Consider the following 105,730-nt stretch of genomic DNA (forward strand, 5'->3'; position numbering starts at 1 on the left):
TATGTACTGGTAAATGTTTAACAATTGTCTCTCAAAAAAATGGACCAACATACACAGAACTGCTGCTGGGCTCAGGTGGTCTGGGGGCACTCAACCTCTCACTCTTCTACTGATCAGTCCCTTTAAGCTCTGGACCCACACAGCCAGTTTTGGGAAGGCCTAGCCCTGAAAAGACAGGTGGGGCTTTTTTTCTCAAACTCTCTGGCTCTTTATACCCTTCTCTAAAGCCCTGGTCCAGAATCTATGTCCATCCTTATCTGTCTAAAAATATGTGACATATACAATATAATAGAGTATAGGGACTAAACCTATGGTTTCTTTTTTTTTTTAATTTAAGTTTCATTGGCATTTGCTTTTTATATTATAAACATTTCTAGAGTATCCCTACCTTGTAAGGAGTTCTCTTGTAAGCAAAATTAACAAGACAGTGACCTTATCTGAAAGTGTCTGCAACACCTCCCAACCTCTCAATTTTTTTAAAGTATTTTTTAACTAACAAAATTATTTTTTTTTCTATCCTATCCACATCACCCCTCAATGGGGGAATGGGAGGAGAGAGAAAAGATAAACAAATTCCTTGTAACAAATATGCATAGTCAGAAAATTGGGGTGGGGGAAAAGGGGAATCTTTGCAGTTAGTTTGTATGCTGAATCTCATTTCTTAGATATACATATATATAGAGAGAGAGAACGGAGTAAAATTTATAAGAATAAGAGCTATTTCCCAGTTGATAAATGGACATAAGATATGAATAGGCAGTTTTCAGAGGAAGAAACCCAAGCTATCAATAGTCATACTAAAAAAAAATGCTCTAAATCACTAATTAGAGAATAGTAAATTAAAATGATTCTGAGGTTCCACCTCACAGACCAGATTGACAAAGTTGCCAAAAAATAAAAAAAGGAAATAACAAAGCTGGTGCAGCTGTGGGGAAACAAATACATTAATGTATTCTTGATGGAGCTGTGTAGCCTTTCTAGAAAGCAATTTGGAACTATGCCCAAAAAGTTATTGAACTACGCATACCTTTCAACCCAGAAATATTCCTCTTAGATCTATATCACAAAGAGATAAAAGAAAGAAGAAAAGGACTTACATGTAAAAAAAAATATATTTTTTAATAGTTCTTTTGTGATGGCAAAGAAATAGAAACTGAGGAGGTTTCATTTCATTGGCACAGAGAGCTTCCAGGTGAGGAAACTTTTTCTACTAATGTGGATTGGTATGTGCTCTGTAACTTAGTTTGAGAGAATCCTCTGAGGCACTAAAAGGTTGTCATTTTCTCAGGATCCCATAGTAAATATGTGCATAGGAAGGACTTCAGCTCTCCTTTTTCCTTACTCCAGGTCCATCTCTGTATTCATGATGCCACACTGTCACAGTTATTACACGTATCTAGTTCTATTTGGGGGCAGCTAGGTGGCACAGTGCATAGAGCATTGAGTTCAAATCTGACCTCAGACACTTACTAGCTCTGTGACCCTGAGCAAGTCACTTAACCCTGTTTGCCTCAGTTTCCTCATCTGCAAAATGATCTGGAGAAGAAAATGGCAAACCACTCCAGTACCCTTGCCAAGAAACCCTCAAACTGGAGTCATGAGGAGTCAGACACAATTGAATTGACTGAACAACAAAAGTTCTATTTTACTTCATCTCATTCATAATCCTGGTCATAAGTGGCAGTGTTCCACCAGGTCTCAGTTACTGGATGTACATAATGGCAAAGTTCTGTCACTTAATCTAAGGCTTGTTTAAGTGCCAATTGCCTCATATAAAATAAAGGAATTGGACTAGGTGATCTTTAAGATCCCTTCCAGCTCTTAAAAGCACTAGCATTAGTTGATATTATGAGCAATAACTAAAATCCTAGTAAAATATACTCTTGTCCTGGAGTGGATTTCAGATAGATTTCCCACATTCACACCTCATTTCAGCTTCCCCAACTCTCCCTACTCAAGTCTTGGGTGAGAATCACATGCAGCTACCACCTTTTTTTGTGGCTGAGATAGTGTTTAATGGGCCATTGGCACGTAGTCCCAAGGGAAAGGCACTTTCATTGTCTTTTAAGGTTTATGGATTAATCTGAAAAGTGTATTTGTGGGAATACGGCAACAAGAGACTTGATCAGCACTAGCATAAGCTAGCAAAGCATCTGGTGTCAGGTGTCTATGTAAGCTGGAGTATGAATCTGCTTTATCCTAAAGCATGTATCTAGAACATGATGGAGATCTTCCTAAGACATTACAAACATGAATGCCACCGTCCACTTCTTATTTGTTTAAATTTTGTTTGTGTTATTTATTTTATTTCTTTAAATTAACAAGCATTTGTTTACTTTCTGTCCTGTAAGCCTTGCCCCCAGCCCACTGGAAATAAGACAACCAAAACCCTTGCAGCAAATATCCATAGTCAAAGAAGACAAATTTCCATGTTGTTCATGTCCAAAGATATATGTGTATGCTTACACACATTTATGTATACACACATAAAATTCTACATCTTGAATCCACACTTCCCTTTCAGATGGTGGCTTGCTTCACCATCAGTTCTCTAGAATTATAATTGGTCATTGCATCAATCAAGATTCTTAAGTCTTTCAAAGTTGCTTGCCTTTAAAATGTTATTGAATAAATTGTTTTCTTGGTTCTCCTCACTTCACCCTTTATCAATTTGCAAAACTCTTCCCAAGTTTCTCTGAAACTTGCCCTTTCATCATTTCTTATGGTTAAATGATATCCTGTTACATTTATATACAATTTGTTCAGTCATTCTCCAATTAATGGACACTCTTTTAGTTTTTAGTTCTTTGCCACCAGAAAAAGAGTTGCTAGAAATATAAATGTGCTTATTGGTCCTTTTTATCTTGCTTTGACCTCTTTAGGGATATAGTCTTAATAGGAGTGATATTCTTTAAATTTTTAAGAAAAGTTATCAAGTATTTTTTTCCCTTCTCTCTCCTCCTACCCATCAGGATGGAGGGAGGGAGAGAGATAGAGAGAGGGAGAGAGAGAAAGAGAGAGAGAGAGGGAGAGGAAGGAATTTCTTTCTTGCTTCTCTAATTTGTAATAGGACCTTTTATATCTAGATTACATATCCAATTACAGCTTATATTGGCATAAGGTATGAGATGTTGACTTAATTTCTTCTATATTGCTGTCTAGTTTCCCAAATAGTTTTTATCAAACAATGAGTCTTTATCCCAGTAGCTGGGGTCTTTGTATTTATCAAATACTGGGATTACTAGGTTCCTTTGCTTCTGTACCATTGTATACCTAATCTTTTCCACTAAGCAATCTGTTTTTAGCAAATACCTCATCATTTGGAAACTGTCTTGTTGTATTCCTCAGCCAATGAACAGCCTCTAACCCTGGCTTTTTGACTGCTTCCCAGGGAGGCTAGCTCATCAGCTGGGTTGTGTAGAAGCTGATAACTCCTTATTACTTCTTCAGTATTTGAGAAGTGGCAGAGTTGAGTTCAAAGGCATACCCTACCACAGAAATGAGCTTCTGCTAGAACCCCTCATTCTCATTCTCCCTTTAAATAAACCCATCTTCTACAAGGCTCTATGTCACTTTTCTTCCAGCCTCTTCAATTCTTTTAGCATATTCTCACTGTAAAGTTTGGCTTGCTGCTCCTTTTTCCTTCCTTATCAGCTCAACCCACCTGACTACAATTACATGTTGCCCCTAGTATGTTCCTGTGTGGTTCCTCAGGGAAAAGGAAAGAGCTGCTACAAATTGTACTGGATAGAGTTAGAAAGGCCCAAGTTCAAATCTGGCCTCAGACACTTAGCACTTAATTCAGTCACTTAGCATCTCTCTGCCTCAGTTTCCTCATCCATAAAATGGAGATAATAATAACACACGCCTCCTATGTTTTGGAAGACTTAAATCATATAGAGTTAAATGAATATGTTATTATTATTATTTTATCCTTTTTAAATTTTTCAAGTGTATAATATTAGAAGAGAGATTTACTATATACTTTTTGTGAATATGTAATTTTTTTCAACTATTGAGTACTTGTTAAAGTCATTTGTATTTTTAAAGTGGAGAGAAGTGGGGGAAGCTAGGTGGTGCAGTGGATAGAGCACTGGCCCTGAAGTTAGGAGTACCTGAGTTCAAATCTGGCCTCAGACCAAACACTTACTAGCTGTGTGACCCTGGGCAAGTCACTTAACCCCAACTGCCTAAAAAAAATAAATAAATTGGAGAAAAGCACTTAAAGTTCTTTTATATATAAATATTATATGTAAAACTGTCTGGCACATAACTTCAATGAAGAAAAAAATAAAACACAACACTAGGAGTTAGGAAAACTGTTTTAATTCTGTCTCTGCCATGAATTGACTATGTAACTTTGGGCAAGTCGTACTAATTGATGATTTCTAAAGTCTTCTAACATTCTATAATTCCATGATCAGTCCCTAGCCAGATTAACACCTGGTTCTCCCCCACTTTTTGCCTTTCTTTTAAAGGAAATGAAGTCCATATCCCAAAGCACTCTTCAGACCCAGTGCCCTGCATGAGAGCCAAGCCTGTTCCCACAATGAGCAAGCAGCAGAAATCATGGCTTTTCTTTCTACTTCTTCTGAAGAGTTAGGCAACTGACAGCTCTGAGCCTTAAACTCGGTTCCTACTTATTACCTCAAACCTTAGCCAAGGCCTAGGGAGAGCTCAGACACTACAGTTCAGAGAACAGTGCAGTAGTCTCATCTCTTACAGGAACGGATGTGACAGTTCATGAAAGAAATGAAACTGAAAGTCTTGTATTTACATATGAAGGCTGGCTTCTTCTTGCTGCTTCCTTAGATCCAAAACCTAACAGAGCTCTGCTCAAACGTTGCAGCTGATTAAAACAACAAGGACCGGAGAGGAAACAGTTACAGGTATCAGTTCTTTTTTATTGTGTTCTTGTTTACCACTTCCAACCCCAATTTTGCCCTATCATTTCCTCTTCTAGTTTAGCAATCTCTCTCTACCTGGCCAGTTCTCTGTTTAGGCTTGAGACTTTCTGCTCTTGTTAGGGTTTGTTCTGCCATTCCTCACCCCTCAACACATACAATATGTGTTTCCCATTTCCATCCAGGTTTCTTCCTCCCACTCAAGCCTCTTCCCACAAGGTGTCTTCCTGACCCCTAGTTTCAGACTTTCTCAGCTCCCACTACATTTTTACTTGTTGCCTGGGTGCCTCCTCCCCCTTGTAATAAAAAAGTTTCTCCTTCTAGCTCAGCCTCTGATATCACTTGACACCCTGGGTCTACAGCCATATCATTCAGCAAGCTATTGCATTGCTGACAGCAGAAGTAAGAAATAGAGGCATACACTCTGCTCACAGCCTGAATCTGCAAAGATGTCATCGAGGTAAGGGCAACTTTTTCCATCCATGATAGTCTCAAAGAAAGGGTGTATGGAAGTTTGGGAAGGCTTGGGATACAAAGAAAGGGTTTTTACCCAGAAAAGAGACATCTGAAGATGAACCAGATCCCCTAGAGTTCAAACGAAAGTGACTAGTCACTCAATGTAATAGGATGTATATAATTTTGTTATTCTTTCTTTTGGCTTTAACTTTTTTCCTATGGCAATTTCTCCTTCATCACTGAGCCTGAACTTGTACTATTTGAACTTTTTCTCTCTCCTGATCTTTCCTAAAAGCATTATCATCATTATGAAGATTATACATTATGACCAAGTGGAATTTATACCAGGTATGCAGGGATGGTTTAACATAAGGAAAACTATTAATATAATGTATTATGTTAATAATAAAAGTAACAAAAATCATACAATTTTATCAGTCAATACAGAAAAAGCTTTTGATAAAGTACAATAATGATTTCTATTAAAAGCATTTGAAATTATAGGTATAAATAGATTTTTCCACTAAATTGATAAAAAGCACTTACTTAAAACCATCAGCAGGCATTATTTTTAATGGAGATAAGTTAGAAGCCTTCACAGTCAGATCAGGTATAAAACAAAGATGCCCACTATCACCAATATTATTCAATATTGTATTGGAAATCCTAGCAATAGCAATAAAAGAAGAAAAAGAAATAGAGGGAATCAGAATAGGGAATGAGGCAATCAAACTATCTCTTTTTGCAGATGATATGAAGTATACTTGGAAAATCGAAAAACTCAACTGAAAAGTTAGTTGAAACAATTGATAATTTTAGCAAAGTAGCAGGGTATAAAGTAAATCCACATAAATCACCAGCATTCCTATATATCATAAACAAAGCCGTGTAAGAACAGATAGTAAGAAATATTTCATTTAAAATAACTCTAGACAGTATTAAAATACCTATCAAAATATACCCAGGAACTATAAGAACAAAATTATACAAAATTTATATAAATAAAATCAGATTTAAATAATTCAAGAAATATTAGCTGTTCGTGGGTGAGCTGGGCCAATACAATAAAATGACAATTTTACCTAAATTAACCTACATATTCCAATTAAATTACCAAAATATATTTTGTTGAGCTAGGAAAAAAATAAGAGTGAATTCATTGGAAGAACAAAAAGTGAAGAATAAGAAGGGAATTAAAGGAAAAAAATGTAAAGGAAGGACATTTAGCAGTACCAGATCTTAAACTACATTATGTCAGTAATTATTAAAGCTATCTGATACTGGCTAAGAAATAAAAAAGTAGATCAGCGGAATAGAATAGACATACAATTTACAGCAGCTAATGACTATAGTAACTTTGTGTTTGACAAGTGTAAAGACAGGTTTTGGGGATGAAAATTCATTTTGGGGTAAAAATTATTGAGAAAGCTGAAAATCAGTCTGGCAGAAATTGGGCGTAGACCAATATCTTACATCATTTACCAAGAAAAGATCAAAATAGATACACAACCTAGATATAAAGAGAGACACTACAAGAAAATTTGAAGAATGTGGAACATATTACCTATCAGACTTGTGGAGAGACAAATAATTTACAAATAAGTAAGAGATAGAGAGGATTGTGAGATGTAAAATGGATGATTTCAACTACATTAAATTAAAAAAGTTTTGTACATATGAAATAAAAGTGGTCAAGATTACAAGGAAATCAGAAAATTGGAGAGGGGGGTTTTATAGACAGTTTCTCAGATAAAAGTCTCATATCTCAAATATATAAGGAATTCTATCAAATTTGTAAGAATACAAGTCATTCCCCAATTGATAAATGGTCAAAAGATATGAACAGGCAGTCTTCAGATGAAGAAATAAAACAATTTATAGTCATATAAAAATGTTCTACATCATTATTGATTAGTGAAATACAAGCTGAAACAACCTTGAGGATAATTTTACATCAATTAGAATGGCTAAAATTATTGAAGGGGACAGTGACAAATGTTAGAGGGGATGTGGAAAAATTAAGACACTAATTCATTGTTGGTGGAATTGTGAACTGATCCAACCATTTTGATCCAGTCATCTAACCAATCTGGAATTATGACCAAAGAGTTATTAAACTGCCTATACCCTTTGATCCAGCAGCACCACTTCTGGGTTTATTTCCAAAGATGATTAGGGAAAAAAGAAAAATCACTTATTTGTTCTAAAATGTTTATAGTATCTGTCTTTGTGGTGACAAAGAACAGAAAAGTTCAGGTATGCCCATCAATTGGGGAACTGGATGAAAAAGTTAAGGTATGTGATTGTAATGGAATACTACTGTGCTATAAGAAATGATCAGCTCAATGATCTTAGAAAAACATGGAAAGACTTAAATGAAATAATGAAGGGCAAAATGAGCAGAACCAAGAGAACATTGTATACAGTAACAGCAATGTTGTTTTGAGAACAACTTTGAGAGACTAAGTAATTTTGACTATTATAAATACCCAAATGGACTACAAAGGACTATTTGTACTATTTGCACTAAAGACACTATTTGCATCCAGAGAAGGAACTGATGAATAGAAGTATGTGTAGAATGATTTTACACACATATACATATTTGTATTTAATGGTAGCCATTTCTAGGGCAGGGCATGGGGAGGGAAGGGATAAAAAAGAAACTTACATGATAATTTCATTATACATTTAAAAGAAATATCAAGTTGTACACAATGGGTTTGTACTTTCATGTACAATATCTTTGTTGTTGCTGCTGTACTGTGTTATGGAAATGCTTTTTTTATTCCATAAATTAAAAATAAAATAAAAATTTTTTAAAATCAATATCAACTTAGGTTTCCTGCTTGTCTTTACAATGTCATAGTTATTATATAAATTGTTCTCTTGGTTCACCTCATTTCATTGTGTTAGTTCATAAAAGTCTTCCCAGATTTCTTAGAACCCAACCTTTTCGCAATTTCTTGAAGGCAACAGTATTCCATTATACACTTATGCAATAATCTGTTCAACCATTCCCCATGATGGGTGACCTCATGGCTCCTGTTTCTTTGACACTACAAAGAGAGCTGTTACAAATATTTTTTGTACAAAATGGGTCCTTTTTCTCTTTCTTTGACCTCTTTGAGGCATTAGCCTAGTAAATGTATTGGTGGACCAAAGCGTATGTTCAGTGACTTTTTGGGCACAGTTCCAAATTCCTTTCCAGAATGACTTCACCAATTCATTACTCCACCAAAAAGTGCATTACATGTTCCAAGTTTCCCAGCATTTTCTCTAACGTTTGCCCTTTTTTTGTCATCTTTGCCAGTCTAATGAGCAAAAGCTTTCAAATTAATATCTCATATCAATGCAATGACAAACCATGATTTCAGAGAACTAATAATAAAGCATGCTACTCAGTTCATCACAGGGAGGAAATGGATTCAAGGCACAGAATTAATGTACACTTTTTGGACAAGGACAATGTAGGAATTTGCTTTGCCTGGTTATGCATAGTTGTTTGCTATAAGAGTTTTCTTTTCCTTTTAATGGGGAGAGAGAAAATAAATGCTTGTGAATTTAAAAATAAAGTAAAATGCATAAAAAAGAAGAAATTCCTGCTTGTCCCCTGCTCTACAGGCTCCAATTCCGTATTTCAGAAAGGGCCCTTTCCCCTTATGTTAACTGTGAAGCAAACAGATCTCCAGATTGGAGAGCATCTAGAGTTTCCTAATCTCCTGGGTTTCCATTTCTCTGGCTATAATATGAGGTGGGTTTGACTAGATGTCCTCTGAGGTGTCTTCCATTTCTAAATCTACCTCAGTTAGCCCTTATCTAAAAAGAAAAAAGAGACATAGGGTCAGCAAGTGAGGCTAGGGAGCTTAGTTTCCACACTCTACAAAAGCTTGAGTTTGTACCCTGACTGTGGGCTAGGAATTCCTCTTTTCTGCATTCCTGGTGAACTAAAATCTGCTGCCACCTTCTTCCACTTCATATCATCTGCCCTGCCCACCTGTCACAGTTTCTAGATGAAGGTGATAGATAGCAATAATTTTCATTTCTGTAGTTTATAACATGTTTTCATTACAACAGCCCTATAATGCTGACGGTGCAACTTTTGCAAATCCTATTTTACAGATAACAAAACTGATACTCAGAGAAGGTAAATTACTTGCCTAGGGTGACATTACTAGCTGATACCACAGACCACATCCTCTTGATTCTACATATCAGTAAAGGGTCATGGAGTGAAATTGAGCAATCACCTTTTCAGAGACACTTAAAGAATAACAAAGATCCTTATTGGTCTGGCCTAGCTCAGGCATTACAGCCTTACTTTGGGGTGAGGGATGAAGATGATAAGTTCTCAAAACCCTTTCCAGTGATGAGTCAATTTTATATTGCCAGGATCCAATTTTATATCACCTCTCTCCTCTCTACCAAGAAATAGCATTTCTTCAGAATGGTGGATCCTCATCTCAAAAGATCCTCTCCTTGAGGAAAAGTACTATTTCTTATACTTTTTGTGGTTTCCCCCTACCAGGGTGCATAGTAGGTACTCAGTAAATACGTGATTGGATAAATGATGTAAATTTGTCCTGGTTTAAAGAACTTGTGAGAAAGACATTTCCTACCTTTAACTACTGATTTCAATGTCAACAACTGTAACATATTTATTCAACAAACATTTATCAAGTACTGATTATGTATACTGCAGTATGCTGTTTTCGATTACTGTCCAAGGCACCACCATCCTCCTAGTCAATGAGGCATACAACTTATATGCCAATTTTACCTTCTCTCTCTCCCTCTCTCTCTCCTCTCTCTCTCCCTCTCTCTCTCCTCTTCTCTCTCCCTTTGTGTGTGTGTGTGTGTGTGTGTGTGTGTGTCTCCCCCCTCATTTCCAATCAGTTCAAGTCATGGCTATTCTACATGTCAGTCAATTAGCATTTATTAAGCACCTATTGTGTGCTATGCACTATGCTATCCATTGCACCTTCAGAAGATGTCTCATATTTATACCCCTTTCTTTCCTCTGATAGTTAGAAAGCTGGTCCAGTTCCTCATCACCTCCTACTCAGACTATTACAGTAATAGTTTGCTCACTAGTTTTTCTTACACGAGTCTTTCCCTCCTCCTGTCCATCCTCCATTCAACTATGAAGTTGATCTTCCTAAAGCAAAGATATGACCATGCCACCCCTGCACCCATTCAATAAAGTCCAGTGTCTCCCTATCACCTCTAAGATGAAATATAAAAGCCTCTGTTTGGAGTTTAAAGCCCTTTATAACCTGACCCCCTCTTACCTTTCCAGTCTTCTTATACTTAGTTCCTCCAACATATAGTCTGAGATTTATCAACCCTGGCTTCCTTGATGCTCCTTTCACACAACACGCCATCTCCTGACTCTGGGCATTTTCATTGGCTGTCTGCCATTCCTGAAACTCTTTCTTTATTCATCTTCCCATCTTGGCATCCCAGACTTTCTTGAGTCTCAACTAAAATTCCCCCTTCTATAAGAAGATATTCCTAATCTGCCTTAATGCCGTTACCTTTCCTCTGTTGATTATTTCAGATTTATCCTGCCTGTATCAAACAACATAGTTGTTTGCATGTTTTCTTCCCCATTAGACTCTGAGTTCTTTGAGGACCTTTCTTTATGTCTTCAGCACTTAACACAGTGCCTGGCATATAGTAGGTATTTAATAAATGATTATTGACTTAATGCCACCAAATGAAGGAGATACAAATTTGAATAATAACAATATCAAATATTCCTTTAGTGCTTTACAATTCACAAAGTATCTTCTTCACAACAATACTATGGAATGGGTATAACAAAAAGAGGCAGGATAGTATAAAGAAAGGAGTACTGGTTTGAGGATCAGAAGACCTGGGTTGAAGCCTGGTTCCATTACTTTTTAATTGTGATGTCCTTAGTTACTCAAAAGAGATCAGTAGGGGAAGAGGAACCAAGATGGTGGAATAAACTTGAACTCCCCCCCAAACCTCTCTAAATACCTTTAAAAAATGACTCCAAACAAATTCTAGAGCAGAAGAACCCACAAAAAGACAGAGTGTAACAAATTTCCAGCCCAAGACAACCTGAGAAGTGGACAAGAAAGGTCTGTTGTGCTGGGCTGCGAGAGGAGCGTAGCATAGCATGAGCCATGCAAGCAAAGATGGGGCCTCAGCAAACCTGATGCAGGCCTCAAGGGACTGAATCATGGAGCAGCTGTGGTGGTTTCCATACTTCTCAACCAACAAACACCAAAGACAACTTAAAACATCATAGGAAAGGTCTATTGGGCCTGGGTGAGAGAGGAACATGGGTCCAGTCCCAGTCCTGGTGCAGCCCGGGACAACAGTAGCAGTGGCTGTTTCTGGAGCTCTCAGCCCACAGACAGTGGGGGAATCAAATGGCTGATCAGAGGAGGATTGCGGGGATCTTTTTGCTGGTGCTAAGGCAGGATTCTCTTGCTTTGCCCATGCTTGGAGCTGGGTCACTGTCCTGTGTGGCAGTACTGGGGTGAGAAGGAGCACTGGCATGGTAGAGTTTGTGGCAACATTGGAGAGGGAATCCTCCTCACAGTTCCAAGGCAGAAAACAGTGCTCGTGGTCACTCATAGACCACAGCACAGGCCAGGAAAGGAGTAAACACCTTTCCATTCATCATACCACCTTGGAAGAATTGAAAATCTCTAGAAGTACCTCTGCCCTTCTCTAGAAGTAACATCTGCATAAAACCCCTGAAGCTTGGGACAGTACACCCTCCACACTGGAAGCAGACACCTAGTTTAACAAAGAGTTTAAAAGTCAGGTAATTGACTGGGAACATGAGCAAACAGAGGAAAAAATCTCACAATATAGAATCTTACTTTGGTGACAAAGATCAAAACATACAACCAGAAGAAGACAACAAAGTCAAAGTTCCTACACCCCAAGCCTCCAAGAAAAACATGAATTAGACTCAGGTCATGGAAGAGCTCAAGAAGGATTTTGAAAAGCAAGTAAGAGAAGTAGAGGAAAAACTGGGAAGAGAAATGAGAGTGATGCAAGAATATCATGAAAAATGAGTCAACAGCTTGCTTAAGTAGACCCAAAAATATACTGAAGAAAATGACACCTTAAAAATAGCCTAACCCTAATGGCAAAAGAGGTCCAAAAAGCCAATGAGAAGAAAAATGCCTTCAAAAGCAGAATTAGCCAAATGGAAAAGGAAGCCCAAAAGCTTACTGAAAAAAATATTTCCTTAAAAATCAGAATGAAGCAATTGGAAGCCAGTGTTTTATGAGAAATCAAGACATTGTAAAACAAAACCAAAAGAATGAAAAAATAGAAGATAATGTGAAATATGTCATTGAAAAAACAATTGACCTAGAAAATAGATCCAGGAGAAATAATTTTAAAATTATTGGACTATTTGAAAGCCATGATCAAAAATAGAGCCTAGACATCATCTTTCAAGAAATTATCAAGGAAAACTGCCCTGAAATTCTAGAACCAGTGGGTAAAATAGAAATTGAAAGAAGCCACTGATCACTTCCTAAGAGAGATTCCAAAAGGAAAACTCCTAGGAATATTGTATCCAAATTCCCGAGTTCCCAGGTCAAGGAGAAAATATTGCAAGCATCCAGAAAGAAACAATTCAAGTATTGTGGAAACACAATCAGTATACACAAGTTTTAGCAACTTCCACATTAAGAGATCAGAGGGCTTGGAATATGATTTTCCAGAGGACAAAGGAGCTAGAATTAAAACCAAGAATCACCCACCCAGCAAAACTGAGTATAATTCTTTAGGTGGGAAATGGATATTCAATGAAATAAAGGACTTTCAAGCATTCTTGATAAAAAGACCAGAGTTTGAAAAGAAAATTTGACTTTCAAGTACAGACTCAAGAGAAGCATGAAAAAGTAAACAAGAAAGAGAAATCATAAGGAACTCATTAAAGTTGAACTATTTACATTCCTGCATGGAAAACTAAAATTTGTAAGTCATAAGACTTTTGTCAGCATTAGGGTAGTTGGAGGGCATACATATATATAGACAGAGGGCATAGGGTAAGTTGAATATGAAGGGATGATATGTAAAAAAGTAAAATTAAGGGGTAAGAGAGAATTATACTGGGAGGAGGAAAAAGGGAAAGGTAGAATGGGGTAAATTATCTCACAGAAAAGAAACAAGAAAAAGCTTTTACAAGCTTTTTGTAGGAAGGGAAGAGGGGGCAGGTGAGAATAAATGAATCCTACTCTCAGATTTGGCTTAAGGAGGGAATAACATACACACTCAATTGGGTATGGAAATCCATCTTACCCTACAGGAAAATAGGGGGAAAGTGGATGGGGGTGGTGATAGAAGGGAGGTCAGATTGGGGGAGGAGGTAATCAGAAGCAAACACTTTTGAGGAGGGACAGGGTCAAAAGAGATAATAGAATAAACAGGAGAGCAGGATAGGATGGAGGGAATTATAGTTAATCTTTCACAACATGACTATTATGGAAGTGTTTTGCATGACTACACATGTATAATGTTTATCTAATTGGTTGCCTTCTCGATGAAGGTGGGTGGGGAGAGAGGAAAGCAGAGAATTTGGAACTCAAAGTTTTAGAAACAAATGTTAAAAATTGTTTTTACATGCAACTGGGAAATGAGATACACAGGCAAACAAGGTATAGAAATCTATCCTGTCTTTCAAGAAAATAGAAGGGTAAGGGGAAGAGGATAAGAGAAGGGGGAGTTAGTAGTAGAAGGGAGGGCAGATTAAGGGAAGGGGTATTCAGAATCCATGTCATCTTGGGGTGTGGGGATGGGAGAAATGGGAAGAAAATTTGGAACTCAAAATCTTGTGGAAGTGAATGTTGAAAACCAAAAATAAATAAATTTAATTTTTTTTAAAAAAGGAGATCGGTATAACCATATGTTTTTTGGGGGAAAAACATATATTACCCAGTTTATAACATGCAGTTGCATGCCCATTGCTTAGCACAGTGCCTGGCATAATAAATGTTTATTGATTGGTTGCAGTTAGATGGGTACTTCTGTGTGTGTGTGTGTGTGTGTGTGTGTGTGTGTGTGTGTTTGTTTTCCTAAGAAAGGAACTAAAGATAGACAATTAACTGGATGCATAAAGAAAAGAAAGGGAAGATCAGCACCAATAGCATTTGAAAAAGTATATATGGCTCTCAGTAATACCAGGCCCATTTATCTTTCAAAAGTCCATCTTTTAAAAACCATAGTCCCTTTGATACCATAAAGCTAAACACCGTGATTTCTGAATGATTAGATTTTGAGGTGACCTAAAGTGCAACCAAGATGTGCATAGGGGGAACAAACAGGTGGAATAAGTGTGTATGTCTATGTATGTATGCATAGACATACACACATATGCACATACATATATATATATATATATAATTTTTGTATAGTTGTATAAATGTATATTGATTTGTATAAATTATCTATATAGAATTAGTTCTGCTCTAACACATGTTTTGAAAAAGCGAATTTGTTCCAATGTAATTGATATATTAGGAAACATTTTGAACATAACAGAAATTTCACTGCACCACTTCACAATAACTTACAAGCTGCTTGCAGAAGTGAGTGTTAGAAAATCACTTCCACAAGCAAGTGTCAGGTCATGGTCAAGGTAATGTCCATATTGATTGTATCTCTTCTGGTGCAGCAGAAGTTGTGAGAAGAGGAGGACTGGTCCATACCATTCCTACTGCTACCACAACTTCCTTCTACCATGACCTCAGGCAGAGACCAAGAATTAAGACTGCCCACCTTATTTGTGTAGGCCTAACCACAGGCAAAGGAGCAGCTTAAGGCTGTAGATGACCTCTATTTATTTAAGTATTTATGCATTTCTTAACATTTACATTGTATAAAATTATGCCACCAGTTTTATTAGGCTTGTATCTTTTTTAAAAAATGTCACTGAAAAAAATTGTGAGTACTTTTGCCTGTAAGCATTTTTCACTACAAATGATATTACATAGTGTGATGCTTTGGGGGAATACATGTGTTCCATTATAGCAGAATGGCCTGAATCTTAAATATTAAATCTCTATCAGAGATTTTGAAGATTTTTCCCCCTAATTAATTGTTCCCTTCTGATTCTAACTACATTTTTTTTCTTGTTCAGAGGCTTTTCAATTTCACTCAATTTAAATTATTTTGCCTTTTAGGATAATCTCTATGCCTTATTTAGGGAAGAATTTTTCCCATAGCCATACTGGTAAAAGTTATATCCTTCCTTTGTCCTCTATTTTTTATATAACTTTTTATGTTTTGCATGTAACCCCTTGGAGATTTTTGTGCTGTATGGCATAAGGAGGTGATATGAACTTAATTTCTGTCTTATATTAGTCTTCCCAGCAGCTTTTGTCAAATAAGGACTCCTTAACCCAATAGTTAGTGGTTTTAGCTTACCAAACAATATATTACTTTATTTGTTCACTTCTAGGTTTACTTCTTTAAACTTGTTCCATTTTCTATTTTTCCATTGTTTATCCAGTATCAAATTATTTTGATTACTGCTTTAGAATATAGCCTGAGGTTTGGTACTATTAGGCCCTCTTCATTCCAATGCTTTTCATTATTTCTTTTTGAGATTAGTGATCTTTTGTTCCTCTAGATAGGCAGAAACTAGGGATAGATCAACATTTCACACTGTAAATCAAGATAAGGTCAAAACAGGTACATGATTTAGATATAAAGGGTGACATCATAAACAAATTAGGGGAGCATGGAGAATTTTGCCTTTCAGAGCTAAGGATAAGGTAAGAGCTTGTGACCAAATGAGATATAGAGAGGATCCTCGGATCATTTTGATTTCATGAAATTGAAAATTTTACACAAAGAAAACCAGCACCTTCAAAATTAGAAAGAGAGCTAGGAACAGTGAGGGAAGAGGGGATGGACAACAGCAAATTTCTCTGACAAAGTCCTCATTGCTCAGCAATTTTTCAAATAATGAGTTCTTGCCTCCAAAGCTCAGATCTTTGGGTTTATCAAACAATAGGTTACTATAATTGTTTACTACTGTATATTATGTATCTAAGTGATTCCACTGATCCATCACTCTATATCTTAGCCTGTACTTGGTTGTTTTGATGACTACCACCTTGTAATATATTTTGAAATCTGATACTGTTAGGCTGCTTTCCTTCACATTTCTTTTCATTGATTCCATTGACACTCTTTACCTTTTGTTCTTCCAGATAAGTTTAATTATTCTTTTTTCCAGCTCTATAAAATAAGTCTTTGTTAGTTTGATCGGCATGGCACTGAATAAGTAAATTAACTTGGTTAGAAATGGCATTTTTATCATATTGGCTCAGTTTACCCATGAGCAATTAATATTTCTACAGTTTTTTAGATCTGTATTTCTGTGTTCATATAATCTCCTTGGTTTTTCTTGGCAGTTAGTCTCCCAAGTATTTTATATTGTCTTCAGTTATTTTAAATGGAATTTCTCTATATCTTTCTGCTGTGTTTTGTTGGTAATATATAAAATGGCTGATGATTTATATGGGTTTGTTTTATATCTTGCAATGTTGCTGAAGTTGTTAATTGTTTCAAATAGTTTTTTTTAATTGATGTTCTAAGGTTATCTATGTATACTGTTGTATTATCTGCAAAAAGTAATAGTTTTGTTTCCTCATTACCTTTTTTTACTCCTTCAGTTTCTTTTTCTTGTGTCATTAATACAGTTAGTATTCCTAGCATGATGTTAAATAATAGTGGTGATAATGGATATCCTTGCTTCACCCCTGATCTTACTGGGAAAACTTCAAATTTATACCCATTACAGATAATGCTTGCTTTTGGTTTTAGATACAAACTACTTATTATGTTAAGAGAAGCTCCATTTATTCCTATGCTTTCTTGTGTTTTTAAGAGAAATGGACATTATAATTTGTCAGGGGCTTTTTTTCACATCTATTGAGAAAACCATATGATTTTGTTACTTTAATTATTGATACAGTCAATTATGCTGACAGTTCACTGAACCAAGCCTAAATTCCTAATGTAAATCCCACCTGGTCATAATTTATGATCTTCATCATATTTAGCCCAATCACCTTGCTAGTATAGAAGGCATTCTTAGGATAATTCCAGTAGCAGACAGAATGATATTTACTTTGATCTGTTCCCTCATGATTTGGATTGCCTCAGTTAGGTCTGCATATTTTGAAGCTTTTGATTTCATGTAGCCTGATGATTGAGTTTTTGGTAGAGAGACCTTAAAATGCTTTTCTATAATTATTGAGAATCAATGTTATATCTGGGCAATTATGGGTAATAGTTCAGTTTGGGGTGATGTTTCAGTACCAATGTAGACTATTGGGATATTTTGAAATCAGTATTTATAGTATGCCAATTTATCATGTCAGTATATGAAAGATATTAAGCTCTTAATATGTAATTCTAGACACTAGTTCATATGTTATCAGGTATTTGATAGTTGCTAGATGTTTGTAGTCTATATGTTACAGTTTCTACTGATCCTAGCATTCCTACTGATTCCTGATATTCTGCATTTATCACAAAGTCTAAACTCCTGAATCCTTCATAATTTCTGGAGGTAAATTGTCATCATAAATTCCTCCATTCCAACAAATAAATCTTCATACCCACAACTCCTACATCCATACTGCTTTTTGATTGACATACTGTTGACCTAGTCCATGTGGATATTGCCTATGAAGGGCATTTTGATTCCACTATTGAATCCTACGTAGCCTTTTCATAGGTTCCTTTGGGAGGAAAATCACTTTCATTTACATTCAACAAATCCAGTTTGTATAGTTACCATTAGCCTTTATTATTGCTCACTGAAGTGATATTTGCTTATTCCAAAATATTTCTGTAAGTTTATTACCTATTAATCATGTATTCATGTCTATCAATCCTCTTCCTCCTGTTTTTTTTGGAGTAGTGTCACCCTTTCTATAACAGCCTTAGAGTAATGAGCCAGCATCTCATGAATATTTACATAGGTTGTTGTCATGGTATTTTTCCAACTGCGTTATTGCTTATTTTTACAGTTCCAAAAGTATATGTAAAATTGGTATTGCCTAGATCAAGGATTCTTAATATTTTTTCTTTGTGCCACAGACCCCCTTTGATAGTCTAATGAAACCTACGGATTTCTCCTAAGAATAATATTTTAAATGTATAAAATGCATAAGACTATGAAAGAAATAAGTTTTATTGAGACAACGTTGTGAAATTATTTTTAAAAGTCCATGAACTCCAGGCTAAGAACTCTTGGCATAGGTATTAAACATCCTACTAAAGTTTTTATATCAAGATGCTAATAAGTCTCCTAACATATTCAGCTACATTCTTTTACTTGTTGGCTTTACACTTGATGGGCCTTGCTTAGAAGAGACCTAGATGTTTGTAAGTATCACCTTCCTCCATTACTTCAATGTGACCTCAAGATTAAATCTCAAAGCTTTCAGTCTCTGTCTTCCTTCACATAAATAAAGACTTTTATACTAATTGAGTTCAAGTAACATTTTGATATCTTTTGGAAAATATCACATGAGATGAAGGAGATAATTTTTTGGTGGAGCTATATAAGTGATGTTATGCATGGAAATCAAGTAATAAATATAATGTTTTGTTTGATCCCCTCTTTAACTTAGAAGTCATACTTAGTTCTATTTAAGAGATAAAATAATACATTTGAGCATACACAGGACCACAGCAGGATTTAAATTGTCTCCCTGAAATATACCACATTTTACATCTGTTACTCCTGACATTATTTTTGAGGTGTCATTTTTCAAAATAGAACAGGTTTCCATGTGAACATCAATTACTTTAGCAATCTCACTATGCTTGGGCACTGTGTATATTTATAGCACGTGAACAAGCCATGACAAGAAAGAGATCAAATAAAGAGGAAAAGGACCCATGTGTACAAAAATATTTATAGCAGCTTGTTTTGCAGTGGCAAAGAGCTGCATACTAAGGAAGTGTCCATCAATTGAGGAATGACTAAGCAAATGGTATATTAATGTAACAGTAATGTAAGACAGTTTGGATGAAGAGCAATAGAACCACATCTAAACAGTAATGAACAAAACTTTATTACTATTCACAAGGAGATTTGACACCTCCAAACAGGGACAGTCTTAGTGAATGTCCCTAATAGCCACCAGCCAACACCAGTTCACAGTAGAATTCTGGATGTAGAACTCTGCAATTAAATGCAATAAATATTAATTGCCTACTATGCACCAGACACTGTGCTAAGCACCAGGCATACAAATAAGAAAAAAAAAAGACAGTCCCTGCCCTCAAGGAACTTATAATCTAATGGGAGAAGACAACGTACAAAAAGAGGCTGAAAGTGGGAAGGTGGGGAAAAGGGATCTAGAATAGGAGCATGATGGTGGAGTCAGTCCAAAAACTGTGGCTGGTGGCAAATGAATGTAACAGCTTTCATACTCCCATCAGCTTCAAACTTTTTTAGATTTTTAGACAATGAACTAGTATGGCACTAATAGAAAACTATCCTGTCAAACATGCAGAGAGATAGTTTAGTTGGGACCAATGAAATGATGTTATTCTCTAAATTGTCTAATAAAGAGTAAGGAAGGAGGGGCAGGGAGAACTTAAACTATGCCATCCAACAAGAGGCTGAGAGGATAGGGTGATAATACATGGTCTTTGTATTTATTATCCTTAGCTTATGTGAATTCTGTGGGGCTTGGGCTATACCAATTAAAACCAGTTTTTCACCAGTTCAATATGAAATGTGAAATGTACCATATGAAATGACCAAAGAGATGGCTCCAGAGAAGCCTGGGAGGACTTGCATGAACTGACACACAATGAAGTAAAAAGAACCAGGAAAACGACTTATGCAATTAAAAACATTATAAAGCCAACTTTGAAAGACTTAGGAGCTCTGATCAGTGCAATGACCAACCATAATACTAGGGTACAGTTGCTGAAGCATGCCACCCATTTCCTAAAAGAGAGAGGAGTAATGGATTCAAGATACAGTATGAGGTATCAACAAGCATTTCTATAAGATAATAGAACAGGAGGGGGGAAAAAAAGATGATTGCATATGAAACTGCAAATCCATTATGTACAACTTTCTATTAATTTTAAATATATATTAAAGTTATCATGTAACTTTTTTCCTTTTTTTCTTCCCTCCCCCTGTTGCCATAGGGATGGCTACCATCAGACATAATAATCAAAATGACAGTCTCTCAAAGTTGCTCTTAAAACAGTATTGCTGCTACAGTATAATGTTCTCTTAGTTCTGCTGATTTTGCTCTTCATTATTTCATACAACTCTTTCCATATTTTTCTAAGATCATCAAGCTCACCATTTCTTATAGTACTCCATCACAACTATATACCACAATTTGTTCAGCTATTCTCTAATTGACAGGCACCCCACAATTTCCAGTTCTTTGTAAACACAAAGAGAGCTGCTAAAATGTTTTAGAACATACAGACTTGTTTGGTTTTTTTCTTTTGTCTCAAATCATCTTTGCAAATAGACCTAGTAGTAGTATTGCTGAATCAAAGAGTACAGACAGCTTAATACCAATTTGGGTATAATTCCAGATTGCTTTCCAAAATGGTTAAATCAGTTCACTGCTCCACCAACAGTGAATTAGTGTTCCAATTTTTCCACATCCTCTCCAACATTTGTCCCTTTCCCCTTCAATTATTTTAGTCAATCTGATAAGTAAAAAATGATACATCAGGGTTGTTTTAATTTGTATTTCACTAACAATAATGATATAGAGCATTTTTCATGTGACTAAAAATTGTTTTGATTTCTTCATCTGAAAACTGTCTGTTCATTTCCTTTGACCATTTACCAATTGAGGGATGATTCATATTCTTATAGATTTGACAGAATTCCTTATATAATATATAAATTCATATATTTGTATATTATATATTTATTTATATTTTATATGATTTATGTTTATAATTTATATATTATATAAAATTTCCCCCCAGCTTTCTGTTTTCTTTATGATCTTGGCTACATTTGTTTTATTTCTATGAACCTTTTAATTTAATGTAATTGAAATCTATTTTACACCTTGCACTGTGCTCTTTCTTGTTTATTCATAGATTGTTTGCCTCTCCATAAATCTGATAGGTGGTGTTCCATGTTCTTCAAGTTTCCTTGTAATATCTCTACATCTAGGTCATGTATCTATTTTGACCTTATCTTGGTAAACTGTGTAAGATATTGGTCTATGCCCAATTTCTGCCAGACTGCTTTATTCTTTTCCAATAACCTTTACCCAAAAATGAATTCTCATCCCAAAAACTTAAGTCTTTACACTTGTCAAACACAAGATTACTGCAGTTATTTGCTGCTGTAAATTGTATATCTATTCACTTCCACTGATCTACATTTCTATTTCTTACCCCATACCAGAGAGTTTTGATAATTACCGCCTTATAATGTAGTTTAAGATCTGGTATTGCTAAACCTCCATCCTTTACATTTTTTCATTAACTCCTTTGTTATTCTTCACCTAGTGTTCTTACAAATGAATTCATTATTATTTTTCCTAGCTTAATAAAAATATTTTTGGTAATTTAATGAGGATGGCATTGAATATATCGATCAATTTAGGTAAATTGTCATTTCATTATATTGACCCTGCCTATTCATGAACAATTTAACATTTATCCAATTATTTAAATCTGATTTTATTTGCATAATTTTTGAAATATGTATTTTTTCAAATAGTTCATGGGTTTGCTTTGGTGGGTATTTTAACACAATATAGAATTATTTTATTTTATTTTATTTTCATAAATTTATTGATTTTTAGTTCACTTCCATAAAATTTTGAGTTCCAAATTTTCTCCCCATCTGTCCCCTCCCCCAAACCCAAGACAGCATGTAAATTGATACAGGCTTAACATATACTTTCATATTGAACCTATTTTCAGATTAGTCATATTGTAAAAAAGAATTAGAACCAATGGGAGGAACCATGAGAAAGAAGAAACAAAAACAAAACAAAAAAGAGAGAGAGAGAGCAAATAATATGTATTCATACTCTTACATTCTTTCTCTGGATGTAGATAGCATTTTCCATCATGAGTCTTTTGGAGTTGTCTTAGATCCTTCCATTGCTAAGAAAAGATAAGTCTATCAATGTGGCTGTTACTATGTACAATGTTCTTCTGGCTCTGCTCACTTCACTCAGCATCAGTTCATATAAGCCTTTCCAGGTTCTTCTGAAGTCCGCCTGCTTATTATTTCTTATAGCACAATAGTATTCCATTACATTAATGCACCAAAACTTGCTCAACCATTACCCAATTGATGGGCATCCCCTCAATTTCCAGTTGTTGACCACCACAAAAAGAGCTGCTATAAATATTTTTGTACATGTGGATCCTTTTCCCATTTGTATGATCTCATTGGGATATAGACCTAGAAGTGATATTGCTGTGTCAAAGGGTATGCAGTTATATAGCCCTTTGGGCATAGTTCCAAATTGCTCTCCAGAATGGTTGGATCAGTTCACAGCTCCAAGAACGATGCATTAGTGTTCCAATTTTGCCATATCTTCTCCAGCAGTTATCATTTTCCTGTTTTATCATGTTAGCCAATCTGAGAATTGTAATGTGGTACCTCAGAGTTGTTTTGATTTGCATTTCTCTAATCAATACTGATTTAGACCATTTTTTCATATGACTATAGATAGCTTTAATTTCTTCATCAGAAAACTGCTTATTCAAATACTTTGACCATTTATCATTTGGGGAATGGCTTGTGTTCTTATAAATTTGACTCAGTTCTCTATGTATTTTGGAAATGAGGCCTTTATCAGAGACCCTGGGTATAAAAATTGTTTCCCAGCTTTTTGCTTCCCTTCTAATCTTGGTTGCATTGGTTTTGCTTGTGTGAATTTAATGTAATCAAAATCATCCATTTTGCATTTCATAATGTTCTCTATCTTTTGTTTGGTCATAAATTCTTTGCTTCTCCATAGATCTGACAGATAAGTTATTCTTTGCTGTCTTAGTTTACTTATAGTATCAGCCTTTATATCTTAATCATGTACTCATTTTGACTTTATTTTAATATATGGTATAAGATCTATGCCTAGTTTCTGCTATACTGCTTTCCAGTTTTCCCAGAAATTCATGTCAAATAGTGAGTTCTTATCCCAGAAGCTGGAGTCTTTGGGTTTATCAAACAGTAGATTGCTACAGTCATTGATTAGTGTGTCTTGTGTACCTAACCTATTCCACTGATCCAACACTCTATTTCTTAGCTAGTACCAAGTACAATTATTGCAAGTGGAGTATCTCTTACTATCTCTTCTTGTAGGGTTTTATTTGTGATATATAGGAATGCTGGTGATTTATGTGGATTTACTTTATGTCCTATTATTTTGCTAATATTATTGTTTCAATTAATTTTTAGTTGAGTCTTTAGGATTTTCCAAGTGTATCATCATATCATCTGTAAAAAGAGATAGTTTGATTACCTCACTCCCTATTCTGATTCCTTCTATTTCTTTTTCTTCTCTTATTGCTATTGCTGGGATCTCCAATACAATATTGAATAATATTGGTGACAGTGGATGTCTTTGTTTCACACCTGATCTTACTGTGAAGCTTTCTAGCTTATGTCCATTACAAATAATACTTGCTGATATTTTTAAGTAAATGCTTTTTATTAATTTAAGGAAAAATCCATTTATACCTATATGTATTTTCAAGTGTTTTTAATAGAAATGAGTATTGTACTTTATCAAAAGCTTTTTCTAGATCGATTGATAGAATCATATGATTTTTCTTACTTTTATTATTGATATAATCATTTATGTTAATAGTTTTCCTTATGTCAAACCATCCCTGCATTCCTGGTATAAATCCCTGGCATAAAGTCATAATGTATAATTATTATAATATATTGTTGTAATCTTTTAGCTAGTATTTTATTTAGGATTTTTGCATCCATATTCATTAATAAAATTGGTCTATAATTTTCTTCCTCTGTTTTTACTCTTCCTGGTTGAAATATCAGTATCATATATGTTTTACAAAAGGAGTTTCATAGAACCCCTTCTTTGCCTATTCCAAAAAATATATTTAATATTGGAATTAGTTGGTCTTTAAATGTTTGATAGAATTCACTTTTAAATCCATCTGGTCCTGGTGCTTTTTTCTTAAGAAGCTCTTTTATGCCCTGTTCAATTTCTGAAATAGGTCTATTTAGATATTCTTTTCCTCTTGTGCTAATCTAAGCAGTTTATTTTTTTTTGTAAATATTCTTCTAATTAACTTAAATTGTTAAATTTATTGTCATATAATTAGACAAAATAACTCCTTATAATTGCTTTGATTTTATCTTCATTAGTGACATATTCATCCTTTTCATTTTTAATACTAGTGGTTTGGTTTTTTTCTCTCTTTTTAAAATCATATTAACCAATGATTTATCCATCTTATTTTTTTCATAAAGCCAGCTCCTAGTTTTATTTATTAATTCAATGGTTTTCTTGTACTCGGTTTTATTAATCTCACCTTTAATTTTTAGGATTTTTAATTTGGTGTTTAATTGGAGAATTTTAGTTTGCCCTCTTTCTAGTTTTTTTTTTAATTGCATGCCCAATTCATTGATCTTCTCTTTCTCTATTTTGTTGATATAAGCATTTAGAGATATAAATTTTCCTCTAATTACTGCTTTTGCTCTATTCCTTTAACTTTCAATGTTATCTCATTATTGTTTTTCTCTTTAAAGAAATTATTGATTATTTCTATGATTTGTTTTTTAACCCACTCATTCTTTAAGATTAGATTGTTTAGTCTCTAGTTAGTTTTTCTATGTTTCCATGATCACATTAAATATAATTTTATTGCATTGTGGTCTGAAAAGAATGTTTTTGATATTTCTACTTTTCTGCTTTTAACTATAAAATTTTTTGTGCCCTAATATATGGTCAATCTTTGTAAAGGCACCATGAGCCACTGAGAACAAGGTGTTTTCCTTTCCATTCCCATTCAATTCTCTCCAGATATGTATCATGTCTAGCTTATCTAAAATTGTATTCACTTCCTTGACTTCTTTCTTATTTATTTTTGGTTAGATTTATCTAGTTCTGAGAGAAAAATAGCAAAGTCCCCTACAATTATGGTACTGCTATCTATTTCTACCTATAATTAATTTAATTTTTCTCTTAAAATTTTAGATGTTATAATGTTTGGCGCATATCTATTTAGCACTGATATTACTTCGTTGTCTGTGGTACTTTTTATCAAAATGTATTCACCCTATTTATCTCTTTTAATTAAATCTATTTTAGCTTGAACTTTGTCTGAGGGCATGATTGCTACCCCTCCTTTTTTTGCATCAGCTGAAGCACAATAAATTCTATTTCAGCCCTTTATTTTAACTCTGTGTAGCTCTTATATTTAAATGTGTTTCTTGCAAACAGCTTGTTAGATTCTACTTTTTAATCCATTCTATTATCCATTTCCAGTTTTATGGGTGAGTTCATCCCATTCACACACAAGTGATGTTTTATTTTCTCTTCTATTTTTTCATCCTTTTGATTTTATTTTATTATTTCTTGGTGTCTCATAATATCATTCACTTCCTCTTCCCCAAGTTCTAGTTTTCAAGGGGTTATTTTCTTCCTTAAGATTTTGAATCTCTTTTTCAAATTGACTGATTTTCTTTTCACAACTTTCTTAATTTTATTGGATTGCTTTTATTTTTTCTTAGATATCTCTTATTTGATTTTTGAAGTCCTTTTTAAGTTCTTCCAAGAACTCTTTTTGGGCTTGTTACCATTTGCCATAGTTTTTTAGGGTAGAAGTGGCTTTTTTTTAACTTCACTATCTCCCTCTGAATATGAGCCCAGATCTTTTACACCATGGTAGCTATCTATGGTTGGGTTCTTTCTCCTTTGCTTACTCATTTTTATTTTTATTTTATTTTTAGCAGCTTATTGTTGAAATCAGGTTTTAATCCCTAATTGTGAGTAATGGTGCCTCAGTCCTTAGATCCTTATTGTTATTTTCTGAATTCTGTCTGGGAGCCTTGGGCACTCCTTTCCTTTCATAAGCCACGTGTAGGGCCCCCAACCATACTGTCCCCAAAATGTTCTTTCTTCATGCAGTACCATATTCACCAGACATGTGCTTGCTCCTCCTTGCCCACAGCCACAGACCAGGATCATATCTGGTCAGCAGCACCAGGCCTATCACCCAAAGACAGATTCCCCTACTCAGCCATCAGATCCCCATGCTGTCCATTAGATAAAAGTTCATCAGGTGAAAATTACTGAGGTATAGGCTGCTTTCCACCCCAGCTGCCCCCAGGTCTTGTTTGTTGATTCAATGGAGTCAGCCTTGGAGGTATTTGTACTTAATTCAAGCCAAAACCTGGAGGTCATATCTTTCCTGAGGTCTTCTCAAATTGTCTTAGGAGGACAACTTCTTTATCCCTTTATTTTTGCTGCCCTACATTCACTTTGAGGTGATATTTTGTCTGTGGAGGAAATCTGGAGAGCCTAGAAATTCCTGACCTACTCCAACATGTTCCCAGAATCCAATTTGGAATTGTGCCCAAAAGGCTATGAAACTGTGCATAAGGGGGCAGAGACAAGACAAGAGAGAAAAGTCAGCAACTCACTTAAACTCTCCCAAAATTCCCCTCCAAACAAGTTTAAAATAATGCCTCAAATTAAATTCTGGAATGTCAGAATTCATGAAATGTTGGAGTAAGGCAATTTTTCAGCCTACGACAACTTTGGAGGTCATAAGAGAGGTCCATGACACTGAAGATAAGAGGTGGTTGGCCTATAGGGCAGCACAGACCATAGCAATAGCACTGCAGCAACACCAGCAGCAAGCTTTGGAGGCAGCAGCAACAGTGGCAGCAGCATCTTCAGGAGCTCTCAGCCCACAGACAGTAAGGAGGCAGACCACTTCTCAGAAAGAGATTACAGGGAACCTTTTGATGGCACTGGGTGCAGGACCCTGTTGAATTGTCCCTATTCAGTTGTAGGTCACAATTCAAAGGTGAAAAGGAGCACTAGCACATGCAGCCAGAGAGGACCAAGGGACCTAATCAAAGTTCCAGATCCAAGAGGATTTTTATCACTTGTGGCTATAGGAGAACAAGGGCTCTTCCTGGGTAAAGACAAGAGCACAGGCCATGAGAGCAGTGACCACATCTCTCCTTTGATGATACAACCTTGGAAGCACCAAAAACTTATAGACCTCCAGAACTACCTCTGAAAACAGCAGCACAAAAATCCTGAAGCTTGATTAAAGGGAGAGTGGAGCAAGGAAGGCAGTGGTCAGAAGCAAAACATACTTTTGAGGAGGAACAGGATAAGAAGAGAAAGGTTAAACAGAAGAAAATAGAATTAGTTATCATTACTTATCATAATTGTGCATGTGAATGGGGTGAGTTAACCCATAAAATGCAAACGGATAGCAGAATGGATTAGAAGCCAGAATCCACCAATATGATGTATACAAGAGACCCACTTGAAACAGAAACACACACAGAGTTAAAATAAAGGGCTGGAGCAGAATCAATTTTGCTTAGCTGAATTAATAAAGGCGGCTAATAGTAATCATGCTCTCAGATGAAGCAAAAGGAAAAACAGATCTAATTAAAAGAGATAATCAGAGAAACTACATTTTGCTAAAAGGTACCATAGACAATTGGAGAAGGAAATGTATCTTTGCCAAGAAAATCCCAAAAATGTGGTCAAAAAGAATTACATACAACTGAAATGTCTGAACAACAAAAACCATAAGCAATGGAGTAATATAAAAAATTTTACATCAAGTTTCTCTGACAAAGGCTTCATTTCTCAAATATATAGGGAACTGAATCAAATTTATAAAAAATAAAAGTCTTTCTCCAATTGATTAATGGCCAAAGGATATGAACAGGGAGTTTATGGAAGAAGAAATCAAAGCTATCTATAGTCATATGAAAAAATGCTTTAAGTCACTATTGATTAGAGAAAGGTCAATTGAAACAACTCAGAAGTACTACTTCACACCTATATAAATGAAAAATGCTGGAAAGATAGGTACATTAATTAACTGTTGGTGGTGAAATGGTCCAACCATTTTGGAGGACAATCTGGAACTATATCCAATGGGCTATAACACTGTGCATACCCCTTAATCCAGCAATATCACTACCAGTTCTGTACCCCAAAGAGATCAAGGGAAAAGTGAAAAGGGAAAGGAAAAGGAAAAGAGTTGGTTTGTATAAAACTATTTATAACAGCTCTTTTTGTGGTGGCAAAGATTTGTAATGATGACCAACAGGGAAAGACTTGGCTACTCTGATCAATACAATGATCCTAGACAACTCCAAGGGACTCATGATGGGAAAAAATGCTATCTACCCCCACAGAGGGAAGTGAAGTACTCTGAGTATCAATTGAAGTATAATTTTCTTGCTTTATTTTCTTGCTTTTTTTTAATATGGCTAATAGGGAAATAATACATGTTTGCATAATTTCACACCTAAAAAAAGAATCATTGGACTCTCAGAAAACCATGATTTAAGAAAAAAAATCCTAGACATTATATTGAAGAAGTCATAAGTGAAAACTGTCCAGATCTATTAGAACCAGAGAGCAAAGGGAAGAAACTAAGAATACAACAATCTCTTCCTGAAAGAAAATCCAAAAAGAAAAGTCCCAAACATGTCATAGTCAAAATTCAGAGTTCCTATGCCAAAGGGGGAAAAAAATCTGCAAGCATCTAGAAAGAAGCAACTCAAAGTATCAAGAGCCACACACTTGGGATCATACAAGATGTGGTAATTTCTACTATAAATGTGAGGAAATCTTGGAATATCATATTCTAAAAGGTAAAAAAATATAGGCTTACAACTAAAAATAACTTACCCTGAAAAGTTGAATTTTTTGCCTATTGGAAGAAAAACAGATCTTTCATGGAATAGAGCCTTTCAGGCCTTTCTAATAAAAGTATCAGAGCTAAGCAGGAACTTTTAAGGGAAAAATTTTAAAAGTCAAGAGAAACCTAAAGAGGCAAATTTGAGCAAATGGAAATAACTATGATGATTAAGTACAAACATTCTAATACAGGGAGAATAATTGTGTGCTTTCAGAACCTTCAGGTGTTTGTGGTGATTGAGAGTTAAATAAGGGGAAAAAAAGGTGGGGAAGTCCTGGGGGTGGGTGGGATCTGTTCTAAAGTTCTGAATAGGGAAGAGATAAGGGCTGGTAAAAGGAATTTACTAGTGTAAAATGAAGAAAGAAGGGGTCAGAGTTTGCTATTTATCATTACAGGGGTGTGTGAGAAGAATATATAATTATGGAGTGAGAAATCAGGGGGTACCAGATGAAACTCACTCTTATCTTGAAACAAAAGAGGATTGAACACACATACACAAATAGGTTAGTATAGAAATGCATCAAACTCAACAAAGAAAAAGGTGGGTCATTAAAGGGGAGGATTATACTGGGGTTGCAATAGCTGTATGAAGAATGAACTTCCTGGTGCTGAGGGGAAAATACAAAAGGAGAGAAAGAAAAGGATCAAAATGTAAGGGTAATGCTTTAAATTTCTTCTCATATGATTTGGAAGTACCTGAACAAAATGCGACATGAATGTATTGGAATATTATTGTGCCTTAAGAAATTACAAAAGAGATGAGAATCTCTTTAGTAAATCCTGGCTAGTATGAACTGATGTAGAATAAAGTGAACAGAACCAAAACAATGTGTACAGGGACAACGTTATAAAGAAAGTAACTCTGAGAAAACAGAAATTCTGATCAACGGCCTGACCAAACATGTCTTTATAAACCTATAATGAAGCATGTTACCAACCTCTTGAGAAAGAGGTTCTAGACAAAAGTTCAGGAAGAGGCATACTTTTTTGGACGTGGTAACTATGTTGATGCTTTTAAAAAACCAAGAGTTTTTTCTCTATTTCTTTTTTTAAACATTTATCTATTCATTTTTAGTTTTCAACATTAATTTTTATAAAATTTTGAGTTTTAAATTTTCTCCCCTCCTGCCCCTTTCCCCTCTTCAAAATGGTGTGCAATTTGATATAGGCTATACATGCACAATCATATTAAACATTGCCACATTAGACATGTTGAAAAGAAGAATTAGAACCAAAGGGAAAAACCATGAGAAAGAAGAAACAAAAAGAAAGAGAGAAAATAGTATACTTCAATTTGTATTCAAACTCCATAGTTCTCTCTCTCTGGATGTTGATAGCATTTCCTATCATGAGTCTTTTGGAATTGCCTTAGATTGCTGCATTGCTGAGAAGACTTAAGTCTATAAAAGTTGATCATGGCACAATGTTGCTGTTACCATGTACAGTGTCTCCTGGCTCTGCTCACTTCACTCAACATCAGTTCAGGCAAGTCTTTACAGATTTTTCTGAAGTCCACCTGATCATCATTGCACCTGGAACAGTAGAATTCCATTACATTCATACACCGCAATTTGTTCAGCCATTCCCTAATTGATGGGTGTCCCCTCAATTTCCAATTCATGGACACCACAAAAAGAGCTGCTATAAATATTTTTGTACATGTGGACCCTTTTCCCATTTTTATGTTCTCTTTAAGATACAGACCTAGAAGTGGTATTGCTGGTTCAAAGGGTATGCACAATTTTAAAGCCCTTTGGACATAGTTCCAAATTGCTGTCTAGAATGGTTGGATCAATTCACAACTCCATCAACAATGCACTAGTGTTCCAATTTTCCTACATCTTCTCCACCATTTGCTATTTTCCTGTTTCATCATACTAGCAATCTGCTAGGTGTGATGTGGTACCTCAGAGTTGTTTTGATTTACATTTCTCTAATAGATAGTGATTTAGAGCATTTTTCCATATGACCATAGATAGCTTTAATTTCTTCATCTGAAAACTGCCTGTTCATATCCTTTGACCATTTATCAGCTGGGGAATGACTTGTATTCTTATTAATTTGACTTAGTTTTTATATATTTTGGAAATGAGACCCTTATCAGAGACACTGGCTGTAAAAATTATTTCTGAGCTTTCTGCTTCCTATATAATCTTGGTTGCATTGGCTTCACTTATGCAAAAACTTTTTAATTTAGTGTAATCAAAATTTTCCATTTTGCATTTTGTAATGTTCTCTATCTCTTTTGATCACAAATTCTTCTGTTCTCCATAGATCTGATAGTTAACTATTCCTTGCTCTCCTAAATTGTTTATAGCATCACCCTTTATGTCTAAATTGTGCACCCATTTTGGTTTTATCTTGGTATACAGTGTAAGATGTTGGTCTATGCCTAGTTTCAGCTACATTATTTTCCACTTTTCCCAGCAATTTTTGCCAAATAGCGAATTCTTATCCCAGAAGCTTGAGTCTTTGGGTTTATCAAGAAGTAGATTACTATAGTTATTGATTACTGAGTCTTGCGTACCTAATCTATTCCACCACTTATTTCATAGCCACTACCAAATACTTTTGATGATTGCTGCTTTATAATATAGTTTTATATCTGGCATGGTTAGGCCATGTTCTCTTGCACTTCTTTTCATTAATTCACTTGATATTCTGGACCTTTTGCTTTTCTAGATGAATTTTGTTATTATTTTTTCTATCTCTATAAAATAATTTTTGGTATTTTGGTTGGTATGGCACTAAATAAGTAAATTACTTCAGATGAAATTGTCATTTTTATTATATTAGCTCAGCTTACCCATGAGCAACTGATGTTTTCCCAATTATTTAGATCTGACTTTATTTGTGTGAAAAGTGTCTTATAATTGTGTTCGTATAAGTGTTTACGTTCCTCCATGGAAAGATGGCATTTATAACTCATGAGACCTTTGTCAGTATTAGGGTAGTTGGAGGGAAAAAAGTATATGTATGTGTGTGTGTGTGTGTATAGAAATATACATATACATATACATATACATATACATATACATATACATATACATATACATATACATATACATATACATATACATATACATATACATATACATATACGTATACATATACATATACATATACGTATACGTATACGTGTACGTATACGTATACGTATACATATACATATACATATACATATACATATACATATACATATACACATACATATACATATACATATATACATATATATATATGGATATGGATATAGATAGATAGAGGGCACAAGGTGAGTTGAAGATGAAGGGGTCATATCTGGAGAATAAAATTAAGGGGTGAGAGAGGATTATAGTAGGAGAAGGAAAAAGAGAAAGGTAGAACAGGGTAAATTATCTCCCACACACAAAAAAATAAAACAGAAAAGAAAAGGCTTCTACAGTGGAGGGGAAACAGGGGAAGGTGAGAGGGAATGAGTGAGTCTTATTCTCAGAAGATTTGGCTTAAGGAGGGAATAACATACACACTCAATTGGGTATGGAAATCTGTCTTACCCTGCAGGAAAATAGGGGGAGAAGGGGACAAGAGAGCAGAGGAGTGATGGGAAGATTGGGAAAGGGGGTAATCAGAAGCAAACACATCTGAGGAGGGACAAGGTCAAAAGAAAGAAGAGAATAAATGGGGGGGTGGGATAGGATTAAGGTAAATACAGTTAGTTTTTCACAATATGACTACTATGGAAATGTTTTGCATAACTGCACATGTATAATCTATATTGAGTTGCTTGCCTTTTCAATGAGGGTGGGTGGGGAGGGAAGAAGGGAGAAAATTTGGAACCCAAAGTTTTAAAAACATGTGTTCAAAAAAAATATTTTCACATATAACTGGGAAATAAGAAATACACGAAATGGGGTACAGAAATCTATCTTGCCTTACAGGAAAATAGAAGGGAAAGGGGATATGAGAAGGGGGGTAGAGATAGAAGGGAGGGCAGACTAGGGAAAGGGATATTCAGAATGCATGCAAACTTGGGGTGGGGAGGGGCAAGATAGGGTGAAAATTTGAAACTCAAAATCTTGTGGAAGTGAATGGTGGAAACTAAAAATAAATAATTTTTTTTAAAAAAAAGGAAAAAAAAAGAATTGTGTTCATATAGTGCCTGGGTTTGTCTTGGCAGAGAGACTCTCAAATATTTTATATTATCTGCAGTTGTTTTAAATGGAATTTCTGTTTCTATCTCTTACTGTTAGGCTTTGCTAACAATATATAGAAATGCTGATGAATTATGTGGATATGTTTTATATCATGCAACTTTGCTAAAGTTGTTAATTATTTCAAGTAGTTTTTTAGTTGATTCTCTAGCATTCTCTAAGTATACCGTCATATCATCTATAAAGAGTGATAGCTTTGTTTCTTCATTGCCTATTCTAATTGCTTCAATTTCTTTTTTCTTCTCTTATTGCTATAGATAACCCTTCTAGTACAATATTGAATAGCAGTAGTAATAATGGACATCCTTGTTTCACCCTGATCTTAATGGAAATGCTTCTACCTTATTGCTATTACATATAATGCTTGATGATGGTTTTTGATAGATGCTGCTTATCATTTTAAGGAAGACTCCATTTATTCCTATGTTCTCCAGTGCTTTTAATAGGAATGGGTATTATATTTTGTCCAAAGTGTTTTCTGCATCTACCGAGATAACCATATGATTAGTTAGTTTTGTTATTGATATGGTCAATTATGGTAATAGTTTTCCTAATAGTGAAGCAGCTCTGCATTCCTGGTATAAATCCCATCTGGTCATAGTGTATTGTCCTCATGATAATTGCTATTATCTGTTTGCTAATATTTTATTTGAATTTTGTATCTATATTCATTAGGGAAACTGGTCTATAATTTTCTTTCTCTGTTTTGGCTCTTCCCAGTTTAGGTATCAGCACCATTATTTATATAATTGAAAGAATTTGGTAGGACTCCTTCTTCACCTATTTTCCCAAATATTTTATATTAAATTGGAATTAATTGTTCTTTAAATGTTTGATAGAATTCACTTGCAAATCCATCTGCCAATATTTTCCTAGGAGTTCACTGATGGCTTTTTCAATTTCTTTTTTTCTGAAATGAGGTTATTTCAGTATTTTATTTCCTCTTATGTTAATCTGGGTGATTTATATTTTTGTAAATATTCATCAATGTCACTAAGATTGTCAGATTTATTGACGTACAGTTAGGCAAAATAGCTCCTAATTATTGTTTCCTCTTCATTGATGGTGAATTCACCCTTTCCATTTTTGATACTAGTAATTTGGTTTTCTTCTTCCTTTCTTTCCATCAAATTAGTTAAAGTTTATCTATTTTATTGGGTTTTTTTCATAAAACCAGCTTAGTTTTATTAGTTCAATAGTTTTCTTAATTTCAATTTTATTAAACTCCCCTTTGATTTTCAGAATTTTTAATTTGGGATTTTTACTTTTTTCTTTTTCTAGCTTTTGTAGTTGCATGCCCAATTCATTGTTCTCTTCTTTCTCTATTTTATTCACATTAGCATAAAATTTCCCCTAAGAACTGCTTTGGCTGTGTCCTACATATTTTGGTATGTTGCTTCATTATTGTCATTCTCTTGGATGAAGTTATTGTTTTTATTATTTGTTGTTTGACCCACTCATTCTTTAGTATTAGGTTATTGTTTCCAATAAATTTTTCATCTGTCTTTCCTAGGCCCTTTATTGGATGTAATTTTATTGCATTATGATCTGAAAAGGATTCATTTAGTATGTCTGCCTTTCTGCATTGGATTGTGAGGTTTTTACGCCCTAGTACATGGTCAATTTTTGTTTAGGTGACATGTGCCACTGAGAAAAAGGTGTATTTCTTTCTATCCCTTTCAATTTTCTCCGGAGGTCTACCATATCTAAATTTTCTAAGATTTTATTCACTTCCTTATCTTCTTTATTGTTTGTTTTGTAGTTAGATTTATCTAGTTCTGAAAGGGGACAGTTGAGGTCCTCCACTAGCATGTTTTTTGCTGCCTATTTCTTCCTGTAACTCACTTAAATTCTCCTCTAAGAATATGGATGCTATACCACTTGGTGCATATATGTTTAATAATTGATATTATTTCATTGTCTATGGTACTTTTCCCCAGGATATAGTTTCCTTCCTCATCTCTTTTAATTAGTTCTATTTTTGCTTTTGCTTTTTCTGAGATCAGGATTGCTACCCCTGCTCTTTTTTTTTTTTACTTCAGCCAAGGCATGGTAGATTCTGCTCAAGTCTTTTACCTTTACTCTGTGTGTACCTTTCTGCTTCAAATGTATTTCTTGTAAACAACATGTTGTAGGATTATGTTTTTTAATCCACTCTGCTATCCACTTCTGTTTTATGGAAGAGTCCATTCCACTTAGATTCACAGTTATGATTTCTAACTGTGTCTTTCTCTCCATCGTAGTTTTCCTTTATGATTTTCTCTCTCTTTTTTTCCCTCTCACTCCTCACTAGTATTTTTCTTCTGACCACCACCTCCTTCAATCTGCCCTCCCTTCTGTCAGCCCCTTCCTTTTTCTTTTCCCTTTACCCTACTGCTTCTTTCTTCCCCCCTGCCCACTCTTCTATCCACCTCTCACATTTATTTCCTATTTCCCCTCCTACTTCCTATACTGTAAGATAGATTTCTATACCCAAATGAGTGTGTATGTTATTCCCTCTTTCAGCCAAATCTGATGACAGTAAGGTTCAAACAGTATTCACCTCCCTTCCCTCTTTCCCTCTACCATAATAGGTCTTTGCACCTCTTCATGTGATGTAATTTACCCTTTTCTGTCTCTTCATTTCCTCTTCTCCCAATATAACCCTTTTTTTCACCCATTAATTATTTTTATCACATCAAAGTCAATTTATACCCACACTCTCTGTATATGTATACCCCTTCTCAATGTTGTAATAAAGATACAGTTCTTAAGAGTTACAAGTATCATCTTCCCATGTAGGGATGTAAACAATTTACTGTTATTGAATAATTTTTTTTTCTTTTTCCTTTTTACCTTTTTATGCTTCTCTTGAATCTTGTATTTAAATATCAAATTTTCTGGTGAGTTCTGGTCTTCTCATCAGGAAGGTTTGGTAGTCCCCTATTTCATTGAAAATCCTTCTTCCTCTTTGAAAGATTACACTTAGTTTTGCTGGATAGTTGATCTTTGGTTGTAATCCAAGCTCCTTTGACTTCCAGAATACCATATTCCAAACCCCTGATCCTTTAAGGTAAACATTGCTAAGTCCTGTGTAATCCTGACTGTGGTTCTGTGATATTTAAATTGTTTCTTTCTGTCTGCTTGCAATATTTTTTCCCTTTACCTGATAATTCTGGAATTTGGCTACAATATTCCTTAGAATTTTTTTTTTAATTTTACATTCTCTTTCAGGAGGTGATCAGTGGATTCTTTTGATGAATATTTTACTCTCTGTTTCTAGGACCTCAGAAAGTTTTCCTTCATAATTTCTTGAAAGATGCTATACAGGCTTTTTTTTGATCGTGTCTTTCAGATACACTGATAATTTTTAAATTATCTCTTCTGGATCTATTTTCCACATCAGTTAAATTTTTCCAATGAGATATTTTACATTTTTTTTCTGTTTTTTCATTCTTTTGATTTTGTTTGACTGATTCTTGAGGTCTCATAGAGAAAGCTTCCACTTTCCAAATTCTAATTTTTAAGGAATTGTTTTCTTCAGTTAGCTTTTGTATTTGCTTTCCCATTTGGCTAATTCTACTTTTTAAGGAGTTATCTTCAGTCAATTTTTGTCCTTCCTTTTCCAAGCTGTTAATTCTGTCTTGCATATCTTTCATTTCTTTTCCCAATTTTTCTTCTACCTCTCTTATTTGACTTTTAAAATTCTTCTTGAAATCTTCAAAGAAGGCTTTTTTTTCATCCTTGAGACCAATTCATATTCCCCTTTGAGGTTTCAGATGTATTTATATTGACAATATTATCCTCTTCTGACTTTGTGTTTTGATCTTCCCTGTCACCATAATAATTCTCAATGGTCAATGTTTATTTTTGCTTCTTGCTCATCTTGTTTGCCTGTTTCCTAAAGTTGAGCTCTCCTGATGGAGCGCAGGGGCACTGTCTCAAGCTTCTTGTGCTGGGGACCAGGGTCTTGGTCACAGCTTTTGGGGCTGAGACCTCAGGTGCTGGCAGCTAGATGTTGCAGGGGTCTGGCAGCTTACCAGGTGCTGAGCTGGGGTCCTACTGGTGGTATCTGATACATGCTGGGGCCAGCTGTGGTTCTTATGCATTTCCCTGCAGCTACACTGAAGTACATGGAGGTTGGCTGCTCAAACACACCTGCCTGCCTGGGGCTACACTGAAGCACAGGGAGGTTTGGCTAATGGATGATACCTCCATGCCTGGAGCTGTGCTGAGGCACAGGGTTTTCAGCTGCTAGAAGAAGCCTTCTGTCCAGGCCTGCACCAATGAACATGATTCTTCTCTGAGCTGGAGTCTGCCAAATATTCGAAAGCATGTGGGGGGTCCTGGCATTGGTGTTTGCCTGCTACACCACCCTGGGGCTCAGGATCTCTCAATGGTTTTCTGAGGTGGGGCTTGCTGCTGGCTTACTGGGACACCTGCTGTCTTGGACTGTGCTCTCCTTTTTACCCAAGTGAAACTGACTTTTCTTGGTGACCTTCTGAGTTTCCCAGGCTAAAAGATTGCTTCTCCCCATCTTTTTGCTGTTTCTGTTGTTCCAGGATTTTGCCTGGGGCACTATTTTCTGAGATTTTAGAAGTCAATAAGGGAGAGTGAGAGGATTTACTGCTTACTCCACCATCTTGGCTTGTAGAAGTCCTTCTGTTTCTTTCTCTTAGTTTTCATGGGGGTAACAAAAATTGTGGTGCCCACTCCTCCAAAAAAAGAGGGCCACTGAAAGATTTCTTTGCACAGATAACAACAGAAGGAAGTTTAAAAGGGAATACAAACAAGCCAGACAGTTTTGAATGTAAAGTGCAATATTTAATATATATTTTGTTATAAATCAAGTAGTATGAAACAGAGATTTGTGGTTTCAAAAAGAATCTTCTTTTTGAGTTTTTTTTTCTTTATGCATAGAAAGTACTTTGGTGATTAAGTTTAGAGTAAAAATAAAAAGAAGTATGGGATCAGGTCAATTCTGAGAAGAAGCTAGTAAAATGCTTTACTAATAATTCATGTACCACCTTTTAAACCAATAATTATAAATCTTAACCAGGCTCCAAGCATTCTGCCTCCCAGTTTTGCTGAGAAGCTAGAGTTTTAGACATCTCCCTTGGCATCACTATTCTGTGACTCATTATAGTAATAGTGTGTAGTCTTTCTTTGTTTAATCCAGCTTGCATTTTTGATATTTTGGACTCCTTGCAATCATACAGACATCTAAAAATTTTCTATATTATTTTTCTTTGAAGTTCTATCTCTCCTGCTTCTTAAGCCTCTATATTAAAATTTTGATTGATGTTGTATTTTTATTTTGTTCTTTGTGCTGCTTTGACTTCCTGCAATATCTTAACCTTTTAACTTTTACATTCAGTTGAATTAAATCTGTAATGAAATCTGTAATGAAATCTAGAATTTCATACATACATGTACTTTCCAGATTCCATTTTTGCATGTTTCTTTTTTCTAGTCAGTAAGCATTTATTAAATTTTTGTTATGTATCAGGCATTGTGCTAAATGTTGGGGGTACAAAGAAAGGCAAAAAGAGTCCCTACCCTCAAGAAGCTCATGTTTTCTAATAAGAAAGACAACATAAAAATAACTGATTATAGGGACAGCTAGGTGGTGCAGTAAATAAGCTCTGGCCCTGGAGTCTGGAGGACTTGAATTGAAATCCAGCCTCAGACACATGACACTTACTAGCTATGTGATTCTCGGCAAGTCACTAAACCCCAATTGCCTCACCAAGAGGCAAAAATAAAAAATAACTAATCATATACAAGATATGTAGAGAGCTGTTGGCAGGTAAGAGAAGGGACTAACAGTTATGGAGACCAGGAGATGCCTTCTGTAAAAGGCAAAATATGTATTGAGTTTTGAAGGAAGCTAGAGAAAAGTAAGAGCCAGAAGTAAGAATAGAGAGCATTGCAAGTGTAAGGGGTAGCCAATGCAAAAGCATGGAGATAGGATATAGAATTTTGTAATAGAAGGCAATGTAAGTAGGCCAGTGAAGCTGAATAATAGAGTTGTAGAAAGCAGAAAAATATAAGAAGACTGGGAAGGTAGGAAGGATCCAAGTTATGAAGAGCTTTAAATGTCAATATTTGATCCTAGAGGTAATAAAGAGCCGCCAGAGTTTATTAAGTAAAGAGTGACATGGACAGGTATATACTTGAGTAAAATCATGTTGGAAGCTAAATGGAAGAAGAATTGAGGGGAGATATGGAGACAAATTAGAAGGCTATTGCAGTGGTCCAGGAGATAGGTGATAAAAGCCTGATCCAGGATGATGGCTGTTTAAGTGGGAAGAGGAAATATACTAGACATGTTGTGAAGGGACAAAAAATAAGATTGGGCAACAGATTTTATATGTGAGGTAAGAGCTAAGCATTAAGGATAACACTGAAGTTAAGAGCTTGGGTAACTAGGAAAGAGGCATACCCTCCGTGATAATAAGGACATTTGAAAAAGAGAAGGATTTAGGATAAAGATAAAGATTTTTGTGTTGGACATGTTGAGTCTGAGATTCCTAAGAGACATACAATTTGAGATGTCCAAAAGGCAGCTGGTGATGTAGGACTGAAACTGAGAAGAAATGCTGGGGTTGGAGAAATTATTATTGAACCCATGGGATCTGATGAGATCAACAAATGAAGTAATATAGAGTTAAAAGAGCAAAGGTCCCAAGAAAATTCTTAAAGGGTATTGCAACTAGTGAGTATGGCTTGGATAAAAAATTAGAGGAAGAAATTGAGAAGGATCAGTTAGATAAATAGGATGAGAGCCAAGAGAGAATAGTGTCATGAGGACTTAGTGGAGAGGTGGTCAGTAGTGTCACATGCTGCAAAGAGGTCAAAAATGATAAAGATTGAAAAAAGCCCATTGAACTTAGTGATTAACAGCACATTAGTAAATTTGAAAAGAATTATTTTTCAGTTGATTGACAAGGTCAGCAACCATATAACAGAGGGTTGATAAGAGAATAAGAAGAGTGTAATGAATGCACATTGTGTAGGTAGATTTGTGAAGTTTAGTTGAGAAAGGAAATATATTGTATATTGGATAGTTAGGAGGGATGATATTATCAAACAAAATTGTTTTTAAGGTTGGAGGAGACATGATTGTGTTTGCAAACACTCTAAAGGAGCCTTTAAAAAAGGGAAAAAGTGGAAAGGGAGAGGGAGGGTAGAGGAGAGGAGGAGAGAAAATAGAAGGGGAGGAGAAAAGAGGAGGGAAAGGGGAAGGGAGGGAAAGGAAGATAGGAGGGGATAGGATCAAGGTAGGGTTCACGTAGAGAGATTTGTCTTGACAGAGAAAGGGGCTACTTCATAATCGGAGACTCAAGATAAGAAGATATTCGGGGGAGGCATCTCAGTGATATGAGACAAGGAGAGAAAAGGTCTGCAAAATGGTCTTAACTTTGTCATGAATTATAAGGGGCCATCCTTAGCTGAGAGGGGGAAGAGGGGGCCCTGTGGGATGCTTAAGTAGAAATAAGAAAGTTTGATGACATGACCGTTTATGTTTTGTTATCTCCCACAGACGAAATCCAACTGATGTGATGAAGAGTCATTTTTCAAAAATTTTGCTAGACGCATTTGAAAAGATAAATGATGAACACTTTAAAAAATGTAAATTTTTTCTAACGGTTAGAAAATACATAACCAAGAAGCAATACAAAGCTGATCGAACTGACTTAGCTCACCATATGATACAAGTGTTTGGTGTTCTCTCTGCTCTGAACAAGATCATTGAAGTGTTCAAGGACATGAACCTTCATGAAGCTGTTCAGGCCCTTCAAAAACAAAAAGACAAAGGTAATTGGATAGTAGGCCCTTGATTCATTTCAGATTGTACTTGTCTTCAAAGTGAAAGGCAGCATAGTCCTGTGGAAAGAATATTGGACTGAAAGTCAGGAGATCTGTTTCTGAGTCCCATTTCTCTGCTTACTGTGACCTTGATCAAGTCATTTCCCTCTTGTCTACAAGATGTGAGATTGGTGCTTGATGACTCTTTAAGGTGTCTTTTAGCTCCAGCATTCTTTGATTCTTTTTTTTTTTTGAAGTCTCAGCAGCTGAGAAATCTTCACTAGGAAGGGTCAAGTTCTCACACATGGCCACAAGATGGCAGCAACTACACACAGCAGCCCAGAAGATGGGAGCATCTGAGAATCTGGTACACTTTCCCCAGAGCCTAGGAAAATCAAAATTTTCCAGACTGCTGGATCTGAATTGTATCTTAGAAATTAGTCTAGCCTCCTCATTTTTTTGGATGAACAGACAGGACTGTATGTAGCAAATGACCTGCTTAAAGTCACAGTGAGACTAAGTAGCAGAGGTGGAACCAAAGCCAGGTCTTTTGACTCATTCCACAACAGTGTACTGGCAAAGGAAAAATTGGCAAGCTTAGGCGGGAGTCACTTAGGAAGGAAAGAAAAAGCTGATGCAATCTTTACTCTGAATAAGACCATCTCCTGACTTTCCTTTTCTTGCTGTTCTCAAGTTACATGAAGCCCTCAAATAGTCCTGGACTGTATCAAACTCAGAAATAACACATATTAAGTCCCTTCTAGTCCCATGATGATGATAATGATGTAAATGTGATTTTGCATTATATTATATTATATTGTTACATTATATTACACAATTTTATCATAGCACACAATTGTAGATAATATATTATTATATTATATAATACATCATAAGTAATATTATATATCGTTTCATGATATCTAATATATTATCATAGCTAGCATTTATATAGCACTTCAAAGTTGTAAAGTGTTTTACATACGTGGTCTCATCCGATCCTCACAACAATTCGGGGAGAGAGTTGTTGTTATTATCATCCCCATTTTATAGATGAGAAAACTGAAGCTAAGAGAAGTTGAGTGACTTGTAAAGGGTCAGATTGATAGGATGTATAGGGACCAGGATTTGAACTCAAGTCTTCCTGACTCCAAGTCTAACACATTGTTCCACCTAGCTGCCCTTTCTAGATTGTTATTTCTGATCTATGAATTTGGGAAATTATCCATACCAGAAACTAGCTTATAGGTGCAAATTCTGAACAAAATGATAGGAGAGCTAGTCCTTAGAGTCCAGGTAGCAAAAGGATCTGAGGGGATAGACTTCAAGGGCCGAGAATTAAAACCCTTACTTCTCTAAATGCATCTGATACAAGATGTAGGTACAAGTAGGAAATAGGTAATCCAGAAGTGGTTAGCTAGGCAAAGCCCCTCCCACAGTACCTCCTTGACTAACTGCCATTGTGATCAGCGGTGAGGTATTGCAACAGATAGAGCACTGGACTTGGAACCAGAAAGACCTAAGTTGAAATCCAGCTTCTGATACTTTGGGGAAGTCATTTAATGTGTCTATTACTTCCAATAGTAATGCAGTCACTACTATCCCATTCTGTTTCTTGTCACCAGAACAAAATTCAGAATGGATCTCTATCATAAAATTGGATCTCTATCACCAAATCCTGGGAATGGGAGCTCATGGTTCCCTTTGTCTTGGTCTAAATTCCTGATTCTTCCCTGACGTCACTAAACAGATAGTCTCTTTAAACAATCACAGAATGGCATATGGTTCTAGTCACTAAATCTCACAAAACACAGCAGGACTAGTGCTCACAAAATCACCTGGAGAAGGGACCTTAAAGATTAAGTCAAATTCCCTCAATTACCAGATAAAGAAACTGAGGACCAGACGAGATGACTTGATCAATGTTGCGGGACTAAAAGCCAGGTCTCCAGACTCAGCACAATTTTCTTTGAATTTTGTTGTTGTTGGTCAGTTGCTTTCAGTTGTTTCTGACTCTTTGTGACCCTATCTGAGGTTTTCTTGGCAAAGATACTGGAGTGGTTTACCATTTCCTTCTCCAGTTCATTTTACAGATGAAAAATTGAGGCAAACAGGGTTAAGTGACTTGCCCAGGGTCACATAGTTAGTAAGTGTCTGATGCAAGATTTGAACTCAGGTCCTTCTGACTCCATGCCTGGTATTCTATCCACTGTAACACTTAGCTGTCCCAACTTTATCATTTTTTTTTCACTTTTTCTTTGCAATATTACCTTAGGTATAACAGAAATGATACAGGGAATCTTATGCTAGAAGATAGACTAAAATAAATCTGAGCCCCTTCAGTCTGGATTGAGGAAGGTTGAGGAAGGATACAGTAAAAGACGATGAAATAAGGAAGGGTGTCAATAGGGTAAATATAGACTTGTTCTCTGTCTCCTAGCTACTAGACCAGGCTTGGCCTAGAGGTCAAGTCTGAAAGAATTAATTTAAGAACAAATCAAATGAATTTTCACTTTTTTATCACATGTAATAATCTCATGAGACTCATTATCTGAATGGGTTTAAGTTAATTAATGGATGACTGATCCCTCTTAAACCATTAAGGAAAATATGAGCTATTTGTATCATGGGAGGAAGAGCTAAAAAAAGCCTTAGAAGTCATCTAGTTTGGGGCAGCTAGGTGGTGCAGTGGATAGAGCTCCGGCCTTGGAGTCAGTAGGACCTGAGTTCAAATCTGGTCTTACTAGCTGTGTGACTGTGGGCAAGTCACTTAACCCCAATTACCTCACTAAAAAACAAAAGTCATCTAGTCAATTCACTTATTTTATAGATGAAAAAAACAACAACAATTTAAAAAAGAAACCCAGAGAAAAGAAATGACTTGTCCAAAATTCCATAGGTATTAAGTAGCAGAGCCGGGAAAAGAATCCAGACCTTTTGACTTCAAATTCAGTGTTCTTTCATAAAATAATTATAGCTAGCATTTACCTGTTGTCTTAGCAAATCACTTTTCATATGTTGTCTCACTGATCCTCACATTAACCCTGAAAGGTATGAGCTATTATTTCACTATTTTACAGATAAGAAAACTGAGGCTATAAAGACTTTCCCAGGATTACATAACAAGTAAATATCTGAAGCAAGAAGTGAACTCAGATCCTACTGGGTCCAGTGCTCTGTCCACTGTACCACCTAGGTATACATGGGAGTATAGTGCTAATCTTGTTTTAAAAAAATAAAATAGCCAGCATCATTGAGGAAAACCACAAAATGTTATTATTTGCACTGTCACAGACAAACCCTGGACTGAATGGACCATTGATTTGATCGAGGAAGATAATTCTGCTCATCTAGAATCAAGGACTATCTGTCCTTCATTTTTCCCTGAAACACAACTAGTGGGGCCAAGCCAATATGATGAAGAAAAGGCAGGGACTCTCCTGGACTCTCCATAAAACCTCTGCAAACAACTTTAAATAATGCCTTGAAACAAATTCTGGAATGGCAGAACCCACAAAAGTATAGGGTGAAACAATTTTCCAGCCCAAGACAACTTAGAAGGTCTACAGTAAAGGTCTGTTGTATACGGATGAGAGTAAAGCATGGTTCAATGCCCTAGCAAACCAGCAGTAGGCCATGGGGGCAAACTGAATCAGTGGCTGCCGTTGTGGTTTCCAGACCTCTCAGCCCACAAATGATAAGGGGATTAGACAACTGATAGAAGGAGATTACAGGGGTTCTTTGCTGGCACCAGGGATAGTACTCTGTGGCGTTGTCCATACTTGGATCTATGTCAAAGTCCTGGATCTCAGTCCCAGGGTGAGGAAGAGTACTAGCACACCAGAGCTTGTGGCCATAAGAAATCTGGGACTCTGGTCACAGTTCCAGAACCAAAAATAGTGCTTGTGGTTACTTGCAGACCAGGAGAGTAGTAAACACACCTCTCCCTAGATCATACAACATTGGAAGAACTGAAAACTCATAGGTCTCCAGGATTATCTCTGAAAACATCTTGCACAAAAAATCTGAAGCTTGGGACAGTGCCTTCTCCATTCTGGAAGCAGTGTGTAGAGTGAAAAGTCAATAAATAGGCTGGAAAAATGAGCAAACAGCAGAAAAAGATCACAACTACAGAAATTTACTATGGTGACAGGGAAGATCAAAATATAAACTCAGAAGAAGACAACAAAGTTAAAACTACTACATCCAAAGCCTCAAAAAAATATGAATTGGCCTCAGAAAATGGAAGAGTTCAAGAAGGATTTTAAAAATCAAGTAAGAGAGGTAGAGAAAAATTAGGAAGAGAAATGAGAGTGCTACAAGAAAATCATGGGAAAAGAGTCAACAGCTTGGTAAAGGAGGCACAAAAAATACTGAAGAAAATAACACCTTTAAAAATAGAATAGGCCAAATGGTAAAAGAGGCACAAAACTCCAATGAGAAGAAGAATGCCATGAAAAGCAAAATGTAAAACAGGGATAATAACTCCCAGGGTTGTTCTGAGGATCAGATGAGAATATCTGTAAAGCACTTTGCACAGTACCTAACTATATAATTGCTAGCAATTATTCTTATGAGTTCCAGCTCACCTAATTTTCCTGAATGGGAGGCAGCTGTGTTATGACTTACAGCACAGTTGGGTATAAGTAGTCAAAAACACGGGCAGGAATTTCTGAAGACTAGACTACAAATCTACCACATCAATTGTACATTGACATGGCATGTTGTAAAGGTGAGTCTATATTTGAAGGTCAGGGCACATGGGGGAGCTAAATGGCATAGTATACATAGAGTACTTTCCATTAGGTCAGAAAGATCTGAGTTCAAATCTACCTCTGATGTTTACTGGCTTTCCAACCTTGAATAAGTCACTCAACATACCTCAGCCTGTTTCATTATATGTAAAATAGAGGTAATGGCATCAATGTCATGGGATTATTGTGAGGATCAAATGAGATTATACATGTAAAGTGCTTTGAAAATCTTGAAGCATTATCAATGTTAACTACTTATACATAATATATGCATATTGTGTATATATATGTATATATATATATGTGTATATATATATGTGTATATATATATGTATATATATGTATATGTATATATATATATGTATATATATGTATATATATATGTATATATATATATGTATATATATACATATATATATATATATATATGACAGAATAATGTAATGGAAAGAGCACTGAACTAGGGCATCAGAATACCTGGAACTTGGGGCAGGTAGGTGGCACAGTGGATAGAGCACTGGCCCTGGATTCAGGAGGACCTGAGTTCAAATCCAGCCTCAGACACATAATACTTAATAGCTGTGTGATCCTGGGCAAGTCACTTAACTCCCACTGCCCAACCAAAAAAAAAAGAATACCTGGAACTCAGCTTTGCTATTTACTATATACCCTTGAGCAAGTAAGTTTGCCTCTTTTAGCCTCAGTATCCTCCTTTGTAAAATGGGGATGATAATATCTTTCTTGCTAATAGAGTTGTGATAAGAATAAAATGAGATAGTGCCTATAGACTACTCTGTAACTATAAGCACCACAGAATAAAATTACTTTTGAAAGAATAGGATGTTGAAAATTCCTTACCTGTCTGAGAAGGACTTCTTTCAGTGAACCTATCATTTTCCTTGTTCTCAAACCAGTTGAGAAGAAATACAATAAGAAAAAAGAGAAGAAACCAGTGACAAGAAACAATCAGGCTCAAATGAGAAGACCAGCTTTCAAAAGCAACAATATTGGTAACCCTCAACTGACCAAGAAAAATAACCTGAAACTCACCAATGAGTCAAAGAAGAATCGTGCTGCTAAGGTAGGTAGGAGCCAGACCATAAAGAGATCTTCAGTCAATAGACAAAACAGTTGTCTCTGCTGTGATTCTCCTCTCACTGTCCATACTAGGGTGTTTTCTTCAGTAACCTCTCAAAATACAAATGAAAAGTAGTAGGGGGATTGGGAGACAGGGATATTGGGGACAGGGAGGAAGAGATGATCAAGTATTATAGAAATGACCAACTATATCATTAATCAATTCCAAAGCTCCTTCTCTTCACTAACAATAACAATTCCTATACTGAAATCCCCTGAAGTCAGAGAGGTGGGCCATGTGACCTCTTAAACTGATGGTCTGTGGGAAATCATTTTGTAGGCTCTTGGAGATCTCCATGTCCTCAATTACTGTGATTGGACTGTTCAGTCTCTAAGATCTCTTCCAACTCTAAGTCCATGATCTTATGATAGTCACTCCACAATCACAAAAACCATTTTTTCCAGAAAAGAAAAGCAACAACTGAAGAGAGGCAAGACAGTAAGAAAATGAAGACATCCCAGGAATTCTCTCAGGTATAATAAATATTGCGAAGTGAATTACTGGTTAAAGTAAAGATTTTTTATTTGAAAAATTATATGGATTTTTGGACCAGGGTATGTGTGTGTGTGTGTGTGTGTGTGTGTGTATACATACACATACACACATATATACATATGGACACATATGTATGCATGTATATGTGTATGTATACATGCATACACACATATAAAACATATATATAAAATATGTAACATAAAATATAACACAATCTCTTGCCCATTTAAGAAGTATCTGTTGAATTTAATTGAATTGAAGAGGAAAAGAGAAAGCTTTCTAGAGAACAATATAAATAAAAAGAGAACTCACTGATCAACAGAGACTTTTTTCAATTTTTTTTTCAAATGTATGAATGACAAAAGCAAGTAATAGAAGCAAGTTATAGGTGCAGCTAGGTGGCACAGTAGATAGAGCACTGGCCCTGAAGTCAGGAGGACCTGAGTTCAAATCTGGCCTCAGACCAAACATTTGACACATACTAGCTGTGTGACCCTGAGTAAGTCACTTAACCCCAATTGCCTAAAAAAGAAGAAGGAGAAGAAGAAGAAGCAAGTTACAAAAGCATGGCCCAGTCCTATGAAAATAGAGTCTGGAATACTAAAACTTAGGAAGAATCCTACGGATGAGAAAAAGGAGCAGCTTTTTTATTTTTTACATGTGTTGGGGGAAAGAGGAGGTTTATAAAAAAGACATCACTGCTACTTGGGGCAGGTGAGATGATTATAACTGACAAAGGAGAGAAAACAGAACTATTAAATTCTTACTTTACCCTTTTTCCCTGCCAAGGAAAATAATTACAGAATAACAGAACTTTAGGGTTGAAAAATACCTTAATAACCATCAAGTCCAACCTTAACCTGAAAAGCGATCCCATCTCCAACATACCCAAGACAACAAGTTATCCATCCAGCCTTTGCTTAAGGACTTCCATTGAGGGGAAGACCAGCTAAATTTAAGGATACAGTCTTGGCACTGGGAAGTTTAGAACTGAAATGACTATTGGTGAGATGAAAATCAAAATAAGCTAGCAAATAGCTTTCCTTGAGGAGATCAACTTACCAGGCACAGAAGAACTATGTATTCAGGCTACTGAATGAACTGCTAGATATGATTACCAAGCTATTGTCAGCAGAACTGGAAAGGTACTACAAGAGTAGAAGAGGGAAATGCCCCAAGTTCTTAAGAAGAGAAACAGTAGTAGAGCGGAGCCAAGATGGCGCAGTGAAAGCAGTGACTTGCTTGAGCTCTCCCCCAAACCCCTCCAAATACTCATAAAAAATGGCTCTAAACAAATTCTGAAGCAGCAGAACCCACAAAAAGACAGAGTGAAACAAATTTCCAGCCCAAGACAACCTGGATGATTCATCAGAAAGGTATATCATGCCGGGCTGGGAGCGCAGCGCAGCGTGGGCACGCAGGCCACAGCAAACCTGGAGCAGGCCTCAGAGGACTGAATCACGGGCAGCTGTGGAGGTTTCCAGACTCCTCAATCCACCAATGCCAAAGACAACTTAGAAGGTCAGTGGGAAAAGTTTGTTTCTGTCGGTGGTAAGAGAGGAAGGCAGGGTCTCAGCTCCATTCCCCAAGAGCCTGGCCCTGGCGGGGGCAGCTGCTTCCTGAGCTTCCTGTCCACTGACTGAGGGGGAATCCAGTGGCTGATCAGAGAGGGACTGCAGGGATCTCTTTGCCAGTGCTGAGGCAGGAATCTCTTGCTTTGCCCGTGTGTGGATCTGGGTCACAGTTCTGGGAGGCAGTGCTGGGGTGAGGAGGAGTGCTGGCATGGTGGAGCTTGTAGTGGCTGTGGAGAGGAACCCCTCCTCACAGTTCCAGGACAGAAAGGAATACTTGTGGTGACAGGCCAGGAAAGGAGTAAACACCTCGCCCCTTATCATACTACCTTGGAAGAACTGATAATTCACAGGGCCCTACAAGTATCTCTGAAAACAGCTACACAAACCCCTGAAGCTTGGGACAGTACATTCTCCACATTGGAAGCAGACTCTTACCTTAACAAAGAGTTTAAAACTCAAGTAATTGGCTGGGATCATGAGCAAGTAAAAAAGAGTCAGACTATATCTTACTTTGGTGAAAGAAGATAAAAATATACAACCAGAAGAAGACAACAAAGTCAAAGCTCCTACATCCAAAGCCTCCAAGAAAAATATGAATCAGTCCCAGGCCTTGGAAGAGCTCAAAAGGGATTTTGAGAAGCAAGTCAGGGAAGTAGAGGAAAACCTGGGAAGAGAAATGAGAGTGATGCAAGAAAATCATGAAAAACAAGTCAACAGCTTGCTAAAGGAGACCAAAAAAATACTGAAGAAAATAACACCTTAAAAAACAGCCTAACCCAAATGGCAAAAGAGGTCCAAAAAGCCAATGAGGAGAAAAATGCCCTAAAAAGAAAAATTGGCCAAATGGAAAAGGAAATCCAAAAGATTACTGAAGAAAATACTTCCTTAAAAATTAGGATAGAGCAATTGGAAGATAGTGACTTTATGAGAAATCAAGACACTGTAAAACAAATCCGAAAGAATGAAAAATTAGAAAACAATGTGAAACATCTCACTGGAAAAACAACTGACCGGGAAAATAGACCCAGGAGAGAGAATTTAAAAATTATTGGATTATCTGAAAGCCATGATCAAAAAAAGAGCCTAGGCATCATCTTTCAAGAAATTATCAAGGAAAACTGCCCTGATATTTTAGAACCAGAGGGCAAAATAGAAATTGAAAGAATCCACTGATCTCCTCCTGAAAGAGATCCCCAAAGGAAAACTCATAGGAATATTGTAGCCAAATTCCAGAGTTCCCAGGTCAAGGAGAAAATATTACAAGCTGCCAGAAGGAAACATCAAGTACTGTGGAAACACAATCAGGATAACACAAGATTTATCAGCTTCTACATTAAAGGACCACAGGGCATGGAATATAATATTCCAGAGGGCAAAGGAGATAGGATTACAATCAAGAATCACCTACACCACCCAGCAAAACTGAGTATAATCCTTCAGGGGGGAAAATGGTCATTCAGTGAAATACAGGACTTTCAAGCATGATGCAAAGACCAGAGCTAAACAGAAAATTTAACTTTCAAATACAGGACTCCAGTGGAACATGAAGAGGTAAACAGGAAAGAGAAATCATAAGAGACTTAGTAAGATTGAACTGTTTACATTCCTGCATGGAAAGATGATATTTGTAACTCATGAGAACTTTGTCAGTATTAGGGTAGTTGAAGGGGAAAAAAAAATGTATGTATGTATATATAGATAGATAGATAGAAGGCACAGGGTGAGTTGAAGATTGAGGGGTCACATCTGGAGAATAAAATTAAGGGATGAGAGAGGATGATACTTGGAGAAGAAAGGGAGAGGTAGAATGGGGTAAATTATCTCACACAAAAAAACAGAAAAGAAAAGTCTCTCACAGTGGAGGGGAAACAGGGGAAGGTAAGAGGGAATGAGGGAATCTTATTCTCATAGGACTTGGCTTAAGAAGGGAATAACATACACATTCAATTGGGTATGGAAATCTGTCTTACCCTACAGGAAAATAGGGGGAGAATACCTCTGTTTTAAGATGTTCATGTGCCCTTTGATAGGCATGCCTATTTTTCCACAGCATTGTATCTTGAGGGAAAAACTAGGGATTTATACACTTTGGGAAATTATTATTCATATGCTGATGTTCAAATTGAGTGTGATGCTGAGATATGCAAGGTAAATAAATGATGCTTCTTTATTTTCATCTGTGAAAATGTTAATCAAAATCACATTAAAATATATGAATTATTCTCAGAAAAAAAAATTTGTCCTGGTTGAATATCCTCCTACTATTTACTAAATAAATCTTTCATTAACTATGAAAAGAAAAAAAGAAAAAAAAAAGAAGAGAAACAGTAGAGCCTGCAAACTAGAAGTCAGGAAGCTTGACTTTGATTCTATTTTTAAAACAGTGGTCTTGTTGATGCTCTTATAGTTTTTTTTTTAAATACCCTTTCCACTGACATTTCCTCCTTTCATCAAAACAGAACCCTCCTTTATAAGAGATAAATATGGTCTAGCAAAACAAAACAACACATTGGTCATATGCATGTGTTGAAGGTAAGAAGGCTTGTTTCCCTGACAATGGTAGTGTTGTGGTCAGATTTGAAAGAGCGGTTTCAGTGTGAAAGAATTCACTTGGGAATTCTCTTTAAGCCATGGGGAGCTTTATTAATGTAAAAGCACATCAACCTTTACTGTAACCATAAAGCTGAATAAAAGGTACTGCTATTTGGGAGGGACTAGGTGTATATGGATAGAAAGCTATACAGCTTGTAGATGTTCAGGATGATGTAGTTTTAGGGTGTTATGGTGGTTAAAGATTAAGGACAGGATAGGGAAGACACAGGATAAAGATTAAGGACAAGGGGGACACAGGATATGGGAGACAAAAACAATTCTTTTGAGACAAGTTAAGGAGAAGTTTTATGGTATTTCAAGATAAGGGGAGAAGAACTTTAGGATGCTCTCAAGTTACAGAAGCTACAGAATGAACCCCCACTCACCCACCCACCCTGCCCCTAGGGTTAACCCTGGGGTACCATTTGCTGCTTCCATATCAGTAGGAATGTTTTGGTGGACATGATGCACTGAGAGATCGGTGTTTTCCAAGACCCTGAGACCTGAGGGTCTAGCCTTCTCTAAGTACAGTACTCCAAGTCAAGGTTGTATATAATTTTTTGTCCATTCTTCTCTATTTCAAGATATATCAACCCATTATATTGGGGCATTATATTGGATCTAGAGTTAAGAAAGACCTGAGTAGAAATCTAGCCTCATGTGACACTGGGCAAGCCACTTAACCTGTTTGCCTCAGTTTCCTCAACTATAAAAATGGGGATGATAATGACACCTACCTCCCAGAATTGTTGTGAGGATCAAATGAGATATTTGTAAAGGGCTTAGCACAGTACCTGGCACATAATAGACACTTAATACACATTTATTCCCTCCCCTAGCCCAGTCCCCTAAATTCATTTTAACTTCACAGAATCAAAAGATGTTCAGAGTTGGAAGGGATCTTACAAGCCATCTAGCCCAAATACACCTCAAGTCTTAGGACCTGGGTTCAAATTCTGGCTCTGCCATTTGTTACCTGTGTGACCTTGGGCAAGTCATGTAAATGGGCCTCAACTTTATTATTTATAAATGGGGAATTGGTCTAAATGACCTAAATCTGTGATCCTGTGCCTGTGGATATACAAATTTTGTTTAAAGCCCCCTAATGAGAGGGAAATCATTAGGACAGCTGGTTCGACATAGTGATAGCTTTTAATCTTAGGAAGTTTTTACCTTCATTTCTCTCTTCTCCATAAGAACAGCATGAAAGATTTTGTTCAATGCTTTACTAAAATTGCATTACCCTACTAAAGCAGATAAAAAGTTAATACCAAATTAGCAGAAATAAAACAGTATGAAGGGTTGGAGACAATTTAATTCAATTCAATAGATATTAATTAAGTACTTATTATATGTAAGGCACTATACTAAATTCTAGGGACACAAATAAGAAAAAGAAAGACAAATCCTGCCCTCAAGGAATTTACAATCTAATGGAAGAAAGCAACGCATAAAAGGAAACTAGAAGGTGGGGAAAACCAAGGGAGTCTGGTCTCCAGCCTTCTTGTTCCTAGAAGTTCAAAACAAACTGCTGCAAAAAGGAAAGTGGAGATTTAGCTGGAGAGTCCAGGTCTACTCCTCTATAAAGGAAAGCTTTGGGAGTTTAGTGCTTCACCCTTTAGCCCTCCACAAAGGACTTGTTCTTATAAAATGATCAATGAATGAAGGAATCAGGTCAGCAAACTATCTAGAGGATGAGATCTATTTCAGGTCTAGGTCAAAACAGATTGTCAGCACCAGAAGAAAAGGCAGATCAAAGGCAAAGTTCAGAAGAGTCTAGTGTCTTTTATGATAAAGAATGAGCCAGAGTTCTTCCTACCTCCCCATTCTATTTCATGGCCTGCTTCTGTAGAGGGTGCAAACTTACCTCTATTCTTCCGAAAGTGAAACAGCTGTCTTAGGGCCCAAGTTAGAGATGTGTGAAATGGTTGTGCCTATGGAAGCCTCAGCCTTTCCTTGGCACAAGAGGGTAGACCTACTGTCATCCTTCTATCTGGTCTTCTGCTTTGCTTGTAAGACTGCTCAAAAGTCTGAAGAGGGAAAGGGATCCAGCCTAATCTTCTGTGACAGTGGTCTTGATATACAATGTCCTAGGGAGGGTTCTGATTACAGAAATAATAGAAAAGACAGATTTACATATGTCATATTTTCTACATAAGTATTTCTGTTCTTTGATATTTTCTTGTAAGCTCTTTGAAGACAGGTAGATGTTTCAGTTTTCGATGAGATCCTCATAGTAGATAAGGTAATCTTATGTCCCTCTAAGTGTCAGTGATCAGCCACACAATAGGAGTTTATTTTGTCCATGGTACACATTATTGTGAACTTCCACTAATGTGCCACACCAATGCCTCAAAACAATATAATGAACATAAAGCCCTTTATAAATCTCAAAGAACTGCATAAATAATGACAGATTTTTATATAACAATTTAAAGTTCAGGTGATTTACTTACTTCATCTCAATAAATCTTCATAACTCCATAGGGGAGATTTTAAACATATTATTACTCCATTTTACAGATAAGGAAACTGAGGCTCAGAAGGTTAAGTTACTCACCTGTGGCTATACAGCTAGGAAGGAATGGGATTTGAAAATAGGTCCTTCTGATACCAAATCCATTATTCTATTCACTTTCAACATCAATGGGATGTGGAACTTCTCACAGGCTATATCAGTGGAGACCAGATGGGTCCAGCAAAGTACTCTATATCTGTTATCCAAGGAACAGCCTAGTCAGCTCAGAAAGGCTCATTACCAGGTAATGACTTTTTTCCGCCATAGTACTTTTCTAAGACTATCTACTGAGACACAGAAATTGTGATCTGTGTTAGCAAAGGGAATACTTACCAAAGAATCACAGATATATAAAATGTTCAATTAATTATGTCCTACTTGAAAGGGCATGCCATTTGTAATAAGACAGGTTGGATAAAAACAGACAACCTCATCTCCTCATGTCACTTCTGTCATTGGCTGATGGCTTGCCTCCATTTTCACATAGGGGCAAGTCTCATTCAAGGTAGTATCTCTAATGGGGATAAGTGTAGCAAAACTTTTTTTCTGTCCTCCATACTCGTAAGAGGATGAAAGAGAGTAGTAAACTATGTAACATGTTCTGTCCATATTTTCAAGTGGTTGTTACATCTTCCTGACCGTAATGTCATCTCTATGATGCACAATCTCTCATGCTTCACATTATTGCCATTCCAGTTATCTCATGCTCTATAGATGTTGGTTTCTTGGTATTTAAAAAAATGACTTAAGACTCCTCCCTCTAATCCTACTTGATAGCTCATGTCTTCACTCTGATGTCTTTCATCCTGATCAGAAAACAGAACCAGAAGCTGGAAGAGAAGAGTGTGCCCAGACAACATCTATGGTAGTGAAGGTGCTCAAAGTGACCCAGACATTTGAGTATTATACCTTTGCAGAGAAGAAAGAGATGTTTCATGCTACTGTGGCAAATGAGTGTGAATTTATCCGAGTGAAGGTTTTCAACATGAGTGTCAAGAAACACTTCAACAAAAATAAGGTCATTGAGATATCAAAAGGTTATTGGAGAAAAGGTTTCCTGGAAATAAACAAATGCTCCAAGGTGCAAGATGTGTGTACTAACAAAGAGATCACAGTACCCAAAAACATTCAAAAGAAGAGCAGGTAAAACCACAAAAATCCAAATGCTTCAAAAACAAAAACAAGGAAGCTATGTGGATGGTGTCTATGAGATCAATAAGGTAAGCTCAAACTGCTTTATGGGGGGGGGGGAATCATTTTTCTAAAAACTTGAAGTCAAAATACATGATTCCTAAACAATGCATTGCCAACTGAGTAAACTTTGGGTAAGGTCATGGTGCCCCCAACCTAGATACACATAGAGCATGGATTGGGTACACCAACACACTCAGCCTATATTCTATGTCTGTATATGGCCCCAGTACCAGAGAACCTTGAAGGACAGACTAGTGATCTGCTTAAGATGATTTAGGATCAAAAGTCTAGATCAATCAATCAATAAATCAGCAAGTATTTATTGAATGCCTGCTATGTACCAGGTACTATTCTGGGCGCTGGTATACAATCTTTTTTTCACCTTCTTTACCAGGAGCTTACACTGAGGTAGACAATGTATCTGGAATAAATTTAAAAAGAATAAATACCAAAAAAATTACAAAGTAGATAAAATGCGAGGCAGTTTGCAATGCAAGGCAGGACACTAGCAGTTCAGGGAATTAAGAAAGGTTTCCTATAGAAGGTAGTACTTGAGTTGTGTCTTATAAGGCAGAAATGAGAAGGGAATTCATTCTTGACATGGGGAATAGTCAGCAGAAAGGCAGGTAGGATGGAGAGGGAGCATTGTATGTAAGGAGAACAGAGAGAAGGCCAGTTTGGCTAGATTGTATAGAGGGATGAGCAAGACAAACATTCAACATTTCTCCTATCCCAAGGAATTTCTGTACAAATTATTACAAAAGAGATACATTGGGAAACCTCATCATTTTGTGATCTGAAGGGAATCATTCCCACCCATTGTGATCTAGCTGACAAAGGAGTAAATACACTCAACTTTCATTCACTAAGCTCACACATTTTTGATGATTTTTACATCTGTGTGCACAGCCCCATCTATATCAAATGACTTTTTTTTATTTCATTTTGAATAGTGGTCTCTAAGACAATATCTCTTTGTGTGAACTAGCTGTAAAAGCTAGGATAGGAAACAGAAAAAAAGGCTTTTTCCCAGAATCAGACTAGATTCAATAGTTAGCTGGGCAAGTCATCAAGGGTTCTAGGACTATTTAAAGTTGTGACCTCCTTGGACTTAATTAGTGGAAGACCTTTTAATTGGTTAAGAACCAGATAAGTTTTTAACTGAAAAGGACCTTAGAAATTATGTAATCCAAGCCTTGCATCTTACACAGTAAATACAGAAATGGAAGCACAAAAAGTATACAACATTCTCAAAATCACATGACTTAATTAATGGGTTGGTTGGTCTTCACACCCAAGAGTTCATCTCTTACACACTGCTACAATCTCCAACAACTTCCAAGTGTCACAGAATCATAGAATCTTAAAGTTAGAAGGGACTTCAAAGGGTATCTAGTCCCCCTTACCTAAAACACTTCCTTCTCAACTGCTTGTCTTCTAGTTAAAAAACCTCCAGTGAGGTTACTTACTACTTCTTATCACTACTTATAGGGTGATCCCATTTCACTTTTGAAGTGTTTTAATTTTAAAGCTTTTTGTTAAATACTGGTAGGCAATAAAGAAAAGTACTCCCTCCCCAATATACTTACCCATACTCAATTTGTAATTGTCTTCTGGGATGTAGATAGCATGCTAATTTTGTGTGTAAAATAACTGTGCTCTTATAGTTAGTGTTAAGTACTGATGGTTGATGGGTTAAGCAAGCAACTGGAGTTATTATATTGAAAAGCACATGGCTCAGACAAATAAGACTTCAAAGAAATTCCAATATAGGAAGAGGAAGGAAGGGCAAAGAATTAAGAATTGGGGGTGGGGGGAGTGAATTAATAAATAATATAGAAGTATTTTGTATTTTGCATTATAGTTATCTGTGTATCTGTTGCAGCCCCCTACTAGACTATAAGCTCCTTCTTCCACTTAGCACAGTTACCTACAACTGCTATTACTAACAATAAATTAACATTTATATACTGCTTTAAGTCAATGCTGTCAAACTCAAACAGAAACAGGAGTTAGTAAACCATGCGTAAGGATCGCTGCAGCTATATACTGACTTGGAAAACCACATACTAACATGAGCTACATTCTATTGTATTTTTATTTATTTAATTAAATATTTCCCAATGACATTTATTCTGGTTCAGGCTGCACAGAGAGTGTTGTGCACCCTGTGTGTATGACACCTCTGCTTTATAGCCTCTCTCCCAATCTCCAGTCTCATACCTTAACTGCCTACTGGACATCTCAAAGTGGATGTCCCATAGACATATTAAAATCAACATGGCCAAAACTGTACTCATTATTTCTCCTCTTCTTAATTTTCCTATCATTTTTGAGGATACCACCATTCTCATTTTCCATATCAAATCTGTTGCCAAATCCTGTCAATTCTACCTTTACTGCATTTCTCCCATACCACCCCCTTCTTTCTCTCCTCTGCCACTGACACTACTACTGGCTTGGTCCAGGCCCTCATCCCCTCCCACTTGGACTTTAAAAGAGCCTGATGGTTGGTCTGCCTGTCTCAAGCCTGTCTGCACTCTAGTATCAGACTGAGCTTCCTAAAATGCAGACCTGACTATGTCACTCCCCTCCACTTCCCCCCCTCCATTCAATAAAACACAATAAGTTTCTATTAACTTCAGGATCAGATCCTGTGTTTGGCATTCAAAGCCTTTATAACCTGGCCCACTCCTGTCTTTTCAATCTTATTAGAACCCACATATTCTGAGATTCAGTGATATTGAACACTATTTCTCAAACACACCACCATGCTACCTTTCCCTATTCAAGGTATTTTCACTGGCTGCCCCCCAGTGCCTGGAATTCTTTCCCTCCTCATCTTTACCTCCTGACTATCCTGGCTTCCTTCAAGGTCCAACTAAAGGGCCTCCCCTTCCTCAAGAAGCCTTTCCTAATCCCCCTTAATGCTAGTGCTATCCCTCTGTTGATTATCTCCAATTTATCTTGTCTACGTCTTGTTTCTACATAAATGTTTGCATGTTGTCTCCCCTATTAGACCGTGAGCTCCCTTACAGCAGGGACTGTTATTTGCTTTTCGTGGTATCCCCAGTGCTTAGCACAATACCTGGCACACAGTAGGCCTTTAATTAACTTGAGTTGACTAATATACATCATTTCATTTGATGCTCATAATAACTCGTAACACCTGGGGCTATTATCATTTTACAGATGAAGAAACAGTCTCAGGAAGGTTAAGTGACTTTACAAGGCATTAAATGTTTATAATTGAATAGTATGAAGTGATTACTAAGTACTTGTTAGAAAACAAGACGAGCATAAGTTGCTGAGTCAGAGACTTCTTTAAACTAGACCTAGAATGACATTCTGCCTGACTCAGGATAGGACCTATATTATTTACAATATCATATATTGGGGACCTTTTGACTCAGTGACCAGAAGACTTGGAGGAAATCCTGAGAAGGCTGACTTCTTAGGTAGCCTGGTGAAGAACAACCTGGACAGGAAAGGGGTGGGGGAGGGCAGTGGTAGGGGGATGAGGGGTGGACTTGGCTGATTAAGCAGTAGATTTTGGAACTGAGCATCTCTAAAATGTATTTTAAGCTGGACAAAACTGAATTCTGTATGTACTTTCTGTACCTAAAATTATCAATCTGTAAATAGTTTGTACCCTGCCAAGTAAATAGACATTCAACTTCAAGTTTCCCCTCCCATCCCTACCCCCCAGTGCTGTGATATAAAGATGATATTAAGCAGGAGGGAATGTTGATTTTGTTTTGCAGAAAACTGAATCGGAGAAATGTACATTCTTTGAAGTGAAGGACAACACAGGAAAAATTGAAGTGGTGATGTTTGGCAAATGGGCCAAAATAAAGTGTGAGATAGGAGACAAACTTCGACTCACCTGCTTTGAGTTATCTTCTTGGAAGAAAGTGCAACTGAAATCTGTAACTCATAGTTATGTCCAGGTAGGAGCTATGTGGGAGGACATTCATTTTCCAACACACCAAGAAATGTATTTGCTCCAGAAAAAAACTAAATTGGTGTTATTAGGTAATCTATCCAGCAGGTGGTGTCCTGTTCCAAGCAATGCCTCACCACCAGATACTAGGAAATGTTCTGCTTCCTACTGTAGACATTTACTGTTGGTGAAATCCTGTCCACACATTCAAGAGGTTGTGGGCAGTGATGTAAACTCTCTCTCTCTCTCTCTCTCTCTCTCTCTCTCTCTCTCTCTCTCTCTCTCTCTCTCTCTCTCTCTCTCTCTCTCTCTCTCTCCTCTCTCTGTCACACACACACACAGAGCTTTTCCTGTATGTCCTTCATCTCTATACATAACAATGACATTAAGCTATGAACCTAGAGGAATTAAATAGGAACACTAATAAGACACACAGACGTACCGGCCACTCAGGTAAATAACATAGGACCTGAAGCGAGAAAACCTGAGTCCAAATACCAACTCTGCTACTTAATACTTGTGACTTTCAGGCAAATCATTTGATTTCTCTGGGTCTTGGTTTTCTCATTTATAGAGTGATAGTTGGGTGGTATCATATTACAATGGAAAGAACACTGACCATATAGAAAACCTGGGTTTAAATCCTGCCTCTGACACTTAAAATTTATGTAACACCTTGAGATAATCACTCTGACAGGATCTTTTCCAGGGAAACCTACTTTAACCCCCATCCATGTCATCTATTTCCAGCCTCTTTGATCCAGAGACTTCCCCACAAACCATATGTCAGCCACCACCCACCTCCTGACTTCTGGCTTCTCCAGTGCTCAGGAAGACATTCCAAAACCAGATCCACCTTAAGCTACCAGTTCTTGACTCCTGACCAGACTCCCCAGGCCATTCCTTCTGCTCCTGACTATTGTGAGGTCACCTTCCTAAGCCTCTCACAGGACAAGAAATCACTACCTGTCCCAAAGTTAGACCTCAAGAGAGGGCATTAAACAGTATAATCACCTCCTTTCCTCAACAGAACCCTCCCCAGTTAGTGATACAGCACCTGGACTCATTCCTCAATGGTTAGCATGCCCCTACTCCCTCATATTCTTCCCAATTCCAATAAACCTCAGTGTCTCCCTATCACCTCCAAGATCTGACAGAACTTTCTGTTTGGTTTTTAATTCCTTTACAACCTGGGCCCATCCTACCTTTCCAATCTTCTTACATTTTCACCTACAATCCAGCAACATGGACCTTCTTGCTGTTTTCCACACAAGACATTTCATCTCTTGATTCTGTTCCCTTACACTGGCTGTCCTCCATGCCTGGAATATTCTCCTTCTTGGCTTCCTTGGCTTCTTATAAGACTCATCACAAATCCCACTTTCTACAGAAATCTTTTCCCGTTCTCTTCACTCTTTCCCCTCCTCCATACACATATACACACTGCTATGGCCTTCCTCTGAGATCACTTCCCATTTATACTGTATATGTTAGATGCACAGCTTTTCGCATGTCACCTCCCCTGTTAGAATATACTTTTGCCTTTCTTCATTGGCACCAAGCCTAGCATCTAATAAGAACTGACTGACTTACAGACCAAAGTTTTTTGGGCCTCCATTTTCTCATCTCCTAAAATAGGAGAGTTAAACAAGATGGCATCTGAGGTTTCTTCTAGCTCTGCATCTTTGCTCCATGGGACATTTAAGATCCTTTCCAGCTCTAAATCTATGAGCCTAGGATGGCTAGACCCACTCCAATGTTTATGACAGGATAAGTTCCTACTTGTCTTCCTCTCACCTTTAGTGATTTAATTAAGAATTCTTCCCTCAAAATCTCAGCATAAGCTGTACCAACTCCCTCTGTTCTCCAGTTAAGTTCCTTTGTCCCCTTTAAGGGAACCTCTCTCCATGTGTGTCACTTCTAAATAGCAGAATACATTATGCCAGGTCTCCAACCAGGGAAGAGTGACTAAAAAGAGTGTAAGATATTCAAGCAGGCAAAGGAAAGGACGTTATAAAGGAAGCATGAGAAGGAAAAGGAAGGCCTTAGTACTACCTGTATCTCAAACTATGGATTTAGATTTGGAAGGAACCTTAGAGGTCAACTAGTGCAACTCCATCATTTTACAGATAAGGAAATGGAGGTCCAGAGAGGTTAGGGGTCTTGCTGAAGGCCTCTCAGGTGCAAAGGAGCAGAGTCAGATTAGAAACTCAATCTTCTGGTTCAAAATCTGGTACTCTTTTGACATTCACCAGATGGATGGGTTTCTCTTTCTCCTTACAGGTCATCAAGCCTAAGAAAAATGAGAAAAGTCAAGAGAGACCAACTCCCTCCCTTCCTGACAACTGACCTTTCAGATGGTATCAGACGCTATCGCAGCAAACACCAGAGCTCAGTAAATATTTTTAATAACAAGCTGAGTGTGAAGCATGGGGCAGGACCCCAGTTTGGTCCTACCTCCATCGCTTAATTAATTATGTGACCTTGCACAAGTTATATCACTTTTAATGTCAGAGGTTTTTTTAGTTAATTTTTTTTTTCAAATGACAAATATTTATCTTCTCTGCCTCCCACCACCCTCCCTCCCCTGCATTGAGAAGGAAAAAAAAAAGACAAACAAAACCCTTGTCACAAATATGCATAGTCAAGCAAAACAAATTTACCCTTTGGCCATGTCCAAAAAATGTATGTTTCATTCTGTAACTTGAGTCCATCACCTCTCTGTCGGGAGGTGGGCAGCATCCTTCATCATGAATATCTTGGAATCATGGTTAGTCATTGCATTAATCAGAGTTATTAAATCTTTCAAAGCTATTGATTCTTTCAAATGCTGCTGTTATTGTATAAATAGTCCTCTTAGTTCTTTCCACTTTGTTCTGCATCAGTTCATGCAAATCTTCCCAGGTTTCTTAGAAATTGTTCCTTTTGTCATTTATTATAGCAAAACCAGTATAACTTCCAAATGGGTATATGACAGATATAAAAGGTCACATCATGAACAAACTAGAGGAGCAAAGAAGAATTTACCTTTCAAATTTACTAACAGGGGAAACATTTGTGATCAAGCTAGGGATAAAGAGGATAACAAGATAAAATGAACAATTTTAATTTCATAAAGTTTTCAAATATCATTTTTTCTTATCTAGAATGGGGAGGGTGAGGAGGGAGTCTTCTGCAGGCTAAACACGTGCAGTTTTGTAAACCAATCCTCATACTGCTTGGTGTCCAGTCCTCTCATATATCTGGTCACTGTCCTCACTAAGATTAATAATAATAATAATACTAATAGCAAAAACAGTTGATGTTTATATGGTGCTTTGATGTTTACAAAGCACTTTACAGACATTATCTCATTTGAGCTGCACAACCACCCAGTGAGGCAGGCACTGTTACAGTATTGCTGTTCGCCATATTTTATAGATGAGGAAACAGAGACCTATATTGCTAGGTTGTTGTGAGGAAACCTCTTTATAAGTTGTAATGTCATGGAGACATGTCACCTATAGTGACTCTTATCCCAGTCCCAATAGATCCTCACCCTTTATGGTCATTCTACAGTTTTCATGTTTCAGATTCTGCACGGAAGTCCAGCATAGTGCCCTCAGGCAATCCCACTCACTAGATGTCTCAAGAAGAGCAGCAGCAATCCATTTGGGAAATCTGCACCAGGCAAAGGACTTAGAATTGTAGATTTAGCACTAAAAAGGATCTCAGAAGCCATCTAATCACTCGACAAATAAGGATCTGTCCAAAGTTGTAGAGTAGCAAAGCAGCCATTTCAGCCTCGGACTAAGTCAATAATGAATTTACTATTTATTAAATTTCAGGCACTGGGCTAAGAGCTTTCTAAATATTTCATTTGATCTTCATAACAACCTTAAGGAAACTGAAACAGACAGAAATGAAGTGACTTGCTCAGGGTCACACTAGTATGTGTCCAAGGCTAGATTTGAACTCATGTCTTCCTGACTCCAGGCCCAGTGCTCTATCTACTATGACACCTAGGTACCTCATTATCAGGGAGGACAGACAGTAGCAAGATAGTGGGGTCAGGCTTCCTAAAGTGACCTTACTCTGAAAGATTCAGATCCCTGGAACCCTACTCCAGACCTCAGTAAGTGCTTTGCATCCCAGCCACTCTTGACAAAGTATCAATCAATGACTTGAATCTTGGTGGATAGGATTTGGGAATGAATGCAAGAGAGAGTTGGGAATTAGGGACTGAGTTTCAGATGAAACACTTGAAGTGAGAAAGTATTAAAGCAGTTTGGGTTAGTGGACTCTTTCTACAGTATGAAAAACCTTCAAGGCAACCTAAAAACCATAAATTCTGTATACATAACACTTTAAGTTTTATAGGGTGCCTTCCTCGTGACAATCTTATGAAATAAATGACTGATTCCAAGGCCACTGCTTCTCTCTCTGCAGTTTCTTCCAATTCCTCTCAGTCATCACTATTTAAAAAAAAAGTAAAAATAAACCACCCAATATAATGGGAAGACTGGCACTGTCTTTAGTGGAACATAATGAAATGATAACTCCTTTTTATTAACTTTTACAAGGAAATTAATAACAGAAGCAAAAGCAAAACTATAAACATTGGGAGTACATTATAGACTGAATTAGGGACACCCAGTAGAAGTGTTTACACCCCACTTTGAGGACCACTGATTGCTTTAAGGTCCACAGAGAGGCTTAGTCCCTTTGGATCACTAGTCCAAAGTGTTTGGCTTGTATTAGATCTCTTTGGTCCTTGCCTTCCCTAACTCAGGCTCTTAAGGACTTCCATCATCCCAGAGCTCACAGAAACACAGAGTGAGAAGGAAGCAAAGATATCAACTAATCCTATTTGTACCTGAGTGGAAATCTCTGCTGTGGCATCCCAGGAAAGTAGTTCACCACTTTCCACTTGAAGACTTCAAGGGAAGAGTTGCTTCTGACAGCAATTTGAGGAAATCACCCCCTCCTTTCATCAAGCTAAAATTGGCCTCTCTGCAGCTTCCACCCACTGCTCCATCATCATCTAGGGCCAAGAAGAATAAGTCTGATCCCTCCTTCCCAATGTGTCCCTTCAAGTTTTTGAAGACAGTTGTCATGGCCCCTTTAACTCTTAACCCTCCATAGTTTTATAAACCAGTCTTCATATTGCATGGCCTCCAATCCCCTCACTAACCTGGTCACCCTCTACTTTAAATTCTCTAGCTTATCAATGTCCTGAAACTGTGCTGCCCAGAACTGAACGTAAGATGAAATGTTTGGTCAGATCAGGACAAAGTATGACAGGACTACCACCTTCCTTGTTCTGGGCATCATGCCCCTCTTAATGCAGCTTAAAAGCACATTTGATTTTTGGCTGCCATCCTCTGTGCTCTGAGTTCCAAGGCCTCTTCCCATCTGTCCTACCTACCATAAGTACAATACCTATATAAATAACCACAATAAACACCATTGCATGAGAAATGCTTTAGAGAGGTACAAAATAAAGGCTAATACAAGGTCTAAGGTGGGGTGGGGAGAAGGGGAGATATAGACCATTACTGAGTGGGGGATCAAGGCAGGCATTTGAATTTGGTCTTATTTGAATAGATGGAGGGTTAAGAATTCCATCCCCCTTAGATTTCTTTATCCATTCTGCCAAGACCTTCCTTACGTACTCCTTATTCAGAAAGCATTCCAAACCCACACAGGGGACTATGAGGAGGATGGAATATAACCTCTTACCACTCACAAATCATCATTTGGCTATCACTTTTCCTAGGACATTAACAGATAGATAGATTCCATAGATAGTGCCTTAACATTTCCAAAGTGCTTTCCCACAACCCATTGAGTAAGAAATGCAGATATTATACCCATTTTATAAAGAAACTGAGGGTATGAGAGTTTAAATGATTTACCCATGATACGCAATGTTACCTAATAAGTGCATTACAGATGTGTTTGATTCAAATGAAATATTTGTAAAAGGCTTTGCACGGTGCCTGGCACTGAGTAGGCATGATATAAATTCTTATTCCCTTCCTCCCTCCCCCCTTGATTCAGACAATACTTGTACATGTTTGACTAAAGATTTGAACCCAGGGCTCCTTATTCTAAGAGATTCTTTCTGTTATGCCATACCATGCCATACCACTGTATCACATGGGAAGATGGAAAATAAGATTGGGAAAATGGAAAGTGAGATCAGAAAAACAAGAAATAACAATAAAACTTCAAATATACATGAGTCAGTGTGGATATTTACATGTGGGATCTATGGACTATAATAGTTTATTCTGCCATCTAAACGAGAAGAGAGCCTCCCCTGTATACATCTTTTCATCCATTGTCACTAGAACTTAGCAAACATTAAATAGTTAAAAATGACTCACTGAAAGTCAGATGTGAAGGCAGGAGATAAGATATGTGGAGAGAATCATATGGACAGCCCACATTCCCAAACCGGTTAAGAGTTTTCAAAACACCTTCTTCATAATAGCCCTTTAAATACGATACCATAAGTAGTAAGTCCATTTGACAGATGAGAAAACTGAGGTTAGTCAATCAGCCAGTCATTGCATGCCTACTATGTGTAAGTCACTGTGCTGAGAACTGGAGATACACATCCAAAATGAAAAAAACAGTCCCTGCCTCAAGAAGCTTATGATCTAATGAAGATGAAAAGCTGTGGTGAAGAGGAAGATCCCCAGCAACCAGTAAATGATGGAGAAGTCCAAAGGGGTGTAGCCAGATGGGGAATGGAGAAATGGCTTAAATGAAGGTTGTGGGAGGAGCTCTCTGTTATAGCCTCCAATCAGAGGGGCCCTAGCCATGGAGATATGACTTGCTAAAAGCATAAAGTGTCAGGGTTAAAATGCATTCTTTTAGTTATCTGTCTTTCTTTTTACTTCTGCTTACTGCCTCCCTAAAGAAAATAACTCATTTATATAACACTTTTAGATTTACAAAACACTTTCTGCACAGCAATACTAAAATGTACGTAATACAAGTATAATTATCTCTATTTATAAATGAGGAAATTGAGGCTCAGTGAGCCTAAATGACTTGTCTATAATCACATAGCAAGTAGCAGGTATCAAAGCTAGGATTCAAGCACAAGTCTCCAAGCTCCAATTCAGTATTCTTACCATTATACCACACTGTGATAAGTATGATTATGAAACAGGACTAAACATTCAAAGGGAGATTAAGGTCAAGAAGTATAGTCTTTTTTTTTTGGAGGCAGTTAGGGTTAAATGATTTGCCCAAGGTCACATAGCTAATGTCAAGTGTCTGGGGCTGAATTTGAACTCAGGTTGTTCCGACTCCAGGGCCGGTGCTCTATCCACTGTACTACCTACCTGCCCCAAGAAGTATAGTCTTAAAGGGGTGGTACAGAGTCCCAGGACTGAAAATGGAAAGGGGAGTCTCATTTTGTTGCTCAGTTGTTTCAGTTATGTCTGACTCTTCGTGATTCCGTTTGGAGTTTTCTTGGTGAAGATACTTGAATGGTTTGCCATTTCCTTCTCCAGTCCATTTTATAGATGAGGAAACTGAAGCAAACAGGGTTAAGTGACTTGCTCAGTGTCACACAGCTACTAAGTGTCTGAGGTCAGATTTGAACTCAGGAAAATGAGTCTTCTTGACTGCCAGCCTGGCCTTCTATCCACTGTGACACATAACTGCCCAAAAAGGGGTGTAAGAGAAGCCTAAAAATGCCACTTTGAGTTGAGAGATGGTCCAGGTTAGACTAAAAGGGAGAGGTAGAGAATGAGTATGACTGAATGGAGATTGTAGATGAGAGGAGGAAGGAAATATAAACCAAAAGTTAATTTACCCTGCCATGAAATGGGCTAAAGCAGAGGTTCTTAATCTGGGGGCCATCAAATTACTTTTTTTTAAATTTTATTTCTATTTTTACAACCATAATTCAAACAATAATCTTTTGTATTTTATTTCATGAATTTAAAAACATTATTCTGAGAAGGGTACCATAGACTTCACCTGAAAGGCAGAGCAATCCATAACTCTCTCTCTGTCTCTCTCTCTCTCACATACACACACACACCCCATTAAGAATTCTTGGACTAAAGTGAGGACAATAGAACTGTTACTTTGGGCAAATCACTTCTCCTTATTGTACCTCAGTGTCTGTATCTCTAGAAGGAGGATGTTGCACTCTCAATGATCTAGATCAGAGGTGGAGAACCTGTGGCCTTGAAACCACATGTGGTCCTCTAGGTCCTCAAGAGCAGCCCTTTCACTGAATCCAAACTTCACAAAATAAATCCTCTTAATAAAAGGGTTTGTTATGTAAAACTTGGACTCAGTCAAAAAGCCACATGTGGCCTTGAGGCCACAGGTTCCCCACCCCTGATCTAGATGATAAACCCCCTTTTGGCTATGACATTCTAAGAGTCTATAACAAAATTGAGCAGAAATGATATTCAGGAATGGAGGAAGGAGTTGCTGAATGGATGGTTGCATGTAGTAGGACATAACTGCTGGGGACAGTTGTTGGGGGGAATAGGAGAGGGACAGATTTGAGTTTAGGATAGAGCTAAGAAATAGTGGCAGATGTAGGAGTACAGCTTGGATAGGAGCTAGATCATGATCTAGACTCTGTGGCACAGACCACTTTGGCTGTCTGGTGAATCAATCCCTTCTCAGAATAATGTTTTTAAATGCACAAAATAAAATACTTAGGATTACAAAGGAAACTTATTGCAATATAGTTGTTGAAATATGTGGGAATATAGTTATCAAAATATTTTTTTAAATCAAGTTCACTGATCCCAAGTTAAGAAAGTTTTGAACTGGATTATGAAGAGGGGATGAGTCCTCAGAAATAAGGGGCTGTAAAAGTGGCAGCAAGTTGCTATGATAAGGAATGATACAAGGGTGGAGATATAGACTATTAAGAGATAAGGCAGGTTGAGAAGTGTATTGCTTTTGTACAAGTATGTCTGTTTCTTATAGGAAGTGAGGTGAACTCTGAGCTAAGGATGAGAGCACAACTATTGTCACTCAGGGGAACTCCATATACTGTATCAGCATAGTGGAAACTTGTCTTTTCTGCAATGAGTCTCACTACTTCATTTGGATTATCCATAGCAAATGTGTAATCCCAGGCTGGCTTACCCCCTCAGCTGCCAAGTATGTATCTAGGTCACCTCTCTGCACCATCCGTGGATGTGTACTCAGGGAATGCAAACTCATCTCAATATTAGCCTAAGCAAAACATAATTAGGGAGAGAAATCTCTGAGGGGAGGGGAAGAAATCATACAACATATTCTCAAAACAAATAAAACTGATTTGGGATTATCTGCTATTTGTCTTATTCCTGACACTGTTCCTTTCCATGGGTTATAGATTGCAGGAAAAAAAAAAATCACCTGGACTGTCTTAACTAAACTTTGCATCTCCTTCATCACTTAACATAGTGCTCTGAACATCATAGACATTTAATATATGTTATGTATACATGCATGTCTGCATTAATTAGTTAATGTTAGTGATTTCCCCGTGGGCTTGGGGCTGAACTAAGGTCATAGCTAGGTGTACTTCTAGAAGAGTCCTGGTCAAGAAAACCACAGGAACCAAGTCTTGGCCTCCTGCCTCCACTCACCTCCCAAGACTTTGGTCTTTCATGTAATTCAATCCTCCCAGGACTCCTTTCTGACTTTCCTAAACCAGAATGTCTCCTTGTCTAAGAGGCTTGCATCTCTTCCTTTGTTGAGAGGTGGCTGCTCAGTGATCCTTGCCCCAAAGCCTGAGAGAACAACCTTGTTCACAGCGCTGAGCCAAAGGGAGCAGCAGAGTGGCCATCTGTCCTCATTCTTCATTTGCTATTCATGGTTCTCAAGATCACAAGCATAGTTAAGTAAGAACACTTGGTCATTACCACTCTGTGAGCTGTCTTAGACATTTGACTTCTCTCCCAGAAGTCCATTGTCCTTCAGGGGCACTTTCTAGGCACCTTCACAAGGACGTATGACCACCATCATCATGTCCCCAGGTTACTGCATCTTCAGTCCCAAATAATTTCCATAGAAGTTATCCAGACCTTAAGTAAAAAATTCTGTGACCTCAGCAATAATAGCTCAGATCATGGTGGAACAAATGGACTTTTGATTACCATGGAGAGCTCTCTAAGGGAGAAGGTGAAATAATGTGTACCTCTACACATTATGTTGTTGGGAGTCAATAATTCTAGTGAGCCTCTTGTGGTTTTAGAGTGCAGATCACAGATGGCATGCTGCCACCTCCACTTTTTGAATCTTTCTGAAGTTGGGGGTTTCAATATATAAGGCTTGGAAATTTGGGTTTGGAGAGAGGGAATCTAGGCAGAAACATGGTACCTTCCTTAACTCCATCCTCTATGAACCTATAGCCAGAGATGGAACTAAAGAGAGACAAGATAAGCAGCTGCTTAGGGCATACAACATGTCAGGGTCTAAGGGACTTTCTTAAATAATACTTTTTATAAAGGTTCATTCAATTTAATTCAACAGCCATTTTAGGGCTTACAATTCACTGTGCTAAAGGTTAAGAATACAAAAACAAGAATGAGATAATGCCTGCCTTTAAGGAATTTACATAATCCTGGGGTGGAAGTGAGCTGGAGGAGGAATGGAATACAACATGGACACATCCAAATACAAAGTATATATTGGGCAATACAAAGTAATTTCAAGAGGCAGAGAACATTAGAAACTGAGGTGATCAGCAAAGGTCTCATGGCGCCTAAGCTGTTTTGAAGGAAACTAGTAATTCCAAGAAGTGAAAAGAAGGATTTGTTCCCCATGTCCAGTACAGCCTGTGCAAAGGATTAAAATACAAGTTCCTTGGAATATGGAAGGAGAGGTTCAAGGAAAGTGTGGGAAAGAAAGTGAGGAGCTATTTTTAAGCCAGAAAATTCCATTCTTGATGGCCCACAGGAATTTATTTTCTAGTAAATATTGATTGGGCAAATCATTTTCCCTCTCTGAGCCTTTGTCTTCCTATGGAAGGAAGGAAAAGAGAGAAGGAGGGAGAGAGGGAGGGAAGGGGGCATATAAATAAATATTTATTATCACCTATTATGTGGCAGACCCTGTGTACTTTATAAATATCATCTCATTTGAGGTAAGAGGAGAGTGTTAGGTGGTTTCTAAGGTCTTGTCAAGTTGTAACACACAGAAGCAACAAACTTTCCCAGGACCCAATGTACTCCTAGTCACCTATGGAGTACATATTGGGCACTTTTAAAGGACATCAAGACTTTTTTTTCCTTCCACAAAGTGGGAGGGGGAATTTAATTAGGTCCAAAAAATAAAATTAAGTGGAAAGGATTTAGAATTGTCATCAAGAATTTCCTGACTAGAAAGGTTAGATGGTGCTGGAATCAATGACTGATACAGAAGGATAATAGGACATCTCAGTTTCTGGGTACTTTTTTTCCAAGGAAAGTAAACTAGTCAAGCAAGTGTATATAGACATTATCCTCTTGCCCCCCCCTCCATCCCCCCAACCCTTCTTCTTACCCATGGCCAGAACATAAAAGAAAACCTGTGGGCCATGAGGAATTTTAACCAAAATGGAAAGTCCATCTTATAACCTTGCTTCAGGTTCCTGCCACATTCTCCCTCAAACCCCTAGGAGAACTCCAAAGTAGGATAACATTTGATGGGGAGAGTTGAGGGATTCTTCTGGTAAAAATAAAAAAAAAATCTCCACCTTCTAGGAGTGGGTTACATCTAGAGTGGAAACAGCTAACAGCTAGAAGAGAAAACCTTTTGTAAGCCTTAAGGTGATACGTAAATAAGTATGAGTCCTTATTATTCTTATTAGGCAGAATGAGGCAACATAAAACCTAACCAGGAACCAATTTTCTGGGATCTGGGAACCAAATATCCAGGCCTCTCTTCCTCATGCTCCCCACTTTTTAATGAATCTGCCACTCCTTAGCACCTAGCCCACATGGACTGCCACAGAAGACTAGCAGCAGATTAAATCTATCATTTTGCTTTTAAAAGTTCTGGGGGAAAGTAAGGTGAGGAGATGGTGCAAATGATTGGATAAAATGAGGCTTGAGAATTATCTGTGGATTTCAATTCTCTTTTGCCTAGGAACCCAGGTAACTGGTGAGTTGGCTGAAACATATTAATTAGATCAAATGGCTGAGCAAATTCCAACATAAATTTTGCCGTGATCCAATCCGCAGACCTAAGAATATATTCAGTACTGAAGCAGGTGTGAGCTTACCCAAGATCTGATTAGAAGGTACCCATATCTCCCTGACCTTCAGCAGTGGGGGGTCTCAGACAGTCTTCTCATTTTCATTCAGTTGCTTTCATGAGAGAGCTGGAACAGAACATGATACCCAAGTACATGGGGAAGAAGAAAATTCACAGACTTAGTTGATAAATAGAATCTCTCCATATCCCTTCTCCTTTTCATCCCCATGTCCCCCCCCAAAAAAAAAAACACAACCACCCAGATCATTTTTCCCTTGAAGCAGTTTCCTTAAGGAAGAGTTAAATTAATGATATGACAGACTCCTTGTCAGGCTCCAAGAATGCTGCTGGTACAAATCAAGGAACCTCAAAAATCTTATAAACAGTGGAACTGAACTGAAGAAAACTATTTAACATTTGTAAAACTTCAAGAGAGAAGAAAAACAGAGAAACTTCAAAAGAGAACATGGTGGAATTCCAAGCCACTCTAGCACAGCTCAAGGGGTCATATTATTCCAAAAGAGTCTTAAGAATCCCATTTCACTCCTGAATTCTGGAGTGACTGGGAATCCCCTGAAGATAAAGACCCCACAATGGACTTTCAGGGATCTCCCAGTCTTTGGGACCAGAATAGACTTCACTCCATGATTTTCTTTAGTCCATATCCACACCCACAGAAAGTCCCCCCCCCAAACTTCTCGGGGGTACAGATCCATGGCACCAATGTGAATACCTTGTCTGACACAATCCACCCTATCCAGAGCACTCTGTGGGAGAGATGCTGACTTTCCCCAAGCTGCTGAGGGAGAACTTGTATCTTCTCATATTACCTGGGTTCAACCAAGGTGAAGGCCAGTTTTTGGTGGGATTGACTCCTTTAGAACCTAATTGGTCAGAAGCGGTGATATGTGGCAGAGAGAAGGCCAAATCATCCCAAAATAGAAACCCAAGAAATATCCTGATCTGACCACACTCCCAACATGCCTGAGTGCAGCTCACTCACTGAGAAAGGTGAAAAAGAAAGCAAAAGAAAAAGGGAAGAATTGAATGTAAGATGGGTGAAATGGTGAGGACAGGGTCTTTAAAAAAATTGGGGAATCTGTGCAAACCACATATAAGATTAGCTCCTTGTGACCTATATTATAAATAAAAAGGATCATAACTTGTTCCCGAGGAAAGATACATAAGCATTGGTCCAAGAGCTCTAGTTACTGAGAGGCAGGCTCAGCTAATCTACTCAACTAATTTGCAGCCAGCTATTGACTGTTTTGCCCTGGTTTATTCTACTAACACGAAAAGCATGATTCCTATTCTTCTTGTTCTTTCAAGAAAGTAGAATTTTGGCAGAATGCTCTGAGCCCCAAGGATCACAAAAGAACAACTTAACTAAAGGGGTGAGAAAATAACCTTTTAAACTGCCCTTTCCCAATTCTGAATCCCTGCATCTAAATTGGACACAGAAGTAAGGCTAGGAGCACTGGACATTTCTCCAGTGGTCTCTAAAACAATCTACATTTTTTTTTTTGCCTTTTCAGAGGTAGGAGGAGGGAACAGCAATGGCTTCAGAGGCCCTAGAAACTGTCTGGTGGTCTGGTATCATGGGGATTTATAAAGCTCACTTTGTGGAGGTCGTCCCAGCTGGAGCTCAACCTTGAGACAAAGGATTCAAAAGCAGTGCCAACCAGACGAAAAAGCCTATAAATGAGCCCCCAAACAATGCATCTTGGTGGGGAGGGGAAGGCTGGAGAGCAGAGAAAGGATGGAGAAGGAGAGGAGAACAAAGGGGGAAGGGGGCTTTTTCTCTCTCTCCAAACCCTCTAGGGAGAGATAAATATAATTATCATCCCGGCGTGACAGCACATAAAATAAAAGAGATACCAGCAGGCGACCATCTCTGCCGGGACTCGAACCCGGAACCTCTGGATTAGAAGTCCAGCGCGCTCGTCCATTGCGCCACAGAGACCTCACCATAGATACAGCATCAGCACCAGAACTGAAAAAGCACATACCTTCTGCATCACCGAGCCATCTCAGCATCCTGTGCTCTGAGCAAGGGACAGGGACAGCTGGAAAATCCGGAGCAGAGATCCGCAAGCCGGCTCCATCAAAGCGTCTCTCAACACAGCAGGTCCCTGGGTCTGTAGGGGATGGGAAGGATCTGAGGGTGATCTTTTTCCTTTGACTCAGCATCCGTAATGGAGAAAGAGCTGGAGCCTCTCTTTTCCTCTCCATCCCCGAGGAAGGATACAGAGAGGGTCTCTCCATTCTTATGCTAATTAAGCATTCCAACTCCAGCCCTAACAGTGAAAGCGGGAAATCAGAAGCCATGTCTATCTCCATCCTGACTCTGTATCGCTCTAGCCTAGTCCAGTACCGTTCAGAGAAAGGCTGAGCAAAGCTTAGGAGCTTGGAACAACTGATCCCAGAGACAAAGGGGCTGCCTCAGTACAGAGGCTGAGTGAGGGGCAGCAAAGATCAACAGGGAAAGCTAGATTCTGAGCAGCAAGAGAGGTCACTAGTCCAGACTTGATTCCAAGCCCTGTGTTTGTCTAGCAAGGAAAGGAGTCACCTCCTTTGCTGAGCAGTGGGAGCGGAAAAGGCGGAGGCCAGATTAATGAAATGCAGATGGGAGGTGCTAGGGAGACCTCTCAGAATCTAGGAAGGGGAAAGATCTGAGAGGACAAGATAATCAGACCCCTCACTCAGGGACACAACTAGAGATGACAATAGGAAATATCCGACATGCGTGCCAATGCTCCCCTATCATCCCAAGGCAACCATAACCTGCACAGTACCTACCTTGTCTTCCACAGATTCTCTCATAGTTTACACCATGCCCCCTTCTAATAGAGGGTAAAATTACAGAGACACCCACAGAATAGGATATTTCCTATTTTTGAGGAAATTTCCAAGTCTAGAAGGACTATTGCAAGATCATCTTGAATCACCTTTTAACTCCTGGTGAAACCTCCCCTTATCCAGTCCAGAAAGTTCTATTATATTTAAAGCTTCCTCAAGAAAGACTACTTTACAATTTTCCTTGGTTATTATTTCCAGTACTAAGTTACCCTCATGTTCAATAAGTTCCTCCTTATGTGAAACCTAAATCACTGCTGCTTCAGTTTAAGCTGATTTCACAGAATTATAAAATTATAGAATGTGAGTGTGCCAGAAAAAGCCTCTAGAGATAAGTTAGTCTAAACCTCTCACTATGATAAGAAAACTGAGGTGTAGAGAGATGAAATCGCTTCCCTAACTTAACAGCAAAGCCAGAACTATAATCCTCACCTCTGGATTCCCAATATAATTCTCTTCCCACTATGCCATGGAATCTCCCCTTAATCAGAAAATAGCCAATTGCTAAAATGATGCATTTGACTCAAAGGCTTTTATTCAAGCTTCTCTACACGTACTACACAAAAATTAGATGAAATAAAAGGATAGAGACCAGATTGTTTCTACTCTCTGTTTTACTGAAGTTTCCCTATGCCCTTGTACTTCACTAGGGCCTAGAACACCAAGACGTTCAAGCTATGCTTGAAAGAAAACTACCAGTTCTCAGAGATGATGGTAAAGTATATCTTTCTGTCTCTCTCCATCTTTCTCAATCTCTACCCCAGACCTCGACCTTCTCATCCTGGACACCTCTAGAAGCCATGCTCCCAGTCCCTGGTAATATTAATTCACTGATCTTTGGGGCTGCTGCCCTAGGGCCCAGCTATTTTAATGTTTGACCAGATAAGTACAGAATAACCCACTTAACCTATCATGTATCTATTAGGTTGTCCCAGATCCCAGGCCACGCTTCACCTTCATGCCCAATTCCAGTGTTCCATCAAAACCATCTAGCCATTTGCCTGCTGCTACACACATACCACCCACACCCTTCTACCTCTTGCTCTAAGAATCTCTTCACTGCCCATCATGCCTCTTTTTGTGTTGTTCTATCAAAATGTCAGTTCCTTATAGAGCAGGGCTTCTCCTTTTGAATTAGTATGCCTACTTCTTGGCACAATACCTGTCACAGAAGAAGTAGGTCAGGTAGGTGGCTCAGTGAATAGAGCAGCTGGCCTAGAATCAGAAAGACTCATCTTCTTGAGTTCAAATCCTGCTTCAGATACTTACAGGCCATATGACCCCGGGTGAGTCACTGAGCATTATTTGCCTGAGTGTCTTCATTTGTAAAATGAGCTGGAGAAGGAAATGGCAAACCATTCCAGTATCTTTGCCAAGTAAACTCCAAATGGAGTCCCAAAGAGTTAGTTATGACTGAATAACAACAAAAAAATGCTTGATAAGTACTTCTTCATTCATTGAAGTGGAGAGTTGATTACTGGAATAGAGATAATAATATGAGAACACATTTACATAGCACTTACCATTTATAAAACATTGTATGTGGGTTATTTCCTTTGAGCCTCATGACAGCTTTGTATTGACTATTAGGAGTATGAGTATTATTAATTCCACTTTAAAGATGAGAAAACCGAGGCTAAAAGTGGTGATAGGATCATAAACGTCAATCTAAAAATGGCCTTATTGATCATCTAGTCTAATCCTTTTCTTTCAGATGAAAAAATTGAGACCCAAAGGAATGAAGTAATTTGCCCAAGCTAGTAAAGTGGATAGAGTGCTAGGCCTGGAATCAGGAAGACCCTAGTTCAAATCTGGCCTCAGATATTCACTCTATGTTGTTGGGCAAGTCACTTAACTTTTTGGCCTTGGTTTCATCAACTGTAAAATGGGGATAATGATAGCACCTAACTTGAAGGGTTGTTGTCAGGATCAAATGAGATAATATTTATAAAGTGCTTAGCATAGTGACTGACACATTTTTGTTGTTCGGTCGTTTTTCAATTGTGACTCCTTTTTTGGGAGTTTTTTTTTGGGGGGGAAGATAATGGAGTCGTTCGCCACTTCCTTGTACAGCTCATTTTACAGATGAGGAAACTGAGGCAAACAGAGTTAAGTGACTTTCCCAGGGTCACACTAGTAAGTGTCTGAAGCCAGATTTGAACTAAGGAAGAAGAGTCTTCCTGACTCCAGGTCTGATGCACTATCCACTGTGCCACCTAGCTGCCACAGCCTGGCACATGGCAGATGTTATAAAAATGCTTATTTCCTACCTTCCCCAGTGTCAATAATAGATAGAAATGAAATTAAAACACCAGACTTCTGCATGTCCACCATATTATACAGCTCCTCTCAGTTAGGCAGCTCATTTCTTCTTGCCTTCCTGAACTATAAAAATAACATCCTAACTGGTTTTTCCATTTTTAATATATGCCTACACATGGGTGGCATAGTGGATAGAGTGCTGGGCCTGGAGTCAAGAAGACTCATCTTCTTGAGTTCAAATCTGGTCTCAGACATTATTACTAGCTCTGTGACTCTGGGCAAGTCAATTAACCCTGTTTATCTCAGTTCCTCATCTATAAAATGAACTAGAGAAGGAAATAGCAAACCACTGAAGTATCTTTGCCAAGGAAATGCCAAAAGGGGTCACAAAGAGTCAGACACAACTGAAACAACTGAACGTAAATACATACTAATTCCCTACATACTGGCCTGTGTCCTTTCTGACTGGTAACCCTGGGAACCTCTTTTGGGCTGGTAGTATTCTATATTAGAATAAGATTAGGGAGGCAACCTGGTATAGTAGATAGGCTTCTGGACCTGGATTCAAAAATTGATCTCAGGCTTAATTCAGAAAGACTATGCAAGATTCCATATGAAAGTAAGAATCACTGAGTCTCTTTGATAGCAACCCCAAGTTCAATTCCCTTCTAGGAGGAGTTGGTAGGCTTTTTTTTTCTGAATGTTTATGTTTATGGAAACTTGTGAGCCCTTTATGTCTTCTACTCTTTTTCGTGTAGTAAAATAAAAGCTCCCCCTATACCTGACATATATTTAGTACCATGAGTGCTTATAAGGATGCTGGGAGATTCTTTTTAACCACATTTGGGGTAACTTAAACCTGAGTTATATGAATGCAACAGGAGATTTTCCTGTAGTAATTCCAAGTATGGACAATAAGCAGAAGAGAAGGGAAAAAAAATTACTCTCTCAGAATTAGCCCTGAGAATAGTACCTGGTCCATGTGAACCCAGAGTCTTGGGTGAGGATGAGGTGCCCTGTGCCACAGGTTACATTTATATGTTTACAGTGTGCTTTCTTCATAACAGTCTGGTAAGGTTGGTGGTGGGTATATTTTATCCATATCTTACAGATGAGAAAAATACCTCAGAAAAATTAAATGACTTGTCCAGAGTCACAGAGCTAAGAAAATATGATAGCCCAGATTCAAACTCAATTCTTTCTAGACTCAAAGTCCAGCAATCTTTCCATTATAACAATACCTCTCACAATCCAAACTGCTGTGGGAATGTTTTATCTTTTAAGTGACATACAAATATCATTGACAGATAACTAATTTTACTATGGTAACATTGCTGTTGTTAACTGAAAGTCATCTTTGGTGAAGTAATTGCACCTTCTCCTTCCTTTCTAAAAAAATCAAAATTGGGTGAATCTTCTTTTAATGTTTCTAATTTTGACTTCTGAGGGAAAAAAACAACAACAATAGAGCCATCAATCACATTAGCTAATCAACAAACTTGATATATCTCAACAAACTTGAGATATAGATGTCAAAAACTAACATGCCCAGAGGTGCTGATGTCATGGGAGCATAGATTTCAACTTGGAAGGGAACTTAGAGATCATTAAACCCAAATTTATAATTTTATATATGAGACAGTTATAGTTCAGAGAAGTTAGGTGCCTTGTCCAGGGTCTGATTCTACAATAAGGACTTATTGGAGGGTAAAGCAGAGCCTGGCCAAAGCCCACCACACCTCTCAGGGTTTGTAATACCACTTTGTGGTTTAGACCTGTGGCTTCAAACTCAAATAAAAACAGAGGCCACTAATCCATACGTAAGTGTCCTTATGGCTGCATATTGACTTAGTTTTAAAATGTGATGTCATCTGCATTTTATTGTATTTTTATTATTTTGTTAAATATTTCCCAATTACATTTTAACCTGGTTCCAGTGGCCTCCCAGAGGCCATGTTTCACACCTCTAGTTGACACTATATCCAGAAAGTAAATACACTTGGAGGAATAACCATTTCCTTGCCCATCACACCTGCCCTGTCCAAGTAACTCACTAGCTACACTTGTCAAATAGACTATTGGGCAGAAATTACATATGTGCTCTTCCTCTTTCTCCAAAGACCAAGCAGAATTGGGAAATCCCTTTTCTTTCCAGAAGGTCTGATTCCCAAATGCTGAAATCCAGAATCTCTTACACTTTGGGTTACTCATAAAGCAACTCTGAAAGTTGGTGCTTCCCAGGAAATATTTTTGGGAGGTGAGGCAATTGGAGTTAAGTGACTTGCCCAGGGTCACAGTTAGTAAGTGTCAAGTGTCTGAAGCCAGATTTGAACTCAGGTCTGCCTGACCCCAGGACCAGCCCTCTATCTACTGCACCACCTAGCTGCCCCTGGCTGAAAAACTAAATTCTGGAATCATACCATGTAGAGAATCCTCTACAAAGAAGTTAAGATCCACGAACACTCTCCATGAACTACTTTTGAAACCATGTGCAAATTCATTTCTACAAAATGTTTATACAGAATCAGATCCTGGGCAAACTACCTAACTTCTCTACACTTCAATTTGCTCATATATAAAATGAAAGGGTTAAGCTTCTGCTGGAAGTGATGGGCACAAGATTCTCCTCTGATCATAACACACATTTACTATGCTGCAGCCTGATAGCAATAAACATATAGACAGAAAGAAATAAGCAAACACACCCACACGGATAAAGAAACACAGAACTTGATCTCACAGTTTATTCATATACCACAGGAAGGGGGAAGATCCTCCAATGAGAATCCACCCCTCTAAATCCAGTCAACCAATCACCTTGAATTTTCTGTTTAGTAAAATACCAATGGACATATCTATATCCCATGGAGAGGTGCCTCTTTGATGTCTCCATGCAGAGTCTCATCCTATAATCTCATTATGATGTTTGGGGAACTAATCAAATTAATCAGACACTCCTCTGAAAACCGTTCTCCCTAATAGAAATGTGATGTAATATGATATGATATGATATGATATGATATGATATGATATGATATGATACAATATGATATAATATCATAACACAATATAATATGGTATATTATATGAATGATATATGATATGCTATGTCTGTCCTTCACTCATAAACTGATGGAAGTCACTCATTTTTTCACTCAGTATTACTAGAGCATATCTGCAAAGTGTAAACAATCCCTGCCTTTGGCCACAGAGACAAATACAATTAGAATCCGTATTTATTTCTAGTCTCATTCACAAGTCAAGGCCCATATGGTCAAGATCTTCAAGCTAATCTTCAAAAGCCCAGGATCTGAGCAAGGGTTGTTTACAGAAAGAAGGATTTATTTTTCTATTGGAAAAAATAGAATCTCAGAACTAGGAGGGACATTTAAGATCATCTAGTCTAACTTCCTCATCTTACACATAATGGAATTGAGGCCAAAAAAAGTAAAGTGATTTGCTCAAAGCCACATACAGTGTTGGTGGCACAGCCAAGATTAGAAACCATCTCCTGATTCCCAAGAGTCTTACTACTATACCACCCTAACCCATACGTCATATGAATAAGATGGAGGAAAGGAGCCAGCACTCATCCCCCATCTCTTCCCTTCCCACACTCAATAACTGCCAGGTCTCACAACTTCACAAAACTTATTGTTGGTATAAGGAAACCAAAATCCCATCACCTAGCACAGTATGTCTAAAAGGAAAAAAAAAATCAATCCTACTAGCCCTCAGAGCCCTACCTCCTTATACCCCACAGTTAACACAATGAAGGCTGGTCAATTTATCTGTAAGATCAAGAAAGTATAGCTCTTTTCCCCACTCCAAGGTTGTCTATAGGCAGTATATAAAAGCAGAGAGAACCTGGGTTTCTGGTTTTTAGGCCAGTTTATTATACTGCAGTGGTAGATCTGCATGTGTTTTGGAAAGAGAAATGGAATAACTCAGGTGAGATTGCTTTGTAGCAAAGCAGTGCAACTGAGGGCTGCGTAGCATGAAGGTGTTCCACACATCCCTGGAGAGCTACGCTGTGGGGTAAGTTGCCTGAGGTCTTGGGTACAGTGAAGACCAAAGGAATGGGGCAATGACAACCATGTGTGACAAGGTTAGCAATAATTACAAACTTGACAACATCTCTCCATCCTCTGGGGTGTAACGGTGTCACTTGGTATGGAATCCTGATAGCATGACCTGTTTCCCTCCCCAACTCCCTTCCTTAACATATAAGGCCCTTTCTGCTATATCCTGTTCTTCTCAACATTTCATCTCAGATCTTTCCGTCAATTCCTCCCTTTATGTACAGAAGGGAAGGGAATAAGTATATATGTGTATGTATGCATGAGTACATATTAAGTATGTATGTGTGTGTGTGTATACATTTACATATGTCCATATATATGTATACATAGCACTTACTATGTATCGGGCACTGTGCTCAGCACTTTATAAATAAATCTTATTTGATCCTTACAACTCTGTGAGGTAGGTGTTGTTACTATCCCCATTTTATAGTTGAGGCAAATAGAGGTTAAGTTGACTTGTCCAGAGTCACACATCTCGTAATTGTCTGATCCATCCACTGTACCACCAGACTACATATCTAATGGTGCCAGCCCCAAGATGATAGACACTAAGTATAATATCTAGCTACTTCACTCCACTCCTTATCTGCTAGCATAAAGGCAAAAAGTGTAAGGTACTCTATAGGTTACTTTGTCTTTGAGGCTACCTCACCCTACTGTTCATCCCTATAAAACAAAGGTCTCCTCTGCACTTTACCCTCCTCAAGTCTGGTTTTATATACATGTTTATATTCCCTTTCCTAGCCATCTCTCATTAGAATGTAAGTTCCATGACAGTAGTTCATTCTTTGTATGTACATCCCCAGTACCTATTCTAGTACCTGGCACATAGTAGGCATTTAATAAATGTTTGTTGATTGACATCTCTCCAGCTCCCTCAGACCTGAACACAAACCTCTCCTTCAATTCCCTTTTATCCTCCATCCAAGGTCCATTACCCTAGGTTGTCCATTTCTACCCCCTTTCCTTTCCTGTCCCCTAAAGGCAAAGAGATAGGCTGCATATTTCTGAAATAATTTGGAGGATTAGCCCTAATCACAGGATCAGAGACTTATAAAGTACCTTGGATAATCTAATACAAACCTCTCATTTCATACCTGAAGAAAATTAGGAGCATTAAAGTGAGGTGACTTATCCAATACAGATAGAAACACAATACATAAAGCAATGGATCTGGAATCTAGAAGACCTGAGTTCAAATACAGCCTTAGACACTTACTGCTATATTACCCTGGGCAAGTCACTTAACCTCTGTTTGCTTCAGTTTCCTCAACTCTAAAATAGGAGTAATAACACCTACCTTCTAGGTATTTTCAAGGATTAAATGAGAAATTTGTAAAGTGCTTAGCACAGGGCCTGGCACATAATAAGTGCCTAATGAAAGTTTGTTTCCTTCTTCCCAATGTTAGAGAAGGAGTGAGTAACAAAGTTAGGATTTGAGCTCAGACCCATTGGTAACCAAGCCAGTGTCCTTTCCATTGTACCATCTAGCTTCCATACATCTGAGACAGAACGTTAACTTCTCATTCCCAGATCATCTAGTCCAACCTGTACTGAAAAGAAAAATCCTGTATGATATCTCTGACAAGTTGTCATCCAGCCTCCACTGAGAGATTTCCAGCAAAGGGTAAATCACAACATTCTAAGGCAGTCCATTCTTACTTGGAGACTGCCATATTCATTAGGAAGATTTTCCATATATCAAATACAAGATTACTTCTCTCTAGCTTCCATTTTTGTTGTGGTTGTGGTTGTTGCTGTTGCCTTGAGAACGGAGTCATGTTCTAGACAGCTCCCCCAAGATCCCAGGAATATCAATAATCAACCCCAGTTGCTGGGGTCCCCCATGGTCTGCCCTTCCCACAGAAGGTCCAGACTTTCCATCCCAGAGCTGTAGTTGTGTACAAGGCTCTAGTGGAGCACTTGGCCATGAAGCGTGCCCAAAAGAAAGGGTTGGATTTTGTTCTTTAGAGGCAAGACAAATAAATCTGACAGTCCTTCAAATACACGAAGACAACTCGCACACTCCCTTTTCTTCCCCACTAATTCTTCTCCTGGCTTACCTTCCTTGGCTCCTATGACCAGTCTTCATATCAGGCAATTCCCGGTCTTCCTAATATCCTGTTCTCCATCTCTGAATTTGTTCAAATCTGTCAATGTACCTCCTAAAGTGTGACACCCAAAACGGACACAATACTCAAGATGGGGTCTGGTCAAGGTAGGGTTTTGGCAGGATTATCACCTCTTTCATTTTGGACACCGTGCCTTTGTAAATACAGCCTCCTCTCAGTTTTGCTGTTTTGGTTGTCATACTATTGGCTCATGTTGGGCTTGCAGTTCACTGAAATCCACAGTTTTTTTTCCCTTTAACTATCTACCTAGATAAGCTTCCCCTCATTCTCTACTTGTGAAGTTGTTTATTGTTTTTTCCCCTAAATCCAAGTATAGCCATTACATTTGTCCCTTTAAATTTCATCCTATTATAGTAGGTATGGCCCATAATTCTAACCTGTCAAGGTCTTTTTCAATGTTGTCCAATATGTTAGTGAGGGGTGTGCTAAAGTCAGCTCTAATCAGTTTGCAAAAGCCAATTGTTAAATACTGAATATGAGCATTACACCCCAGAAACCAGCAACTTCTATAAATCACGGCTTTATTTATTATTTTGTTTATTGTATTAAGAAGTATTAATAATTCAGGTTAAATTTAAAAGTATGTGTGTTGATATTATTCTTCTAAGACTCTGGCTGTTCAGAATTTACTAGCATACCTCTCTACTGCTCTCTAAACACTGCTTGAGCAAGAGTGTAACAGAAAGTTCAGGGAATGAAGTCATCACCACAGTATTATCATAATAATAATAATAATAACTGCCATTTACATTTCACTTTAAGGCTTACAAAGTAAGTTTCATCCATTATCTTATCTGAACCTCACAATACCTCTAATATTAATAATCCCTCCAGCTTTGTGTCTTCTGCAAATTTAATTAGAATGTGAGTTCCTTGAGGACAGGGTTCATGTTTTTGCCTTTATTTGTATCCCTAGCACTTAAAACAAAGCCTAACACACAGTAAGAGCTTAATAACTGTGTGTTGGCTGGCTAATAAGCATGTCATCTGTGCCTCCATTCAAGTTATTGATAAAAATGTTAACTAGGAGGGCAGCCAGGTGGTGCAGTGGATAGAGCACCAGCCATTAAGTCAGGAGGACCTGAGTTCAAATCTGGCCTCAGACCAAATGTTTGACACTTACTAGCCATGTGACCCTGGGCAAGTCACTTAACCCTGATTGCCCGAAAATTTTTTTTTAAAAATGTTAAATAAGATATGACCAAGAATAGATCCTCAGGTACCATCACTCCAGGTTGACAACAATAGGTCTAGTTACTTAATTTGTTTCAAATTCACCACATTGACCAACCATCTAATTCCTATATTTCCATTTTCTCTACAAGAATATTATGAGAAGAGTTAGTATTCTAGATTTGAAAGGGATATTAGAGATCATCTAGTTCAAAGCCTACTTGAAGTATGAAAACCTTCTATGGCATACTCCTATACGTGGGCCTTACATCTGCCCTATGGTGCCAAGCATAGAATGATTAATCCATCTTCCATATAATAATGCTTCAAATATTTGAAGACTGAGATTATATACCCTAATGCCCAATAAGTTTTATGTAAGCAAAAAGAAAACAAAACAGTGTCTTCCTTTGACTGTTCATTGAATGACATGATTTTGAGTCCTCTCAATGTTCTGGACATATTCCACCAGATACATTAGCTTATTAATGAGCAGGAGCTGAGAAGAACCTGACAAGATGGAAAAGAATGAATCAGCTGAATATACCTTATCCTACAACAGATATATAGTAAATGGTACTTTGACCTTCCTTCACTTCTAGAAGTCACTTTAGGATTGTCTCAGTCCCACTTGATTCCTTCTACTTCCCCAAGCCTACCTTCAAGCATAGCCAGATCCACCAGATATGGGCTGAGCCTCCTGGGACCAATATAATCCTCACCAAGATCCAGAGTGCCTGTTCCCCTTGAGGTAGTTTTAGTATGACCCCTACCTTTGGAAGAAGAAGAAAAGGTGCAATCTCTATCTCAAACCATTTCTCTCCTCATAAAAGCTGCTCCTAATTCCCTGCAGTGGATTACTAACAGCTCTCACCTCAGTCCTCTGAGAGTTTCCTTAAAGAGTAGACTCAATTAACCTCAATTGTGCAATAAGAGCCTGACCTTCTCAGATTAAGGATGGCTGCACAAGGAAAAAGGAAGGTGAAGTTCACTGTCAATGACCACAATTTCCTAAAGTAATCTGGAAGAAAACTTGATCCTTGCATCATCCAGGTCCACTAACAAAGAATCAAGTCCTGTCTCCAACTTCCTAACTCATACCTGTTCCTCTCCAGCCCTTCTATTTCTGTCATTGGGGGTCTGGGCCCCTCTAAGTCTCAACTCCCAAATATAACACATACCCCTCTTGATGCATTCACTTAGTGATCTTCAGTCCTGTCTTATTACTTTTAATCCCCCCACTCCAGTCTCTTCATCTCTTCCCTTGCTCCTAAGTCACCATCTCCTTTGATCAGTGTAGTCCTATCCCCAGAGTACTCTTCTCTTCTGCTCCCACCTCCTTTTGTTTTTGCCACCTTCATTTTCGCCAAACTACTCTGGAGCCCCTTCAGCCCTGGTTTTCCTCAAGTTCCTATCCTTCCTGATCTCCAACCATCTCAGACCTTGTCCCTATCAATTCCTATATGTCCCCAATTCCTTGGGGCTCAGTTTCTATCCAGTTATGTTCCTTGGTCCCCATCACCCTCAGGCTACCAACCCATAGTTATCTCATACTCTTCCCTGTCCTTGTCCCTTCCGGTCATCATGCCCCTGAATAGCTAAGCAATCTAGACCCCAGAAGTTCTCTCTTCCCTTGGATTCCTTCAATCCTCTGTATACTTTCTCATGTATTCACAATGTCTCAGGCCCACCGATTCCCCTTTCCCTCCACCTAGGCTCCATTTACTTGTCCATTTCACTCACCATTTTCCCTCGTCCTCTTGAACCCTTTACTGTCAGTTCCTGTAGCCCCTGTTGTATAGAATCTTCTTTCCCTTGTTTTATTTAGTCTCATGACTCTGTGTCCTATCCAGGATGTTTTTCTAGTCCTTCTCTCAGCTCATCTACTACCAGCCTGTACCCTTTCTAACTTTACTCCCTACCTCACTTCCTTGTCTCTTTCTTCAGCTGGGACTTTGTGCTCCTCAGGCTGCAGGAACAAGAGGCCCCACATGGGGCCCAAGCAGTCCCCATGGCATCAAGTTACCATGGGGACAGGCTGGCAGCCAGGCTTTTTAATCTTCACTGATCCACCATAGGTTTCCCTCCCCAAACCCCCCCCCCCAGGCCTTAAAGGGCCAGAGACCAGTGGGTTGGAGAGTTAAGAACTTACTCAAGATGGGCAGTTCAGCTTTACCATCTTGGGCCAAGTTTCTATTCTATCTGATATCCTGAGATTGTTGGAAATCATAAACAAAGCAGGCATTACAGAAGGCACTCAGGGAGGGAGATCAGTCTGTCTTTATGCAAGGTCAATCTGCCCTTATACAAGCCTCAGTCACTCCAAACAAAAGGCTGGGTTTTCCCTATCCAGGGTCATCTTGTTTTTAAATAGAGTCAATCTGTCTTTATATAGAATTAGTCTATAAATCTTAGAGGTGAACAGTCTATCTGTAGACAAGAAAGGGTCAATTTTTTACACAAGGAAGAGGCAGTTTGGTGGTCCAGTGGGCTAGACTCTGAGTCAGGAAGATCAGATTTCAAATCTTATCTCAGATACTATGTGTCAAAGGGCAAGTCACTTAACTTTTGCCAGCCTCAGTCTTACCATCTGTAAAATAGGGATCATAATAGCACCTACCTTACAGGGATGTTGTAAGGATATAATAAAGTACTTTGTGAAAGAGGGAGAGAAGGAGAGAGAGAGAGAGAGAGAGAGAGAGAGAGAGAGAGAGAGAGAGAGAGAGAGTTTTATTACCTCATTCACTATTCCAATTTCTTCTATTTCTTTTTCTTCTATTGCTAGGATTTCCAATATAATATTGAATAATATTGGTGGTAGTGGGCATCCTTGTTTCACACCTGATCTTACTGTGAAATGAGCAGAACCAAGAGAACATTGTATACAGTAACCATAATACTGTTTTAACAATGACTTTAATTGAATAAGTTATTTTGACTATTAGAAGTACCCAAATTAACATATGCATCCAGAGAAAAAACTGATAAATAGATGTATAGAATAATTTTACACACACACATATACCTATTATATACATAATCTATATCCATATATACCTATATACCCCCATATACATACATACACAACATACACACATACATATACATATATATGTATATAGATATATAGAGATATATATATATATATAGATATATAGATGTATATCTCTCTCTATATATATATATATATATATATATATATACACATTTACACCTATTTGTGTCTAATGGTAGCCATCTTCAGGGAGGAGGAATAAGCAAGAAAAAAAGGGGGAAAATTACATGATAATTTTGTTGTAAATTTGAAAGGAATAACAAGTTGTGCATTGTAGATTTGCAGTTTTGTGTGCAATCATCTTTTTATTGTACTGTGTTATGGAAATGCTTGTTTTATTCCATAAATTAAAAACAAATAAATTTTAAAAAATAAAGCATTTTGTAAACTTTAAAGTACTATACAAATGTTAGATCTTATTTTTTATTAATTATTTTTATTTAACAAGCATTTTTTCTCTCCCACACTGTCCCAATGAATACAATAAAAACAAATCCCTTGTAACAAATATACAGTTATTGTTGTGGTTGTTATAATTTGTCCATATAAAAATTTAGTCCACCTGCCCAAAAGTCTGTCTGTCCTAAAAGACATACCATTCAGACCCTGAAGAAGGGTCGGATTCAAATACAAGAATAGTAAAGGAAGAAAAACCAGAAATGCAGTGACCTGAAGAAGGCACATGTCTAAAGCTAAAGCCGAGAGTCAGGTGAAGACAGCACCTTACCAATATTAGGACTCCCCTGAGTGCTAATAACCTGCCCTCAAGTCACTCTCCAATTCCTTTCAAAACACAAGCAGAAGCGCCAGTGTACAGTAGTATGACCAGTGGGACATTGTGTCTATCAGGAGGACAATAGAAGAATAAGTACTTAAAAAACTGCAGTGGTAGTACTAGAGATGAGCTCTCTTAAGGCCTCAACTTCAGTGACTTATTCTTTTATTGATTTTTGTCCATTCTCAGAACACTATACTGTTCTCTACTTAAGTCCTGCTCATTCCTACCTCTAAATCTTTGCATAAAACATTCCCCAGTCACCACAAGGAACGGCCTCCTTATTTCTTGCCACCAAGCTCTGTCCCCTTCCTTCTTCCAAATCTTTGTCATAACTGCCATTCCCTAAGGCCCATTGTTCCAAGTGCTCCTACATACCCTAATCTCCCTCTTGACCTCCATTCTCATATCACCAACTGCATATTGGATATCTCAAACTGGATATCCTATACATATCCCAAATTCAACATATGTAAAACAAAATTCATTTTCCTTCCCCCTCCCAACTCTCCCCTTTTCCCTTCTTCCCTATCATAATAAAACACCACCATCCTTCCAGTCACCCAGGCTTGCATCATTGGTGTCATTCTTAACTCTTCATTGATATCCACCAGGCATATTCCATCTGTTGTCAAGTCTTGTTTCTACCTTCACGACATTACTCATATGTGTCCCTTTCTCTGTATGGACACAGCTACCACTCTGATGGGGGCCCTCAGCATCTCATACCTGGTCTCTCACAATATTCTGCTGGTTGATCTCCCTGCCTCAAGTCATTTCTCTGTCCAGTCTATCTCCCTTCAGCTACCAAAGAGATCTTCCTAAAGCACCAGTCTGTCCACATCCTATCCCTACTTGATCAAATTCAGTGACTCCCTATTATATACATTGTCAAATATATAGTCCTCTGTTTGGCTTTTAATTTCCTTCACAACCTGGCCCCTTCTTACCTTTCCAGTCTTTTTTTGTCTTTATTTCACTCACATCCACATAGCCTACAATCCAGAAATACTGGCTGCTTCTTGCACATGACACTCCAACTCCTGACTTTTCACTGGCTGTCAGCCATTCCTTGAATTTTCTCCCTCCTTACCTCTGACTCCTGGCTTCCCTGGCTTCCTTCAAGAATCAGTTTAAATTCTACATTCTACAAAAGTCTTTCTGACCCCCTTTAGCTTCTCCTATTGCTACAGACTCCACTCTGAAGTTAGTTCCCATTTATACTCTAAAATATATCTTGTATTTGCATGGTTGTTTGCATGTTGTTTCCCCCATTAGAATATGAGATCCTTAAGGGAGGGAATCATGATTTTGTCTTTCTTTGTATCTCTGGTGCTTAGCACAGTGCCTGCTATATAGTGAGTTCTCAATTAGTGCAGCTGCTGCTACTGCTGCTATCATTGCCCTTATGTCTATAAAGTACAGATAACACTGCCTTCATCTACCTGCTCCTTTCAATGTCTGTTTCATGTGTGTCTTTGTCATTAGATGGGGAGCTCCAGTCAAACTGACAAATAAATTTTACATTTTCCTACCTTTGTTCATGCCAGTCCCCGCCCCCCTTCTCCTGCCAGGGTTTGAGGAGGGAAGAAAAAATACTCCTTGTCCATAAGGGAAAAAAAACACATAATCTTCTTTTGGGGGGCTATCCAAAAGTGGAAAAAGCTATCACTGGAACTAGTGGGCTCTGCATCTTAACAAGTCTTCAGACGAATGATCACTTGTCAGAGCTCTTACAAAGGGATTTCTTGTTTAGAGATATATTGAGCCAGATGACATCTTCTGGCTAGTTTGTTCCTTCCAACTCTGAGATTCTGTGGTTCTGTGACCACACCCTAAGCACAAGGCCCAGAGTCCATTGGAGGAGGAAGAATTCAAGGCACAATGTAGAATTGCTCCCTGCAAACTGATGGAGACCTGATTCTAATTACAGGAAGGAGATCTGTCTTTGACCAGGTAAAAGGAGAAGTATTCTGTGCTGAGTATTTGTATAGGGAAAAGGAGAAGTATCCTGTGCTGGGTCTTCCAACCTAGTGGCAGGAAAAAGTTGGGAAAAGGCCAAGAGAGCACAGAATTTAGAGTCACAAGGGAATTTAGAGGTCATCTAGATAGTACACTTTCCACTCAGTTGAGGAATCACTTCAATAACAGCCTGACAGATGATGATGAATGTAAGAAAATAAGACCTTTGAAGAAAGCTTAGAGGAATTGGAATTATTTAATCTGGAGGCAAGAAGACTGTGTGGTGCATTGGAAAGAGTGATGAATTTGGAGTCAGAGAACACTAGGTTTAAATTCCTGCTCTCCACTTACCACCTGGATGATGTTGGACAGGTTTTTTAACTCTCTGAGCCTCAGTTTCTTCATCTGTAAAGTGAAGGGTTTGGACTATATGACCTCTAAAGTCTCTCCTATTCTAAATATGTGATCCTTCCTCAGAGGAGAGACTGAATAATGAACAATATAAGAAAGAAAAGCTAGGTCTTTCTACCTCCAGATGAGGGCTAAAGAAAGAATAGACTACTGAGTTCTCACAGTCCCTACCAACATATGAATCTATAAAACACAAGAATGAAGGGGCAGGGAGGACTGTCACCAACTTAGTCTGAAAGTAGGTTGCATTACGGAATAGTGGCCACACTGGGGGAGCAGAGCATCAGGAGTGAGGATGAGGTGAAATTGACCACATGGGGGCAGCAGAGAACAGTTTCTGCCCCTGTTGGTGGCACAGGTAGTAAAGGACTGAGAAGTACTACAAGAATAAAATGAGGCTAATACTGAGATAGAAAAGGAACGATGGGGCAGGAAATCTTGGTCTGGAGAGAGACCCTGACGTCCCAGAAAACGGCACAGAGCCAGGCTCCACAACCCATCCAGAGGCTTGGCAGGGTTGGAATCCTCGCCTAAGTACTGAGCTGGACATGGCTGCTTTTAAGCTGTAAATAGAAACAGGAAGTACACCTCAGGACATGGTGCATAATCAATAAGCCTTCATAGTCAGGCACTGAAGCTAGATACAGCTCTTCACAAAAGAATCATCAAAAGCCCTAAAAAGATCAAACTTTATCTATGTCTTGGCCATAGGGAAAGCAACATCAAACATCAGAAATGGAAGGGAGGGCCATAAACACATGTCTTCAGATGTAGGCACAGCCATGGCTTAATGGCTGCCATAATGATGGAGCTCTTTTGGGACAAGCATCAGGTAGTACCCTTAAAAGAAGAAAATTCTAAGAAGGTATTAGAGAATAATATGATAAGGCTGGGGGTAGGGAGAAGATCTTGGGATCACAGTAGACTACAAACAAATTATGGGGTATTATGGTGTAAAGAATGATATGGAGATGCAGTAACAGTAATAGAAGCTTGTATTTATAGTCTGCTTTAAGATTTGCAAAGCACTTTACAAATACTATCTCATTTTATTTTCACAATAACTTTGGAAGGTAGGTCTATTATTAGCATCTTCATTTTGTCAATAAGGAAACTGAAGCAGACCAAAGTTAAGTGACCTGCTAAGGGTCACATAGCTACTAAGTGTATGAAGTATGGTTTCAACTCAGGTTCATCTGACTCCAAGTCCAGCACTCCATTCCCTCTGCTACCTAGCTGCCTCCTGGACGTATAGTCTTCAGGCCATTACTTTGGGCAGGCTCCTGTGGTCTATTTAGGAGTTAGTGTAGTATAATTGAAAGAGTTCTGAAGTCAACAGATCTGGGTTTGAGTTCTAGCTCCACCACCTCACGACCTTTGATGAGCCACATAACGTCTCTGAGACTTGGTTTCCTCATCTGTAAAATGGAGATAACAACACCTCTGCTAACTATTTCTCAGGGTTGCTGTGAGAGAAGTACTACATAAGCTGTAAAAGGCTATAAAAATGTGAGCTATTCTGAGCTCAGCCACCTAAGACAAAAGGTTCAGAAAAGAGCCACAGAAATGGTGAAAAGGTTGGAGGAAGGTTAAGGAACTGGGATTGTTTTGCCTGAACAACACAAGATTGAGGGGCAACTTAATGACAGTCTTCAAGCCTCTAGAGGATTATTACACAGAGGCTGATAAATAGCTGTCCTCTATTACAACTGAGGGCTGCACAAGAGGAAACAGCATTAAACTGCATCAAGTGGCTTTGTGGAGACTTAAGGAAGAATTTTCCAATGATGACACTGATAGGCCAGATGATAATAAATGGCATTTATTGTCCAAAAACCCACCTAGCTTAATCAAGAGAGTCTCATCATCAGGCTGGCCAAAAGGCAATGAATATTTTGGCCCCAGCAATTCTCAAAGACCACCCACAAGAGGTACTAAGATCTGCCCAAATAGGGGGGCTTCCATCTGTGTTAGTAGAGAAAATATCCACATCAATAAGATTACTAATCCCTGAAGCATTGAAATACTGAAACATTTATTATTTACCATACTAATAATAATAGTTGACACTTATGTAGTACTTTAAGGTTTACTAAGTACTTTATAAACATTATTGACTCACTATCATATTCCCCAATCAGATAATCCAAACCTATTCTCTCAAGCTTCCCACACCAACCCCACTTTCCTCCCTCTCAGCAAAGTACCTCATCTTATACTTTACTGAGAAAAAAGGTGATTTTCCATAAGCTTCTCCTTCTCCCTTACCATGTCTTAAAACCCCTCAATATCATCCTCCATTTTTTTCTCCTTTACTTCAGTCTCTGATGAAGAGGTGGCTCTTTTCCTTTCCAAGGTCAACCTCTCTTCAATCTCATTTCCAGTCTCTTTTGGAAGTTTGCCACCTGCAATCATCCCCCATCTTTCGAATCTATAGTCTATTCCTATATACTGGCTCTTTCCCTGTTGCCAGCAAACATTCTCAAGTTTCCCATATCCTTAAAAGAAACTCTATTTTGACCCTCCCACCTCCTCAAGCTACTATTTTATATCATTCCCCTCTCTCAAAGCAAAACTCCTGCAAAAAGCTATCTGCCTTCTTTGCTTCCAATTTCTCTCCTCTCCTTTCTCAACTCCTTACATTCTAGCTTTCAATTTCATTTTTCAAATAAAACTTCTATCCTCAAAGATATGAACGATCTCTAATTGCCAATTTTAATGGCCTTTTTATTAGTCCTCATCCTTCTTGACCTTTCTGCAGCATTTGTCCATATTGACCCTTTAAATGTCCTCTACTCTCTGGATTTCAAGACACTGCTTTCTCTTAGTTCTCTTCCTTCCTCTCTGGCTGCTCCTTTTCAGTCTCATAGGATCATAGAATCATAGCTTTAGAGTTGGTAGGGACCTTGGAAACCAGTGAGTCCAAACCCCTAATTTTATAGATGAGACTGAGTCACAGAGATGTGAAATAACTTACAGAGAGCCAAGTAGTAATTGTCTGAGGCAGGTCCTCCTGTCTCCAAACTAAGTGCCCTATATATTAAGTCGTGCTGACTCTTCTTTACTCAAATACACTGTCCCCCTAACTATGGGTATACCTCCAGTTCTTGTCCTGGGTTCCCTTCTCTCCTATACACTCTCTTGGTGGACTTATCAGTTCCAATGATTTTATCATCTCCATGCATAATAGAGACTACTGGATCTCTAGATCTCACCCTATTTTCTCTCCTGAGTAAATCAATAACATTTCCAGCTATATATTCTGTAGGCATTTTGAATTCAGCACATCCAAAACAGAATTTGGCATACTCAAAACCTGCATACTTTTCCTTACATATGACATTCCATCTCATAGAATCCTTCATTTCTTCAAGATGCAATTCAAGCACTGCTTTCTATACAAAACATTTTCTGATATCCCCCAACTGCTAATGTTCTCCCTCTGTAGCTACTTATATTTAGCCACCTTATGTTTATTCTGTTTATATTCATTCTGCACACACTTGTATATGTATATCATATCTCTTCCAATAGAATATAAGCTGAATGAAAGTAGTAATTGTTTCTTTTCCTGTTTTTGTATCCTCAGAGCCCAGCACAGTGCCTGGCACCTAGCAGAGGCTTAAAAAATGCTTCTTAATTGATTGGCTAATTGATGATCTTGAGGCCTTTCACCATTTTTTGGTTGCCTTTTTCCAGATGCTCTACAATTCATCAAATTTGCTAAAGCTGTTTCCTGCTTTCATGGATGGTATCTTGCATTCTGGGTGTGGGAATCAGCCAGTGGCATGGGAATGGGAGATGGAGTGTTGTATGTTAGGGAACAGAAGGAAGGTCCATTTGGATGTTCTATAGAGTACAGGAAACTAAGTAATGTATGATGATATTGGAAAGAGAAGTTGAGGCCAGGCTGTGAAGGGCTTTAAAAGCCAATTAGAGGAGTTTATATTTGATCTAAATGGTGATAGACAACTATTGGCATTTATTGAGTAGGAGGGGAAGGGGGTGCCACATGATCATATCTATACTTAAAGAAAATGGCTTTGAAAGCTGTATGGACTAGAGTAGCAAAAGCCTTGGGGCATGAAGTCCAATTGGGAGGCCATTAGAAAGGTCTAGAAGAGGAGTGTTGCAAACCTGAACCAAGGTGGTGGCTACGCAAGTAAAGAGAAAGGGTCAGATTCAAGAGATATTGTAGAGACAGAAACATCAAAATTTGAAAACCAATTGGATAAATTGGTAAGGAGGTGAGGATAATGCCCAGTTTATAAGCCTGGAAGGCTAGAAGAATGATACTGCTTTCAACAGAAATAGGGAAATTTGGTGGAGGACTGGATTTGAGGACAAAGAAAATAATTCTGTTTTTGACATTCAAGTTTAAGATGTCTCTAAGACCTTTAGTTTGAAATTACAAGAGGCAGTGGGTATTGTGGAATAGAAGTTCAAAAGAGAGCCTATAGCTTGATACGTAGATCTCTAAATCAAAGAATCTGATGAGGTCACCAAGAAATAAATTTTAAAAAGAAATGCAAAGAGAACCCAGACAGAGCCTTGGGAATATCCACAGTTGGGGCAGGAGGGCAATACTTACACTAAGAGAGATAAGTATCATAAAAACACAAAGAGAAAGAGTATTCAGGAGGAAAGGATCAACCACATCAAATAAAACAGAGTGGTAATAAAAGATGAGTGGGGAGGGGGAGAATAGGGGAGAAGGACCATCAGATTTGGCAATTAAGAGATTCTTCATAACTTTGGAAGGAGTACTTTCAGTTGAGTGATGAGGTCAGATTTTTGTTGTTGTTGTTCAATCATTATTCAGTCATGGTCAGCTCTTCATGGCCCAATTTGAGGTTTTCTTGACAAAGACACTGGGGTAGTTTGCCATTTCCTTCTCCAGCTCATTTTACAAATGAGAAAACTGAGGCAAACAAGTGGCAAAGAATTGTGGAGTGACTGAAAGGAGAGGAACTGGAACAAGAATGTGCTGGTTTAACAACCAGTTCTCAAAAAAATAAAATGTACCCATAAGAAACTTTGGAATTTAATCTACATTATCAACATTTTTTCCATCATTTTCTTAAGTCTAGACAACAAACAAAACAATAAGCCAAGCCCTGGTTTGTAGCCTTTGCCAATTTAACAATAAACTGCTTTCAGTTACCTTCTCTTACAAGCTGGTTCCAAGTCCATCCCTGAACTGGAGGCAACAAATATAGACAATTCATGCCGTATGAGGATCATCTGAAGGAGCCAAAGAAGAGAAACTTTGGTATAATGAGTGACAGCAGGACAGCCATCTTGAATCAATGGAAGAGTGGTCATTAGAAAGTGGAAAGGGACTTCTTGTCTTTGGCACCGAAAAGTTGCAGAGAATTGCAGAGAGGCTATCCAAAAGTAGAACAGGATACATTAAAAGGTAGTGAGTTCTCCCTCCCAAGAGGACTTTAAGCAAAGGCTAGATTACTACTGATTTGCATCGTCAAGGAGATTCTAGTTCAGGTATAGGTTCACTTAGATGACTTTGAAGATTCCTTCTGACTCTGATATTGGCCCAGCCAAACTGACATGTTCTTAGACATTTGTCCAAGCTGTCCCCCATACCCACTCCCTATACATCTCTGCCCCTCAAAATTCTTATCTTTTTTAAAAGCTAAACTCAGATGACACATCTGCTGTGACATCTTTTGATTCTCTTCCCCTTGGCCTCCACCTCAAATTATCTTTATATATCTATAATCCATGTGCCAGGTATATTCCTTTCCACCTCACTCTCTACTCCTCTAGAATATAAACTGTTTAATATGAAGAAATGTTTCATTTTCATCTTTGTATTCTCATCATCCAACATAGTTCATTGCATATTGAAGGCTCTTAATAAATTTCTTTGGAATTGAAAGTGTCAAAGGCAGAACTCTAATCCAGATCTTTTGATGACAGTACTCCTCCTTACGCTATACCACAGCTGCATTCATAAACATGTTTCTCTGAGATCCATGATGTATAGTCTAGCTACGGACAGAAGGAATGACAAGGTGACCTACCTGTTCAAGCCTCTTGGCTTTGAGAATCACTCCTGTGAGAGGCTTTCTGGTCTGTGCCTGCAATGCTCCCTAGCGCCAGCAGAGAGCACCAAAACCGAGAGAAGCCAAGGCTCCGAGCTCTGCCATTTCCCCTTTTCTCATTGCTCTTCTCCATCGCCTCAACCTGCCTGGCCCCCACCAAATAATCTCACATACATCCCTGCTCCCCTCCCCCTCCTGTCTGCCCTGGAGCTGACCCCCTGCTGGTTGCCATGGAGATATTCTGGGTAACAGGTGCCATTGACAGGAGGCTGCTCTAACAAGAATGGCCCTGGCCCTTATGAACCCCCTGAAAGGGGGTGGGAGTGGGAAATTAAGGACCTTGACTCCTGACCCTTTAGCTTCAGATCAGCTACCTCCCCTTTCCCAGGGGGTCAGACTTATCCCCTAAAAAAGCAGGCATGGGATTCCCAGCTGGGGATATAGGCAAGAAATGTGGTTCGAAGTCTTTCTGCGTCCCACAGCAACATCGGCATTGTGTGCTGGCATCTCTGCTGTGGGGTTTAGGATCATAAGCTGGGCCTCTATAACTATGCTTTGAATGTTATCTCTACATTCCCCATAGGATCCAAGACAATACAGGCATTCCCTGGGCCCTCATTCAATGCTATGGTCTGTATGTGTGCAGATAAGGCAAAGATGGATTTTTGCTATATGCATCAGTAATGTGTATGCACGTGTTCATATCCAGTCTCACAAATGTGGGTGCTAGGGTGCACAAGGTGAGGCCAGGAGTATTTTTGTGCTTTTTAACAAAATGTTGTTGCTGTTCAGTCCTGTCCAACTCTTTGTGACCCCATTTGGGGTTTTCGTAGCAAAGATCCTAGACTTTACCATTTCCTTCTCCAGATGAGGAAACTGAGGCAAGTATTAAGTGTTAAGTGACTCACCTAAGGTCACACAGGTATTAAGTATCTGAGGCCAGATTTGAATTTAGGAAGATGAGTCTTCCTGATGCCAGACCCACTGCCCTATCCTCTGAGTCACCTAACCGCCCTAACAAAATGTACTAGAACTTAAAATCAGAACTTAACCTGGATGGATTATCTAACCCAATGGCATCATTTTACAAATGCAAAAACTGAGGCCTGTTATGACTTGCTCAAGGGAAACAGAGGCTCTCGGAGGTTGATGTAACTTTTCAGAGATACTAAGTGAAAGAGCAGGCATTCAAGCCTAGGTGTTCTGATGCCAGGCCCTTATGTATTTTCCACCTAACCAATGGCTCCCTGGTAACCTCTAGGATCAAATCCTCTGGCATGTAAAGCCCTTCACAATCTATCCTCTTCTTACCTTTGCAGTCTTCATATACTTTTATTCCCTCTACATGCTCTATCATCCGTCTTCACTGGACTACTCAATGTTCCTCAAACTGGGTGCTCTGTCTCCTACTGCAGGCCTGTGCGTGCAGCGACTGCTCCCCACTCATGGGATGCTCCACCTTTTAGCTTCCCTAACTTCCTTCAACATGCAACTGAAATTCCAGTTTTTGCAAGAGATCTTTCTTGGTCCTTCTTCCCAAACTACCTTTTAACTACCTTGTAAACACTGCAATCGTTTGCTTTATCTCCCCCATTAGAATATAAGCTGTTCGCCATTAGGGAGTTTTTCATTCTCTTTATTTGTATTCCCAGAGCCTAGCGTAGTGCCTGGAACATAGTAAGCACTTAATAAATACTTGTTGATTGACTGATATTGCTTTCCCCTCTGAGTTTTCCTTCCTTCCATCTACTCTGTATTTACCTTGGATGTATCTGTTTATTTACATGTCTGTTTCCCCCTTGAGCACATGAGATCCTTGAGGGCAAGGAGAGTGTTTTTCTCTTTCTTGTGTCTCCAGCTTACCAAAGTGCCTGGCATATAATAAGTATTCAATAAATGTTTACTGACTGACTTTATCATAGCACTTCATTTTGAACTCAAGACATTAGCTATTTTGACTATTAACCTCATTCACCAGTCTTATCTATGAAGGACTTTTGGCTGTTTCTAAAAATGAAATGCACTTTCAGGGGATGAAGATTTGCTAGCAGGGAGGGTATTTCAAAGGAATATGCTACAAGTTTAATGCCAATTCCTGGGAACAGTTTCCTAAATACTCCCTGAGAAATAGAAGCATTTGAAATGAGTACAGTTTTCCAAAGTGATGACCGCGAAAGGGACAACAGGGAGATGCATTAGTTTTGGTATTTTTTTTAAATCACATTACTTTTAAAAATCAATAACCCTATTTTTCTAATCATATCTATGCAAGACATGTATATATCTTGGAGTGGGGAAGAAGTGTCATATGTCTATGTGTGAGAAAATATATGCATATGTGGATATGTATATATATATATGTAACATATATATATACATATATGTATATCTATACATGCACATACCAAAATGCCTGTGTGAACAGGAATGAGTATATAAACTTTCATAGGCTTATGTGTTTATACATGCCCATGCACTTAAACACATATATATATCCATACACACACATATACATGCATATATATGTATGCCAAGTAACTGTCAATTTATGTAACTCCGTTTGTGAATAGGTATGTAAGTGTCTGGCTAGAGAAGCATGTGTGTTTATGTGTATGTTTATGCATGCTGATGTCCCAGACTATCAACCTGAAGTCATCTGTTCCATGAGAAGCAGGTGGGCAGGTGGCAAATGCCCCACGATGATCTTTAGTCAAAGGATTTATCTGTCTTATGATTCTAGCTCAAAATCATCTTGAATAAGCTACTACCTTTCTGGGTCTTATTTGTAAAACAAAGGGGCTAGATCCCTAGGGCCCTCTCCCAGATTCAAATTCTATAATTTATATACATGTACTATTGTTGTGAGAGAAATAATTCACTGAGGACCCCTACTCAAACTCGAATCAGTATTAGTCAGTTCATTATGATTTTATAAGGAGTAATGGTTGTTAGTAATTATTTTAATATATTCATCTATTAATATATATCTAGTCAATCACCTAATAATAGACATAAGAATAAGCAATATATTAATCCGGACTTTGTGTAAGTCATGTAGGAATATAGATTCTAATAGAAGGGCCTATAATAGGCCTCAAACTTTAATGTAATGTTCATTACTTGTTTACCAGTTATGGAGCTCACTTGCACAACCACAAGAATGCTGATAAAGATATCTTTACCCTGTTTTGCTCAGATTCCATGACCAAATCAAGCATGGGTGGTGGCATGGTACAGAAAATCCTGCCCTCCCCCACAATGTGTTCTTGGAGCATATGTAGCTTGTACCATCTCTTCCTGTCCAGCCTAAGGAGAAGCTCATCCATCTTATGACCACAGAGTCAGTGGAGATATTCATTCCTTACTTCATCCAACTTGTGACCCTGCTGATACATCACTTTTGCTTATTTTCGCTTGTATCTATCATTATCCACCAATGAGATTTTGTATTTTGTATAGCTGTTTTAGAATGTCTAGGTAATAAATCTGGTATCAAGCCCTATAAAAACAAAGTCCTGGAAGAAGGGGGCATCTGAGATGGTGAGGAAGATATGAGGTCTGCTTCATTAGAGGTGACCATGGACCCTTTAATAAAATGCCATAGCTCAGAGCTCTGCCTCAGTCTCTTTTATTGAAGGTTGGGCAGTTTTAATACACACATTAATGGCACCCCAAGATGGGACTGTGATGCACGGACCTCAACCACTTTAGGCTGGTCCCTTCAAGAGACCCAAAAAGGAAGTGTACACCAGGTCCAATTTTTGCCAATGGCTCTCCCATGGACACTGGCCCTGGGAGATTGGACTCCCATTGCTGTCTGCACCCAAATTCTCTGAGCCTGAGGTAAGTCTCTTCAAGATTGGTGAATCTGGGGGCAGCTACGTGGTGTAGTAGGTAGAGCTCTGGCTTTGGATTCAGGAGGATATGAGTTCAAAGCTGACCTCAGACACATAACACTCACTAGCTGTGTGACTCTGGGCAAGCTACTTAACCCCAACTGCCTCACAAAAAAAAAAATTGGTAAGTCTGCCTTGATTTACCCTAAATTCATTTTCTTTAAGAAGAGTCCTCAATTAGATTGAGGGACTTTTTGAATTTGTGACTAATCTGTCTAAATTTATAAGCTCCAGAGCACTCTAGTTATATTTTTGTAAAAATTGTATGGCCACAATTTTAACATTTTATTCACAGGCTACTTTTTTTCCCCTCTGTTTTCTTTATTTTCATTTTGTCAATACCAGGGAGATTCAGCAGTGGAATTGCTAGTTCCTCATTTTCAGCCAGCTAGCCACCTAGCTAATTTTAAAACTTCCTGTTGGCAGAGTTAAAATAGATTTTTTTTTGCCTTTAAATTCTTTTAACAAGGAATAACTAAATAATTTTTTGTCATCAGTGGAGAAATCTCTCAAATTGGTTGAAGGAGAACTTTGGTGGATCACAATGGGAGTAAGGAACCCATCTAGAGGACCCTATGATCAGTCTCTTTGATGGGTAGGGCTTGGAGAAGTGATTCCCTATTCTAATGCTCTGACCCCACTTTGAGGCAGCAATAATTCAGGCCAGACCCAATAGCCATAGAAGAGAAATTCCCAACTTCAACAGTAAGCTGTCAAGGCTGTGACCACCCTGAAAGTAGTTCCGCTTTCTTTTGACCCGAGAAAAAGGCTCATTTTTGTTTTACAGATATGAGGAAAGGAAAAGATTATTTTCACTTATATTTGCTTAGGATTAAGTCAGTTATAGACAATCAGGCTAAATTTTCAGGAAGTTGAAAGGAAAGCAGGTATAAATTTTGCTGAATATTCACTTATAAAGAACTGGTAGGCCCTAATTGACCCATCTTAGGACCCTAGAGGTAAAGCCTAGAAATTAAGAATTGGAAGTATTGGAAAATTTGCCAAAACAAAGTGTTAGCTGTAGGAAAGACACCCATATAGGGGGAACTCAGGTGGGTAGATTACCTCCCTCCATTCATAATTGAAGGGGAGTCATCTCTAGTGCCTTCAGCTGTGGAACTTCTCAGATGGAAATAAGCTGAAAGGTGAGTCCCTCAGGAATCCAGTCCAATTCTTTCAGAAGTTCCTCAGAAGAGTGCCACTCCTGGTCAGAGATACCCACAGGAGAGATAGGGTCAGGCATAAAAAGAAGAATGTATCCTACAGGATCCTCACTGGGACAAGGGTGAACTCCCTGTCAGAAGATGACTAAAGAAATAGCTATTAAGCTGTGTAAAGTTTGGTTTGAGAATATAAAGAACTTAGGCAATTGTTTTGGCCAAAGCATGGAACTTTTAATTACTTAGAAAGTTATAGAATTTTATTGAATAACCTCCCAAAATCAGCTTAGAATAAATGAATTATTGATATTGATATTGGTATTCTTCATCATTCTCAGTTCTTCCTGTGATTATACTTCAGCAAAAAGTCTAGAGGAATAGAACCTTAACCAGCTCTTTTATCTATCAGAGATTTGTTCTAAATACAAAGTCCACTTTAAATGGGTGAACCCAATTGTCAAATTAGACTAGAGCAATTTGTATTGTTACTAAATTACATGTTCTTTTGACAAAATTCTAATAATTAGGAAATAGAAAAATTATCTTAGGCTGACAGCAGGACTCCTGCTACAGGATGGTCATAAGTTCTATACTTAATAGAGAAGACAGGTAAGATCTTCACTTCAAAATCCCCTGGAGAAAAACTCAGGAGTTCAGGCCTGATTTAATGTTGTGTCTTGTTATATGTTCTGCGTGTGTCTGTTTGAAACTAAGTTTCAGTTAGAAAGGGACCTTATACAATTAGGAAAATCTTTAAAAGAGTGGGGAAATATGTGTGTTTTGTCTATGGTATTCCTGCTTTTGCCAACTCATAGCTAACAGGTGTTTTACCTATGTCTTTTCTTTAGGTGTGATCAACCAAACTTTTTAAAAAGGTTTAAAAGAGTACAAATCTCTCTTTTTTCTCTGTTTCCAACACTGGCCATGTTGGAGATTGCTAAGATGAAAGACAGATACAGAAATTAATTGAAAATGAAGATTAAAAAAAAAAGACTAGAAACCAAATTTCTGAGAAAGGAATAATCAAATTTCTTTCATTTCTAAATTATAATTTGGATGTCTTTATATATATTTTGATGAGCTTGTGGGGTACTATACCAAACTCTGTAAAATTTAGTGAAAACAACAACAAAAAAATTCACAGATCAATTATTCCTTTGCATTTTAAGAACCATCTTATTAGTCATGAGTTATGTTCAGGGGAGATATAATGAAATAGGAATTCAGAGAAGTGTTAAAATAAGAACAACTTAGGGAACAGTATAGGTGCATTTAGAATAAAACTATTGTGAGTTTAAATAATTTCACAACTCAGAATTTAAAAGGAAACACATTTGCTAAGCCTGAAGAAGAATCTCTACATCTGAAGTTTTGGGGGTATCAATCTATGAAACTGGTTTTCATTTTAGTGTGGCATAAAGGCATACTTAAAAACTGTACTTAAAGTTGGGATAAGTTTATCACAGGAAGAAATTTTTATTATTAGCAGGCAGGACAAGGATATTTTAGACCATCTTCAGAAAAGAATAAAAGTGGGCAGAATTGGAGTTCATTTACCCTTCTTTTGTTTACTGCCTTTGAACAACTGACCAAGTAAGTCCTGATTAGGACTCCCAATTGAAGGTGAATCCCAGTGCTCCCAGAAAAAGGAAAAAAAATTGTTTTGAAATCAGAAAGCAACTGAAGGTAAATGAAGTCTAATGATACTACTTCAGTTTAAGTAAATTGTTTAGGTAAATTAAAACACTGTAAAACTTGCCTTGAAATCAATTGGTTAGCGAAAATAAGTTCAAATTGTATAAATAAAGCTATAGTAAGTTAGGGAAAGACTTATTGAAGATAGAATTAAACAAGAATATAAAAATATATAGATATAGAAATAAATTAAGTATATCCACACCTAATAGAGGATACTCAGATTAGAAGAGATCAAATTAAAATGAGCATATGGCTTATAAAAGTATAAAATACTGAAATTTTGAGAAGGAAAAGCAAAATTTGCAAATTATTTTAAAAAACAAAATAAATGAACTTAATTTTGAGTGATTCAAAAGGAAATAGAGAAAAAGTTACACCCTGAGCCCTTCAGAAAGTACAATCACTCATCAGATATTTTTCCTGTAGCACAATTCCTGCTACATTCCTGTGCCATAGTTAGGCTTTGGCCGATCCCTTTAGGCATTGCCGAAATAGCTGGATGAATGCCTTTCCAGCATAAAAGAGGTTAATTTTGAGGAGTTGACTTCTTCTCCAAAGCCATCCTGCTTACTGAAATCTGTCACATACTACAATGAGGAACTTGTTGTGCTGAGTGAGTGACTTGTTTTGAGGTCTATTTGTCTATCATTTGCAAAAAACTATGTGATTGTAACTAATTCTAATTCCCCAAAAGTACTTAAAGAAATTGGCATGGACTGTGCATTTGTAACCACTAAAGAACCAAAAAGGAATTTACTAGAAGAATTAAATAAGTAGAAGAAAAAAAGAGTAGTATTGCATAAGGAAATGAGAAGAGTTAAGGATGAGTAGATGGGTAAAGAAAATTGGAGTTTGTTTGCACTGAAACAGTAAATTTAGGGTTTGAAAGTAAAAAGTTTTAGAGTTTTGAAAAGGAAATTTCAGAGACAGTCTTAATCCCACTGAAATAAAAAAAGATAATATGAACTTTTTTAAAGCAATACCCTTTGATAGTTACTACGTGTCTTCCTTTCCCAATCAATATAAGACTAAGAAATAAGTTTTATAAAATACGTGTTAATTAATTCACGGATAGAGAAATGATTGTCTCTTTGCTCTGGTTTAAATAGTCGTGCTAAAGGATTAATAATTTAGAAAACTTAAAGGAATTAGTTTGACTCTTTGGGTAACTCAAAGAAACAAAGAAGCAGTAACAGGAAGTTGGGAGTATCACCATGAATTTTTTTTTAATATAAACCAACTAAAAGTAATGGAACCTCGTGTAAAGTAAAGTTTAGTTATTGCCACTAGTCATCCTAAATCAAAATTGATTGGGTTGAAAATATTGTAATGGTAGTAAATTAGAGAATCTATTCAGTCCTTGTATGTACAAAGGGAACAGTAAATATTTACACCTATCTCCCAGGATTGTTAGGAGAAACACATAGTTATGAAATGCTTAACACAGCGCCTGGATTGTGTAAAGGATGAACACTGTAATGTTCAGACCTTGTAGGAATACAGCTGAAAAAATGCTATCCCATTTATAGATACTTTTTCTAACTGGCATGGAATGTTAACAAAATTGGGAAAATATAGATTAAACATTTTACAGTATTACTAAAAACAGGCTTAAGCAACTTTCAAGACATAGAAGGAACCTGCAATGTTGTAGGCACTACATAAATTACTATGATTAGCATGAAAATGCCAGGGGTAATAAGATAAATGACTTTCTGTGAATTGATAAGTTTGAAAGATATTTAACTAAATTATTGTCACCGGATTGGTAATGTTTTAAATATAAGAAAGCTAAGAGAAACTGTTTAAGCGTTTCTTCCTCTTTTCAATTTGAATATTTTTACATTATAAAATACATCTGTTATATTATTAGAATATGTTTTGTTTTTTTAAAAACTAGAAAATAATAATAAAACAAATGACCTACTGTTAGGACAAAAAACATGGCAAAATACTCTTAGAAAGTCTTTAATCAGTATTAGTCAATTCATTATGATTTCATAATGGGTAATTATTGTTAGTAATTATTTTAATATATTAATCTAGTGATACATATCCAGTCAATAAGAATAAGCAATATATTAATCCATACTTTGTATAAGCCACATAGGAATATGGATTCTAATAGAAGGGCCCTATAATAGGCCTCAAACTTTAATGTAATATTCATTACTTGTTTACCAGTTATGGAGCTCACTTGCACAACCACAAGAATGCTGGCAAAGATATCTCCATCCTGTTTTGCTCAAATTCCATGACCAAACCAAGCATGAATGGTGACATGGTAGGGAAAATCTTGCCCTCTCCCCCATATATTTTGTAGCTTGTATCATCTCTTCCTGCCTAACCTAAGGAGAAGCCCATCCATCTTATGACCACCGAGTCAGTGGAGATATTTCTTGCTTCACCCAACTTGTGACCCTACTGATATATCATTTTTGCTTATTTTTGCTTATGTCTATCATTCTCAACCAATAGGATTTGGTACTTTGTAAAAATGTCTGGGTAACGAGTTTGATATC

At 37.8% G+C, this 105,730-nt stretch overlaps 1 protein-coding gene and 1 non-coding gene across 2 annotated transcripts; one reads left to right on the forward strand and one right to left on the reverse strand.

Annotated features, from left to right (window-relative positions):
• Nucleotides 1-4,760: 4,760 nt before the first annotated feature.
• On the forward strand, nt 4,761-65,701 carry LOC110201877 (interferon-inducible protein AIM2-like). Its single transcript, XM_020977747.2, is given in 9 exon segments — nt 4,761-4,889; nt 5,229-5,364; nt 41,007-41,281; nt 46,941-47,107; nt 47,569-47,637; nt 55,158-55,472; nt 55,474-55,563; nt 59,302-59,487; nt 61,764-65,701. Coding segments are annotated over 8 exon segments (1,179 nt in total). The 5' UTR covers nt 4,761-4,889; nt 5,229-5,353; the 3' UTR covers nt 61,830-65,701.
• A 7,866-nt stretch (nt 65,702-73,567) lies between these two features.
• Nucleotides 73,568-73,641, reverse strand: TRNAR-UCU (transfer RNA arginine (anticodon UCU)). Its single transcript has one exon. It is a non-coding gene; the product is annotated as a tRNA-Arg (tRNA).
• Nucleotides 73,642-105,730: the final 32,089 nt, after the last annotated feature.

The sequence above is a fragment of the Phascolarctos cinereus genome, unplaced genomic scaffold (genome assembly GCF_003287225.1).
Source record: "Phascolarctos cinereus isolate Bilbo 61053 unplaced genomic scaffold, phaCin_HiC Scaffold_5;HRSCAF=322, whole genome shotgun sequence".
Classification (NCBI taxonomy): domain Eukaryota; kingdom Metazoa; phylum Chordata; class Mammalia; order Diprotodontia; family Phascolarctidae; genus Phascolarctos; species Phascolarctos cinereus.